This window comes from Phyllobates terribilis, unplaced genomic scaffold, assembly GCF_046119375.1.
Source record: "Phyllobates terribilis strain yellow unplaced genomic scaffold, ASM4611937v1 Scaffold_2__4_contigs__length_985480577, whole genome shotgun sequence".
Lineage (NCBI taxonomy): Eukaryota > Metazoa > Chordata > Amphibia > Anura > Dendrobatidae > Phyllobates > Phyllobates terribilis.
In genome coordinates this window covers 945,132,165-945,276,343 of record NW_027362762.1, presented here as the reverse complement: position 1 = coordinate 945,276,343, position 144,179 = coordinate 945,132,165, and the positions used below count along the sequence as shown (strand labels likewise).

Below are 144,179 nucleotides of genomic sequence, written 5' to 3'. Positions count from 1 at the left end.
GTGGGTGCTGCTGGTGTTGGAATGGCCCCACCCTGGTAACGTTGGATTGCAGTATCTGCCGTCTCCAGGGGTTGCAGTCCCTTTATAGCCATATCCTTAAGGGTGTCAAAGGTAGCATCTGGATGATCCAAGGACCACCAACGCACAGTCCCCGGACAAATTGTTCTTTTAGCATTTTACGCTCATTAGTTATGCTAATTGGACTAACCTGTTTTAGAATTCGCAGGGCCCCTTGTAAACGGCAGCATAGTCCCGAACGCTGTCCTCCGGTTTCTGAGAGCATTGGCAGAACCTCATCCGGAGGTCTGCCTCAATGCGGTCCTCAAAGGCAGTCTGTAACTTTTTGAAAATTGCGGACACTGATTCCTGGTCTGCAGCCAACCAAGTCTCTACTTCTCTCTCCGCAGCACCAGTCAATTGTCCCACTACTACTGCAGCTCTTTGTTTGCCCGTCATAGAATACATGTCCAGGATGCTGCATATTTTGCGCTTGAATCCAGACAGGGTGTCTGGCTTGCCGCTGTACTGGGGGATCCACTTTGCTCCAGGCATGTATGGTAAAGTCAATGGTATGATAGGGGCTACAGGCCCTGGTGATGGAGCGGCTGCTCCGTCTTGCGCGGCGGCGACCGCGGGTGCATCATCGGAGCTGTCAGCCTGGGCCGCGAGGTCTGGTTGTTGCTGCAACATCTTGGCGCCCCTCTAGTGAACCGTCGCCTACCTTCCTTCTGTAGGCCGCAGCTCCGCAGGTGACGGTCTTCTGGTAGGACCTTGCGTCGCTTACGTTCCACGTCAGAGCGTTCGCTGGGGCTTCCTGCCAGGACCTGATGCTGCGTCAGTGCGTGGGGTGTGTCCTCGGCTTTGCGCGCTTCCAGCGGTTACGCCCCTCTTCTTCCCGCGCGGCGACCGGAAAGATTGTTGGCCAGTGGCGGGAAACTCCAGAAAATGGCGGGAAAAGCTTCACCACTGTGAGTTTTACAGTTTCTTAAGGCGCACGGTACCCGGTGGCAATGGGCACGCAATCCTGTTCGTGATGTCAGTTAGAGAGATGTGGCACCCAGGGGATGGGGACTACTTAGCGCCCGGCCTTAATGCCTGGTCTTGGGGGATGTCGCGGTGGTCGGCTCCCGGGCCCGTACCCTGGGGTCTCTCTTAAAAAAGGGGGAAATGAAATGTCAAAGTTCATGACGCCACCTGTGGTGTCTGGTGAGGATCACCAGCGCTGCGGCAGTCCACTGAGGCCGGTGTTACAGCAGCTTTGATGGTGTAGCTCCCCACAGGTGGAGCTAGGCCTCAGAGCAGTGATGTTTGATGAGGTGCACGATATGGCGGTGACCCAGCCAGGTCCAAGGAAGAACAGAGGACACACACACACGGTTTGCTTCTGTACCTTTTACTGGTGGAAATGCAGGTACCGTCCAGAGCACTGTAGGGTGAGGGGTGCACTGCAGGACTCTCCCCAGTGAGCAGGTGTAGGGCCTCCTGTTTCTTCGCCGCTTAGTGTTAGTCTCTGGCCTGCCTGGAGCTAGGCCTAACTTAGTCTCTGTTCTGCACCGGCTGATCCTGTGGTAGGGCCTTCTGTTGGAGTACACACTCCCTGGTATATGGGGCCTCGGTAACTCCTGACCCTGGTATAACAGTCAGCGTTTGGTATTCCTGGGACCTGTAGTTCGCCAGGGGTTCTGGTTGTCTTCTGCTGGGTATAAAGAATCCCTGCAGACTCGGACACAGTGTCCGGTATATGGTTTCTGGGGTGAGCTGGTAAGGCTCCTCTGCCCCCAATGCTACTCACTCCTCTAGCCTTCGGCCTACTCAGGCCCTCACTAGGCTATACACACTGGCAGTTAGGTGGCTGCCTCTTCTGCTGTTCTCTGAGCGTCAGCAATGCTGCAAGCTCACTTAACTCGAGCTGCTTGAGTCTGACTGAGCTCCACTGCAGACTGACCTGTTTCTCTGTGTCTCACTCTGCAGGAACTGGCTGTGGACTCCAGACTGTTCTGTCTCCACTCTCTTCCTGAGGAGAACTCACTCACAGACTCTCTCCTTCTGTGTCTGAGCAGAAACTGCTGAGTCACTCCACCTTCCCTGTTTATATCCCTATCGGGGCTCCCTCTGGTGGTCTGAGGTGGAAGGTGGAGGTGTGTGTATTCTCTGAGGGCCTCTTGTGGAGAAAACCTGAAATGCACCCCTCCAGGATCTGTGGCTCCATGTACAGCAGGGCGTCACACCTCCTTCTCGGTATCCAAGTTCCACCAACGTCTGCTGGTTCTTGGTAGTGCTTTCTGGCACAGGTACCGCCTGCTTAGTAACCGAGTTCCAGTACCGTCAACTGGTCCTCGGTAGTTCCATTGGCTCTTGTACCTTCTGCTACCCATCCGAGTTCCAGTACCATCAGCTGGTTCTTGGTAGTGTCTTTGGCAAGGCTACTCCCTCCTGCCCAGCCTGGTTCCAGCACACCAGCTGTTTCTGGGTAGTGTCAACGTCACTTTGCCTCTAATGCGTTGTCCTGTCGTGTTGCGGTCGGGTTAGCCGACTCTATGGTGCCTGCAGTTTAGGTGACTCCTATGTGGGCTGCGAGATCTGGCAATGAAGGCTGGTTCCATAGTGCCAATAGGACAAGCACCCCCTGTAGGACTGTGGGTTTCGGTAACTGCGGCCAGCTCGCAGCCTTGCAACTTTTTTTTTCATGGGTACCCTCTGCAACCCATCCGAGTTCCAGTACCGTCAGCTGGTTCTCGGCAGTGCTTTTGGCTTAGGTGCCTCCTTCTCGGTATCCAAGTTCCACCAATGTCTGCTGGTCCTTGGTAGTGGTTTCTGGCACAGGTACCTCCTGCTTAGTAACCGGGTTCCAGTACCGTCAGCTGGTCCTCGGTAGTTCCATTGGCTCTTGTACTTTCTGCTACCCATCCGGGTTCCAGTACCGTCAGCTGGTTCTTGGCAGTGCCTTTGGCTTAAGTGCCTCCTTCTTGGTATCCAAGTTCCACCAACGTCTGCTGGTCCTTGGTAGTGCTTTCTGGCACAGGTACCTCCTGCTTAGTAACCGAGTTCCAGTACCGGCGGCTGGTCCTCGGTAGTTCCATTGGCTCTTGTACCTTCTGCTACCCATCCGGGTTCCAGTACCGTCAGCTGGTTCTCGGCAGTTCCTCAGCCTTCTTGTACCTTCTGCTACATTTCCAAGTTCAAGCTTTTTGAAATGGTTCTTGGTAATCACTCTGGATCTCCCTGACGAGGACCCTGAAGACGAGGACCCTGAAGACCACCCCGAAGAAGACGAGGATCCCGAAGACGAGGACCCTGAAGACCACCCCGAAGAAGACGATGACCCCGAAGACGACGACCCTGAAGACGACGACCCTGAAGACCACCCCGAAGAAAACGAGGACCCCGAAGACGACGACCCTGAAGACAACGACCCTGAAGACCACCCCGAAGAAGACAAGGACCCCGAAGACGACGACCCTGAAGACAACGACCCTGAAGACCACCCCAAAGAAGACAAGGACCCCGAAGACGACGACCCTGAAGACAACGACCCTGAAGACCACCCCGAAGAAGACGAGGACCCCGAAGACGATGATCCTGAAGACGTGGACCCTGAAGACGATGACCCTGAAGACCACCCCGAAGAAGACGAGGACCCTGAAGACGAGGACCCTGAAGACCACCCCGAAGAAGACGAGGACCCCGAAGACGAACACACTGAAGACAACGACCCTGAAGACCACCCCGAAGAAGACGAGGACCCCGAAGACGACGACCCTGAAGACAAGGACCCTGAAGACGTGGACCCTGAAGACGAGGACCCTGAAGACCACCCCGAAGAAGACGAGGACCCCGAAGACGACGACCCTGAAGACGAGGACCTTGAAGACCACCCCGAAGAAGACGAGGACCCCGAAGACGACGACCCTGAAGACGAGGACCCTGAAGACCACCCCGAAGAAGACGAGGACCCCGAAGACAACGACCCTGAAGACGACGACCCAGAAGACCACCCCGAAGAAGACCAAGAAGATGACCCTGAAGAAGATGACCAAGAGGACAAAGAACAAGAAGACAACCACCAAGATACAGAAGAACAAGAGACAGAAAACCAAGAAGCAGAAGTACAAGAAGCTGTAGAGCAAAAAGCGGAAAAACATTAAGCATAAGACTAAAAATCAGAGCAAAAGATATTATCTAAATTATAAGCAGAAGAAGACTAAGCAGTGTATGGGGGTGAGTCCGTTCCTCCTCGTGGTGCCCCTGGAAAAGACCTGTTGCTGCAGGCCAAACTGAACGCGGACAAATCCTGCTGTAAATCTTTTGTGACGGGCAGAACGAAAGGTGTAATGTTCAAACTTTTATAGATAACAACTACAGGAATGCCTGTCACAAATAAGAATATGATGAAGAAGAAGAAGATGAAGAAGTAGAATATGAAGAATAATAGTTGAATAAGAAGAATATGAAGAATGTAAAAAAAAAGAATAATACGAAGAAGGTGAAGAAGAAGAAGAAGGTGAAGAAGAAGTTGATGAAAAAGATGCTGATGCTGAGGATGATGAAGGAGAAAGTGTGGGAGAAGTAAAAAAGAAGGTGAAGAGCATGGAAGTAGTGAAACATAAATATCTGACAAAATATAAAAAAACTTAACATAGTCAATATTTCCGTAACTCAGAACGTCTTAAAAAAAAAATTAATTCCTGCTATTCCACTTGATTGGGCTAAACCTCTATGCCTTTATTGTCTCCCCCACCTCCCACAATACATTCTACATTATTCTTAGTTGTTTTCCTTCATGTAGAATTAACCTACAAGGAAAGAAAGGGTTTATTTTCATTCCGATATTTGTGTCCTATTGACTTGCATTGGTTTCCGGTATCGGAATCGGCGATATCCGATATTTTTTGGGTATCGGTCCGATAAAATCCGATCCGATATTTCTCGATATCGGAAGGTATCGCTCAACACTAGTGTCCACTAATTAGCATCACAGGTGTCTACAATCTTGTAATCAGTCAGTGGCCTGTGTATAGGGCTACAGATACTCACTGTGCTGTTTGGTGACATGGTGTATACCACACTCAACATGGACCAGAGGAAGCAAAGCAAAGAGGTGTCTCAGGAGATTAGAAAGAAAATTATAGACAAGCATGTTAAAGGTAAAGGTTATAAGACCATCTCCAAGCAGCTTGATGTTCCTGTGACTACAGTTGCACATATTATTCAGAAATTTAAGATCCATGGGACTGTAGCCAATCTCCCTGGATGTGGCCGCAGGAGGAAAATTGGTGACAAATCAAAGAGACGGATAATACGAATGGTAACAAAAGAGCCCAGGATAACTTCTAAAGAGATTAAAGGTGAAGTTCAAGTTCAAAGAACATCACTGTCAGATTGCATCATCCGTCGTTGTTTGATCCAAAGTGAACTTCATGGGAGACGACCAAGGAGAACACCATTGTTGAAAAAAATCCTAAAAAAGCCAGACTGGAATTTGCCAAACTACATGTTGACAAGCTGCAAAGCTTCTGGGAGAATGTCCTATGGACAGATGAGACAAAAATGGAAGTTTTTGGCAAGGCACATCAGCTCTATGTTCACAGATGGAAAAATGAAGCATATCAAGAAAAGAACACGGTCCCTACTGTGAAACATGGAGGAGGCTCTGTTATGTTCTGGGGCTGCTTTGCTGCATCTGGCACAGGGTGTCTTGAATCTGTGCAGGGTACAATGAAATCTCAAGACTATCAAGGGATTCTAGAGAGAAATGTGCTGCCCAGTGTCAGGAAGCTTGGTCTCAGTCTCAGGTCATGGATCTTGCAACAGGATAATGACCCAAAACACACAGATAAAAACACCCAAGAATGGCTAAGAGGAAAACATTGGACTATTCTGAAGTGGCTTCTATGAGCCCTGACCTACATCCTATTGAGCATCTTTGGAAAGAGCTGAAACATGCCGTCTGGAAAAGGCAACCTTCAAACAAGAGACAACTGGAGCAGTTTGCTCATGAGTAGAGATGAGCGTTGTTTGACTCTAACTGTTCGCCAATCTCAAATTCGAGCTGTTTTGGGCGGTGTTCGAGCCGTTCGGCGAACACGAACGATTTGAAAAAAATTCGGCTGTTCGAGGTTATGTTCGATAACTGTTCGTGCACCAAAATCATAACTGGATTTTTTCTCAGTAATGATGAAAATTAATGTTAATACGCAGTTTGAGTGTACAGTGGGGTGGGGGGAGGGGCAGGGGATGGATCTCTGCAGGAATAATGAAGATCTCCATTTTTTTTTCTCTTTCCCGCATTTACAGTGGGGAGGTGCAGTCTGTCAGCCTATCAGCAGCGCACACACGGAGCGAAGTGCTTTTTTTCACACAAGCAAGGGCATGTGTCATTGGCTGTGTATGTCACATGTCCTTGCCCTATAAGACCCAGCCATTTTCCCCGTCGCCACCATTTTCTCACTGCTGCAGCTGCGTGTTAGACGGCACCGCTGTTGCTGTGTGCGCTATACCTTGTTAATTTCAAGCCAATTTTCGCACAAATCTACAGATAGCTTGGGAGTAGGGAAAAGTTGTGATTGCAGTCCTTTTAAGGACTAGGTTACAGCATTTCCTACGACTTTTATCAGGCAGGTCTGTGCTCTTAAATAGATAGATTGTGGGAGTAAAGACTAATTGTAATTGCAGTCCTTTTCAGGACTAAGTTACATCAGTTCCTATCAGTTTTTGCCAGGCAGGTCTGTGCCAGTGCTGTGCAAGTTTTTTTCACAGCATTTGGCTAAATCTAGCAAAGCTAATCCTTTTTGGCCTATTGCAGAGTGTGTTAGTCAGTGGAGTAGCCTATCTGTGTTGCAAGCTACACCACCTGTGTATAGAATACCAATTTTTTTACTGCACCTAGTGAAGTAAAACCTTTTGGGCATAGCATCATTCTATTAGTCCATCTATACTGACCTCCATCAGGTTGCAAATTGAATATAATTTTTTTCTGCATCTAGCTCTGAAAAAATATTTGGGCTTCTAGCAGTGTGTGGGACTTGGTCTATTAGTCCATCTATACTGACCTCCATCAGGTTGCAAATTAAAAATATTTTTTTTCTGCATCTAGCTCTGAAAAAATATTTGGGCTTCTAGCTGTGTGCGGGACTTGTTCTATTAGTCCATCTATACTGACCTCCATCAGGTTACAAATTGAATATAATTTTTTTCTGCATCTAGCTCTGAAAAAATATTTGGGCTTCTAGCAGTGTGTGGGACTTGGTCTATTAGTCCATCTATACTGACCTCCATCAGGTTGCAAATTGAATATAATTTTTTTCTGCATCTAACCCAGCCAATAGTTTTGGCCTAATACCACAGTTTGGCCACTCAGCTCTGCTCGGTTCCCATCCATTGTTATTTTGTGCAAACAACTCCAGAGTTGTGAATTAGTTAACCACCAAAATGAGTGGAAAAAGGCCTGCTGCTGGTGGAAAGGGGAATAGGCGTGTTGGGAAGGGGAAAAAAGGTTGTGTCCGTGGGATAGGTGTTAAAGCAACAGTAACATCTGCAGAAGAAAGACCATCTTCCAGCCAAACTAAAATGTCTACTTCTTTTAGCGGACAATGTGATAAGATCCCTTTCTTACGGCCACGCCAATCGCTACAAATTCCAGATGAGGCACAAAAACAGCAGGTGCTTCAACGGATATCAAGTGCTCCTTTAAGTGGGCTCTCCTCCACATCAACTTCAACATCACAAATACTCCAGTCCTCAAAGGTGTCACCCAAATCGCACTTGCTTCCTCACAGCTCCCAAATCTCCAGCTGCCCGTCTGAGTATGAGGTAGAACAGATGGTTGAGTCTGCAGAGCTGTTTACTCATACTATAGCCTGGGAATCAGAGGTCGGCTCCAGCGCTTCTGTGAATCCAGACGAGGAAATGATCTGCACTGATGCCCAGAATCTTTATGAGTCGGATCCAGGACCAGACGCTGAAGGTTCTGACCATAATGTAGACCCTCATTCCCAAACTGTAACTCCTGTTGGTGGAGACAATGAGGAAGACGATGATGAGACTCAAATACCTGATTGGAGCGACAACTTTAGTTTTTTGTCAGGGCAGGAACAGGTTGGCTCTGAGGACGACGGGTGTGATAACGCACAGGGTGATGATGATGAGGTTGCAGATCCCACTTACTGTCAACCCACAGTCAGCCAAGAGATGAGGTCAGCAGAGGAGGTGGAGGAGAATGCTAGTGACGACGAGGTCAGGTTGCGCCTTCCTGGACAGAGACGTAGTAGTGGAAGCACGTCAACAACTGCATCCTCAAACACAACTCTGCCTCTCACCACAAGTCGTGGTGGCTCTTCAGGTCGCATGGGTGCTAAGCCTTGCATAGCCTGGGCATTTTTTCAGATCGATAAAGATGACCCAACTCGTGTTATCTGTAACATTTGTCAGCAAAAGCTAAGTAGAGGCCAAAAAATACATAGTTTGAGTACTTCATGCATGAACTGGCACATGGACATGAAGCATAAGTTGCAGTGGGAAGCTCACTGTGCTACAATGCGGCCTAGCCGGCCGGGCCAACCACCGTCTGCCATATCTTGTGCATCCGCGACCTCTTCATCCTCTGTGACTGGGGGGACAGCAGTCACACCTGTTTTGGGACGCAGACCTGCCACCTCTTTACCCGCAACAGCCAGCGTGATTGGCAGGTCATCATTTTCTTTGGAGGTGGTAACACCAGCTGGTGTTGAGCGCTGCCCGACATCGATAGCACCACCTTTGGATCAAGGCAACCTAACATGTCCGCCTGCATCTTCCTCACAGACCGGCAGTTTGCCGGGGACACCCTTATCAACCCCGTCTAAGCACAATAGCCAGCCCTCGGTCCCTCAGATGTGGACAAGTAAAAGACCATTTCCTCCTAGCCATGAGAAAGCTAAGAGGTTGAATTTCACCATCTGCAAGCTCTTGGCTACAGAAATGCTGCCTTTCCGCCTGGTGGACACAGAGGATTTTCGAGACCTTATGTCCGTCGCAGTGCCCCAGTACCAGATGCCCAGTCGGCACTACTTCTCAAAGAAAGGTGTGCCTGCGCTCCACCAGCATGTCGCACACAACATCACCGCTTCTTTGAGAAACTCTGTGTGTGACAGGGTGCATTTCACCACAGACACTTGGACGAGTAGGCATAGACAGGGGCGTTACATGTCGCTGACTGGGCACTGGGTAACTATGGTGACAGCAGGATAAGGGGCTGCTGTCCAAGTCTTGCCGTCCCCACGAGTTGTGCGTCAATCCTCTTTATCTCAAAGTTCCTCCACTGCTTCTGCCTCCTCAACCTCCTCTCGGTCCTCCACCTGCACCCAAAGCCTGTCTGGTCATGCCACAAGCTTTCTATCTGCGCAGAAGGGATCCGGCACACCTCCTTACTATGCTGGCAGTAGGGCTCAACGTCATCAGGCGGTTTTTACTTTGAAATGTCTGGGAAATGTGAGTCACACAGCTGAGGAGTTGTGGTCAGCTCTGGAGAACCAATTTCATGAATGGTTGTCTCCACTGGACCTGAAACCAGGGAAGGCCGTGTGCGACAATGCTGCAAACCTGGGTGCGGACCTTCGCCGGGGCAATGTCACACACGTGCTTTGTATGGCTCACGTGTTGAACCTGGTTGTCCAGCAATTTTTAGCCCACTATCCCGGACTAGATGGCCTTCTGCAGAGGGCACGGTCGCTGTGTGCTCACTTCCGCCGTTCGCATCCCGCAGCTCAGCGACTTACATCTCTACAGAAGTCATTGGGCCTGCCACTTCACTGGCTAAAATGCGATGTGCCTACCCGGTGGAATTCAACTCTGCACATGTTGCAGCGACTGTGGCAGCACCGACAAGCCCTGGTGCAATACGTTCTGACATATAGCCTGGGCCAACAAGATCCAGAGGTGGGGCAAATCACGCTGGAGGAGTGGTCTCAGATCAGGGACCTATGCACACTTCTGCACAGTTTTGAAATGGCGACGAAGATGTTTAGTGCTGACGATGCCATTATCAGCATGACTATTCCGGTGATTTACATGCTGGAGCACATGTTAAACAGAATTCGGAGTCAGGTGGTGGCACAAGAGGAGGTGGAGGAAGTAGAGGAGGAGTAGTTGTATGCGGAAGGGCTAACATCTGCAAGGTCCAGACGGTCGGCAGCACCAAGGCGGCAGGCATGTGAGGGTGGGGGAGATGGTTTTACCAGGGCGCATGGTAGCAGCCAAACTAGTGAGGAAGGTGCAGGAGCCCAGGAAGAAGCGGAGGACGAACTGATGGAAGACTCATCAGATGAGGGAGACCTTGATCACATTTCTGTTGTGTGAGGTTGAGGGGAGAGGACAGAGGAAGGAAGCATGGTTGTTACCTCGCCACCAACACAACAGGGACTTGGTGCTCCTGGATGCGCAAGACACATGATTGCCTTCTTGCTGCACTACCTGCAACATGACCCTCGAATTGTGAGAATTAGAAATAATCCTGACTACTGGGTTGCCACACTGTTAGATCCCCGGTACAAAAGCAAATTTGCAGAAATTATTCCTGCCATAGAAAGGGATGCACGCATGCAGGAGTATCAGCAGAGACTGTTGCAGAATCTTACATGTGCTTTTCCACAAAACACCAGTGGTGCACGTAGTGAATCTCACAGTTCCAACTTGCCAACCGTGGGACTGTCGAGTGTTCAGCACTCAAACCGTAACAGAAACACAGTATCTGCCGGTAACATCAATTTTGCGGAATCATTTCACCACTTTTTTAGCCCATCCTTTGCAAGGCCACAGGAGACAAGAAGTCTGACACATAGTCAACGCCTAGAGACAATGGTACAGGAGTATCTCCAAGTAAACATTGAAACCATGACTGTGTCACTGGACCCTTGCTCTTTTTGGGCTTCCAATCTGGATAAATGGCCGGAGCTAGCCACTTACGCCTTGGAGATCTTGTCATGCCCCGCAGCCAGCGTTCTGTCTGAACGTGTGTTCAGCGCTGCTGGTGGTATGCTGACAGATAAGCGCATGCGGCTCTCCACTGATAATGTAGACAGACTCATGTTCATAAAGATGAACAAATCATGGATCCGAAACGACTTTTCTACCCCTGTGTCATCCTGGGGAGAGTAAAAGCTTGATGATTGGTTAAAATCACCTCACCAACCGTTTTAAGCTTTCAAATTACTAATCATGTTTATCTGTATCTTGGCTGGAAAATAATTTGGGCTTTGTAGCAGTGTGCAACACTGATTCTAATAAGCCATCTATACTAAGCTCCACCAGATTTAAAATTACTAATCATGTTTATCTGTATCTTGGCTGGAAAATAATTTGGGCTTTGTAGCAGTGTGCAGTACTGATTCTATTAGGCCATCTATACTAAGCTCCACCAGATTTAAAATTACTAATCATGTTTATCTGTATCTTGGCTGGAAAATAATTTGGGCTTTGTAGCAGTGTGCAGTACTGATTCTATTAGGCCATCTATACTAAGCTCCACCAGATTTAAAATTACTAATCATGTTTATCTGTATCTTGGCTGGAAAATAATTTGGGCTTTGTAGCAGTGTGCAGCACTGATTCTATTAGGCCATCTATACTAAGCTCCACCAGATTTAAAATTACTAATCATGTTTATCTGTATCTTGGCTGGAAAATAATTTGGGCTTTCTAGCAGTGTGCAGCACTGATTCTAATAGGCCATCTATACTAAGCTCCACCAGATTTAAAATTACTAATCATGTTTATCTGTATCTTGGCTGGAAAATAATTTGGGCTTTGTAGCAGTGTGCAGTACTGATTCTATTAGGCCATCTATACTAAGCTCCACCAGATTTAAAATTACTAATCATGTTTATCTGTATCTTGGCTGGAAAATAATTTGGGCTTTGTAGCAGTGTGCAGTACTGATTCTATTAGGCTATCTATACTAAGCTCCACCAGATTTAAAATTACTAATCATGTTTATCTGTATCTTGGCTGGAAAATAATTTGGGCTTTGTAGCAGTGTGCAGTACTGATTCTATTAGGCCATCTATACTAAGCTCCACCAGATTTAAAATTACTAATCATGTTTATCTGTATCTTGGCTGGAAAATAATTTGGGATTTGTAGCAGTGTGCAGCACTGATTCTATTAGGCCATCTATACTAAGCTCCACCAGATTTAAAATTACTAATCATGTTTATCTGTATCTTGGCTGGAAAATAATTTGGGCTTTGTAGCAGTGTGCAGTACTGATTCTATTAGGCCATCTATACTAAGCTCCACCAGATTTAAAATTACTAATCATGTTTATCTGTATCTTGGCTGGAAAATAATTTGGGCTTTGTAGCAGTGTGCAGCACTGATTCTATTAGGCCATCTATACTAAGCTCCACCAGATTTAAAATTACTAATCATGTTTATCTGTATCTTGGCTGGAAAATTATTTGGGCTTTGTAGCAGTGTGCAATACTGATTCTATTAGGCCATCTATACTAAGCTCCACCAGATTTAAAATTAATAATAATTTTTAGCTGCAACTAGCCTGGAAAATAATTCTGGGGCTTCTTGCTGCACTACCTGCAACATGACCCTCAGATTGTCAGAATTCGAAGTAATCCTGACTACTGGGTTGCCACACTCTTAGATCCCCCACACTTTTCGATCAACCTTTTCATTTTAATAAACACCAAAAAAATGGTCATTTTTGAAATTATAAGCATTAGCAGGTTATTAGAAACTGAAATCAAACAGTTTTCAACTCGAAACTTTATTCTAGGTGATGTTACATTTGCACATAGGACCCCTTGTTCGAAAGGAGCTTCTGAACTCTCTCGTCCATTGAATTTGTCAGGTTTTGGATGGTTTCTGCTTCAATTGTTTTGCATGAGGACAGAATACCCTCCCAGAGCTGTTGCTTAGATGTGAACTGCCTCCCGCCATCATAGACACTCCTTTTGATGATGCTCCAGAGGTTCTGAATGGGGTAGAGGTCAGGGGAGCATGGGGGTCACACCATAAGTTTGTCCCCTTTTATGCCCATATCAGCCAGAGATGCAGATGTGTTATGTGCAGCATGAGACGGTGCATTATCATGCATAAAAATGATCTTGCTGTGGAATACACGGTTCTTCTTCTTGAACCATGGCAGGAAGTGCTGTTTGAGAAACTCCACATACATTATGGAGTTCATCTTTACCCCTTCAGGGATCCTAAAGGGGCCGACAATCTCTCTCCCCATGATTCCAGCCCAAAACATTACTCCACCTCCTCCTTGTTGGCGCTGTAGCCGTGTTTGTGTGGGGTGTCCATCAACCAGCCATCCTCCACTCCATCCATCTGGACCATCGAGCGTTGCACGGCACTCATCCGTGAACAAAACAGTTTTGAAATCAGTCTTCATGTAATGTTTGGCCCACTGGAGCCGTTTCTGCTTGTGTGAAGTGGATAGAGGAGGTCGACAGGATGGCGTACGCACAGCTGCAAACCTCTGAAGGACCCTGCATCTTGTTGTTCGGGGGACGTTGGAGGCACCAGCAGCTTCAAAAACTTGTCTGCTGCTATGACAAGGCTTTTTTGCCGCTGCTCTTTTAACCTGATGTAATTGCCTGTAGGAAAGAGTCCTCAATTTGCCCTTATCAGCACGCACACGTGTGTACTGTGAATCAGCTACATACTTCTTGATTGCCAAGACACTTCATCCTGATCATCGCACAATGTTGATTGTAGTCATGCCTTGACCTAAACACTCCACAATTTGTTACTTCTCAGCAGCCTACACATCCTTTTTCTTTCCCATTTTGGCAGAAAATGTAGGCTGCTTAATAATGTGGGACAGTCTTCTTAAGTAGTCTTGCCTTTCATTGGACACACCTGCCAAACTAATTAGCACAGGTGTCTGCAATTGCTTACAGTGATATAAAGAGCCCTGACACACATCACCATCAATGAGTTTAACTGACAAACAAACAAATTCTTCCCTTATCACTCCTAAACAATTTTTGCATAATAATTTGGAACACAGTGTACATGTGCTTTTCCACAAAACACCAGTGGTTCACGTAGTGAATCTTACAGTTCTAACTTGCCAACCGTGGTCTGTATGGAGTTGTTCAATAAAGGGCCCAAAATTAAGATAACATAGATGGGAGAGGTCTCTATGAATAGGAATTCCTAAGTATTTGATACCCTGTGAGGGCCAGGCAAAGGGAAAGTTGGACTGCATGGAATCCTGTATGGATTTGGGGAGGGAGACATCGAGGGCCTCAGACTTCGCTGCATTGATTTTAAAATTTGACCATGTAACAAAGTGATCTATTTCAGCCATAACAGCAGGGATGGATATATGTGATTGAGTGATATATACTAGGACATCATCAGCAAATGCAGAGCACTTGTACTCGGTGCCTCCCACCTCAATCCACCTAATATTGGGGTTATGGCGAATTGATGAGAGCAGGTGCTCCGTCACTAGGATGTATAAGAGAGGGGACAGAGGACATCCCTGCCTTGTCCCATTGGTGATTATGAAAGGTGATGAAAATGTTCTGACGCGCCCCCTGGGCCTTGGGACACCCGGATCCGGACCCTTTTTGGTGGATGCTGGTGGTTGTAGTCTCCGTGGCGGCGACCCGGTTCCGTGGCTCAGGGCGGTCAAACCAGTGGCGGAACTATTTATGTGGTTTTGATGTTTAAATGTCCGACTACGCCACCCGTGGATTGCGGTCAGAGTGAACCGCCGCTGCAGGGCAGACCGCTGAGGCTGGTGTTGTGGGTGCAGCAGAGCGTAGCATAACTCCCCATGGGAGGAGTATAGCCTCAGGGCAGTGTATGCGGAGGATGGGGGTGATGGTGCAGGGCAGCAGCAGTAACGACACGGAGTCAGTGATGCAGTCCAGGGCCTTTACTCACAGTTCTTATTATCCAGACCACTTCTGCAGGTAACGGCTGCCCACGTCGTACTGTGCTCACCAGGTGAGGGGCTCAGACAACTCCCAGATAACTTTGGAGCGTTTCACAGGACCCCTTTGTGTGTCCTTTGTCTGGCCTTTCTTACCAACCCTTCTGTCCGGCTGCCTCGGGCCTCCTCTTGGTAAACTTGGCGCCAGTTTCCCTGACCCTATGTGGTGCCTTCCTAGCGGGTGTAGCGAGGGGCTGCGCCACATAAAATGTCACAGCCTCCGGTTTCTAGCTGAGGGTCGTTTCCCGTCTCCACTAGTTTCGGGGACCGGTCTACCCTTTGGCCTGACCCCTCCACGCAGTTGGATTCGGGCGTGCGGTGGCGACTCGTCCGTCCGCACCCCTGGGATCCCTTCGTTCCTTGTTCCTGGAGTCTTCTCCGCTCCTCTTCCTTCCTTCTGCCTCTTCCAGGCCTGGGCCTCTGTTACTAGGCCCGCCTCTGGAGCAGAGCTCATGCAGAGCCCCTGCTCCCTGTCACTTCTGCTCAGACTTCTCTGCACTGAACTAAGATGGTGCCCACCTTTTATACTCCCTTCTCAATGCACCCAGGAACTGCTTCCTCCCTGCTCCTGCACTACAGGGTTCCCCTTCCTCAGTGTTCCCTCCCCCCACTCCAGCCAGGGACAGGGACTGTCATGCCCATCTCAGGGGCATATTGGTCGCCCTGCCCCACGGCAATGTGGTGTAATGCATGCAGGTGTCGGGTCCTGATCCACACTCCATCCTTACCTGAGAGTGAGATATCACACCTCTGGGTGAGGTGCAATACCTCTGTTGCAACCGAGCCCTCAGGGTGCTACAGTTCCATTTATCTTCAGCCTAGGTGACGTATTGCGATACAGGGACGTGATTTTGTCTATAAAAGGGTCCCCTAGACCCCTACCCCAAGCTTTTTAAGAGAATAATATATGGCGTGCCAGGAGACTCTATGGAATGCTTTCTCAGCATCCAACGAGAGTATCTAATTACAAATTTTTAACTGCATCTAGCCCAGGGAATACTTTGTGCCTAGTAGCAGTGTCTGCTAATCAGCGGATTATCCCGGCTGTTAAGCAAGCTACACCACCTGTAGTTTGGACACTTAATTTTTTCAAAGGAAATGCTTCGTGACCACAGGATACTCAGTGAAGAGCATCAGGAGGCACCCCAAGGCATAGGGGCTGGGACTGGCGGTAGGATGCCTTGAGGTGGACAGCCGAGCTCGATCCTTATAAAAGCTTTTTAACTGCAGCAGCTTTAGTGGACGCTACTGGAGCTGGAACTCTATTTTATTATAAATGTAAAAACACAAACTAGTACAAGTAACGAAAACAATTTCCAGCAATATAACCGATACATAAACAATGTATATACAAGGGACCCCACCTGCCTGACAACCACCATACAACCACAGCCTATCCAAACATACCTCAAACTTCCTCCACACTTACACCTGATTCTGCCGTAACAAAAACCAGAGATACAGAAGCAAAATACATATAACAAAATATAAACCACATAAACCATATGAAATAACACACAACACTTAAATCATGAGTAACACATAATAACACATACACTACCCCAACTCTCACTATACCCCCAACCCGAACCGGCCTCTAAGTTCCGAAAAAGTCCTTCCGGACTTAGGGCGAACCCCGACAGTTTTGGGCCCGGGCCAGTCCAAGTTCATGCTTAACCCCCCTCAAAACCCCCACCCCACCTAACTAACCCCCAAAGTAAAAGAACAATAAGACAACAATAATAATAACAACAAGAACAATAACAAAAATACCATCCGCACCAGTTCGGTGCTTGTAAACCCTTTTCATGATACCATTCTCAAAACAAAAAGCTATGGTGAGAACTTAGCCCACCACCAGGAGGCTTGGAGCAATCCAGAACTAAGGCACCTGGAAGGAGAAACCCCTCCAGAGACGGGAGGCCCCCGATGCACCCAGCCTTTCATACTTCAAGGAGCGCACCTTCACCAGGTCACCAAGGATGTTGCTACATACCTCACCCACTGGGAGGATTTTACTGCCCGTCGACACTAAACACCGTGCATTCCATGTGAAAAACCTAACCACTAGGCTAACTAGAAAAAGAGTGCACTGGTCCCGTCCACCAAGGTCTCTGAACGCTCCATAGACCCACTCAGCGTAGGAGAGGCCCGCCAGCCTAGGCCAGTCAATGGAAGCGCCCACCCTGTTGCATACCTCTGCATTAAAGGGACACTGAAGCAGGAAGTGCTCCATGCTCTCAAGCGTGTCAGCACAACTCTCACGAGGACAATTCCTATCCTCGGAGTTCCTGTACTTCAAGTTGTCCCTCACATACAGCTTACCCTGAAAGCAGCGCCAAGTCAAGTCCCAATACTTCGCGGGGATCCGTTTTGAATTTAAAAGACGCAACCCCACCTCCAGATCCCGACTTGGGCAGTCTCTGAGTGCCAGTGGCTTTTGAAAATGGGTCGATAAGATCCTCCCCTCGAGAAGTTTCCTCGTGAGAATCCTCACCTCCCACACTCCCAAACCCCACCGGCGTATTACTTTCAAAACCGGGGTAACATAAGCCGGGAGATGCCCGTGTGGTGTGCGAAGATCCTTCACACGCCCTCCTGTCTCCCAATCCTGGAAGAAGGACTGCAACCATCCCCTACAGGAGAATACCCACAGAGGAGCCCTCTCTTTCCAGAGGTTTGATATATTTAGCTTAAGAAAGGTGCAAACCAAGAACACCACGGGGTTGACCATATTCAACCCCCCTAGTCTCCTCGTACGGTAAGTAACCTCCCGCTTGACTAGGTTCAGCTTGTTTCCCCATAACAGTTGGAAAAACAGGCCATAGACCCGCGTCCAGAGAGGCTCTGGCAAAATGCAAATGCTGCCTAGATACATTAACAATGGGAGCAGGAAACCTTTGCACAAGCTCACCCTTTCCCTCAGGGTCAAAGACCAACCCTTCCACTGGTCCACTCTCTGGGCGGCAGTTTTAAGTCTACTTTCCCAGTTTTTGGTTGGGTAATCACCCTGGCCAAATTCAACGCCTAGGATCTTGGCATACTCTTGGGACTCTGGGAGGGTGTCCGGGAGATCAAATCTGGGATCTCCTACCCCCAGCCAAAGACTCCCACACTTGCTCCGATTGACAATGGAACCAGAGGCCCTGGAGTAGCCCTCCACCTCAGACATCACTGCCCGCACCTCCTCTTCCGAGGAGACAAAAACAGAGACATCATCAGCATAGGCCACTACCTTCAGGGCGGCCTACCGTTCGCCCGCCTGGTCCATCCTCACCCCCGCTATTGGTCCACGATCCACCCTCCTTATGAAGGGATCAATCGCGAACACATACAGCAGGGGACTGAGAGGACATCCCTGACGAACGCCGGAGCCCACCGCAAAGGCCTGTCCAATCCAACCATTCACAAGTGGGAAACTCTCCGCCCCTCTGTACAATGTCTTCAGCCAGTCCACGAACCTCCCTGGCAGACCATACCTCAGAAAAGCGGACCACAGGTACTCGTGATCAACCCGGTCAAAGGCTTTGGCCTGATCCAAGGACAGCAGATACCCCTTCCAGAGGCCAGCCCTACCCTGTTCCACAGCCTCCCGGACACCGAGAACAGCACTAAAAGTGCTACGGCCAGGAACACAGCAGTGCTGGGACCCAGAAAGGAGCCGTGGCGCAAACTTCACCAACCTGTTAAAGAGTACTTTAGCCAAAACCTTCCTGTCCACATTGAGAAGCGCTATGGGCCTCCAGTTCTCAATGTGCGACGGATCCTTTCCCTTAGAAAGAAGGATCAAAGCTGACCTCCTCATTGATCTCGGAAGAGTGCCCGAGGAGAGACACTCATTAAAAACCTGAGTCAATAAGGGGACCAAAAGGTCCTTAAAGGTCTTGTAGAACTCCAACGTTAAGCCGTCCGGACCTGGTGATTTTTTGAGCTGGAGCACGTCAATCGCCAGTCTAACTTCCTCTTCTTTGATCTCATCCACCAAGACATCGAGCGAGGGGTCTACCCCTGATTCAGGAATGGCCTCAGCCAGGAAAGCCGACGTCTCATCTCGATCCAGCTCCTTCCTCCCCAAGAGATGTGAGTAAAAGGATCTGACGACCTCCAAGATCCCTGACCTGGACCTGGTCAGGGATCCTGTACTGTCCCTCAGACCCGCCACTATCTTACTACTCACTGACATCTTGCAGTTTCTGTAGGGGTCGGGTGAGCGATACTTCCCGAAGTCCCTCTCAAAAACCAAAGATGTGTGCCTATCATACTGACATCTCTTGAGTAAGGCTTTCACCCTGGTGATGTCCTCACGGCCACCCCCAGTCGAGACAAGTTCCTCGAGTTTCCTCCTCAGGCCCCGATACAGGAGATCCCTGTTCAGGCTTCTGAGGTTAGAAAGCTGGCGGAAGAATCTCGCCACCCGATGTTTGAAGATCTCCCACCACTCTGACTTAGTGTTACCAAGGCCCAGTAGCGGTACGTGACTTTGAAAGAAATCCTCAAAGGACTGTCTTACAGCTGCTTCCTTCAGGAGTGATGAATTCAGCTTCCAAAAACCTCTTCCCATCCGAGGAGTCTCTGTAACATTCAGAGAAAACATAATCAGGCAGTGGTCGGAGAATTCAACCTCTACCACCGATAAAGGTGAAGAGACTGCCTCCTCCTTCAAATAAAACCTGTCTATTCTAGACCTAGTCTGACTACCTCTGAAATAAGTGTAACCCGCGTGGCCCGTGGTGTTCCGGATGTGGACATCCACTAGGCGAGCCTCACTAACTATGCTATTCAAGGCGACGCTGTCGTAGGCCAACCGGTCTCTGGAACCTCCTCTGTCTTGGGGCCTCGAGACATTGTTGAAGTCCCCTCCAAAGACCACCAGTCGGCTACAAAACAAAAAGGGTTTAATACTCATAAAGAGACACTTGCGGTCCCACTTAGTCTGGGGACCATAGATGTTTATGAGCCGAAGCTCTTGTCCCCTTATGAACACATCCAAGATCAAGCACCTCCCCATTTCCAACTCAATAACCCGTCGGCATACTACATCTGCGGTCTTGAAAAGGACCGCCACACCGCTATACGGCTCAGCCGCAAGAGACCAATAGGAAGGCCCGTGTACCCACTCCCTCTTAGCTTTTTTAAGGGACGTGAGATCGACCAACCTGGTCTCCTGCAAAAACAAAATGTCGGCATCAAGCTGGCCGAGAAAATGAAAGGCCGTGAACCTAGCCGCATCAGACTTTATGCTGGCAACATTAATGGTCGCCAGCGTCAACGGGGTGAGTGCCGCCATCATGAGTGATCAGGTTGGACAGCGACCTTCTTCCCACCCACCTTACCCTTTACATGTGCTCCATTTTCCTCCTCAGAGGATGATATAGCACGTTTCAGGCACACCGACACATCCATACCTGCTGTTCCACACACAACTTTAACGGGCACAACTGTTTCAGGCGCACCCTTGCCCTTGTCAGGAGGCCCTGGGTCGACCCCCCCCACCAGAGGCCCGGTTTCCCCGACCCCCGATGTTGAGGGCCTGGCGCCCCCTTTAGCCCCTACATCCTTGTCCGCAACCCCCAGCACCAGACCCCCCTCCTCCCCCCCATCTGAAGACAAGGGAGACTCGCTTAGGGCCTGGTACTGGTTGGAGAGCTCCACCGGAGGAAGGGAGGAAGAGCCTTCCTTTGGCACCTGGCCCCGGGTTGCCTTCTCCTTCGAGTTACCCTTCTTCCTCACCCTTTTCTTCTTCCTCTTCTTTTGCTGTTGCCACTCTTCATTCCCCCCCTCATCCACACCTTCGCTGGATGAGGATAAGGGAGAGGTGGCCCCATCCTCCCTGACCATCCTCCTGACCTCTTCGTCTATCTCACTGTCCGGGACCTCAGCTGCAAGCTCCCCCGAACTAGGGACCAGAGGCAGGGACATAATCCCCTGGTCCCTCTCCACCACTCTCCTCGGACGCTGCTCTTTCCCTCCCGCCTCAGGGGGAGTTCTGCTCCTCACCGGTCCCTTACTTCCTACGCCGCCGCTAGTCCCTTCACCGGCTGGTCTGGTCCTCGCCTCCTCCCTACCAGCACCTCCCGGATTCAGGCCAACATTGGCATAGGAGCGCGGACAGCGACTAAACGGGTGTCCCAAGACACCACACAGGTTACACCGAATGTCCCTACAGGTTGCGGTCAGATGACCCACCCCTCCACACATTGCGCACTTCTCCACCTTGCACCCCCGCTGAAGTGAGAGGGGCTGCCGCACCTGTGGCACAACTTCGGCTGCCCCTGGTAAAAGATCAGGATTCGGTCCCTTCCCAAGAATGTTGAAGTGGGAATGTGGGTAACCAAGTAACCCGAGACCTTCAGTTTTACCATAAAGGTCCAGGCCCCTGACCAGATGCCATGCTTGTCCAGATTCTTTTTGGGAATCTGGACCACCTCCCCATACCTGCTCAGCCAGGTCATGATGTCCATCTCAGAAAGTGACTCGTTACTGGTGAGCACGGTCACTTTCTTCACTGAGTTTTGGCGAGAGATAGCCTGGACTATAAACCCTCGCCATTCAGGGCAAATCCGAGCTAGCTCATACTGAGACCAGAAGAGCTCTAGGCCCTCCGATCTCACAAAGCTGACGTCGAAAAAGGTGGCACCATAGGGATGAATCAGGGCATAGATGTCATCAGCCCTGAAGCCCATCCCCAGGAAAAGCTCCACCACCTTGTCCCTAGAGGGGCACGTTTCATTGCCTTCCCACCGGAGACGGACCACATTCCTACGGACGCCACCCTGCCCTGCTGTCGGCAGAGACCACGTAACGTTCTCTGCCCCTAACTCTCGGAAGGCGGACAGACCATGTCGGTCTATCCAGAACGATAAATCTACCTCCCTACCCTCCACTGTAATGGACTGCTCTCCCCTCTTCAGGGCATCCAGGAGACGCCATTGCAAGTAACCCTGCCCAGTGTCCCCTGACAAGGACCCTCCACTACCCGCGGCAGCGGCCGCCGCAAAGGTGCGGACATGTGAACCGCCCTCTAACGAGGCTGCCAACGAACTGGGATTCCTTGGCCTCACACTTGGCCCCTCATTCACACTCACACTCTGCCTCACAGCCTCACCTACCGCCCCTGCAGCACTACCATCACCACCAGCCGTACCACTCACCACTTCCATACCTGCATCCTCACCTCCATCCTCACCTCCTTCATGTACCCCATTCATCCCCACCTCATGCACCCCATCCATGCCAGCCAGAACAGGTGGGGTACTAACCGCTTTACCCAAGGTCCTGGCATCACTGGGGGGGGGGGTTCAGGACACTCACCACATCCGCAGCATTGTCCTTACTCCCCTTCTCCCCCTCTGCCACCTTGGACCCTCCAATATTCATGCGCTGGGTATCACAGGGGCCGGGATTTTGGGCGCCGGGTTTTACCAACCTCACAGGTGCAGACACCCCGGCCGGTTTACCCCCGGCAGCCTTGTCCCCAGCATGCGGCCCCTCAACCCTCTGGCCAGATATGGAAGCAGTGTCTCTCTCCTCCCCCACCATCCTCCGGACCTCAGCCAAGATCTCTGAAAAAGCTGCTCCGGCTCCACCGCCACAACCCCCACCTCCCTCTGCCCGAGACCCAGAGGCCATGGGAGACAGAGACGGGAACTCCACCACACTGAATATGTCTGGCGCCACCGCCAGCGATGACCCTTTGCCATCCCTACTGTCCTCCGTAGGGATCGCCACACCATCACCACTCGCCTTACATTTGCCTTTACTCTCCCCACCGGACCTGCGCCGAGGACCAACTTCATGATTCGGGCGCCCTTGACCGGTGGGGGTTACACAGGAGACAGCAGCAGCATCAGTATCATCATTAAACACGTAACGCATACTCACCGTCTCCTGTGCCTTCTTCTTGCGCCCCTTCTTCTTTCCGGGTCCCGGATCTTCGTCCCCGAAACAAAAATGCTGGAGGTTCACCGGGGACTCCAGCAACCGGATGGCCGCCATGAGCCCCCCGGACCCCGAAGACGCCTCCATGTCCTCCTCCTCTGATGTGCTGGAGGCAGGCAGCGCCACCTGCTCAGGACGCAGACCGGAAGATTTAGGAGGCTCCCCAGTAACGCCGGCAGGCTGCTCGACCGGGGTTACTGCCACCTCCTGGGACACTGTTCCTGGATCCGTCTCTGTCTTCCCTGCTGTTTTCCCTGCTGCCTCCCTCCCAGCCGCAGGTTTCTTCTGGGCAACTCCAGGTGCTGTGGTGGGCAGGACGAGGGGCGGGGCACCGGCGCAAGGCTTGCTGAGCCTTGTGGTACAATAAGCATTGCTTGCTGCTTTTTCTTTCATGTCCCTCCTGCCTCCCTCCTTCCCTCCGCCCACAGACTGTACAGAGGCAGTGCAGAGAGCTGCGGTGGGCGGGACTAGAGGCGGACCAGCAGACCGGGAACTGCTGGGCTCTGCAGTTCCACTCGCGGCTCTCATGGTAGCTGCGCCGAGCGCTGAGGTGGGCGGGGCTTGGGGCGTGTTGGCAGACTGGGGGCCGCTGGGCTCGGTAGTTCCATGTGTGTGACGCGCCCCTGGGCCTGTGCTGAGTAGCGTTGCGCACGCGGGGGCCTACCCGGAGCCGGATCTGAGAGGGGTAGTAGTTTCGTGGCGGTGACCCGGTCCGTGCCCAGGGAGTCAAACTGAGCGGCAGTATTTAGCAGTAGATGTTAGAATGTTCGACTACGCCACCCGTTGAATGCGGTCATGAGACCGCCGCTGCAGGGCAGACCGCTGAGGCCGGTGATACGGTTGTGCAGCGGGGATGGTATAACCCCCAACGGGAGGGGTATGGCCTCAGGGCAGCGGACGTGGATGATGAAACACTCGGAGACGGTGCGGTGTAGTTCAGGGTCTTTACTGGTGGCAAAGGTAGACCCTCCCGGAGTACTGGCTAGCGATCGGGGCCTGGTCAGTCCGCGAGCAGATGGGATCTCCCCTGGCCAGGCGGAGTTGTAGGCCTCCCCAACTAATCGTACTCTTCTGGCTACCTTGCTAGAGGCTGGTAAAAGTAGCCCATGTCCCTGAGTGTACCGTGTGGTGCTCACCCGTATGGCCGGTGACTCGGGGCCTTTTGGTAGCTTCCGCTCCACGTCGCGGTGCTGGTCCCTTGCGTGTGACCGTGCCTTCGGGTTTCTTGGCCAGAGGACCTGAAATCCCCTGCCGGGCGGTTTCTGCTGCGGGGTAAGGATTAGTCCCCACAGCCTCGGACTCCGGGTCCGGTAAGAACTCTTCAATCAGGGCGAGCTCTACAGCTTCCAGCCCCTGATCTCTTTTTAGCACTGCTCCCACTGAGCTCCTGATCTTTCTTTTTCCTAAAGCTGCTCCACTCCAGACCAGACTGTGTCTCTGTCTGTGTTCTCTGCTCTTTCTCCCTAACCCTGCCTCAGCCCCAGCTTTATATAGGGGAAGTTCTTCCCCTCCCAGGACTGGGCAGGAGGTGTGGCATGCATAGGATGTCTGACCAGGAAACATCCCACCTGCTCACAGACGTAATATTGCTATTACTGTGGGAACCAGACCCCTGGGGTGCCACATTCCCCCCTAGTGAAATTTAGTACTCCGGGACTAAACATATTTTTGTAAAACATAACAAGTAAAAACAGAAACAGTATAACAAAGAAAAACACATTATGATGGTCACGGCGTGTCCGCAACCGGGTGCAGTCTTTGAAGAAAACAAAGGTGTCCATTTCACCAAGAGACCGGGAGCCGTAACCAGGTAGGGGTCTGCCCTACCCCGAGTCTTTAACAGTCTTAGTCCAGTCCTGGGTTACGCTCCAAACATATGTACAAAGGATTCCGGATAATCCTTAAACGACACCTATAAAATAACTAAAAATACACAATTATTTACAAGTAACAGAAAACAGGTAAATACAAATAAACAGTCTAAACACTTAGATCCTCCAACGTACGGGCAACTGGCCTCTAGTGGCTCTAGTGGACCTACGGAGCTGACTGACTGGTCTTGAGCTATGGGGTGTAGGAGCTGTTAAAGATAAACTGGGCAGCTGTCTACGGGCTCTTTGGCTCACTAGGGGTACGGCAGGCTCACTATAAGCAGAGGGTTGATCCTCCTGGTCTGCTTGTGTGGGGTCTCCTGCCTCCTGGACCGGCTGCTCTTCCAGCTCTACCTGTTTCTCCGTAGGTACTTGAGATGCTGGTTGGAGGAAGGTGAGGACGGGTACCACAACTGCGCCATTGACTTGAGTCCAAGACCGAGGGAAGTCTCCGAGCACAGTACTAACCATATCTTCCCTTTCCTCTGCGGGTCGAGGGTCTTCTTGTTCTTCTTCAGGGCTTCGTAGCTGTTCGGGACACTTCTTCAGGTGATCTCGGGATACAATGGCTGTGGTTTCTCCTCCATCCTTACTGATTATGCAGACTTTCGGGTTCTCATGGCTTGAGGGCAGTATGGTGTACGGGTCCTTCTCCCACTGGTCGTCCAACTTGTGGAGGCGTCTCTTCCTCTTCAAGACCTGCTCTCCAGGTACCAGGGGAACAGCGGGAGCATACTGGTTGTAAGTCTTCTCCTGTCTTTCTCTAGCTTGACAGAGACTTCGCTCCACGCTCTCCTGTACTTTCCGGTACTGCTGCTGCCTTTCTGTGTCCCAGTCTGCTTCTGGTGAAGTGTCCTCGGGTGTCAGGACTCCCATCTCCAGATCAACAGGAAGCTTACCAGGTCTTGCTCTCATTAGGTAAGCCTGGGTACAGTTGGTAGAACCTACCGGGATGTGGTTGTATAGGTCCACCAGATCAGGCAGTTTCTCAGGCCACAGACTGCGTTCCTCCAGGGGCAATGTTTTCAGAAGATCTATCACCACCTGGTTCATTTTCTCGCAGAGCCCATTGGTTTGCGGATGATAGGGTGTTGTTCTTATCTTCCGGCAGCCATACAGAGTACAGAACTCCTGGAAGACTTCCGCTTCAAAGGCAGGTCCCTGGTCCGTCAGCACCTGCTCCGGGTATCCGTGTGGACGGCAGAAGTGTGTCACACTGTCACAGAATACTGGAGGTAGGGGGCCTAAGCTGACCCTAAGCTGGGGCCCTGACTAATCCCTCATCCTGGAGGTACTGTTAAAGGTACAGAGGTCCAGGCCGCCAGCATAACCCCTACCTCCTGAGGATCCCTGCACCACAGTAATCTAGTCCTGAGAAGGACCCCGATCACAACAATTGGGAACCAGCGATAATATGCCCACACACAGTATTTAGACGAACGAGACAGTACAAGGGAAAAACCAAAACCACCTTGCATACAACTTCAACAAAACTACAACAGAGGGAACACCAACGGGAAAGGAGATAAATGATAAAGCGAGGAAAGGGAAATAACACTTTCAAATACACTTATCTCAGCAACTCCAAACACCACGATCCGCTCTGTAAGTCTGAATGAAAAGCTTTCACCGACACCTCACAAACAGACCTGCAGGAATATAAAGGAGTCTCACTAACGAAGCATTGATTGCAGCTGGGCGAGGCTGGACCTCAGCTAGCCCAGAGAGAGAGAGAATTAACTCCTTCACTGCCGAGAAAACACAAAGCACCAACAAGTCAGCTGCGAGAAGTCAGGCTGTGTACTCGTGACGATCTTCGTGGCAACACACCCGTGACAGTACCCCCCCTTCTACGAGGGGCCTCCGGACCCTCAGGGCCAGGTTTATCCGGGTGAGTCGTGTGGAAGGCCCGAACTAATCGGTCTGCGTTAATATCCGACGCAGGAACCCACATCCTCTCCTCAGGACCATACCCCTTCCAATGAACCAAGTACTGAAGGGACCGGCGATTAAAGCGTGAATCAATGACCCTCGATACCTGGAACTCCAAGTTACCATTGACAACCACAGGAGGGGGAGGTAAAGGTGACGGTACCACCGGCGCCACATACCTCTTAAGCAATGATCTGTGAAACACGTTGTGAATTTTAAACGTAGGGGGGAGGTCAAGACGGAATGCCACCGGATTAATAACAGAACTGATTCTGTACGGCCCGATGAACCTGGGACCCAGTTTCCAGGAGGGAACCTTAAGTTTAATATTCCTGGTAGACAACCATACCCGATCGTTCACACTTAGGTCCGGACCAGACACTCTCCTCCTATCAGCCATACGTTTGTATCGGTTCCCCATAGTATTCAGATTCTTCAGCACCCCTCTCCATACTGAAGCGAGAGATGAGGAAAATCGTTCCTCCTCCGGAACCCCCGAAGAGCCCCCCCTACTGAAAGTACAAAACTGGGGGTGAAAACCATATGCCCCAAAAAACGGGGACTTACCAGTGGACTCGCTTCGCCTATTATTGAGAGCAAACTCTGCCAGAGGTAGGAAAGAAGCCCAGTCCTCCTGGTTCTCTGACACAAAACACCGAAGATATGTCTCCAAGCTCTGGTTCATACGTTCCGTCTGACCATTGGTCTGAGGATGAAAAGCCGACGAGAATGACAAATGCATCCCCCGCCGTGCACAAAACGCCTTCCAGAACTTGGACACAAACTGAGACCCCCGATCAGACACCACCTCGGAGGGTACCCCGTGAAGCCTCACAATCTCCCCAATGAACACCTGCGCAAGAGTTTTAGCATTAGGGAGAGCCGGAAGAGCGATAAAATGTGCCATCTTGCTGAACCTGTCCACTACAACGAGTATGACCGTTTTACCCGAAGACGGAGGGAGGTCCGTAATAAAGTCCATAGACAGATGAGTCCAAGGACGGGTATGTGAGGTCTTAGAGCGCGCACAAACCCCACAGGACGCGACAAAAGTTACCACCTCTTTATGTAAGTTAGGCCACCAAAACCGACGCGAGAGGAGATCCACAGTTGCTTTACTCCCCGGGTGTCCTGCAAAAACTGAGTTATGGTGTGCCTCGATCACCTTATGTCGCAACTGATCTGGAACGAACAGTCTCCCCGGAGGTCCAACAGGGGCGTCCCCCTGAGCCTCCAATATCTCCTCCTCCAGCTCAGAGCATACTGCCGAAACCACCACCCCCTCCTGAAGAACAGGAATCGGGTCGTCCGTATTCCCGGCCCCAGGGAAACTACGAGATAAGGCATCCGCCTTTACATTTTTTGACCCAGGACGATATGTAACGACGAAATTAAACCTGGTAAAAAACAATGACCACCTAGCTTGTCTGGGATTCAGACGTTTAGCGGACTCCAGATATAGCAGGTTCTTGTGATCGGTGATGACGGTGACCGGATGAACTGCCCCCTCCAAAAAATGGCGCCACTCCTCAAAAGCTAACTTAATGGCCAGGAGTTCCCTATTGCCGACATCGTAATTCCTCTCAGCGGACGACAATTTTTTAGAGAAAAAGGCGCACGGATGCCACTTACCAGGGGACGAACCCTGTGACAATACTGCTCCCACCCCTACCTCGGAAGCGTCTACCTCTACAAAGAATGGCTGAGACGCATCAGGTTGAATGAGTATGGGTGCCGAGGCAAAACATTTTTTCAAGGAGGAGAATGCTTGACAAGCCTTGTCAGACCACCTAGAAAAATCCGTCCCCTTTTTAGTCATGTCTGTGAGAGGCTTAACCACGGACGAGAAATTACGAATGAACTTCCGGTAATAGTTAGCAAACCCCAGGAAACGTTGTAGTGCCTTAAGATTCTCCGGCCGATCCCACTCAAGAACTGCCCGCACTTTCCCAGGGTCCATACGAAAACCGGACGCAGAAACCAGGAAGCCTAAAAACTGGAGTTCCTGTACGGCGAACACACACTTTTCCCACTTGGCATACAGTTTATTATCCCGCAAGATCTGTAACACCTGTCTAACGTGCTCCTGATGAGACACCAGATCCGGCGAGTAAATTAAGATATCATCCAGATATATGACAACAAACTGTCCCACCAGGTGGCGAAAAATATCATTAACAAAGTGTTGAAACACCGCCGGGGCATTAGTCAGACCGAATGGCATGACAAGGTTCTCATAATGCCCCTCCGGAGTGTTAAAAGCCGTCTTCCACTCATCCCCCTCCTTCATCCTAATCAAATTGTACGCCCCCCTGAGATCCAACTTAGAGAACCATTTGGCGCCCACGATCTGATTAAAGAGATCGGGAATAAGTGGGAGCGGATACGGATCTCGGACCGTAATCCGATTAAGTTCACGGAAATCCAGGCAAGGGCGTAGGCCTCCATCTTTCTTCTTAACAAAGAAGAACCCCGCGGCCACCGGTGAAGATGAAGGTCTAATATGCCCCTTAGCCAGACTTTCAGAAATATAATCCTTCATGGCCTGCCTCTCAGGACCAGAAAGGTTATACAACCTAGCTTTAGGTAACTTGGCCTCAGGGAGCAGTTTTACAGAACAGTCATACTCGCGATGAGGAGGTAGTTCCTGACACCCATTCTCCGAGAATACATCCTCAAAGTCTGCCAGAAATGGAGGTAAGACCCAAGGAGTAACCGCACCGATGACCGTGTTCATGCAGTTTTTATTACAGAATTTACTCCATTGGCTTATCTCTCTGGTTTGCCAATTAATAACAGGGTTATGCTTAGCTAACCAAGGAAGGCCCAACACTATAGGAGTGGGAAGACCCTCCAACACGTAGCAAGACAACAGTTCTTTATGTATTGCCCCCACTTGAAGTTTTACGCCATGCACAGCTTGCAAAAAACTTCCCTGACCGAGAGGCCTGGCATCGATCGAGAATATGGGGATGGGTTTAGCCAACTCACTCAATCGCATACCTTGAACCCGGGCAAACCGAGCATCAACCAGATTAGCCCCGGCCCCACTATCCAGAAGAACAGATATCCTCTCAGTTCTCGTACCCACCACCACCTCCGCCGGTACGAGAAACTGAGACGAACCTAGGGACGAAATACCTACTCCCAGATTGCCGTCCACCACACAACCTGGGATCAACAGTTTTTTCGACGACTCTTTACTCAGCAAGGGGCGGGATGGACACCCCCCAATAAAATGTCCCTTTTTCCCGCAGAGGAAACACCTTCCTGTCTTATGGCGCACCACCGGTCCCCTTCCCCGAAATGATGTCCCTCCTAATTGCATAGGCTCCTCCGGACTGACCAGGGGAACCACCATATGAGGGGACCTTGTAAGAGGTGGAGACATTACAGGGGGTAGAGTTATCCCGCACCTCTCCCGAAGCCGTCTGTCAACGCGAATAGCAAGGGCCATAGCGGCTTCCAGTGACGCGGGAGAGTCATACTGTGCCAACACATCCTGTAATTTGTCGGATAAACCATGACAAAACTGGCTCCTAAGAGCCGGGTCATTCCACTGGGTGTCCGTGGCCCACCTACGGAACTCCGAACAGAATTCCTCCGCCGGACGATCTCCCTGCTGAATCCTACGTAACTTAGACTCAGCAAGGGAGATCCGATCTGGGTCATCATATACGAGTCCCAAAGCAGCGAAAAACCTATCCACTGACTGGAGAACTGGGGAGCTAGGGGGAAGAGAGAACGCCCAAGATTGTGGGTCCCCTTGTAGGAGCGAGATGACAATTCCCACCCTTTGTTCTTCACTGCCCGATGACCGAGGCCGCAGCCGAAAGTACAATTTGCATGCCTCCCGGAAAACAAAAAACTTGTCCCGCCCCCCAGTGAACCTGTCAGGGAGAGCTACTTTAGGTTCTGGTCCGGCTTGCTCCAGAGGATGCAAAACCTTGGACCTAACGTCCGCCAGCCCCATGGACAAACTCTGCAACTGCTGAGCTAGACCGGCTACTGGATCCATGGTAGCTGGAGAAAAACTAAGTTGGTCGGTGAAAATGTCACACTGTCACAGAATACTGGAGGTAGGGGGCCTAAGCTGACCCTAAGCTGGGGCCCTGACTAATCCCTCATCCTGGAGGTACTGTTAAAGGTACAGAGGTCCAGGCCGCCAGCGTAACCCCTACCTCCTGAGGATCCCTGCACCACAGTAATCTAGTCCTGAGAAGGACCCCGATCACAACAATTGGGAACCAGCGATAATATGCCCACACACAGTATTTAGACGAACGAGACAGTACAAGGGAAAAACCAAAACCACCTTGCATACAACTTCAACAAAACTACAACAGAGGGAACACCAACGGGAAAGGAGATAAATGATAAAGCGAGGAAAGGGAAATAACACTTTCAAATACACTTATCTCAGCAACTCCAAACACCACGATCCGCTCTGTAAGTCTGAATGAAAAGCTTTCACCGACACCTCACAAACAGACCTGCAGGAATATAAAGGAGTCTCACTAACGAAGCATTGATTGCAGCTGGGCGAGGCTGGACCTCAGCTAGCCCAGAGAGAGAGAGAATTAACTCCTTCACTGCCGAGAAAACACAAAGCACCAACAAGTCAGCTGCGAGAAGTCAGGCTGTGTACTCGTGACGATCTTCGTGGCAACACACCCGTGACAAAGTGCTGCTGGAAGGCTCTAGCTGCTGTTTGAGCCGTTAAGTCCTTGACCGGGACCACCACCAGGAACCGGGAGTAATGATCTACGATTGTAAGGGCGTAGACATACCCAGATCTGCTTGGAGCCAGTTTCACATGGTCCAGGGCTACCAGTTCCAGTGGCTGTCGGGTGATGATGGGCTGCAAGGGAGTCTTCTGGCTGGCACGGTCCTTCCTTCTTAGGTGGCACGGTCCACAGTCTCTGCACCACCTCTCGATGGTTCCCCTCATGCCTACCCAGTGGAACCGCCCACGCAGCAGGAACTCCAGCTTCTTCCACCCGAAGTGCCCAGCTCCGTCGTGGTATGCCTCCAGTACCATAGCCGCGTCTCTTCTTGGCACCACTACTTGCCAGATCAGTTCATGCGTCCGGGAGTTAACCATTCTGCGGCACAACTTCCCCTTGTAAAGGAACAGTCGACTCTTCTCAGCCCACAGTTGCTTGGTCTCTTCCGGAGCGTCTGGGTCAAGGCGGGCATCTGGCTGAGTCAGCATCTCCTTCACCAGTCGGACGGCGGGGTCACTGTCTTGCGTTTCCGCCCAGTTGTAATGAGGTAAGGGGTTGAACGTAGCGGATTGCTTACCCCTTACACGGTGGGAATACTGGATAGTCCCATGACGGTGGAACGCGGGGAGTTCAACTTCTTCCAATTCCTCTGGATCTTCCCCTACGTCCGGTAGGTTTGGCATTCTGGACAGGGCATCCGCGTTGGTATTGGAGCGTCCTGCCCGGTATTTGATCGTGAACTCATAGTTGGACAGGCGGGCCATCCATCTCTGCTCCAGGGCACCGAGTCTTGCCGTATCCAGGTGTGTCAACGGGTTGTTATCCGTGTACACGGTGAACTGGGAAGAGGCGAGGTAGTGCTTAAAGCGTTCGGTGACTGCCCACACCACTGCCAGGAATTCTAACTTGAATGAGCTGTAATTCTCAGGGTTTCTTTCGGTGGGTCGCAGTTTTCGGCTGGCGTAAGCAATTACCCGTTCCTTCCCCTGCTGGATCTGGGACAGTACGGCTCCTAGCCCGATGTTACTTGCGTCGGTGTAGAGGATAAAGGGCTGGCTGTAATCAGGGTACGCCAGGATTTCATCCCCGGTGAGGGCCATCTTCAGCTGGCGGAAGGACTCTTCTTCCAGCTTCTCCCATCTGAAGGGTGGCTTCTGGTTCTTGGCCTTCCTGGACTGGCCTATCAGGAGGTCCTGCATAGGAGCTGCCTTTTTGGTGAAACCGGGAATGAATCTTCGGTAGTAGCCTACCAACCCGAGGAACTGCCGCACTTCCTTTACGCTGGAGGGGCTTGGCCATTCCTTAATTGCGGTGATCTTATCAGGGTCGGGAGCCACTCCGTCAGCACTCACCACGTGTCCCAGGTACTGCACCTTTGGTTTCAGAAGGTAACACTTGGAGGGTTTCACCTTTAGGCCGTAGTTTGCCAGGGCTTCGAACACTTCTGCCAGGTGTTTCAGGTGGTCCTCGTAGGTCTTGGAGTAGACGATGACATCATCCAGGTATAACAGGACCGTCTCGAAGTTTCGGTGTCCCAGACAGCATTCCATCAACCGTTGGAAGGTTCCTGGTGCGTTGCAGAGTCCGAACGGCATGCAGGTAAACTCGCTAAGTCCCATCGGGGTGGTGAATGCGGTCTTCTCCCGGTCCGCCTCTGCTACAGGAACCTGCCAGTACCCGCTAGTGAGATCCAAAGTAGAGAAGAAGTTAGCAGATTTTAAAGCAGCCAAAGACTCCTCTATCCTTGGTAAGGGGTACGCATCTTTGTGTGTGATACGGTTGATTTTCCGGTAATCTACACACATTCTCATAGTGTTGTCTTTCTTTTTAACCAAGACTAGTGGAGCTGCCCAGGGGCTACAGCTATCCCTGATTACCCCAGCCTCCTTCATGTCTCTAAGCATCCCCTTGGCGTGTTGGTAGTGTGCAGGGGGTACGGGTCGGTATCTCTCCTTTATGGGAGGATGGTCTCCCGTGGGGATGTGGTGTTCTACCCCCTTTACTCGCCCGAAGTCTAACGGGTGTTTACTAAACACTCTCTCGTACTCTTGAACCACCCGATAGACTCCCTGTTTCTGGTGTGAGGGAGTGGAGTCAGTACCCAAATGTAGTTGCTGACACCAGTCCTCTATTGTTTTCTTAGAGCCGTTACCTTCCTCTGGTTGAGATGGAGGCAAGGGTTCCACGGCCTGTACAGAATTCTGGTTTATGGTGAACAATTTAGCTAGCGTGGCATACCGGGGCAGGTGTACTTCTCTCTTCCCGATGTTTATTATGCGAACGGGCACCCTCCCATGGCGTACATCAACCACCCCCCGTGCTGTCAAAATGGTGGGCCTACTGTCTGAGTAGACGGGTTTTACCATTGCTTGGTAGTCTCTACCTCTTAGACCAATAGCTGCCCGGCACCAAATCATCATTTCACTTTTTGGGGGCATGGCAATAGGGAAAGGGTCACACATTCTCACGCTTCCAATCTCACCACCGGAGAGTTCCACCTGTTGCCGTCGCATCAGTGCCCGGATCTCTTTTTGGAGCACTCGCTGCTGGCCGGAGCTGGCGTTCTTGGCAACCTGCTGTAAAATGAAAATCACCTCTGCAAGACAATTTTCAATCACATTAGTTCCTAGCGTTATCTTTGGGTGACTCTCGCGCTTGTCAATGTCTACAATGATCAGTCCCTGTGCTGCCAGTTCGACTCTACCGATTTTAATTGTCATCTCTTTGAATCCGATCTGTGGCACGGGTTGACCATTGTTGGCGATGATACTCAAGTCGTCGTCAGGGTAGCGGGTTATATCCGAGTCATTCCAGTACTGCTTGAAGAGCACGTACGGGATGGTGGTGACCTGTGACCCGGTGTCAAGTAGGGCACTCATAGGAATGCCATCCAGTACCACAGGCAAGACTGGACGTCCTCCCACATATTTGTCACGCCAGTTCGATGGGCCTGGTGATCTTATTCCTAGGGGTCGGCCCTCTACCCCAGGTTGTGCCAGTTTAAAGGACAGTACCTTGCCATATGTCCGGGTTGATTGCAGCGGCGGCAGATGGGTTGTCCGTCCTCGTTGTATCGGTCGCTGGGTCTTCCTCTGGCCGGTGGGGTCCTCCTTGGTCGACGCCACGGGATGTCCTCCGGTCCGGATGCCAGCTGGATCTTCCCTGGAGCAGAAACCTGTAACGACTGCACAGTTCGGGTTAGCGCAGCAACGCTTTTAGCTAGCTCTTGGACCTGATGGTGCAGGTCTGGAGCCGGGTCATTGTTCAAAGCCTGCGCATCAGCCCCCACAGGCCCTGCCGACAAGGGCGCCGCCTCCTGGTGGTAAGCGGTAGTAGGGCGCCTGTGGGTCACAACGCCACCCGGTGCCGGTTCTCGGAGCACCCGGATGGCTCTGTCCTTGAACTGTGCAAAGTCCAGATGAGGATCCTGTAAGGCCATTGCCCGCAACTGGGTTCGGTGGGCATTGCAATATAGTCCCTCTATAAATTGTTCGGTCAACAGCCTGTCCTCGTTTCCCACGCCGTCAGGGTCGGTCTGCTTAATGGCTCTCAGGGCCTCTTGTAGGTTTAGTGCATAGTCCCTTATATTCTCATGTGCTCGCTGTTTGCACCCGTAGAATCTAAGCTTAATCTCAGCTGAGGTGCGGGTATCAAAGGTGTCCTTCAGCCGGGTTAATATCCCTGCGACAGTCCTCCTCCCAGGTGGCCAGGACTTTACCTCCCTTTGGGCTGCCCCGGTTAGTTGGGCCACCAGGATGCTCACTTTTTGCTCTTCTGTGAGGGGGTACACCTGGAAGAGGCTATCCAGCTTTTCTCTAAAGTCATTCAGGGTATGTGACTCCCCTGAGTACTGGGGTAGCCAGGCTGCCCCCGGGATATAGGGCATAGTGAAAGGCATGACCGCAGCAGCGGTGGCGCTGGCGGTGGCTGCGGCAGTGAAGCTCTCCTCCGTATCCGACATCCTCCTCCCCCCTAGTGGACCGTGGCCTACCTTGCGATGATCCTCTTCCGTAGGCCGCGGCTCCGCAGTGGATCGTCAGGGTCGAGGACCTTCCGTCGCGCTCCTGTGACGTCGGCGTCTGCTGGGCTCCTTCCAGGACCTTACGCAACGTCCGGACGTGAGGCGGAGCTCCAGTTCTCGCGCGCTTTCGGAGTCCACGCCCCTCTTCTTCCCGCGCGGCGTCTTCAAGATGGCGTCCAATGGCGGGAAAACTCCACGGATGGCGGGAAGAAGGCAGAAGATGGCGTCCAACGGCGGGAAAACTCCACGGATGGCGGGAAGAAGGTAGAAGATGGCGTCCAACGGCGGGAAAACTCCACGGATGGCGGGAAGAAGGTAGAAGATGGCGTCGGATGGCGGGAATCTTCACCACAGGTAAGTTTAAAAGTCTCTTTTTCTGGCGCGCAGTACCCGGTGGTTGCGGGCACGGAATCCTGCCGACTACGCCAAAGTTGACGCGCCCCTGGGCCTGTGCTGAGTAGCGTTGCGCACGCGGGGGCCTACCCGGAGCCGGATCTGAGAGGGGTAGTAGTTTCGTGGCGGTGACCCGGTCCGTGCCCAGGGAATCAAACTGAGCGGCAGTATTTAGCAGTAGATGTTAGAATGTTCGACTACGCCACCCGTTGAATGCGGTCATGAGACCGCCGCTGCAGGGCAGACCGCTGAGGCCGGTGATACGGTTGTGCAGCGGGGATGGTATAACCCCCAACGGGAGGGGTATGGCCTCAGGGCAGCGGACGTGGATGATGAAACACTCGGAGACGGTGCGGTGTAGTTCAGGGTCTTTACTGGTGGCAAAGGTAGACCCTCCCGGAGTACTGGCTAGCGATCGGGGCCTGGTCAGTCCGCGAGCAGATGGGATCTCCCCTGGCCAGGCGGAGTTGTAGGCCTCCCCAACTAATCGTACTCTTCTGGCTACCTTGCTAGAGGCTGGTAAAAGTAGCCCATGTCCCTGAGTGTACCGTGTGGTGCTCACCCGTATGGCCGGTGACTCGGGGCCTTTTGGTAGCTTCCGCTCCATGTCGCGGTGCTGGTCCCTTGCGTGTGACCGTGCCTTCGGGTTTCTTGGCCAGAGGACCTGAAATCCCCTGCCGGGCGGTTTCTGCTGCGGGGTAAGGATTAGTCCCCACAGCCTCGGACTCCGGGTCCGGTAAGAACTCTTCAATCAGGGCGAGCTCTACAGCTTCCAGCCCCTGATCTCTTTTTAGCACTGCTCCCACTGAGCTCCTGATCTTTCTTTTTCCTAAAGCTGCTCCACTCCAGACCAGACTGTGTCTCTGTCTGTGTTCTCTGCTCTTTCTCCCTAACCCTGCCTCAGCCCCAGCTTTATATAGGGGAAGTTCTTCCCCTCCCAGGACTGGGCAGGAGGTGTGGCATGCATAGGATGTCTGACCAGGAAACATCCCACCTGCTCACAGACGTAATATTGCTATTACTGTGGGAACCAGACCCCTGGGGTGCCACATGTGCCTCTCATGGTGGCCGCGCTGAGCGCCGAGGTGGGCGGGGCTAGGGGCGGACCGGCAGACCGGGTGCCGCTGGGCTCTGCAGTTCCACGTGTCTCTCTCATGGTGGCCACGCCGAGTGCCGAGGTGGGCGGGGCTTGGGGCGGGTTAGCAGACTGGGGGCCGCTGGGCTCGGTAGTTCCACGTGTGCCTCTCATGGTGGCCGCGCTGAGCGCTGAGGTGGGCGGGGCTAGGGGCGGGCTGGCAGACCGGGTGCCGCTGGGCTCTGCAGTTCCACGTGTGTCTCGCATGGTGGCCACGCCGAGTGCCAAGGTGGGCGGGGCTAGGGGCGGGACGGCAGACCGGGTGCCGCTGGGCTCTGCAGTTCTACGTGTGTCTGTCATGGTGGCCACGCCGAGCGCTGAGGTGGGTGGGGCAAGGGGCGGAGCCCCGGACCACGATTTCCCGGCCTTTGTGCCCGCACCCACACTATCCTCTGCTCGCACTAACAGCGCCACTTCCTCCACCCCCCACCTTCTCCTCCTCCATGGCTGGGGTAACCCCCGGGGCAGCACCCAGAGCTGTAGTGGGTGGGACAGGGGGCGGGGCTCCAGACAAACGTTCCTTTCCAGGCTCCTGGCTGCCATGCATAGTCCTGGGAGTGCCTTCACTGGCCGGCAGGCCCCCTTCATAAGCCCCCCTTCCTTGCTGCGTGGTTAACCCCTCCTGGCCCGAGAACCGCCGATCATTAGAGAATTTCTCCAGAAAGGGACCCGCAGCCCTCTCTATTTCCGCCTGCCTCTGCTCCACCTCGGCAATCCTATCCTTGACCCTCTGGATTTGCGTGGCGATCGCCGGGCGCTTCCTCTGGGCTGCTGCATTATATAGCGCCTTGGCCTGCCGCAAGTCCAGCAGGAGTTTCGCCAGTGCCACCTTCCCCTTTTCGTGGCACCGCAACATCTCCACCACCCGCTGGGAGAAAGCCTCCGCTGACTCGTCCGGGCCCCTCTCGGCCCATGGGGCACTCCCCTTGCTTCCCTTGGGCTTGCCAGTCACCTTGTTAGCCGATGCCGGCATGCTCACCGTAGCCGCTTCACGCTGGGACAGCCTCCCAGACCTCCTCACAGAGTCCTCCGATGGATCCATATTCAGTCCTCCGACCCCACCCGGCCCAGACCGGGAGGGCCGGAGCCCGGGGATACCCCCCGACACCCCTGCCTCGGTCCTGGGAAAACGAAGAGGCAAGGGTCGGGCTTAGAAAAAAGTCCTAGTTGGAGCTTCCCAGGAGCTCCTCCACACAGCTCTCACTCAGCTAGGAACACAGGCCACACCTCCTCCACTTCCTGCTACCGTGGCTGCTGGCATGAGACTTGCCCTCCAATAGATCCTTGTAAATGGATTTAAAGTGTATTCATTCAAATTAGAGAGACAATTTAAATTAAAAAGCTTAGAGCTGCCTCCACCACAGGGGGGCTCGCTCGACCCACCAGCGGACAGGCACCAGTATTGGGAGAGGGGGGCTGGCCGTTAGGGTCCACCGCGGCTCTGGTACAAACCCGGCGACACGGAGGTGGCACGGGCAGGAGCGGACTGGCCGTGTCGGGTTCTCACTTTTTGGATTTTAGAAGGGCATGACATGCCTATATCTGTGTCTCCCCCTCCTTTTACTCCTCCACCTCTTTTCTTTTCGCATGACTATATGTACTTGTCACTTTTCCATGTGTTAGTTGTGTCTTCTGAGCAGTTTGTCAGCTTTTGGACACCTTTGAAGGTGTTTTCTATGTGTTTTTGTTTGCCTGCCATTGGTTTTAACGGTGTTCGAAGGTGTTCGACGAACCGAACCGAACTCGAACACTACGGGGGTGGCTCAACACTACTCATGAGGAGTGGCCAAAATACCTGTCGAGAGGTGCAGAAGTCTCACTGACAGTTACAGGAATTGTCTGATTGCAGTGATTGTCTCAAAATGTTCAACAAAATATTAAGATAAGAAGAACCATCATTTCTGTCCAGGCCGATTTCATGAGTTTAATTTTTTTTTTAATTCTGTGGAAGCAGAAAAGCAATGTCTGACTTTCATTTGTTCATTACTTTTGTCAGATTCAAGTTATTTCTGTGGCCATTGTGGGTTTTTCTTTCATTAAACGAGGGGTACCAACAATTTTGACCACGTGTGTAGTATGAGCCCCCACATACCCCCCTACAGTATGAGCCCCCTGCATAGCTACTTAGATACAATATGAGTCTGCACATAGCACCTATATACGGTATGAGCCCGCACATGCTATAGGATTTTTACAGGATGAAAATGGAGAAATGGTAAGAGAGGATGTTGAGAAGGCCGAACTTTTTAATTCCTATTTTGCATCTGTTTTCTCTCAGAAAGAAAATGTAACATCAACTGATCTTCACTGTTCTATTAAAGGAATAGAAGAATCCAAGTTATCTGTAAACAGAAAGATTGTGAGGGAATATTTAGCTAACATAAATGAGTTCAAGTCTCCAGGTCCAGATGAATTACACCCCAGAGTACTGAAGGAGATCATAGAAGAAATTTTAGAACCACTCTCCATAATCTTTGAAAATTCTTGGAGAACAGGAGAAGTCCCAGAAGACTGGAGAAGAGCAAATGTTGTTCCTATCTTCAAAAAGGGGAAGAAGGTGGACCCAGGGAACTATAGGCCGGTGAGTCTGACTTCTATACCAGGAAAGATCTTTGAACAAATTATTAAACAACATGTATGTAAGTACATGGATAAGAATGAAGTGATTAACCAGAGTCAGCATGGGTTTGTAACTAACAAGTCATGTCAGACTAACTTAATTTCCTTCTATGACAGAATCACTGACTGGGTGGATCAGGGAAATGCTGTAGATATAGTATATCTTGACTTCAGCAAAGCATTTGACAAAGTATCTCACACCATCCTTATTGAAAAAATGACCAAGTATGCAATGGACCAGGCAACTGTTAGGTGGATTCATAACTGGCTTAGTGATCGGACTCAAAGGGTGGTTGTAAATGGCTTCACATCCAGCTGGATGAATGTCTCAAGTGGGGTACCACAGGGCTCCGTCCTGGGACCTGTATTGTTCAACATCTTCATCAATGATTTAGATGAAGGAATTGAGGGTAAACTGATTAAATTTGCTGATGACACAAAGGTAGGAGGGATAGCTAATACTAGAGAAGAGAGAGAGAGGATTCAAAAAGACCTAAATAAACTGGAGCAGTGGGCAGCAACCAACAGAATGTTTTTTAACAGGGAAAAATGCAAAGTACTACATCTGGGCAATAAAAATGAAAAAAGCATATACAGAATGGGAGGAATAGAGCTAAGCAACAGTACATGTGAAAAAGACTTAGGTATACTAATAGATCATAGACTGAACATGAGTCAACAGTGTGATGCAGCAGCAAAAAAGGCAAATACAATTCTGGGATGTATTAACAGAAGCATACAGTCTAGATCACGTGAAGTCATTATCGGTCTTTACTCCTCTTTGGTCAGACCTCATCTGGAATACTGTGTACAGTTTTGGGCACCACATTTTAAAAAAGACATTGACAAACTGGAACAAGTTCAGAGAAGAGCGACCAGAATGGTGACCGGTCTGCAAACCATGTCCTATGAGGAACGGTTGCAGGATTTGGGAATGTTTAGCTTGCAAAAAAGAAGACTGAGAGGAGACTTAATAGCTGTCTACAAATATGTCAAGGGCTGTCACATTGTAGAAGGATCATCTTTATTCTCATTTTCACAAGGAAAGACTAGAAGCAATGGGATGAAACTAAATGGGAGGAGACACAGATTAGATATTAGAAAAAACTTTTTGACAGTTAGGGTGATTAATGAGTGGAACAGGCTGCCACGAGAGGTGGTGAGTTCCCCTTCAATGGACGTCTTCAAACAGATGCTGGACAGACATCTGTCTGAGATGATTTAGTGAATCCTGCTTTGAGCAGGGGGTTGGACCAGATGACCCAGGAGGTCCCTTCCAACTCTACCATTCTATGATTCTATGATTCTATGATTCTATAGCTCCTTATATACAATATGAGCCCGCACATAGCTCCCTATATGCAGTATGAGCCCACACATAGCTCCCTATATACAGTATGAGCCCTCACATAGCTCCCTATATACAGTATGAGCCCTCACATAGCTCCCTATATACAGTATGAGCCCGCACATAGCTCCCTTCTCTGATCGACTGTCGGTTCCACAGCCAGCTCAGAGAACGGTCGAATCCCACTCTGGAGGAGGCAAAATGAGGGACACCTCTGACCACCGCATGAAGTGGCCCGAAGGCACCCCCCTGACTGCTGTACCCAGGTCACCTGCCCCTCCTTTTCCCCTAGGTGCGGCCCTGTACAGTCTATATGAGAACACATGACTGCTATTTATAATATAATCAGGGATGTGTCCGTCTGTCTGAAGCCTCTATAGACTGTGCACGCAATGCGCCTGCGCAGTCTGACCAGAGACAGAAGAACACATCACTGATCAGACGTTACAGGTGAGAGGGAGAAGGACGAGGATAAAGAATTGTGATGCCGGAGATCACGGGGTGCGTAAACGCTGATCATGTACTGCCATCTTCGGCGCCATTAGGAAACATACCTCGATTTGAGGTGAGGTTTGAGGAGTGTGGCATCGTAGTTCATGCATGCACAGGTGCGAACTTTGGCGCCACACTACTCCAGCCTTGCCGGAGTTCGAGGACGCGCTGCAAGGGAGAGGGGGAAAGGCGAGTAGGAGTGTTTGTTTTTTGCATGGATGGAAGAACAGCAGAGCAGGCAGGATGGGGGAGCATATACCAGGATGGGGGAGCATATACCAGGATGAGGGAGCATATACCAGGATGGGGGATCAGGATGGGGGAGCATATACCAGGATGGGGGATCAGGATGGGGGAGCATATACCAAGATGGGGAGAGCATGTACTAGAATGGGGAACCAGGATGGTGGAGCATATACAAGGATGGGGAGGGAGCATATACCAGGATCGGGAGGGAGCATATACCAGGATCGGGAGGGAGCATATACCAGGATGTGGAGGGAGCATATACCAGGATAGGGAGGGAGAATATACCAGGATGGGGGAGTATATACCAGGATAGGGGATTAGGATGGGGGAGCATATACCAGGATGGGGGATCAGGATGGGGAAGCATATACCAGGATGGGGGACCAGTATGGGGGAGCATATATCAGGATGAGGAACCAGGATGGGGGAGCATATACCAGGATGGGGGGAAGCATGTACTAGTATGGGGAACCAGGATGGTGGATCATAAACAAGGATGGGGAGGGAGCATATACCAGGATGGGGAGGGAGCATATACCAGGATGGGGAGGGAGAATATACCAGGATGGGGGATCAGGATGGGGGAGCATATACCAGGATGGGGGATCAGGATGGGGGAGCATATACCTGGATGGGGAGAGCATGTACTAGAATGGGGAACCAGGATTGTGGAGCATATACAAGGATGGGGAGGAAGCAATATACCAGGATGGAGGAGCATATACCAGGATCGAGAGGGAGAATATACCAGGATGGGGAGGGAGCATATACCAGGATGGGGAGGGAGCATATATCAGGATGGGGAGGGAGCATATACCAGGATGGGGGAGCATATACCAGGATGGGAGACCAGGATGGGGGAGCATATACCAGGATGAGGGACCGGGATGGGGGAGCATATACCAGGATGGGGGGAGCATGTACTAGAATGGGAAACCAGGATGGTGAAGCAAATACAAGGATGGGGAGGGAGCATATACCAGGATGGGGGAGCATATACCAGGATGGGGAGGGAGCATATACCTGGATGGGGGAGCATATACCTGGATGGGGGAGCATATACCTGGATGGGGAGGGAGCATATACCAGGATGGGGAGGGAGCATATACCAGGATGGGGGAGCATATACCAGGATGGGGAGGGAGCATATACCAGGATGGGGGAGCATTCGGTTTTAGTCATGGGGTCTGGCCCGGCGCAGGTTCAGTCATTACTTTGAGTATACAGAGCAACCGCTGTAATCATGGCCCTGACTGACAGCCGGCCTCAATATAGAGCGAGTGTCAGTCAGGGCCGGGGGCTCGGTTACAGAGGACGCTCTGTATACTCAGAGCGGTGACCGAACCGGCACCGTCCCCATGACTGAAACAGAATGCTGGCGAGGAGAATAAAATTCATTTTCTCCCCTCTGCATTCAGCTGCTGGGCAGCATGACAACGCTGTTTACCGGCATGCAGGTTAATAGCGTTATTTCTGATGACAGGATGCCTTTAATTTTGTAGCACAATACTTCAATGAAATGGTGCCGGAGTCAGTGCATGCGCTTACCACGCTATCCAGCACCATTTTATTGAAGATACTGTTTATGAGAATTCGCAGACAGTGTCTTAAAAAAAATGGCGCCAGAAATGGACCACTAAAAATGCTCGTGACTCAGGTGTAAAACGGGTTCAATAGCTAGTATAATATACTGTGATACCAGGGGCGGAACTACCGCCCGTGCAGCCGGTTCATTGAACGGGGGCCCCGAGGGAGAGGGGGCCCCTCCAGCCTCCAGCAGGGCCGCCATCAGGGCATGACTGCCCTGACTCCAGTATGGGGCCCGGCCGGTAGGGGCCCCCTCGGGGGCCCCCCTCTTGTGCGTCTCTCTCCTCATGGGGCCCCCGGCCCCATGCTATGCGCCGGGTCCGGGACATTTCAGCGCTGAGCTGCGCTGTTGCAGCAGCGCCTTCATGATTCCCCTGACTTCCGGTCATGTGACGGTGCCGTCACATGGCCGGAAGTCAGGAGAACCTGGTGTCAGCGATTTGGACGAGCGCCAGGATTCTGCAGGGATCGCATGGGGGTAAGTATAACAAGTTTTATTTTTTTTTAAATACAATTAACTAGGAGTGGAGAGATGGGAGATGCACATGTGTGTGTGTGTGTGTGTGTGTGTGTGTGTGTGTGTGTGTGTGTGTGTGTGTGTGTGTGTGTGTGTGTGTGTGTGTGTGTGTGTGTGTGTGTGTGGGGGAGATGGGAGATGCACATGTGTGTGTGTGGGGGGGGAGATGGGAGATGCACATGTGTGTGGGGGGGGGATGGGAGATGCACATGTGTGTGGGGGGGAGATGGGAGATGCACATGTGTGTGTGGGGGGAGATGGGAGATGCACATGTGTGGGGGGGGGGAGATGGGAGATGCACATGTGTGGGGGGGATGGGAGATGCACATGTGGTGGGGGGGAGATGGGAGATGCACATGTGTGGGGGGGGAGATGGGAGATGCACATGTGTGGGGGGGGGGAGATGGGAGATGCACATGTGTGGGGGGGGGATGGGAGATGCACATGTGGTGGGGGGGAGATGGGAGATGCACATGTGGGGGGGGGATGGGAGATGCACATGTGGGGGGGGATGAGAGAGGTGCACATGTGGTGGAGGGGGATGAGAGAGGTGCACATGTGGTGGAGGGGGACGAGAGGGGCACATGTGGGGGAGGGGGATGAGAGAGGGGCACATGTGGGGGAGGGGGTGAGAGATGTGCACATGGGGGGGATGAGAGCTGCACATGGGGGGGTTTGAGAGCTGCACATGGGGGAATTGGGAGTAGGGGGATAATGAGCTGCACATAACGAATGTGGGGTGGGGGAGAGTAAATGATAAATGATGATGGGGTGGGGAGAGCACGGACATGATATAATGAATTGGGGCAGGGGGTGCATGTAAATATTGAATGCGGGGAGCAGGAAGTATAGAGTAGGGGGCGTTGCGGATGCAGGAGTGTGACTGGTAACAAATTGGCGGAAAGAGTAGAGGTTCTAATTAAATTATATATTAAGTGCCTATTTACAGTTAATGGGGGCACAGTGGTGGATTACAATTTATATTTGGAATGGTAGGTTGCATAATAACTAACCATATATTGATGGTGGATGCATGTCTGTATTCAGCTGCGTAATGTAGAAGTTGGGGAATGTGCTCTAGATAACTGTGTTATTTTATGCAGTGATGAGTCCTGGCTGGAAGACGTGATGGCGGTCTGTGCTGGATGAAGGAGAAAAGCGAAGATGAAGGACTTCACCTAGAGACGTCACCGGTGAGTCAGTCTATTACATGTACACTGTGTATAATGTCACTGGTGATCACTGTATTACCTGTACACTGACACTATATACAGAGCTCCTGTGTATAATGTCACTGGTGATCACTGTATTACCTGTACACTGACACTATATACAGAGCTTCTGTGTATAATTTCACTGGTGATCACTGTATTACCTGTACACTGACACTATATACAGAGCTCCTGTGTATAATGTCACTGGTGATCCCTGTATTACCTGTACACTGACACTATATACAGAGCTCCTGTGTATAATGTCACTGATGATCACTGTATTACCTGTACACTATATACAGAGCTCCTGTGTATAATGTCACTGGTGATCACTGTATTACCTGTACACTGACACTATATACAGAGCTCCTGTGTATAATTTCACTGGTGATCACTAAATTACCTGGACACTTACGTTATAGATACCATGTATAGAGCTTCCGTGTATAATGACACTTATGGTAATATTAGTAATGTGGTGGTAATATTAGTAATGTAGTGGTAATATGTGGTCTGGTCATGGTGTGGCAGTTTTTCTCCCTTCTGTGTGGTATTATTCGGTCACTATGTTGTGGTAATATGTGGTCTGGTCATGGTGTGGCGGTATTCCCTGTATGTGGTATTATTGGTCATTTAAAAAAAAATGTATATGACACATTCCCTTAAAGAAAACTAAATAAAAATATATCTAAAAAGAGTATTGGATATTTTAAGAAAATTTTAATAGGTTAGAGTAGGGCCCGGCCAGAAGAGTCTACCTTATCGTGGTGGCGGCTTTAAAAATCTTTTGGCCAAAACAAAAGCTGATGGCTATGTATGTGGCGCCGTCACATGGCCGAACGTCAGGAGAACCTGGTGGCAGCGACGTGGACGAGCGCCAGGATTCTGCAGGGATCTCATGGGGGTAAGTATAAGAAGTTTTATTTGTTTTAAATACAATTAATTAACTAGGAGTGGGGGAAATCAGAGATGCACATGGGGGGGTGAGAGATGCACATGGGGGGGTGAGAGATGCACATGGGGGGGTGAGAGATGCACATGGGGGGGATGAGAGATGCACATGGGGGGGATGAGAGATGCACATGGGGGGGATGAGAGATGCACATGGGGGGGATGAGAGATGGACATGGGGGGGATGAGAGATGCACATGGGGGGATGAGAGATGCACATGGGGGGATGAGAGATGCACGGGGGGTGAGAGCTGCACATTTGTGGGATGAGAGCTGCACATGGGGGGGTGAGAGATGCACATGGGGGGTTATGTTTATATAACTTTGTTGCCTTATGAAGGGCAGGGGGGGCCCCCCAAAATTTCTTGCACAGGGGCCCACTACAGTCTGTGTCCGCCCCTGTGTGATACAGACATCAGATGTTATATACTATACACATTGTTATGTCCCATCTGATGTCTGTACCACAGTCTACCATACACTAATCTGTATACTGGATATAACATTTTGTACAGGGATATACACTGTACTGATCACACCTGGACCTGCACACAGGACCTCACATATTATATATGGAGCAGTATAGTATGTGACGTCCTGCAGATTCGGGGTTGATCAGTCAGTGCAGGCTCCTGTCTGCTGATGTCTGTGGTCGCTCTGCTGGTGCTCACTGTGATTTATTGCAGGACTCAAAGTCCTGCAATAACTTATACAGAGCCCCATCAGAGCGGCCGCTGAACTGACAATATGGAATCCTATGCAAACTCATCAGGAGGGGAGCAGCGTCCTGCAGCCCCCTCCTCACTCCAGACCTCCTCCCCAGACCTCGTATTTACCGCCATTCACTGACCTGATGCACCAGCTCCTCTCCGGCAGGATGATGAGCTCCAGGAGCCTATGGTACCTAAATGAGGCCTTTGACTAGTCGATGGGGTGTTACTGTCCCCAGACTAGTGGGCCCATTTAGCATGTGGGCATGATAACATAACTTGCAAGTGCCAGATTATTGCCAGTGCTGTATATACCTCGCACATGCGCGCGGCTTCTTTCGCTCATTGCATTGATCCTCTGAAGCCGGGTGTACGCTTGCTGGCCTCAGAGAGGTGCACTGCGCATGATCAGAAGTCTTCAGCACAGGGGCGTGATAGCATGGTAAGTGGGCTGCCTAGTCTGCGGACACTAACACCCCCACTACTAATCATAGGCCTCATTTACATATCATAAACGGACTTTAGAATACTTTTTCTGAAGATCTGTTTATGTGTGTAATGTAATACAGGGACTGTTGGGCAGCGTATTTACATATGCAGACACAACTGTTGGTGGTTCTGGGGGCACGGGGGGACCCGATAGGTTCCCTTTAAGGAAGCCAAAAATACTGAGGTGTCTCAAGTGGAGCTGGTTGTACCTCAATGCTTGCTATGTCACCCTGAATAAGGAGGGGAGAAGAATTGGGACATTTTAGAAGACCACACATAAAAGTATTACATGGCCACAAGTAAAATGTTGGAGGGAGAATTGTGGGACGTTAGCTCATATTCAAGCTGTTGTAACGTAAGAAGATCACAAGGAGGTGTTGTAGAGACACTTATGACATAATCCTCCTCCTAATTTCTCTTCCGTGCACTTTGCAGACAGATTACTGTATTTGCTATGAATGTTTTTACATGTAATAGCAGAGAACAAGTGAGACAAATAGAAAGTATAAGTACCATTAATTTCGGAGACTCAGACAGACATCCAAGAAAAACACCAAGTATTGTAGACTGGCTCAAACTATAACAATGTGGATGGGAGAGCAGAGAGTCCCTGTAGAAGGGATGAAAATGAGACTTACACCTAATTACAAAAATTAGGGTGACCTCCTGGTCAGTTCAGAAAAAAATAATGTGGTTCCGGTGCGTTAAAGAGACTGTCCAGCCTGGGACTGAAACGTGATGATACATTTGTCATTTATAGTCGTGCCTTCCGTTTGCATCTCCGTCCCACTGCTTCTAAGATAGCCATCACGATGGCATAAGGAGCCACAGCGATAAGCCTGAAGGCCATCTGAAGGTTCACCCTGCCTTTCCTGTGCCGGTGTGGTTCAGATTTACCACTGTCCCCTATACCACTTTGTTGGCCATCTTGGATGCAGGAGGACCAGAACAACAATCTCAACAAGGAAGCAGCGGGAGCCATATGGAGTTACCAAGTTGGGTGATTATTCATGGCAAATGTATAGTCACTTTTCAGTGCCAGGGTGGAGGGTCACTTTAATGACTGACAGCAGCTGAATCACACAGTTTTATTATGGACTGACAAGGACTGAGATATCCTTTACTGGTTACTGTTGACCAGGTTACAGTGGAAATACCACCTGATTAGCTAAAGTGCCTTAATACTATGCAAAAATCATAATTATGCTATAGCATGCAGTTCCTTATGATAAAATGTGCAACATAGCCTCTTGCAAGAGGAAGAGCATTGGCATTTTATATTGGAAGTTGCCATTCTATAAATACTTGTCGCTCATATAATGAGCATTGCCACATGGTGTAGCAGAGCCTTCTCCAAAAGGAAAAGACCTCCATCGGCAAACAGCTGTTTCTAAGTTCTTACAGATCAGGATGCTAGTTGGTTGGATGAGAAACCTTTGGTGTAGGTACTGCGATGGGGGTACATCACACCCCTTCATATGCATGCCTCCATCTGGCATATTGGAAGTTTGCAGCTGTCTATTCCTGTGAACTATTAAAAAATACGTATCATGTTGGTGTTGAAATATCGAGAATGTTTTAATTGTATAGAATGGCACCTTAGAAAAACTGCATGAATTTGTAAAAGTACTTAATACAAATTGTTTTGATATTTACTAAACGCATACAGTTAGAGAGAAGGAAATAAACGTTTGATTACTAAGGAGGGATGGAAAATACATACATATATATTCAGAAAGTCTACTACTGGAAATATTTTGTTTAGATATATCACCCGATATGATCCATCCAGGGTATTGTTCTCTGCAATTCCCTTGGTTAGATATAAAATGTTCTAATCTTTCTGACTTTAAAGGGAACCTGTCAAGTGATTCACATTGTCTAAACCACAGGAAGAGTGAATCAGAGACAAGCTCCCTCATTCCAAATTATATTTTACTCTGAAACGCTGCAAATTTTCTGGGAAAAACATCACTGAAAGCAGGCTCAGGTATGGGGCATGCATCCTGGACTTGTCATCTCATCCCCGGATCTCTTTCAGTTCATTTTTTCTCTTAAACTTCACTTAATTTCAGAGTAAAACCCAAATGTTTATAATGCAGGAGCCGGTGTCTGATTAATACTGTCCATGGTTTGGACAACATGAATCATCTGACAGTATCACAAAGTGGTTACTTTAATAAAGTCATTAACTGTGCAACGTAGATATAATAAAGTTCAGACTTTAAGGGCCTTCTGTCAAAAAGTTACATACGGGACAGAGAATGCGTGAATGCTTCCAATGTCATCAGGTTTGCCGTACAATATGGCTCCCATTGCAAATATGAAGGAGGAGTTTGCAAAAAAAACGGTTCAAATATAACCCTAAATAATAGGATCCATAAGATGGTACAGGATATTCCTAATATGTGACGAGCATCTAACTTATATGAAGGCCTGGTTCTTGTGGGTGGAAAGAATCATGTATATAAATGCAGCATCTGTTTGATGTGTTGATATGTAAAAAACTGAAAGGGAAAGTTTTATATCTGTGTCCAACTGGATTATTACTCAATGATAGCACACGATATAATCGTTAAACACTTGTCACTGGGCTCCATTTCCTTCCTCTAGACCCCTGCTCTTTGTTGTGCCCCACGTTGAGTTTTATAAGTTGCCCGGAGTGGATCTATGACATCATTTCCCTACACCCATTTAAGGTCCATTAGACACACATTTGTGTCTTGGGAATGAGACTCTTTTTGGTGTGCTCCACCATCTCTGCTTTTTGAGGGTTGTATTGTGCTTGCATTTATCCCTGCTGGGCTCCACTTCATCCGTTCTGCTGATCCTGAGATTCCTGTGTCTGCCAAGTCTTCACTGCCCACTTGCCTTTCTGCTTGAGGCATCAATGCCCGTGGTCCGTGTGCCCATCCAGACCTCAGGCTTAGAGGATCCACCTCACCTGCTGAGCCTAATAATAATCAGCACCTGCAATGTACGCTATGTAGGAAAAATAATCTGCGAGGTACATCTACGCATGGGGAACATATTAGAGAAATCAAAATGCAGAGAAACATAGCCCTCTATATAATAATTTTTAAGAAATGGGTGGTCCACGTCCAGTCCAGCCTAAAATTTTTGGCAATTTATCAACTTCCAAAAAGCAAAAGAGCGGCCAACTAAGATCGACTGCTACTCCGGAAGGAAAGTGGTTGGATTTATACCTTGAAAACTTCATCCGCTCATGGTCTAGCTGAAGGTTAATGTTTCTTTGGCGTGTCGAATGTTCTGAGACCCACAACACCCTGACTATAGAATATAGTTTACTCCTGGGACTTAAGTAACATATTTTTCTTTTGTTTGATTGATATTATTCTCCGTTTTTTATTCCTCTTACTCTTTCTTCTTCACAGCAATGTTGATCCAAGATTGTACGAAGGAATGTGGCGCGGGCATGATTAGTCCTCTTCTTCTGAATGTTACCATGTGACTTACGCCAGGTGGTGATATGTTATTTGATTGGTTAGTGGTATCTTTACAATATAAACGACCACTATTATATACAGGGGCACAGTGTGTAGCACTATTATATACAGGGGGCACAGTGTGTAGCACTATTATATACAGGGGGCACAGTGTGTAGCACTATTATATACAGGGGGCACAGTGTGTAGCACTATTATATACAGGGGGCACAGTGTGTAGCACTATTATATACAGGGAGCACAGTGTGTAGCACTATTATATACAGGGAGCACAGTGTACAGCACTATTATAAACAGGGGTACAGTGTGTAGCACTATTATACACAAGAGCACAGTGTCTAGCACTATTATAAACAGGGGGCACAGTGTGCAGCACTATTATATACAGGGGGTACAGTGTGCAGCACTATTATATACAGGGGGTACAGTGTGTAGCATTATTATATACAGGGGTACAGTGTGTAGCACTATTATATACAGGGGGCACAGTGTGTAGCACTATTATATACAGGGGGCACAGTGTGTAGCATTATTACCGTATATACAGGGAGCACAGTGTGTAGCACTATTATATACAGGGGTACAGTGTGTAGCACTATTATATACAGGGGCACAGTGTGTAGCACTATTATATACAGGGGGCACAGTGTGTAGCATTATTATATACAGGGGTACAGTGTGTAGCACTATTATATACAGGGGGCACAGTGTGTAGCACTATTATATACAGGGAGCACAGTGTGTAGCACTATTATATACAGGGGGCACAGTGTGTAGCATTATTATATACAGGGGTACAGTGTGTAGCACTATTATATACAGGGAACACAGTGTGTAGCACTATTATATACAGGGGGCACATTGTGTAGCACTATTATATACAGGAGCACAGTGTGTAGCACTATTATATACAGGGGGTACAGTGTGTAGCACTATTATATACAGGGGGTACAGTGTGTAGCACTATTATATACAGGGGCACAGTGTATAGCACTATTATATACAGGGGCACAGTGTGTAGCACTATTATGTAAAGGGAGCACAGTGTATAGCACTATAATATACAGGGAGCACAGTGTGTAGCACTATTATACACAGGAGCACAGTGTCTAGCACTATTATATACAGGGAGCACAGTGTATAGCGCTATTATATACAGGGGGCACAGTGTGTAGCACTATTATATACAGGGGGCACAGTGTGTAGCACTATTATATACAGGGGCACCGTGTATAGCACTATTATATACAGGGAGCACAGTGTATAGCACTATTATATACAGGGAGCACAGTGTGTAGCACTATTATATACAGGGAGCACAGTGTGTAGCACTATTATATACAGGGAGCACAGTGTGTAGCACTATTATAAACAGGGGTACAGTGTGTAGCACTATTATACACAGGAGCACAGTGTCTAGCACTATTATATACAGGGGCACAGTGTGTAGCATTATTATATACAGGGGTACAGTGTGTAGCACTATTATATACAGGGGGTACAGTGTGTAGCATTATTATATACAGGGGTACAGTGTGTAGCACTATTATATACAGGGGGCACAGTGTGTAGCATTATTATATACAGGGAGCACAGTGTGTAGCACTATTATATACAGGGGTACAGTGTGTAGCACTATTATATACAGGGGCACAGAGTGTAGCACTATTATATACAGGGGGCACAGTATGTAGCACTATTATATACAGGGGGCACAGTGTGAAGCACTATTATATACAGGGGTACAGTGTGTAGCACTATTATATACAGGGTTACAGTGTATAGCACTATTATATACAGGGGGCACAGTGTGTAGCACTATTATATACAGGGGCACAGTGTGTAGCACTATTATATACAGGGGCACAGTGTGTAGCACTATTATATACAGGGAGCACAGTGTGTAGCACTATTATATACAGGGGGCACAGTGTGTAGCATTATTATATACAGGGGTACAGTGTGTAGCACTATTATATACAGGGACCACAGTGTGTAGCACTATTATACACAGGAGCACAGTGTGTAGCACTATTATATACAGGGAGCACAGTGTGTAGCACTATTATATATAGAGGGCACAGTGTGTAGCACTATTATATACAGGGAGCACAGTGTGTAGCACTATTATACATAGGAGCACAGTGTGTAGCATTATTATATACAGGGGTACAGTGTAAAGCACTATTATATACAGGGAGCACAGTGTGTAGCATTATTATATACAGGGGGCACAGTGTGTAGCATTATTATATACAGGGGTACAGTGTGTAGCACTATTATATACAGGAAGCACAGTGTGTAGCACTATTATATACAGGGGGCACAGTGTCTAGTACTATTATATACAGGAAGCACAGTGTCTAGCACTATTATATACAGGGGAGCACAGTGTCTAGTACTATTATATACAGGAAGCACAGTGTCTAGCACTATTATATACAGGGGGCACAGTGTGTAGCACTATTATATACAGGGGGCACAGTGTGTAGCACTATTATATACAGGGAGCACAGTGTGTAGCACTATTATATACAGGGGGCACAGTGTGTAGCACTATTATATACAGGGGCACAGTGTGTAGCACTATTATATACAGGGGACCCAGTGTGTAGCACTATTATATACAGGAGCACAGTGTGTAGCACTATTATATACAGGGAGCACAGTGTGCAGCACTATTATATACAGGGAGCACAGTGTGTAGCACTATTATATACAGGGAGCTCAGTGTGTAGCACTATTATACACAGGAGCACAGTGTGTAGCACTATTATATACAGGGGCACAGTGTGTAGCACTATTATACACAGGAGCACAGTGTGTAGCACTATTATATACAGGGGCACAGTGTGTAGCACTATTATATATAGAGGGCAGAGTGTGTAGCACTATTATATACAGGGGGCACAGTTTGCAGCACTATTATATACAGGGGGCACAGTGTCTAGTACTATTATATACAGGAAGCACAGTGTCTAGCACTATTATATACAGGGGGCACAGTGTGTAGCACTATTATATACAGGGAGCACAGTGTGTAGAACTATTATATACAGGGAGCACAGTGTGTAGCACTATCATATACAGGGGCACAGTGTATAGCACTATTATATACAATGGGCACAGTGTGTAGCACTATTATATACAGGGGCAAAGTGTGTAGCACTATTATATATAGAGAGCACAGTGTGTAGCACTATTATATACAGGGGCACAGTGTGTAGCACTATTATATACACGGATCACAGAGTATAGCACTATTATATACAGGGGCACAGTGTGTAGCACTATTATATACAGGGGCACAGTGTGTAGCACTATTATATACAGGGAGCACAGTGTGTAGCACTATTATATACAGGGGGAACAGTGTGTAGCACTATTATATACAGGGGGCACAGTGTGTAGCACTATTATATACAGGGAGCACAGTGTGCAGCACTATTATATACAGGGAGGCAAAGTGTGTAGCACTATTATATATAGAGGGCACACTGTGTAGCACTATTATATACAGGGGCACAGTGTGTAGCACCATTATATACAGGTAGCATAGTGTGTAGCACTATTATATACAGGGAGCACAGTGTGTAGCACTATTATATACAGGGGCAAAGTGTGTAGCACTATTATATATAGATGGCACAGTGTGTAGCACTATTATATACAGGGAGCACAGTGCATAGCACTATTATTTACAGGGGGCACAGTGTGTAGCACTATTATATACAGGGGCACAGTGTATAGCACTATTATATACAGGGGCACAGTGTATAGCACTATTATATACAGGGGCACAGTGTGTAGCACTATTATATACAGGGAGCACAGTGCATAGCACTATTATTTACAGGGGGCACAGTGTATAGCACTATTATATACAGGGGGCAGAGTGTGTAGCACTATTATATATAGATGGCACAGTGTATAGCACTATTATATACAGGGAGCACAGTGCACAGCACTATTATTTACAGGGGGCACAGTGTGTAGCACTATTATATACAGGGGCACAGTGTATAGCACTATTATATACAGGGGGCACAGTGTGTAGCACTATTATATACAGGGGGCAAAGTGTATAGCACAATTATATACAGGGGCATAGTGTATAGCACTATTATATACAGGGGCACAGTGTGTAGCACTATTATATGCAGGGAGACAGTGTATAGCACTATTATATACAGAGGGCACAGTGTGTATCACTATTATATACAGGGGCACAGTGTATAGCACTATTATATACAGGGGCACAGTGTGTAGCACTATTATATACAGGGGCACAGTGTATAGCACTATTATAAACAGGGGCACAGTGTGTAGCACTATTATATATAGAGGGCACAATGTGTAGCACTATTATATACAGGGGGACAGTGTATAGCACTATTATAAACAGGGGCACAGTGTGTAGCACTATTATATACAGGGGCACAGTGTATAGCACTATTATAAACAGAGGCACAGTGTATAGCACTATTATATACAGGGGAACAGTGTGTAGCACTATTAAATATAGAGGGCACAGTGTGTAGCACTATTATATACAGGGGGACAGTGTATAGCACTATTATAAACAGGGGCACAGTGTGTAGCACTATTATATACAGGGGCACAGTGTATAGCACTATTATAAACAGGGGCACAGTGTATAGCACTATTATATACAGGGAGCACAGTGTGTAGCACTATTATATATAGAGGGCACAGTGTGTAGCACTATTATATACAGGGGGCACAGTGTGTAGCACTATTATATACAGGGGGTACAGTGTGTAGCACTATTATATACAGGGAGCACAGTGTGTAGCACCATTATATACAGGTAGCACAGTGTGTAGCACTATTATATACAGGGGGTACAGTGTGCAGCACTATTATATACAGGGAGCACAGTGTGTAGCACTATTATATACAGGGGCACAGTGTATAGCACTATTATATACAGGGGCACAGTGTATAGCACTATTATATACAGGGGCACAGTGTGTAGCACTATTATATACAGGGAGCACAGTGCATAGCACTATTATTTACAGGGGGCACAGTGTATAGCACTATTATATACAGGGGGCAGAGTGTGTAGCACTATTATATATAGATGGCACAGTGTATAGCACTATTATATACAGGGAGCACAGTGCACAGCACTATTATTTACAGGGGGCACAGTGTGTAGCACTATTATATACAGGGGCACAGTGTATAGCACTATTATATACAGGGGGCACAGTGTGTAGCACTATTATATACAGGGGGCAAAGTGTATAGCACAATTATATACAGGGGCATAGTGTATAGCACTATTATATACAGGGGCACAGTGTGTAGCACTATTATATGCAGGGAGACAGTGTATAGCACTATTATATACAGAGGGCACAGTGTGTATCACTATTATATACAGGGGCACAGTGTATAGCACTATTATATACAGGGGCACAGTGTGTAGCACTATTATATATAGAGGGAACAGTGTGTATCACTATTATATACAGGGGGAGAGTGTATAGCACTATTATAAACAGGGGCACAGTGTGTAGCACTATTATATACAGGGGCACAGTGTATAGCACTATTATAAACAGGGGCACAGTGTGTAGCACTATTATATATAGAGGGCACAATGTGTAGCACTATTATATACAGGGGGACAGTGTATAGCACTATTATAAACAGGGGCACAGTGTGTAGCACTATTATATACAGGGGCACAGTGTATAGCACTATTATAAACAGAGGCACAGTGTATAGCACTATTATATACAGGGGAACAGTGTGTAGCACTATTATATATAGAGGGCACAGTGTGTAGCACTATTATATACAGGGGGACAGTGTATAGCACTATTATAAACAGGGGCACAGTGTGTAGCACTATTATATACAGGGGCACAGTGTATAGCACTATTATAAACAGGGGCACAGTGTATAGCACTATTATATACAGGGAGCACAGTGTGTAGCACTATTATATATAGAGGGCACAGTGTGTAGCACTATTATATACAGGGGGCACAGTGTGTAGCACTATTATATACAGGGGGTACAGTGTGTAGCACTATTATATACAGGGAGCACAGTGTGTAGCACCATTATATACAGGTAGCACAGTGTGTAGCACTATTATATACAGGGGGTACAGTGTGCAGCACTATTATATACAGGGAGCACAGTGTGTAGCACTATTATATACAGGGGCAAAGTGTGTAGCACTATTATATACAGGGGGACAGTGTATAGCACTATTATAAACAGAGGCACAGTGTGTAGCACTATTATATACAGGGGCACAGTGTATAGCACTATTATAAACAGGGGCAGAGTGTATAGCACTATTATATACAGGGGAACAGTGTGTAGCACTCTTATATATAGAGGGAACAGTGTGTAGCACTATTATATACAGTGGGACAGTGTATAGCACTATTATAAACAGGGGCACAGTGTGTAGCACTAATATATACAGGGGCACAGTGTATAGCACTATTATAAACAGGGGCACAGTGTATAGCACTCTTATATACAGGGGCACAGCGTATAGCACTATTATAAACAGGGGCACAGTGTGTAGCACTATTATATACAGGGAGCACAGTGTGTAGCACTATTATATATAGAGGGCACAGTGTGTAGTACTATTATATACAGGGGGACAGTGTATAGCACTATTATAAACAGGGGCACAGTGTGTAGCACTATTATATACAGGGAGCACAGTGTGTAGCACTATTATATATAGAGGGCACAGTGTGTAGCACTATTATATACAGGGGGCACAGTGTGTAGCACTATTATATACAGGGAGCACAGTGTGTAGCACTATTATATATAGAGGGCACAGTGTGTAGTACTATTATATACAGGGGGACAGTGTATAGCACTATTATAAACAGGGGCACAGTGTGTAGCACTATTATATACAGGGGCACAGCGTATAGCACTATTATAAACAGGGGCACAGTGTGTAGCACTATTATATACAGGGAGCACAGTGTGTAGCACTATTATATACAGGGAGCACAGTGTGTAGCACTATTATATACAGGGGTACAGTGTGTAGCACTATTATATACAGGGAGCACAGTGTGTAGCACTATTATATACAAGGAGCACAGTGTGTAGCACTATCATATACAGCGGACAGTGTATAGCACTATTATATACAGGGGCACAGTGTGTAGCACTATTATATACAGGGGGCACAGTTTGTAGCACTATTATATACAGGGGGCACAGTGTGTAGCACTATTATATACAGGCAGCAAAGTGTGTAGCACTATTATATACACGGAGCACAGAGTATAGCACTATTATATACAGGGGCACAATGTCTAGCACTATTATATGCAGGGAGCACAGTGTGTAGCACTTTTATATATAGAGGGCACAGTGTGTAGCACTATTATATACAGGGGCACATTGTGTAGCACTATTATATACAGGGGGCACAGTGTGTAGCACTATTATATACAGGGGCACAGTGTGTAGCACTATTATATACACGGAGCACAGAGTATAGCACTATTATATACAGGGGCACAGTGTGTAGCACTATTATTTACAGGGGGGCAAAGTGTGTAGCACTATTATATATAGAGGGCACAGTGTGTAGCACTATTATATACAGGGGCACAGTGTGTAGCACCATTATATACAGGGGCACAGTGTGTAGCACTATTATATACAGGGGGTACAGTGTGTAGCACTATTATATACAGGGAGCACAGTGTGTAGCACCATTATATACAGGTAGCACAGTGTGTAGCACTATTATATACAGGGGGTACAGTGTGTAGCACTATTATATACAGGGAGAACAGTGTGTAGCACTATTATATACAGGGGGCACAGTGTGTAGCACTATTATATACAGGGGCACAGTGTGTAGCACTATTATATACAGGGGCAAAGTGTGTAGCACTATTATATACAGGGGCACAGTGTGTAGCACTATTATATACAGGGGGCACAGTTTGTAGCACTATTATATACAGGGGGCACAGTGTGTAGCACTATTATATACAGGGGGCACAGTGTGTAGCACTATTATATACAGGGAGCACAGTGTGTAGCACTATTATATACAGGGAGCACAGTGTGTAGCACTATTATATACAGGGAGCACAGTGTGTAGCACTATTATATACAGGGAGCACAGTGTATAGCACTATTATATACAGGGAACACAGTGTGTAGCACTATTATATACAGGGAGCACAGTGTCTAGCACTATTATATACAGGGGCACAGTGTGTAGCATTATTATATACAGGGGTACAGTGTGTAGCACTATTATATACAGGGAGCACAGTGTGTAGCACTATTATATACAGGGAGCCCAGTGTGTAATACTATTATATACAGGGGCACAGTGTGTAGCACTATTATACACAGGAGCACAGTGTCTAGCACTATTATATACAGGGAGCACAGTGTATAGCACTATTATATACAGGGGACACAGTGTGTAGCACTATTATATACAGGGGCACAGTGTGTAGCATTATTATATACAGGGGCACAGTGTGTAGCACTATTATGTAAAGGGAGCACAGTGTATAGCACTATAATATACAGGGAGCACAGTGTGTAGCACTACTATATACAGGGGCACAGTGTGTAGCACTATTATACACAGGAGCACAGTGTCTAGCACTATTATATACAGGGAGCACAGTGTATAGCACTATTATATACAGGGGACACAGTGTGTAGCACTATTATATACAGGGGGCACAGTGTGTAGCACTATTATATACAGGGGCACAGTGTGTAGCACTATTATATACAGGGAGCACAGTGTATAGCACTATTATATACAGGGAGCACAGTGTGTAGCACTATTATATACAGGTAGCACAGTGTGTAGCACTATTATATACAGGGAGCACAGTGTGTAGCACTATTATAAACAGGGGTACAGTGTGTAGCACTATTATACACAGGAGCACAGTGTCTAGCACTATTATATACAGGGGCACAGTGTGTAGCATTATTATATACAGGGGTACAGTGTGTAGCACTATTATATACAGGGGGTACAGTGTGTAGCATTATTATATACAGGGGTACAGTGTGTAGCACTATTATATACAGGGGGCACAGTGTGTAGCACTATTATATACAGGGGGCACAGTGTGTAGCATTATTATATACAGGGAGCACAGTGTGTAGCACTATTATATACAGGGGTACAGTGTGTAGCACTATTATATACAGGGGCACAGTGTGTAGCACTATTATATACAGGGGGCACAGTGTGTAGCACTATTATATACAGGGGGCACAGTGTGTAGCACTATTATATACAGGGGTACAGTGTGTAGCACTATTATATACAGGGTTACAGTGTATAGCACTATTATATACAGGGAGCACAGTGTGTAGCACTATTATATATAGAGGGCACAGTGTGTAGCACTATTATATACAGGGAGCACAGTGTGTAGCACTATTATACACAGGAGCACAGTGTGTAGCATTATTATATACAGGGGTACAGTGTATAGCACTATTATATACAGGGAGCACAGTGTGTAGCATTATATACAGGGGGCACAGTGTGTAGCATTATTATATACAGGGGTACAGTGTATAGCACTATTATATACAGGGAGCACAGTGTGTAGCATTATTATATACAGGGGGCACAGTGTGTAGCACTATTATATACAGGAAGCACAGTGTGTAGCACTATTATATACAGGGGGCACAGTGTCTAGTACTATTATATACAGGAAGCACAGTGTCTAGCACTATTATATACAGGGGAGCACAGTGTCTAGTACTATTATATACAGGAAGCACAGTGTCTAGCACTATTATATACAGGGGGCACAGTGTGTAGCACTATTATATACAGGGGGCACAGTGTGTAGCACTATTATATACAGGGAACACAGTGTATAGCACTATTATATACAGGGGGCACAGTGTGTAGCACTATTATATACAGGGGGTACAGTGTGTAGCACTATTATATACAGGGAGCACAGTGTGTAGCACCATTATATACAGGTAGCACAGTGTGTAGCACTATTATATACAGGGGGTACAGTGTGTAGCACTATTATATACAGGGAGCACAGTGTGTAGCACTATTATATACAGGGGGCACAGTGTGTAGCACTATTATATACAGGGGGCACAGTGTGTAGCACTATTATATACAGGGGCAAAGTGTGTAGCACTATTATATACAGGGGCACAGTGTGTAGCACTATTATATACAGGGGGCACAGTTTGTAGCACTATTATATACAGGGGGCACAGTGTGTAGCACTATTATATTCAGGGGGCACAGTGTGTAGCACTATTATATACAGGGAGCACAGTGTGTAGCACTATTATATACAGGGAGCACAGTGTGTAGCACTATTATATACAGGGAACACAGTGTGTAGCACTATTATATACAGGGAGCACAGTGTGTAGCACTATTATATACAGGGAGCACAGTGTGTAGCACTATTATATACAGGGAGCACAGTGTATAGCACTATTATATACAGGGAGCACAGTGTGTAGCACTATTATATACAGGGAGCACAGTGTGTAGCACTATTATATACAGGGAGCACAGTGTGTAGCACTATTATATACAGGGAGCACAGTGTGTAGCACTATTATATACAGGGAGCACAGTGTGTAGCACTATTATATACAGGGAGCACAGTGTATAGCACTATTATAAACAGGGAACACAGTGTGTAGCACTATTATATACAGGGAGCACAGTGTCTAGCACTATTATATACAGGGGCACAGTGTGTAGCATTATTATATACAGGGCTACAGTGTGTAGCACTATTATATACAGGGAGCACAGTGTGTAGCACTATTATATACAGGGAGCCCAGTGTGTAGCACTATTATATACAGGAAGCACAGTGTGTAGCACTATTATATACAGGAAGCACAGTGTATAGCACTATTATATACAGGGAGCACAGTGTGTAGCACTATTATATACAGGGAGCACAGTGTGTAGCACTATTATATACAGGGAGCACAGTGTATAGCACTATTATATACAGGGAGCACAGTGTGTAGCACTATTATATACAGGGGCACAGTGTGTAGCACTATTATATACAGTGAGCACAGTGTGTAGCACTATTATATACAGGGGGCACAGTGTGTAGCACTATTATATACAGGGAGCACAGTGTACAGCACTATTATATACAGGGAGCACAGTGTATAGCACTATTATATACAGGGAGCACAGTGTGTAGCACTATTATAAACAGGGGTACAGTGTGTAGCACTATTATACACAGGAGCACAGTGTGTAGCACTATTATATACAGGGGGTACAGTGTGTAGCACTATTATATACAGGGGGCACAGTGTGTAGCACTATTATATACAGGGGGTACAGTGTGTAGCATTATTATATACAGGGGTACAGTGTGTAGCACTATTATATACAGGGGGCACAATGTGTATCACTATTATATACAGGGGGCACAGTGTGTAGCATTATTATATACAGGGGAACAGTGTGTAGCACTATTATATACAGGGGGCACAGTGTGTAGCACTATTATATACAGGGGTACAGTGTGTAGCACTATTATACACAGGGGCACAGTGTGTAGCACTATTATATACAGGGGGCACAGTGTGTAGCATTATTATATACAGGGAGCACAGTGTGTAGCACTATTATATACAGGGGTACAGTGTGTAGCACTATTATATACAGGGGCACAGTGTGTAGCACTATTATATACAGGGGGCACAGTGTGTAGCACTATTATATACAGGGGGCACAGTGTGTAGCACTATTATATACAGGGGTACAGTGTGTAGCACTATTATATACAGGGTTACAGTGTATAGCACTATTATATACAGGGAGCACAGTGTGTAGCACTATTATATATAGAGGGCACAGTGTGTAGCACTATTATATACAGGGAGCACAGTGTGTAGCACTATTATACACAGGAGCACAGTGTGTAGCATTATTATATACAGGGGTACAGTGTATAGCACTATTATATACAGGGAGCACAGTGTGTAGCATTATTATATACAGGGGGCACAGTGTGTAGCATTATTATATACAGGGGTACAGTGTATAGCACTATTATATACTTAGAGCACAGTGTGTAGCATTATTATATACAGGGGGCACAGTGTGTAGCACTATTATATACAGGAAGCACAGTGTGTAGCACTATTATATACAGGGGGCACAGTGTCTAGTACTATTATATACAGGAAGCACAGTGTCTAGCACTATTATATACAGGGGAGCACAGTGTCTAGTACTATTATATACAGGAAGCACAGTGTCTAGCACTATTATATACAGGGGGCACAGTGTGTAGCACTATTATATACAGGGGGCACAGTGTGTAGCACTATTATATACAGGGAACACAGTGTGTAGCACTATTATATACAGGGGGCACAGTGTGTAGCACTATTATATACAGGGGGTACAGTGTGTAGCACTATTATATACAGGGAGCACAGTGTGTAGCACCATTATATACAGGTAGCACAGTGTGTAGCACTATTATATACAGGGGGTACAGTGTGTAGCACTATTATATACAGGGAGCACAGTGTGTAGCACTATTATATACAGGGGGCACAGTGTGTAGCACTATTATATACAGGGGGCACAGTGTGTAGCACTATTATATACAGGGGCAAAGTGTGTAGCACTATTATATACAGGGGCACAGTGTGTAGCACTATTATATACAGGGGGCACAGTTTGTAGCACTATTATATACAGGGGGCACAGTGTGTAGCACTATTATATACAGGGGGCACAGTGTGTAGCACTATTATATACAGGGAGCACAGTGTGTAGCACTATTATATACAGGGAGCACAGTGTGTAGCACTATTATATACAGGGAACACAGTGTGTAGCACTATTATATACAGGGAGCACAGTGTGTAGCACTATTATATACAGGGAGCACAGTGTGTAGCACTATTATATGCAGGGAGCACAGTGTATAGAACTAATATATACAGGGAGCACAGTGTGTAGCACTATTATATACAGGGAGCACAGTGTGTAGCACTATTATATACAGGGAGCACAGTGTGTAGCACTATTATATACAGGGAGCACAGTGTGTAGCACTATTATATACAGGGAGCACAGTGTGTAGCACTATTATATACAGGGAGCACAGTGTATAGCACTATTATAAACAGGGAACACAGTGTGTAGCACTATTATATACAGGGAGCACAGTGTCTAGCACTATTATATACAGGGGCACAGGGTGTAGCATTATTATATACAGGGGTACAGTGTGTAGCACTATTATATAGAGGGAGCACAGTGTGTAGCACTATTATATACAGGGAGCCCAGTGTGTAGCACTATTATATACAGGAAGCACAGTGTGTAGCACTATTATATACAGGAAGCACAGTGTATAGCACTATTATATACAGGGGCACAGTGTGTAGCACTATTATATACAGGGAGCACAGTGTGTAGCACTATTATATACAGGGAGCACAGTGTGTAGCACTATTATATACAGGGAGCACAGTGTATAGCACTATTATATACAGGGAGCACAGTGTGTAGCACTATTATATACAGGGGCACAGTGTGTAGCACTATTATATACAGTGAGCACAGTGTGTAGCACTATTATATACAGGGGGCACAGTGTGTAGCACTATTATATACAGGGAGCACAGTGTACAGCACTATTATATACAGGGAGCACAGTGTGTAGCACTATTATAAACAGGGGTACAGTGTGTAGCACTATTATACACAGGGGCACAGTGTGTAGCACTATTATATACCAGGGGCACAGTGTGTAGCACTATTATATACAGGGGGCACAGTGTGTAGCACTATTATATACAGGGGGCACAGTGTGTAGCATTATTATATACACGGGGCAGAGTGTGAAGCACTATTATATACAGGGAGCACAGTGTGTAGCACTATTATATACAGGGGGCACAGTGTGTAGCATTATTATATACAGGGGTACAGTGTGTAGCACTATTATATACAGGGAATACAGTGTGTAGCACTATTATATACAGGGGGCACATTGTGTAGCACTATTATACACAGGAGCACAGTGTGTAGCACTGTTATATACAGGGGGTACAGTGTGTAGCACTATTATATACAGGGGGTACAGTGTGCAGCACTATTATATACAGGGGTACAGTGTGTAGCACTATTATTTACAGGGGGTACAGTGTGTAGCACTATTATTTACAGGGGTTACAGTGTGCAGCACTATTATATACAGGGGGTACAGTGTGTAGCACTATTATATACAGGGGCACAGTGTATAGCACTATTATATACAGGGAACACAGTGTATAGCACTATTATATACAGGGGCACAGTGTGTAGCACTATTATGTAAAGGGAGCACAGTGTATAGCACTATAATATACAGGGAGCACAGTGTGTAGCACTATTATATACAGGGGCACAGTGTGTAGCACTATTATACACAGGAGCACAGTGTCTAGCACTATTATATACAGGGAGCACAGTGTATAGCTCTATTATATACAGGGGGCACAGTGTGTATCACTATTATATACAGGGGGCACAGTGTGTAGCACTATTATATACAGGGGCACAGTGTATAGCACTATTATATACAGGGAGCACAGTGTATAGCACTATTATATACAGGGAGCACAGTGTGTAGCACTATTATATACAGGGAGCACAGTGTGTAGCACTATTATATACAGGGAGCACAGTGTTTAGCACTATTATAAACAGGGGTACAGTGTGTAGCATTATTATATACAGGGGTACAGTGTGTAGCACTATTATATACAGGGGGTACAGTGTGTAGCATTATTATATACAGGGGTACAGTGTGTAGCACTATTATATACAGGGGGCACAGTGTGTAGCACTATTATATACAGGGTGCACAGTGTGTAGCATTATTATATACAGGGAGCACAGTGTGTAGCACTATTATATACAGGGGCACAGTGTGTAGCACTATTATACACAGGAGCACAGTGTCTAGCACTATTATATACAGGGAGCACAGTGTATAGCTCTATTATATACAGGGGGCACAGTGTGTATCACTATTATATACAGGGGGCACAGTGTGTAGCACTATTATATACAGGGGCACAGTGTATAGCACTATTATATACAGGGAGCACAGTGTATAGCACTATTATATACAGGGAGCACAGTGTGTAGCACTATTATATACAGGGAGCACAGTGTGTAGCACTATTATATACAGGGAGCACAGTGTTTAGCACTATTATAAACAGGGGTACAGTGTGTAGCATTATTATATACAGGGGTACAGTGTGTAGCACTATTATATACAGGGGGTACAGTGTGTAGCATTATTATATACAGGGGTACAGTGTGTAGCACTATTATATACAGGGGGCACAGTGTGTAGCACTATTATATACAGGGTGCACAGTGTGTAGCATTATTATATACAGGGAGCACAGTGTGTAGCACTATTATATACAGGGGTACAGTGTGTAGCACTATTATATACAGGGGCACAGTGTGTAGAACTATTATATGCAGGGGGCACAGTGTGTAGCACTATTATATACAGGGGTACAGTGTGTAGCACTATTATATACAGGGTTACAGTGTATAGCACTATTATATACAGGGGGCACAGTGTGTAGCACTATTATATACAGGGGCACAGTGTGTAGCACTATTATATACAGGGGCACAGTGTGTAGCACTATTATATACAGGGGGCATAGTGTGTAGCACTATTATATATAGAGGGCAAAGTGTGTAGCACTATTATATACAGGGAGCACAGTGTGTAGCACTATTATACACAGGAGCACAGTGTGTAGCATTATTATATACAGGGGTACAGTGTATAGCACTATTATATACAGGGAGCACAGTGTGTAGCATTATTATATACAGGGGGCACAGTGTGTAGCATTATTATATACAGGGGTACAGTGTGCAGCACTATTATATACAGGAAGCACAGTGTGTAGCACTATTATATACAGGGGGCACAGTGTCTAGTACTATTATATACAGGAAGCACAGTGTCTAGCACTATTATATACAGGGGAGCACAGTGTCTAGTACTATTATATACAGGGAGCACAGTGTCTAGCACTATTATATACAGGGGGCACAGTGTGTAGCACTATTATATACAGGGGGCACAGTGGGTAGCACTATTATATACAGGGAGCAAAGTGTGTAGCACTATTATATACAGGGGGCACAGTGTGTAGCACTATTATATACAGGGGCACAGTGTGTAGCACTATTATATACAGGGGACCCAGTGTGTAGCACTATTATATACAGGAGCACAGTGTGTAGCACTATTATATACAGGGAGCACAGTGTGCAGCACTATTATATACAGGGAGCACAGTGTGTAGCACTATTATATACAGGGAGCACAGTGTGGAGCACTATTATATACAGGGAGCACAGTGTGTAGCACTATTGTATACAGGGGCACAGTGTGTAGCACTATTATACACAGGAGCACAGTGTGTAGCACTATTGTATACAGGGGCACAGTGTGTAGCACTATTATACACAGGAGCACAGTGTGTAGCACTATTATATACAGGGGCACAGTGTGTAGCACTATTATATATAGAGGGCAGGGTGTGTAGCACTATTATATACAGGGGGCACAGTGTGCAGCACTATTATATACAGGGGTCACAGTGTCTAGTACTATTATATACAGGAAGCACAGTGTCTAGCACTATTATATACAGGGGGCACAGCGTGTAGCACTATTATATACAGGGAGCACAGTGTGTAGAACTATTATATACAGGGAGCACAGTGTGTAGCACTATCATATACAGGGGAACAGTGTATAGCACTATTATATACAATGGGCACAGTGTGTAGCACTATTATATACAGGGGCAAAGTGTGTAGCACTATTATATATAGAGGGCACAGTGTGTAGCACTATTATATACAGGGGCACAGTGTTTAGCACTATTATATACACGGAGCACAGAGTATAGCACTATTATATACAGGGGCACAGTGTGTAGCACTATTATATACAGGGGGCACAGTGTGTAGCACTATTATATACAGGGAGCACAGTGTGTAGCACTATTATATACAGGGGGAACAGTGTGTAGCACTATTATATACAGGGAGCACAGTGTGCAGCACTATTATATACAGGGAGACAAAGTGTGTAGCACTATTATATATAGAGGGCACAGTGTGTAGCACTATTATATACAGGGGCACAGTGTGTAGCACCATTATATACAGGTAGCATAGTGTGTAGCACTATTATATACAGGGGGTACAGTGTGTAGCACTATTATATACAGGGAGCACAGTGTGTAGCACTATTATATACAGGGGAAAAGTGTGTAGCACTATTATATATAGATGGCACAGTGTGTAGCACTATTATATACAGGGAGCACAGTGCATAGCACTATTATTTACAGGGGGCACAGTGTGTAGCACTATTATATACAGGGGCACAGTGTATAGCACTATTATATACAGGGACACAGTGTATAGCACTATTATATACAGGGGCACAGTGTGTAGCACTATTATATACAGGGAGCACAGTGCATAGCACTATTATTTACAGGGGCACAGTGTATAGCACTATTATATACAGGGGCAGAGTGTGTAGCACTATTATATATAGATGGCACAGTGTATAGCACTATTATATACAGGGAGCACAATGCATAGCATTATTATTTACAGGGGGCACAGTGTGTAGCACTATTATATACAGGGGCACAGTGTATAGCACTATTATATACAGGGGGCACAGTTTGTAGCACTATTATATACAGGGGGCAAAGTGTATAGCACAATTATATACAGGGGCACATTGTGTAGCACTATTATATATAGATGGCACAGTGTATAGCACTATTATATACAGGGGCACAGTGTATAGCACTATTATATACAGGGGGCACAGTTTGTAGCACTATTATATACAGGGGGCAAAGTGTATAGCACAATTATATACAGGGAGCACAGTGTGTAGCACTATTATATACAGGGGACAAAGTGTATAGCACAATTATATACAGGGGCACAGTGTATAGCACTATTATATACAGGGGCACAGTGTGTAGCACTATTATATACAGGGGCACAGTGTATAGCACTATTATAAACAGGGGCACAGTGTGTAGCACTATTATATACAGGGGCACAGTGTATAGCACTATTATAAACAGGGGCACAGTGTGTAGCACTATTATATATAGAGGGCACAATGTGTAGCACTATTATATACAGGGGGACAGTGTATAGCACTATTATAAACAGGGGCACAGTGTGTAGCACTATTATATACAGGGGCACAGTGTATAGCACTATTATAAACAGGGGCACAGTGTATAGCACTATTATATACAGGGGAACAGTGTGTAGCACTATTATATATAGAGGGCACAGTGTGTAGCACTATTATATACAGGGGGACAGTGTATAGCACTATTATATGCAGGGGCACATTGTGTAGCACTATTATATACAGGGGGCACAGTGTGTAGCACTATTATATACAGGGGCACAGTGTGTAGCACTATTATATACACGGAGCACAGAGTATAGCACTATTATATACTGGGGCACAGTGTGTAGCACTATTATTTACAGGGGGGCAAAGTGTGTAGCACTATTATATATAGAGGGCACAGTGTGTAGCACTATTATATACAGGGGCACAGTGTGTAGCACCATTATATACAGGGGCACAGTGTGTAGCACTATTATATACAGGGGGTACAGTGTGTAGCACTATTATATACAGGGAGCACAGTGTGTAGCACCATTATGTACAGGTAGCACAGTGTGTAGCACTATTATATACAGGGGGTACAGTGTGTAGCACTATTATATACAGGGAGCACAGTGTGTAGCACTATTATATACAGGGGCAAAGTGTGTAGCACTATTATATACAGGGGGACAGTGTATAGCACTATTATAAACAGGGGCACAGTGTGTAGCACTATTATATACAGGGGCACAGTGTATAGCACTATTATAAACAGGGGCACAGTGTATAGCACTATTATATACAGGGGAACAGTGTGTAGCACTATTATATATAGAGGGCACAGTGTGTAGCACTATTATATACAGTGGGACAGTGTATAGCACTATTATAAACAGGGGCACAGTGTATAGCACTATTATATACAAGGAGCACAGTGTGTAGCACTATTATATATAGAGGGCACAGTGTGTAGCACTATTATATACAGGGGCACAGTGTATAGCACTATTATAAACAGGGGCACAGTGTATAGCACTATTATATACAGGGAGCACAGTGTGTAGCACTATTATATATAGAGGGCACAGTGTGTAGCACTATTATATACAGGGGGACAGTGTATAGCACTATTATAAACAGGGGCACAGTGTGTAGCACTATTATATACAGGGGCACAGCGTATAGCACTATTATAAACAGGGGCACAGTGTGTAGCACTATTATATACAGGGAGCACAGTGTGTAGCACTATTATATACAGGGAGCACAGTGTGTAGCACTATTATATACAGGGGTACAGTGTGTAGCACTATTATATACAGGGAGCACAGTGTGTAGCACTATTATATACAAGGAGCACAGTGTGTAGCACTATCATATACAGGCGGACAGTGTATAGCACTATTATATACAATGGGCACAGTGTGTAGCACTATTATATACAGGGAGCAAAGTGTGTAGCACTATTATATATAGAGGGCACAGTGTGTAGCACTATTATATACAGGGGCACATTGTGTAGCACTATTATATACAGGGGGCACAGTGTGTAGCACTATTATATACAGGGGCACAGTGTGTAGCACTATTATATACACGGAGCACAGAGTATAGCACTATTATATACAGGGGCACAGTGTGTAGCACTATTATTTACAGGGGGGCAAAGTGTGTAGCACTATTATATATAGAGGGCACAGTGTGTAGCACTATTATATACAGGGGCACAGTGTGTAGCACCATTATATACAGGGGCACAGTGTGTAGCACTATTATATACAGGGGGTACAGTGTGTAGCACTATTATATACAGGGAGCACAGTGTGTAGCACCATTATATACAGGTAGCACAGTGTGTAGCACTATTATATACAGGGGGTACAGTGTGTAGCACTATTATATACAGGGAGCACAGTGTGTAGCACTATTATATACAGGGGTCACAGTGTGTAGCACTATTATATACAGGGGCACAGTGTGTAGCACTATTATATACAGGGGCAAAGTGTGTAGCACTATTATATACAGGGGCACAGTGTGTAGCACTATTATATACAGGGGGCACAGTTTGTATCACTATTATATACAGGGGGCACAGTGTGTAGCACTATTATATACAGGTGGCACAGTGTGTAGCACTATTATATACAGGGAGCACAGTGTGTAGCACTATTATATACAGGGAGCACAGTGTGTAGCACTATTATATACAGGGGGCACAGTGTGTAGCACTATTATATACAGGGAGCACAGTGTGTAGCACTATTATATACAGGGGCACAGTGTGTAGCATTATTATATACAGGGGGCACAGTTTGTAGCACTATTATATACAGGGGGCAAAGTGTGTAGCACTATTATATATAAAGAGCACAGTGTGTAGCACTATTGTATACAAGGAGCACAGTGCATAGCACTATTATATACAGGGGCACAGTGTGTAGCACTATTATGTACAGGGAGCACAGTGTATAGCACTATTATATACAGGGGGCACAGTGTGTAGCACTATTATATACAGGGGGCACAGTGTGTAGCACTATTATATACGGGGTGCACAGTGTGTAGCACTATTATATACAGGGAGCACAGTGTGTAGCACTATTATATATAGAGGGCACAGTGTGTAGCACTATTACATATAGAGGGCACAGTGTGTAGCACTATTATATACAGGGGGCACAGTGTGTAGCACTATTATATACAGGGAACATAGTGTATAGCACTATTATATACACGGAACACAGTGTGTAGCACTATTATATACAGGGAGCACAGTGTGTAGCACTATTATATATAGAGGACACAGTGTGTAGCACTATTATATACAGGGGGCAAAGTGTGTAGCACTATTATATACAGGGGCACAGTGTGTAGCACTATTATATACAGGGGTCTCAGTGTGTAGCACTATTATATATAGAGGGCATAGTGTGTAGCACTATTATATACAGGGGGAAAAGTGTGTAGCACTATTATATATAGAGGGCACAGTGTGTAGCACTTTTATTTACAAGGGGCACAGTGTGTAGCACTATTATATACAAGGGGCACAGTGTGTAGCACTATTATATACAGGGGTACAGTGTGTAGCACTATTATATACAGGGGGCACAGTGGGTAGCACTATTATATACAGGGGCACAGAGTATAGCACTATTATATACAGGAGGCACAATGTGTAGCACTATTATATGCAGGGGCACAGTGTATAGCACAATTATATACAGGGGGCACAGTGTGTAGCACTATTATATACCGGGGCACAGTGTATAGGACTATTATATACAGGTGCCCAGTGTGTAGCACTATTATATACAGGGGCACAGTGTATAGCACTATTATATACAGGGGCACAGTGTCTAACACTATTATATGCAGGGAGCACAGTGTGTAGCACTATTATATATAGAGGGCACAGTGTGTAGCACTATTATGTACAAGGGTACAGTGTATAGCACTATGATATACAGGGAGCACAGTGTGTAGCACTATTATAAACAGGGAGCACAGTGTGTAGCACTATTATATATAGAGGGCACAGTGTGTAGCACTATTATATACAGGGGCACAATGTGTAGCACTATTATATACAGGGAGCACAGTGTGTAGCACTATTATATATAGAGGGCACAGTGTGTAGCACTATTATATCCAGGTGGCACAGTGTGTAGCACTATTATATACATGAAGCACAGTGTGTAGCACTATTATATACAGGAAGCACAGTGTATAGCACTATTATATACAGGGGGCACAGTGTGTAGCACTATTATATACCGGGGCACAGTGTATAGGACTATTATTTACAGGGGCCCAGTGTGTAGCACTATTATATACAGGGGCACAGTGTATAGCACTATTATATACAGGGGCACAGTGTCTAGCACTATTATATGCAGGGAGCACAGTGTGTAGCACTATTATATACAAGGATACAGTGTATAGCACTATTATATACAGGGAGCACAGTGTGTAGCACTTTTATAAACAGGGAGCACAGTGTGTAACACGATTATATATAGAGGGCACAGTGTGTAGCACTATTATATACAGGGGCACAATGTGTAGCACTATTATATACAGGGAGCACAGTGTGTAGCACTATTATATATAGAGGGCACAGTGTGTAGCACTATTATATACAGGGGGCACAGTATGTAGCACTATTATATATAGAGGGCACAGTGTGTAGCACTATTATTTACAGGGGTACAGTGTATAGCACTATTATATACAGGGGCACAGTGTGTAGCACTATTATATACAGGGGGCACAGTGTGTAGCACTATTATATACAGGGAGCACAGTGTGTAGCAATATTATAAATAGGGAGCACAGTGTGTAGCACTATTATATATAGAGGGCACAGTGTGTAGCACTATTATATACAGGGGCACAATGTGTAGCACTATTATATACAGGGAGCACAGTGTGTAGCATTATTATATATAGAGGGCACAGTGTGTAGCACTATTATATACAGGGAGCACAGTGTATAGCACTATTACATACAAGGGTACAGTGTGTAGCGCTATTATATACAAGGAGCACAGTGTGTAGCACTATTATATACAGGGGTACAGTGTGTAGCACTATTATATACAGGGAACACAGTGTGTAGCACTATTATATACAGGGAGCACAGTGTCTAGCACTATTATATACAAGGAGCACAGTGTATAGCACTATTATATACAGGGGCACTGTGTATAGCACTATTATATACAGGGGTACAGTGTGTAGCACTATTTTATATAGAGGGCACCGTGTGTAGCACTATTATATACAGGGGTACAGTGTATAGCACTATTATATACAGGGAGCACAGTGTATAGCACTATTATATACAGGGGCACAGTGTGTAGCACTATTATATACAGGGGGCACAGTGTGTAGCAATATTATAAACAGGGAGCACAGTGTGTAGCACTATTATATATAGAGGGCACAGTGTGTAGCACTATTATATACAAGGAGCACAGTGTGTAGCACTATTATATACAGGGAGCACAGTGTATAGCACTATTATATATAGAGGGCACAGTGTGTAGCACTATTTTATATAGAGGGCACCGTGTGCAGCACTATTATATACATGGGTACAGTGTATAGCACTATTATATACAGGGAGCACAGTGTATAGCACTATTATATACAGGGGCACAGTGTGTAGCACTATTATATACAGGGGGCACAGTGTGTAGCAATATTATAAACAGGGAGCACAGTGTGTAGCACTATTATATATAGAGGGCACAGTGTGTAGCACTATTATATACACTGGCACAATGTGTAGCACTATTATATACAGGGAGCACAGTGTGTAGCACTATTATATATAGAGGGCACAGTGTGTAGCACTATTATATACAGGGAGCACAGTGTATAGCACTATTATATACAGGGGTACAGTGTGTAGCACTATTATATACAAGGAGCACAGTGTGTAGCACTATTATATACAGGGGTACAGTGTGTAGCACTATTATATACAAGGAGCACAGTGTGTAGCACTATTATATACAGGGGCACAGTGTATAGCACTATTATATACAGGGGTACAGTGTGTAGCACTATTATATACAAGGAGCACAGTGTGTAGCACTATTATATGCAGGGAGCACAGTGCATAGCACTATTATATATAGAGGGCACAGTGTGTAGCACTATTTTATATAGAGGGCACCGTGTGCAGCACTATTATATACAGGGGGCACAGTGTGTAGCACTATTATATACAGGGGGCACAGTGTATAGCACTATTATATACACGGAGCACAGTGTATAGCACTCTTATATACAGGGGCACAGTGTGTTGCACTATTATATACAGGGGCACAGTGTGTAGCACTATTATATACAGGGGCACAGTGTCTATCACTATTATATACAGGGGAACAGTGTATAGCACTATTATATACAGTGGGCACAGTGTGTTGCACTATTATATACAGGGGGCACAGTGTGTAGCACTATTATATACAGGGGGCACAGTGTATAGCACTATTATATACAGGGAGCACAGTGTGTAGCACTATTATATACAGGGAGCACAGTGTGTAGCACTATTATATACAGGGAGCACAGTGTGTAGCACTATTATATATAGAGGGCACAGTGTGTAGCACTATTATATACAGGGGGCACAGTGTGTAGCACTATTATATACAGGGAGCACAGTGTATAGCACTATTATATACAGGGAGCACAGTGTGTAGCACTATTATATACAGGGGGCACAGTGTGTAGCACTATTATATACAGGGAGCACAGTGTGTAGCACTATTATATATAGAGGGCACAGTGTGTAGCACTATTATATACAGGGGGCACAGTGTGTAGCACTATTATATACAGGGAGCACCGTGTATAGCACTATTATATACAGGGAGCACAGTGTGTAGCACTATTATATACAGGGGGCACAGTGTGTAGCACTATTATATACAGGGGGCACAGTGTGTAGCACTATTATATACAGGGAGCACAGTGTATAGCACTATTATATACAGGGAGCACAGTGTGTAGCACTATTATATACAGGAGCACAGTGTGTAGCACTATTATATGCAGGTTGCAAAGTGTGTAGAACTATTATATATAGAGGGCACAGTGTGTAGCACTATTATATACAGGGGGAAAAGTGTGTAGCACTATTATATATAGAGGGCTTAGTGTGTAGCACTATTATTTACAAGGAGCACAGTGTGTATCACTATTATATACAGGGGCACACTGTAAATCACTATTATATACAGGGGCACAGTGTATAGCACAATTATATACAGGTGGCACAGTGTGTAGCACTATTATATACAGGGGCACAGTGTATAGCACTATTATATACAGTGGCACAGTGTCTAGCACTATTATATGCAGGGGCACAATGTATAGCACTATTATATACAGGGGGCACAGTGTGTAGCACTATTATATACAGGGGGCAAAGTGTGTAGCACTATTATATATAGAGGGCACAGTGTGTAGCACTATTATATACAGGGGCACATTGTGTAGCACTATTATATATAGCGGGCACAGTGTGTAGCACTATTATATACAGGGGTACAGTGTGTAGCACTATTATATATAGAGTGCACAGTGTGTAGCACTATTATATACAGGGAGCACAGTGTGTAGCACTATTATATACAGTGGGCACAGTGTGTAGCACTATTATATACAGTGGGCACTGTGTGTAGCACTATTATATACAGGGGGCACAGTGTGTAGCACTATTATATACAGGGGGCACAGTGTGTAGCACTATTATATACAGGGAGCACAGTGTGTAGCACTATTATATACAGGGGGCAAAGTGTGTAGCACTATTAAATATAGAGGGCACAGTGTGTAGCACTATTATATACAGGGGGCAAAGTGTGTAGCACTATTATATATAGAGGGCACAGTGTGTAGCACTATTATATACAGGGGGCACAGTGTGTAGCATTATTATATACAGGGAGCACAGTGTGTAGCACTATTATATACAGGGGGCACAGTGTGTAGCACTATTATATACAGGGAGCACAGTGTGTAGCACTATTATATACAGGGGCACAGTGTATAGCACTATTATATACAGGGAGCACAGTGTATAGCACTATTATATACAGGGGCACAGTGTGTAGCACTATTATGTATAGGGAGCACAGTGTATATCACTATTATATACAGGGAGCACAGTGTGTAGCACTATTATATACAGGGAGCACAGTGTGTAGCACTATTATATACAGGGGGCACAGTGTGTAGCACTATTATATACAGGGAGCACAGTGTATAGCACTATTATATACAGGGGGCACAGTGTGTAGCACTATTATATACAGGAGCACAGTGTGTAGCACTATTATATACAGGGAGCACAGTGTGTAGCACTATTATATACAGGGGCACAGCGTGTAGCACTATTATATACAGGGGATACAGTGTGCAGCACTATTATATACAGGGGGCACAGTGTGTAGCACTATTATATACAGGGGCACAGTGTGTAGCACTATTATATACAGGGGATACAGTGTGCAGCACTATTATATACAGGGAGCACAGTGTGTAGCACTATTATATACAGGGGATACAGTGTGCAGCACTATTATATACAGGGGGCACAGTGTGTAGCACTATTATATACAGGGGCACAGTGTGTAGCACTATTATATACAGGGAACATAGTGTATAGCACTATTATATACAGGGAGCACAGTGTGTAGCACTATTATATACAGGGGGCACAGTGTGTAGCACTATTATACACAGGAGCACAGTGTCTAGCACTATTATATACAGGGAGCACAGTGTATAGCACTATTATATACAGGGAGCACAGTGTGTAGCACTATTATATACAGGGGGCACAGTGTGTAGCACTATTATATACAGGGGCACAGTGTGTAGCACTATTATATACAGGGGCACAGTGTATAGCACTATTATATACAGGGAGCACAGTATATAGCACTATTATACACAGGGAGCACATTGTATAGCACTATTATATACAGGGGGCACAGTGTGTAGCACTATTATATACAGGGAGCACAGTGTATAGCACTATTATATACAGGGAGCACAGTGTATAGCACTATTATATACAGGGGCACAGTGTGTAGCACTATTATGTAAAGGGAGCACAGTGTGTAGCACTATTATATACAGGGAGTACAGTGTGTAGCACTATTATATACAGGGGCACAGTGTATAGCACTATTATATACAGGGAGCACAGTGTATAGCACTATTATATACAGGGGCACAGTGTGTAGCACTATTATGTAAAGGGAGCACAGTGTATAGCACTATTATATACAGGGGGCACAGTGTGTAGCACTATTATGTACAGGGGGCACAGTGTGTACCACCATTATATACAGGGAGCACAGTATGTAGCACTATTATATACAGGGAGCACAGTGTGTAACACTATTATATACAGGGGCACAGTGTGTAGCCCTATTATACACAGGAGCACAGTGTCTAGCAATATTATATACAGGGAGCACAGTGTATAGCACTATTATATACAGGGAACACAGTGTGTAGCACTATTATATACAGGGGGCACAGTGTGTAGCACTATTATATACAGGGGCACAGTGTGTAGCACTATTATATACAGGGGCACAGCGTGTAGCACTTTTATACACAGGAGCACAGTGTCTAGCACTATTATATACAGGGAGCACAGTGTATAGCACTATTATATACAGGGAGCACAGTGTGTAGCACTATTATATACAGGGGGCACAGTGTGTAGCACTATTATATACAGGGGCACAGTGTGTAGCACTATTATATACAGGGGCACAGTGTATAGCACTATTATATACAGGGAGCACAGTGTATAGCACTATTATATACAGGGAGCACAGTGTGTAGCACTATTATATACAGGGGGCACAGTGTGTAGCACTATTATATACAGGGGCACAGTGTATATCACTATTATATACAGGGAGCACAGTGTATAGCACTATTATATACAGGGAGCACAGTGTGTAGCACTATTATATACAGGGAGCACAGTGTGTAGCACTATTATATACAGGGGTACAGTGTGTAGCACTATTATATACAGGGGTACAGTGTATAGCACTATTATATACAGGGGGCACAGTGTGTAGCACTATTATATACAGGGGCACAGTGTGTAGCACTATTATATACAGGGGCACAGTGTGTAGCACTATTATATACAGGGAGCACAGTGTGTAGCACTATTATATACAGGGGGCACAGTGTGTAGCACTATTATATACAGAGGGCACAGTGTGTAGCACTATTATATACAGGGAGCACAGTGTGTAGCACTATTATATACAGAGGGCACAGTGTGTAGCACTATTATATACAGGGAGCACAGTGTGTAGCACTATTATACACAGGAGCACAGTGTGTAGCACTATTATATACAGGGAGCACAGTGTGTAGCACTATTATATATAGAGGGCACAGTGTGTAGCACTATTATATACAGGGAGCACAGTGTGTAGCACTATTATACACAGGAGCACAGTGTGTAGCACTATTATACACAGGAGCACAGTGTGTAGCACTATTATATACAGGGGGCACAGTGTGTAGCACTATTATATACAGGGGGCACAGTGTGTAGCATTATTATATACAGGGGTACAGTGTGCAGCACTATTATATACAGGAAGCACAGTGTGTAGCACTATTATATACAGGGGGCACAGTGTCTAGTACTATTATATACAGGAAGCACAGTGTCTAGCACTATTATATACAGGAAGCACAGTGTCTAGCACTATTATATACAGGGGGCACAGTGTGTAGCACTATTATATACAGGGGGCACAGTGTGTAGCACTATTATATACAGGGAGCACAGTGTGTAGCACTATTATATACATGGGCCACAGTGTGTAGCACTATTATATACAGGGGACCCAGTGTGTAGCACTATTATATACAGGAGCACAGTGTGTAGCACTATTATATACAGGGAGCACAGTGTGCAGCACTATTATATACAGGGAGCACAGTGTGTAGCACTATTATATACAGGGGAGCACAGTGTGTAGCACTATTATATACAGTGGGCACAGTGTGTAGCACTATTATATATAGAGGGCAGAGTGTGTAGCACTATTATATACAGGGAGCACAGTGTGTAGCACTATTATATACAGGGGCACAGTGTGTAGCACTATTATACACAGGAACACAGTGTGTAGCACTATTATATACAGGGGCACAGTGTGTAGCACTATTATATATAGAGGGCAGAGTGTGTAGCACTATTATATACAGGGGGCACAGTGTCTAGTACTATTATATACAGGAAGAACAGTGTCTAGCACTATTATATACAGGGAGCACAGTGTGTAGCAGTATTATATATAGGGAGCACAGTGTGTAGCACTATTATATACAGGGAGCACAGTGTATAGCACTATTATATACAGGGAGCACAGTGTGTAGCACTATTATATACAGGGAGCACAGTGTGTAGCACTATTATATACAGGGGGCACAGTGTGTAGCACTATTATATACAGGGAGCACAGTGTGTAGCACTATTATATACAGGGGGCACAGTGTGTAGCACTATTATATACAGGGGCACAGTGTGTAGCACTATTATATACAGGGGACCCAGTGTGTAGCACTATTATATAAAGGAGCACAGTGTGTAGCACTATTATATACAGGTGCACAGTGTGTACCACTATTATATATAGGGAGACAGTGTATAGCACTATTATATACAGAGGGCACAGTGTGTATCACTATTATATACAGGGGCACAGTGTATAGCACTATTATATACAGGGGCACAGTGTGTAGCACTATTATATATAGAGGGCACAGTGTGTAGCACTATTATATACAGGGGGACAGTGTATAGCACTATTATAAACAGCGGCACAGTGTGTAGCACTATTATATACAGGGGCACAGTGTATAGCACTATTATAAACAGGGGCACAGTGTATAGCACTATTATATACAGGGGGCACAGTGTGTAGCACTATTATATACAGGGGGCACAGTGTGTAGCACTATTATATACAGGGGAACAGTGTGTAACACTATTATATATAGAGGGCACAGTGTGTAGCACTATTATATATAGAGGGCACAGTGTGTAGCACTATTATATACAGGGGCACAGTGTGTAGCACTATTATATACAGGGGAACAGTGTGTAGCACTATTATATATAGAGGGCACAGTGTGTAGCACTATTATATACAGGGGCACAGTGTGTATCACTATTATATACAGGAGAACAGTGTGTAGCACTATTATATACAGGGGCACAGTGTATAGCACTATTATAAACAGGGGCACGGTGTATAGCACTATTATATACTGGGGGCACAGTGTGTAGCACTATTATATATAGAGGGCACAGTGTGTAGCACTATTATATACAGGGGGACAGTGTATAGCACTATTATAAACAGGGGCACAGTGTGTAGCACTATTATATACAGGGGCACAGTATATAGCACTATTATAAACAGGGGCACAGTGTGTAGCACTATTATATACAATGAGCACAGTGTGTAGCACTATTATATACAGGGAGCACAGTGTGTAGCACTATCATATACAGGGGGACAGTGTATAGCACTATTATATACAATGTAGCACTATTATATACAGGGAGCAAAGTGTGTAGCACTATTATATATAGAGGGCACAGTGTGTAGCACTGTTATATACAGGGGCACATTGTGTAGCACTATTATATACAGGGGGCACAGTGTGTAGCACTATTATATACAGGGGCACAGTGTGTAGCACTATTATATACACGGAGCCCAGAGTATAGCACTATTATATACAGGGGCACAGTGTGTAGCACTATAATTTACAGGGGGGCAAAGTGTGTAGCACTATTATATACAGGGGCACAGTGTGTAGCACTATTATATACAGGGGCACAGTGTGTAGCACCATTATATACAGGTAGCACAGTGTGTAGCACTATTATATACAGGGGGTACAGTGTGTAGCACTATTATATACAGGGAGCACAGTGTGTAGCACTATTATATACAGGGGCACAGTGTGTAGCGCTATTATATACAGTGGCACAGTGTGTAGCACTATTATATACAGGGGGCACAGTTTGTAGCACTATTATATACAGGGGGCAAAGTGTGTAGCACTATTATATATAGAGGGCACAGTGTGTAGCACTATTATATACAGGGGGCACAGTGTGTAGCACTATTATATACAGGGAGCACAGTGTGTAGCACTATTATATACAGGGGCACAGTGTGTAGCACTATTATATACAGGGGGCACAGTTTGTAGCACTATTATATACAGGGGGCAAAGTGTGTAGCACTATTATATATAAAGAGCACAGTGTGTTGCACTATTGTATACAAGGAGCACAGTGCATAGCACTATTATATACAGGGGCACAGTGTGTAGCACCATTATGTACAGGGAGCTCAGTGTATAGCACTATTATATACAGGGGGCACAGTGTGTAGCACTATTATATACAGGGGGCACAGTGTGTAGCACTATTATATACAGGGTGCACAGTGTGTAGCACTATTATATACAGGGAGCACAGTGTGTAGCACTATTATATATAGAGGGCACAGTGTGTAGCACTATTACATATAGAGGGCACAGTGTGTAGCACTATTATATACAGAGGGCACAGTGTGTAGCACTATTATATACAGGGAACATAGTGTATAGCACTATTATATACACGGAGCACAGTGTGTAGCACTATTATATACAGGGAGCACAGTGTGTAGCACTATTATATATAGAGGACACAGTGTGTAGTACTATTATATACAGGGTGCAAAGTGTGTAGCACTATTATATACAGGGGCACAGTGTGTAGCACTATTATATACAGGGGTCTCAGTGTGTAGCACTATTATATATAGAGGGCAAAGTGTGTAGCACTATTATATACAGGGGGAAAACTGTGTAGCACTATTATATATAGAGGGCACAGTGTGTAGCACTATTATTTACAAGGGGCACAGTGTGTAGCACTATTATATACAGGGGTACAGTGTGTAGCACTATTATATACAGGGGGCACAGTGGGTAGCACTATTATATACAGGGGCACAGTGTATAGCACTATTATATACAGGGGGCACAATGTGTAGCACTATTATATGCAGGGGCACAGTGTATAGCACTATTATATACAGGGAGCACAGTGTGTAGCCCTATTATATACCGGGGCACAGTGTATAGGACTATTATATACAGGGGCCCAGTGTGTAGCACTATTATATACAGGGGCACAGTGTATAGCACTATCATATACACGGGCACAGTGTCTAGCACTATTATATGCAGGGAGCACAGTGTGTAGCCCTATTATGTATAGAGGGCACAGTGTGTAGCACTATTATATACAGGGGCACAATGTGTAGCACTATTATATACAGGGGTACAGTGTATAGCACTATTATATACAGGGAGCACAGTGTGTAGCACTATTATAAACAGGGAGCACAGTGTGTAGCACTATTATATATAGAGGGCACAGTGTGTAGCACTATTATATACAGGGAGCACAGTGTGTAGCACTATTATATATAGAGGGCACAGTGTGTAGCACTATTATATACAGGGGTACAGTGTGTAGCACTATTATATACAGGGAGCACAGTGTGTAGCACTATTATATACAAGGAGCACAGTGTGTAGCACTATTATATATAGAGGGCACAGTGTGTAGCACTATTATATACAGGGGTACAGTGTGTAGCACTATTATATACAGGGGCACAGTGTGTAGCACTATTATATACAGGGAGCACAGTGTGTAGCACTATTATATATAGAGGGCACAGTGTGTAGCACTATTATATACAGGGGTACAGTGTGTAGCACTATTATATACAGGGAGCACAGTGTGTAGCACTATTATATACAGGGAGCACATTGTATAGCACTATTATATATAGAGGGCACAGTGTGCAGCACTATTTTATATAGAGGGCACCGTGTGCAGCACTATTATATACAGGGGGCACAGTGTGTAGCACTATTATATACAGGGGGCACAGTGTATAGCACTATTATATACACGGAGCACAGTGTATAGCACTCTTATATACAGGGGCACAGTGTGTTGCACTATTATATACAGGGGCACAGTGTGTAGCACTATTATATACAGGGCCACAGTGTATAGCACTATTATATACAGGGGCACAGTGTCTAGCACTATTATATACAGGGGAACAGTGTATAGCACTATTATATACAGTGGGCGCAGTGTGTTGCACTATTATATACAGGGGGCACAGTGTGTAGCACTATTATATACAGGGAGCACAGTGTGTAGCACTATTATATACAGGGAGCACAGTGTGTAGCACTATTATATACAGGGAGCACAGTGTGTAGCACTATTATATATAGAGGGCACAGTATGTAGCACTATTATATACAGGGGGCTCAGTGTGTAGCACTATTATATACAGGGAACACAGTGTATAGCACTATTATATACACGGAGCACAGTGTGTAGCACTATTATATACAGGAGCACAGTGTGTAGCACTATTATATACAGGTTGCAAAGTGTGTAGAACTATTATATATAGAGGGCTTAGTGTGTAGCACTATTATTTACAAGGAGCACACTGTATATCACTATTATATACAGGGGCACACTGTATATCACTATTATATACAGGGGCACAGTGTATAGCACAATTATATACAGGGGGCACAGTGTGTAGCACTATTATATACAGGGGCACAGTGTATAGGACTATTATGTACAGGGGCCCAGTGTGTAGCACTATTATATACAGGGGCACAGTGTGTAGCACTATTATATACAGGGGTCTCAGTGTGTAGCACTATTATATATAGAGGGCATAATGTGTAGCACTATTATATACAGGGGGAAAAGTGTGTAGCACTATTATATATAGAGGGCACAGTGTGTAGCACTATTATTTACAAGGGGCACAGTGTGTAGCACTATTATATACAGGGGTACAGTGTGTAGCACTATTATATACAGGGGGCACAGTGGGTAGCACTATTATATACAGGGGCACAGTGTATAGCACTATTATATACAGGGGGCACAATGTGTAGCACTATTATATGCAGGGGCACAGTGTATAGCAAAATTATATACAGGGGGCACAGTGTGTAGCACTATTATATACCGGGGCACAGTGTATAGGACTATTATATACAGGGGCCCAGTGTGTAGCACTATTATATACAGGGGCACAGTGTATAGCACTATTATATACAGGGGCACAGTGTCTAGCACTATTATATGCAGGGAGCACAGTGTGTAGCCCTATTATATATAGAGGGCACAGTGTGTAGCACTATTATATACAGGGGTACAGTGTATAGCACTATTATATACAGGGAGCACAGTGTGTAGCACTATTATAAACAGGGAGCACAGTGTGTAGCACTATTATATATAGAGGGCACAGTGTGTAGCACTATTGTGGCACCCCAGGGGTCTGGTTTCCACAGTAACAGCAGTGTTATGTCTGAGAGCAGGTGGGAGGTCTCTTGGTCAGGAATCCTATGCATGCCACACCTCCTGCCCAGTCCTGGGAGGGGAAGGACTTCCCCTATATAAACCTGGGGCTGAGGCAGGGTTAGGGAGAAGAGTAGAGAGAAGAAGAGAAGCAGTGATAGGAAAGAAAGATCAGGAGCTCTGTGGGAGTCGTGCTAAGAGGAGATCAGGGCTGGAAGCTGTAGAGCTCGCCCTGATTGAAGATTTCTTACCGGACCCGGAGTCCGAGGCTGTGGGGACTAACTCCTACCCAGCAGCAGAAACCGACCGGCAGGGGATTTCAGGTCCTCTGGCCCAGAAACCCGAAGGCTCGGTCACACGTGTGGGACCAGCACCGCCGTCGTGGAGCGGAAGCTACTAGAAGGCCCCGAGTCACCGGCCATACGGGTGAGCACCACACGGTACACTCAGGGACGTGGGCTACCTTTACCCGCCTCTAGCAAGGTAGCCAGAAGAGTACAATTAGTTGGGGAGGCCTACAACTCCGCCTGGCCAAGGGGGATCCCATCTGCTCAAGGACTGACCAGGCCCCGACCGCTAGCCAGTACTCCGGGAGGGTCTATCTTTGTCACCAGTAAAGACCCTGAACTACACCGTATCGTCTCTGAGTGATTCCTGCTACCCCCATCATCCACGTCGGCTGCCCTGAGGCCATACCCCTCCCGTTGGGGGTTATACCATCCACGCTGCACCATCCTCCCACCGGCCTCAGCGGTTTGCCCTGCAGCGGCAGCTCCATAGCTGCATTCAACGGGTGGCGTAGTCGTTCTACATCTACTGCTAATATACCGCCACTTAGTCTGACTCCCTGGGCACGGACCGGGTCACCGCCACGAGACTACTACCCCTATCAGATCCGGCTCCGGGTAGTCCCTGCGTGCGCAACGCTGCATCACATAGGCCCAGGGCGCGTCAACTTTTGGCGTAGTCAGCAGGATCTCGTGCCCGCAACCACCGGGTACTGCGTGCCTGAAAAAGACTGTTCAAACTTACCATTGGTGAAGATTCCCGCCATCCGGCGCCATCTTCTACCTTCTTCCCGCCATCCGCGAAGTTTTCCCGCCATCCGGCGCCATCTTCTGCCTTCTTCCCGCCATCCGTGGAGTTTTCCCGCCGTTGGACGCCATCTTGAAGACGCCGCGCGGGAAGAAGAGGGGCGTGGACTCCGAAAGCGCGCGAGAACTGAAGCCCCGCCTCACGTCCGGACGTTGCGTAAGGTCCTGGAAGGAGCCCAGCAGACGCCGACGTCACAGGAGCGCGACGGAAGGTCCTCAACCCTGACGATCCACTGCGGAGCCGCGGCCTACGGAAGAGGATCATCGCAAGGTAGGCCACGGTCCACTAGGGGGGAGGAAGATGTCGGATACGGAGGAGAGCTTCACTGCCTCAACCCCCGCCAGCGCTACCGCTGCTGCAGTCATGCCTTTCACCATGCCCTATATCCCGGGAGCGGCCTGGCTACCCCAGTACTCAGGGGAGTCACATACTCTGCATGACTTTAGAGAAAAGCTGGATAGCCTCTTCCAGGTGTACCCCCTCACAGAAGAGCAAAAAGTGAGCATCCTGGTGGCCCAATTAACTGGGGCAGCCCAAAGGGAGGTAAAGTCCTGGCCACCTGGGGGAAGGACTGTCGCAGGGATACTAACCCGGCTGAAGGATACCTTTGATACCCGCACCTCAGCCGAGATCAAGCTTAGATTCTACGGGTGCAAGCAGCGAGCACAAGAGAGTATAAGGGACTATGCACTAAACCTACAAGAGGCCCTGAGAGCCATTAAGCAGACCGACCCTGACGGCGTGGGAGACGAGGATCGGCTGTTGACTGAACAATTTATAGAGGGTTTATATTGCAATGCCCACCGAACCCAGTTGCGGGCAATGGCCTTACAGGACCCTCATCTGGGATTTGCACAGTTCAAGGACAGAGCCATCCGGGTGCTCCGAGAACCGGCACCAGGTGGCGTTGTGACCCACAGACGCCCCACTACCACTTACCACCAAGAGGCGGCGCCCTTGTCGGCAGGGCCTGTGGGAGCTGATGCGCAGGCTTTGAACAATGACCCGGCTCCCGACCTGCACCATCAGGTCCAAGAGCTAGCTAAAAGCGTTGCTGCGCTAACCCGAACTGTGCAGTCTTTACAGGTTTCTACTCCAGGGAAGATCCAGCTGGCATCCGGACCGGAGGACATCCCGTGGCGCCGACCAAGGAGGACCCCACCGGCCAGAGGAAGACCCAGCGACCGATACAACGAGGACGGACAACCTATCTGCCGCCGCTGCAATCAACCCGGACATATGGCAAGGTACTGTCCTTTAAACTGGCACAACCTAGGGTAGAGGGCCAACCCCTAGGAAAAAGATCATCAGGCCCATCAAACTGGCGTGACAAATATGTGGGAGGACGTCCAGTCTTGCCTGTGGTACTGGATGGCATTCCTATGAGTGCCCTACTGGACACTGGGTCACAGGTCACCACCATCCCGTACGTGCTCTTCAAGCAGTATTGGAATGACTCGGATATAACCCGCTACCCTGACGACGACTTGAGTATCATCGCCAGCAATGGTCAGCCCGTGCCACAGATCGGATTTAAAGAGGTGACCATTAAAATCGGTAGAGTCGAGCTGGCAGCCCAGGGACTGATCATTGTGGACATTGATAAGCGCGAAAGTCACCCTAAGATAACTCTAGGAACTAATGTAATTGAAAATTGTCTTGCAGAGGTGATTTTTATTTTACAGCAGGTTGCCAAGAACGCCAGCTCCGGCCAGCAGCGAGTGCTCCAAAAAGAGATCCGGGCACTGATGCGACGGCAACAGGTGGAACTCTCCGGCGGTGAGATTGGTAGCGTGAGAATGTGTGACCCTTTCCCTATTGCCATGCCCCCAAAAAGTGAAATGATGATTTGGTGCCGGGCGGCTATTGGTCTGAGAGGTAGAGATTACCAGGCAATGGTAGAACCAGTTTACTCAGACAGTAGGCCCACCATTTTGACAGCACGGTGGGTGGTCAATGTACGCCATGGGAGGGTGCCCGTTCGCATAATAAATATCGGGAAGAGGGAAGTGTACCTGCCCCGGTATGCCACGCTAGCCAAATTGTATACCATCAATCAGAATTCTATACAGTCCGTAGAACCCTTGCCTCCATCTTCTCCGGAGGAAGGTAACGGCTCTAAACAACAAATGGAGGATTGGTGTCAGCAACTACATTTGGGTACTGACTCCACTCCCTCCCACCAGAAACAGGGAGTCTACCGGGTGGTTCAAGAGTACGAGAGAGTGTTTAGTAAACACCCGTTAGACTTCGGGCGAGTCAAGGGGGTAGAACATCACATCCCCACGGGAGACCATCCTCCCATAAAAGAGAGGTATCGACCCGTACCCCCTGCACACTACCAACACGCCAAGGGGATGCTTAGAGACATGAAGGAGGCTGGGGTAATCAGGGAAAGCTGTAGCCCCTGGGCAGCTCCACTAGTCTTGGTCAAAAAGAAAGACAACACCATGAGAATGTGTGTAGATTACCGGAAAATAAACCGTATCACACACAAAGATGCGTACCCTGTAACATACCTGGCGGCGTCCTTGCATAGTGGTCCATCTCCCACTGTGCAAGAGCGCGCACTTGATCTCCTGTCCAGAATGTCTCTCTGGCTTCCCTCCATGCTGTCTGTTTTTGTCTGTTTCTGCTGCTTAAGGGCGGCGCCCGATCACTTCCTGCTTTTTGTACCTGCTGTGGGTCACACCCCTTGTGCGTCCTCAGCCTATTGCTGTCTGTCACCTGGTATATAACCCAGCTGCGGCAATCAATCCCTGCCTGAGCATAGTGTTTCATTCAGTGTGTGCTTGCACTCTGTAGGTGCCAGGTCCCGTTCTTTGTCTCCTGCCTTGCGGTATCAGTTCCCGTGTCTGAACTGAGTCCTGTCTATGTCTCCTGCCTTGCGGTATCAGTTCCCGTGTCTGAACTGAGTCCTGTCTATGTCTCCTGCCTTGCGGTATCAGTTCCCGTGTCTGAACTGAGTCCTGTCTGTGTTCTCTTGTCTGCCTATCCTGGAGGCTGTATTTCCAGGCCTGTCTGAACACGCTCCTAGCCTGTTTCTCCCGCCTTCTAGGGGCCGATTACCTAGACCCGTTCCTGTATCTTGTCTGTCCTGTCTGAACACGCTCCTAGCCTGTTCCTCCCGCCTTCTAGGGGCCGATTACCTAGACCTGTTCCTGTATCTTGTCTGTCCTGTCTGAACACGCTCCTTGCCTGTTCGTCCCGCCTCTCTGGGGGCCGTATTCCCAGACCCGCTCCTGTATCCCGCTGCAGTGTCGGTCTCCTCTGTACACTCAGTTCCAGTCTGAACTCTTTCCTATCCTTTACCTGTTTTGCCTCTATGTCCGTTCCCTTCCTTTTTCTGCAGAGTCTGAACTCGTACCTAACTCCTGCTTGTTGTCTCTGTACTCCCGTTTGTGAGTTTGTGGTCCACTCGCTACTTCACTGCAAGTATCCTGTGGGTATCTGGCTCTGCCTTTCTCTTCCTGTCTGTTCCGTGTGAACAGAGCCCTGTCCCCTTTGCTCTGCCTTGCTTACCGCTCCGGCGGTTCTAGCCTGCTCCTACTCCTTTGTTCACCGCTCCGGCGGTTCTAGCCTGCTCTGACTCCTTTGCTCACCGCTCCGGCGGTTCTAGCCTGCTCTGACTCCTTTGCTCACCGCTCCGGCGGTTCTAGCCTGCTCTGACTCCTTTGCTCACCGCTCCGGCGGTTCTAGCCTGCTCTGACTCCTTTGCTCAGCGCTCCGGCGGTTCTAGCCTGCTCTGACTCCTTTGCTCACCGCTCCGGCGGTTCTAGCCTGCTCTGACTCCTTTGCTCACCGCTCCGGCGGTTCTAGCCTGCTCTGACTCCTTTGCTCACCGCTCCGGCGGTTCTAGCCTGCTCTGACTCCTTTTCTCGCTGCTCCGGCAGCCTTGCTCCGCTCTGACCCTTTTGCTCGCTGCTCCGGCAGTCTCGCTCCGCTCTTATCCTTTTGCTCACTGCTCCGGCAGTCTTGCTCCACTCTTGCTCACCGCTCCAGGCGGCCTCGTCCTGCTTTACTCTTGCTCACTGCTCCGGCAGTCTCGCTCAGCTCTGACCCTTTGTTCACCGCTCCTGGCGGCCTTGTCCTGCTCTACTCTTGCTCACCGCTCCAGGCGGCCTTGTCCTGCCCTGTTCTCGCTCACCTCTCTGGGAGGCCTCACTCTGCTGTGTTTGTCCGCCACATCTGTGGTTCTGTTCCTGAGTCCCAGTGTGTACTGGGTCCTATCCCGCCTGTGTTCCTACCTGCTAGTGCCTCCCTGTCTGCACTCTAGCTGTGCTTGCCTGTACCCCCCTGCCTGCATACCCGCCTGCCTGCATACCAGTCGTGCCTGCCTATACCCACCAGTCTGTGTGCCAGCCTACCAGTCTGTTCCTGTATTCCCCTGTGTGGGTCAACAGCCGTGTCCGGGGTCTGTCCTGGAGTAGCACCTGGTCCCTCTGCTCGGTTCCTCCTTGGTGCACTGGCGTCGTATGCCGTCGTGCGACCCTGGTCGGATCGGGTGAATACCTAGTTACGCCCCTCCAGGCATTCACTCTCCGGCACGGTCCAGTGGAATCACTACAATCACACGCACACGCCGCTCAGCCCGGGCGTGTGCATTACAGCATGCTCAGGCCATGGTTCCCGTTGAGCCCCACGGCCTTCGCTCTCTGAGAAATTTTCCAGCGAATACATGCATTAAAATAAATAAATAATTTTTTTTTTCCTTAGCTGAGTTCCAGGCGAATTACGCACCGTCCAGATGGATCTATCAGCTCTCGTTCCTGCGGATCCGCCACGTTACTATGGGGATCCAAGACAGTGTCGTGCATTTGTGGAGCAATGCATGCTACATTTTAAGGCCTACCCTCTCTATTTTCCTTCAGATTGGGCTAAAGTGGCCTTTATGATTGACTACCTAGCGGGTGATGCCTTGAAATGGGTCACCCCCCTATGGGAAGCATGGGATCCTGTCGTCCTTGACCTGCAGGCCTTCCTGGTGGCCTTTCGTATGGTCTTCGAGGACCCTAACCCTGAAGCCCCTGCTGAAGCTTCACTTCCCAATATCCCGGAGCAGCCCCGACGGGTAATGTGTGTGGGTAGCGCAATAATCCTCCAGCCCAATGAGACTACTGCCCACCCAGAATCCTCACAGGGTGACTACGCTTTCCGGAATACTTCTCCCAACCTCAAGAGGCAGTCCAGACGTGCTAGACGTAGAGGCAAGCCGTCACACCAGGGTCTGTCCTCCCTGAGACCTCCTGACCCCAACCTTGAAGTCCCTACTGAAGCTTCATCTCCCTGTATCCTGGAGAAGCCCCAACGGGTAATGTGCGTGGGTAGTGCACCAGTTCTCCTGCCCGAAGAGACTTCTGCCCATCCAGACTCCACACAGGAGAACTTCCTGCACCCGGCATCAGATGCTTCACCCACTTTAACCGGTGTGCATGTCCAAGGATGCTCCAAAGCTGTGGTTACCTCAGAGTCTGTGCACCTCTACTACCTGGTGGAGGACCCCCTGTTGCCTCCTGAATCCTCCGGGATACCACTCGATGACAAATGGAGAGAGACTTCTCTACACCCGGTACTCGATACTTTGTCCGCTTCGTCCTGTGAGCCTGACAATGGGTACCCCAAAGTGGTAGTTACCCCCGAGTCTCTACACCCCTCCGACCAGGCGGAGGACCTCCAGTTGTCTCCTGAACCCTTCGGGGTGCTACTTGGTAGCGAAAGGACAGAGACTCTCCTATACTCTGTACCTGATACCTCGCTCGCTTCGTCCAGTGAGTCCAACCTAGTGTACTCCGAAGCAGAGGTTACTCCCGAGTCTCTACACCCCTCCGACCAGGCGGAGGACCTCCAGTTGTCTCCAGAACCCTTCGGGGTGCTACCTGGTAGCGAAAGGACAGAGACTCTCCTATATTCTGTACCTGATACCTCGCTCGCTTCGTCCACTGAGTCCAACCTAGTGTACTCCGAAGCAGTGGTTAACCATGAGTCTCTACACCCCTCTGACCAGGCGGAGGACCTCCAGTTGTCTCCAGAACCCTTCGGGGTGCCACCTGGTGGTGAATGGACAGAGACTTTCCTATATCCTGGATCTGATACCTCGCTCGCTTCGTCCAGTGAGTCCAACCTAGTGTACTCCGAAGCAGAGGTTACTCCCGAGTCTCTACACCCCTCCGACCAGGCGGAGGACCTCCAGTTGTCTCCAGAACCCTTCGGGGTGCTACCTGGTAGCGAAAGGACAGAGACTCTCCTATACTCTGTACCTGATACCTCGCTCGCTTCGTCCACTGAGTCCAACCTAGTGTACTCCGAAGCAGAGGTTACCCGTGAGTCTCTACACCCCTCTGACCAGGCGGAGGACCGCCAGTTGTCTCCAGAACCCTTCGGGTTGCCACCTGGTGGTGAATGGACAGAGACTTTCCTATACTCGGTACCCGATACCTCGCCTGCTTCGTCCAGTGAGTCCGACCTAGTGTACTCTGAAGCAGATGTTTTCTCTGAGCCTCTGCACTCTTCTGACCCGGCGGAGGACCTCCAGTTGTTTCCTGAATCCTCCGGGGTACCACCAGATAACAAAGAGACAGTGACTTTTCCTCATTATGTACCTGATAACCCGTCTATTTCTTCCTGTGAGCTTGACAAGATGTACCTCGAAGCAGAGATTACCCCCAAGTCTCTGTCCCCCTCCAACCCGGTGGAGGACTTCCAGTTGTCTCCTGTACCCTCTGGGGTGCCACCTGAAAATATGTGGAGAGAGACTTCCTTGTGTGCTGTTCCTGGTACTCCACCCGTTTCGTCTGTTGCTAAGGGTGGCTTTATGGGAGGTAGCATCCTAGCTACCCAGAGGAGACCAGTTTTTCCGGTGGACAGTGGAAGTGATCTCTTCGAAGTGAAGAATTGGCCCTCGAATTCCCTGCGGAAGATTCTGGCAGGCCTGAAGAAGAGGGGGCGTAAGGGGGGGGGTACTGTAACATACCTGGCGGCGTCCTTGCATAGTGGTCCATCTCCCACTGTGCAAGAGCGCGCACTTGATCTCCTGTCCAGAATGTCTCTCTGGCTTCCCTCCATGCTGTCTGTTTGTGTCTGTTTCTGCTGCTTAAGGGCGGCGCCCGATCACTTCCTGCCTTTTGTACCTGCTGTGGGTCACACCCCTTGTGCGTCCTCAGCCTATTGCTGTCTGTCACTTGGTATATAGCTCAGCAGCTCCCTTCTATCCCTGCCTGAGCATAGTGTTTCATTCAGTGTGTGCTTGCACTCTGTAGGTGCCAGGTCACGTTCTTTGTCTCCTGCCTTGCGGTATCAGTTCCCGTGTCTGAACTGAGTCCTGTCTATGTCTCCTGCCTTGCGGTATCAGTTCCCGTGTCTGAACTGAGTCCTGTCTATGTCTCCTGCCTTGCGGTATCAGTTCCCGTGTCTGAACTGAGTCCTGTCTGTGTTCTCTTGTCTGCCTATCCTGGAGGCTGTATTTCCAGGCCTGTCTGAACACGCTCCTAGCCTGTTTCTCCCGCCTTCTAGGGGCCGATTACCTAGACCCGTTCCTGTATCTTGTCTGTCCTGTCTGAACACGCTCCTAGCCTGTTCCTCCCGCCTTCTAGGGGCCGATTACCTAGACCTGTTCCTGTATCTTGTCTGTCCTGTCTGAACACGCTCCTTGCCTGTTCGTCCCGCCTCTCTGGGGGCCGTATTCCCAGACCCGGTCCTGTATCCCGCTGCAGTGTCGGTCTCCTCTGTACACTCAGTTCCAGTCTGAACTCTTTCCTATCCTTTACCTGTTTTGCCTCTATGTCCGTTCCCTTCCTTTTTCTGCAGAGTCTGAACTCGTACCTAACTCCTGCTTGTTGTCTCTGTACTCCCGTTTGTGAGTTTGTGGTCCACTCGCTACTTCACTGCAAGTATCCTGTGGGTATCTGGCTCTGCCTTTCTCTTCCTGTCTGTTCCGTGTGAACAGAGCCCTGTCCCCTCTGCTCTGCCTTGCTTACCGCTCCGGCGGTTCTAGCCTGCTCCTACTCCTTTGTTCACCGCTCCGGCGGTTCTAGCCTGCTCTGACTCCTTTGCTCACCGCTCCGGCGGTTCTAGCCTGCTCTGACTCCTTTGCTCACCGCTCCGGCGGTTCTAGCCTGCTCTGACTCCTTTGCACACCGCTCCGGCGGTTCTAGCCTGCTCTGACTCCTTTGCTCACCGCTCCGGCGGTTCTAGCCTGCTCTGACTCCTTTGCTCACCGCTCCGGCGGTTCTAGCCTGCTCTGACTCCTTTGCTCACCGCTCCGGCGGTTCTAGCCTGCTCTGACTCCTTTGCTCACCGCTCCGGCGGTTCTAGCCTGCTCTGACTCCTTTGCTCACCGCTCCGGCGGTTCTAGCCTGCTCTGACTCCTTTTCTCGCTGCTCCGGCAGCCTTGCTCCGCTCTGACCCTTTTGCTCGCTGCTCCGGCAGTCTCGCTCCGCTCTTATCCTTTTGCTCACTGCTCCGGCAGTCTTGCTCCACTCTTGCTCACCGCTCCAGGCGGCCTCGTCCTGCTTTACTCTTGCTCACTGCTCCGGCAGTCTCGCTCAGCTCTGACCCTTTGTTCACCGCTCCTGGCGGCCTTGTCCTGCTCTACTCTTGCTCACCGCTCCAGGCGGCCTTGTCCTGCCCTGTTCTCGCTCACCTCTCTGGGAGGCCTCACTCTGCTGTGTTTGTCCGCCACATCTGTGGTTCTGTTCCTGAGTCCCAGTGTGTACTGGGTCCTATCCCGCCTGTGTTCCTACCTGCTAGTGCCTCCCTGTCTGCACTCTAGCTGTGCTTGCCTGTACCCCCCTGCCTGCATACCCGCCTGCCTGCATACCAGTCGTGCCTGCCTATACCCACCAGTCTGTGTGCCAGCCTACCAGTCTGTTCCTGTATTCCCCTGTGTGGGTCAACAGCCGTGTCCGGGGTCTGTCCTGGAGTAGCACCTGGTCCCTCTGCTCGGTTCCTCCTTGGTGCACTGGCGTCGTATGCTGTCGTGCGACCCTGGTCGGATCGGGTGAATACCTAGTTACGCCCCTCCAGGCATTCACTCTCCGGCACGGTCCAGTGGAATCACTACAATCACACGCACACGCCGCTCAGCCCGGGCGTGTGCATTACATACCCCTTACCAAGAATAGAGGAGTCTTTGGCTGCTTTAAAATCTGCTAACTTCTTCTCCACCTTGGATCTCACTAGCGGGTACTGGCAGGTTCCTGTAGCAGAGGTGGATCGGGAAAAGACCGCATTCACCACCCCGATGGGACTTAGTGAGTTTACCTGCATGCCGTTTGGACTCTGCAACGCACCAGGAACCTTCCAGCGATTGATGGAGTGCTGTCTGGGACACCGGAACTTTGAGACGGTCCTGTTATACCTGGACGATGTCATCGTCTACTCCAAAACCTACGAGGACCACCTGAAGCACCTGGCGGAAGTGTTTGAAGCTCTGGCAAGTTACGGCCTAAAGGTGAAACCCTCCAAGTGTCACCTCCTGAAGCCAAAGGTGCAGTACCTGGGACACGTGGTGAGTGCTGACGGAGTGGCTCCCGACCCTGATAAGATCACCGCAATTAAGGAATGGCCAAGCCCCTCCAGTGTAAAGGAAGTGAGGCAGTTCCTCGGGTTGGTAGGCTACTACCGAAGGTTCATACCCGGTTTCACCAAAAAGGCAGCTCCTATGCAGGACCTCCTGATAGGCCAGTCCAGGAAGGCCAAGAACCAGAAGCCGCCCTTCAGATGGGAGAAGTTGGAAGAAGAGTCCTTCCGCCAGCTGAAGATGGCCCTCACGGGGGATGAAATCCTGGCGTACCCTGATTATAGCCAACCCTTTATCCTCTACACCGACGCCAGTAACATCGGGCTAGGAGCCGTACTATCCCAGATCCAGCAGGGGAAAGAACGGGTAATTGCTTACGCCAGCCGAAAACTGCGACCCACCGAAAGAAATCCTGAGAATTACAGCTCATTTAAGCTAGAGTTCCTGGCAGTGGTGTGGGCAGTCACCGAACGCTTTAAGCACTACCTCGCTTCTTCCCGGTTCACCGTGTACACGGATAACAACCCGTTGACACACCTGGACACTGCAAGACTCGGTGCCCTAGAGCAGAGATGGATGGCCCGCTTGTCCAACTATGAGTTTACAATCAAATACCGGGTAGGACGCTCCAATATCAACGCGGACGCCCTGTCCAGGATGCCAAACCTACCGGACGAGGGTGAGGATTCAGAAGATTTGGAAGAGGTCGAACTCCCTGCGTTCCACCGTCATGGGACTATCCAGTATTCCCACCGTGTAAGGGGTAAGCAAGCCGCTACGTTCAACCCCTTACCTCACTACAACTGGGCGGAAACGCAAGACAGTGACCCTGCCGTCCGGCTGGTGAAGGAGATGCTGACTCAGCCAGAAGCTCGCCTTGACCCAGACGCTCCGGAGGAGGCCAAGCAACTGTGGGCAGAGAAGAGTCGACTGTTCCTTTACAAGGGGAAGTTGTGCCGCAGAATGGTTAACTCCCGGACGCATGAACTGATCTGGCAAGTAGTGGTGCCAAGAAGGGACGCAGCTATGGTGATGGAGGCATACCACGACGGGGCTGGGCACTTCAGATGGAAGAAGCTGGAGTTCCTGCTGCGCGGGCGGTTCCATTGGGTAGGCATGAGAGGAACCATCGAGAGGTGGTGCAGAGACTGTGGCCCATGCAACCTAAGAAGGAAGGACCGTGCCAGCCAGAAGACCCCCCTTCAGTCCATCGTCACCCGGCAGCCGTTGGAACTGGTAGCCTTGGATCATGTAAAACTGACCCCAAGCAGAAGTGGCTACATCTACGCATTAACCATCGTGGATCACTACTCCCGGTTCTTGGTTGTCGTCCCCGTCAAGGACTTAACGGCTCAAACAGCAGCTAGAGCCTTCCAGCAGCACTTCTGCCGTCCACACGGCTACCCAGAGCAGGTGCTGACGGACCAGGGACCTGCCTTTGAAGCGGAGGTCTTCCAAGAGTTCTGTACTCTGTATGGCTGCCGGAAGATCAGGACGACACCCTATCATCCGCAAACTAATGGACTTTGTGAGAAAATGAACCAGGTGGTGATAGATCTTCTAAAAACATTGCCCCTGGAAGAACGCAGTCTGTGGCCTGAGAAGCTGCCCGACCTGGTGGACCTATACAACTACATCCCTGTAGGTTCCACCAACTGTACCCCGGCTTACCTAATGAGGGCAAGACCCGGTAAGCTACCTGTTGACCTGGAGATGGGAGTCCTGACACCCGAGGACACTTCACCGGAAGCAGACTGGGACACAGAGAGGCAGCAGCAGTACCGGAAAGTACAGGAGAGCGTGGAGCGAAGTCTCTGTCTAGCTAGGGAAAGACAAGAGAAAACTTACAACCAGTATGCTCCCGCTGTTCCCTTGGTACCCGGAGAGCAGGTCTTGAAGAGGAAAAGACGGCTCCACAAGTTGGACGACCAGTGGGAGAAGGACCCGTACATCGTACTGCCCTCAAGCCACGACAACCCGAAGGTCTGTACCATCAGTAAAGACGGAGGGGAAACCACAACCATTGTATCCCGGGATCACCTGAAGAAGTGTCCCGAACAGCTACGGAATCCTGAAGAGGAACAAGAAGACCCTCGACCCGTAGAGGAAAGGGAAGATGTGGTTAGTACTGTGCTCGGAGACTTCCCTCGGTCCTGGACTCAAGTTAATGGTGCAGTTGTGGTACCCGTCCTCACGTTCCTCCAACCAGCATCCCAAGTACTCACGGAGCAACCGGTAGAGCTGGAAGAACAGCCGGTCCAGGAGGCAGAAGACTCCACACAAGCAGATCAGGAGGATCAACCCTCTGCTTATAGTGAGCCTGCCATACCCCTAGTGAGCCAAAGAGCCTGTAGACAGCTGCCCAGTTTACCCTTGACAGCTCCTACACCCTGTAGTTCAGGGCCAGACAGTCAGCTCCGTAGGTCCACTAGGGCCACTAAAGGCCAGTTACCCGCACGTTGGAGAATTTGAAGTGTTTAAATTGTTTTATTTGTGGTCACCTGTCTGTTACTTGTAAATAATTATGTGTTTCTAGTTATTTTTAGGAGTCCTTTGTGGATTTACCGGGAATCCTTGTACAATTGGTTGGAGCGTAACTTAGGAATGGACTAAAGACTGTTAAGGACTCGGGGCAGGACAGACCCCTACCTGGTTACGTCTCCCTGTTTTGGTGAAATGGACACCTTGCTTTGCTTCAAAAACTGCACCCGGTTGCGGACACGCCGTGACCATTCTAATATGTTTTTTTTTCTATTGTACCGTTTCTGTTTGTATTGGTTATGTTTTTCTAAAATATGTTTAGTCCCGGAGTACTAAATTTCACTAGGGGGGAATGTGGCACCCCAGGGGTCTGGTTTCCACAGTAACAGCAGTGTTATGTCTGAGAGCAGGTGGGAGGTCTCTTGGTCAGGAATCCTATGCATGCCACACCTCCTGCCCAGTCCTGGGAGGGGAAGGACTTCCCCTATATAAACCTGGGGCTGAGGCAGGGTTAGGGAGAAGAGTAGAGAGAAGAAGAGAAGCAGTGATAGGAAAGAAAGATCAGGAGCTCTGTGGGAGTCGTGCTAAGAGGAGATCAGGGCTGGAAGCTGTAGAGCTCGCCCTGATTGAAGATTTCTTACCGGACCCGGAGTCCGAGGCTGTGGGGACTAACTCCTACCCAGCAGCAGAAACCGACCGGCAGGGGATTTCAGGTCCTCTGGCCCAGAAACCCGAAGGCTCGGTCACACGTGTGGGACCAGCACCGCCGTCGTGGAGCGGAAGCTACTCGAAGGCCCCGAGTCACCGGCCATACGGGTGAGCACCACACGGTACACTCAGGGACGTGGGCTACCTTTACCCGCCTCTAGCAAGGTAGCCAGAAGAGTACAATTAGTTGGGGAGGCCTACAACTCCGCCTGGCCAAGGGGGATCCCATCTGCTCAAGGACTGACCAGGCCCCGACCGCTAGCCAGTACTCCGGGAGGGTCTATCTTTGTCACCAGTAAAGACCCTGAACTACACCGTATCGTCTCTGAGTGATTCCTGCTACCCCCATCATCCACGTCGGCTGCCCTGAGGCCATACCCCTCCCGTTGGGGGTTATACCATCCACGCTGCACCATCCTCCCACCGGCCTCAGCGGTTTGCCCTGCAGCGGCAGCTCCATAGCTGCATTCAACGGGTGGCGTAGTCGTTCTACATCTACTGCTAATATACCGCCACTTAGTCTGACTCCCTGGGCACGGACCGGGTCACCGCCACGAGACTACTACCCCTATCAGATCCGGCTCCGGGTAGTCCCTGCGTGCGCAACGCTGCATCACATAGGCCCAGGGCGCGTCACTATTATATACAGGGGCACAATGTGTAGCACTATTATATACAGGGAGCACAGTGTGTAGCACTATTATATATAGAGGGCACAGTGTGTAGCACTATTATATACAGGGAGCACAGTGTACAGCACTATTATATACAGGGGTACAGTGTGTAGCACTATTATATACAAGGAGCACAGTGTGTAGCACTATTATATACAGGGGTACAGTGTGTAGCACTATTATATACAAGGAGCACAGTGTGTTGCACTATTATATACAGGGGCAAAGTGTATAGCACTATTATATACAGGGGTACAGTGTGTAGCACTATTATATACAAGGAGCACAGTGTGTAGCACTATTATATACAGGGAGCACAGTGTATAGCACTATTATATATAGAGGGCACAGTGTGTAGCACTATTTTATATAGAGGGCACCGTGTGCAGCACTATTATATACAGGGGGCACAGTGTGTAGCACTATTATATACAGGGGGCACAGTGTGCAGCACTATTATATACAGGGGGCACAGTGTGTAGCACTATTATATACAGGGGCACAGTGTGTAGCACTATTATATACACGGAGCACAGTGTATAGCACTCTTATATACAGGGGCACAGTGTGTTGCACTATTATATACAGGGGCACAGTGTGTAGCACTATTATATACAGGGGCACAGTGTATAGCACTATTATATACAGGGGCACAGTGTCTATCACTATTATATACAGGGGAACAGTGTATAGCACTATTATATACAGTGGGCACAGTGTGTTGCACTATTATATACAGGGGGCACAGTGTGTAGCACTATTATATAAAGGGAGCACAGTGTGTAGCACTATTATATACAGGGAGCACAGTGTGTAGCACTATTATATACAGGGAGCACAGTGTGTAGCACTATTATATATAGAGGGCACAGTGTGTAGCACTATTATGTACAGGGGGCACAGTGTGTAGCACTATTATATACAGGGGGCACAGTGTGTAGCACTATTATATACAGGGAGCACAGTGTATGGCACTATTATATACACGGAGCATAGTGTGTAGCACTATTATATACAGGAGCACAGTGTGTAGCACTATTATATACAGGTTGCAAAATGTGTAGAACTATTATATACAGGGGGCACAGTGTGTAGCACTATTATATACAGGGAGCACAGTGTGTAGCACTATTATATACAGGGGGCACAGTGTGTAGCACTATTATATACAGGGAGCACAGTGTGTAGCACTATTATTTACAAGGAGCACAGTGTGTATCACTATTATATACAGGGGCACACTGTATATCACTATTATATACAGGGGCACAGTGTATAGCACAATTATATACAGGGGGCACAGTGTGTAGCACTATTATATACAGGGGCACAGTGTATAGGACTATTATGTACAGGGGCCCAGTGTGTAGCACTATTATATACAGGGGCACAGTGTATAGCACTATCATATACAGTGGCACAGTGTCTAGCATTATTATATGCAGGGGCACAATGTATAGCACTATTATATACAGGGGGCACAGTGTGTAGCACTATTATATACAGGGGGCAAAGTGTGTAGCACTTTTATATATAGAGGGCACAGTGTGTAGCATTATTATATACAGGGGCACATTGTGTAGCACTATTATATATAGAGGGCACAGTGTGTAGCACTATTATATACAGGGAGCACAGTGTATAGCACTATTATATACAGGGGTACAGTGTGTAGCACTATTATATATAGAGGGCACAGTGTGTAGCATTATTATATACAGGGAGCACAGTGTGTAGCACTATTATATACAGTGGGCACAGTGTGTAGCACTATTATATACAGTGGGCACTGTGTGTAGCACTATTATATACAGGGGGCACAGTGCATAGCACTATTATATACACGGAGCACAGTGTATATCACTATTATATACAGGGACACAGTGTGTTGCACTATTATATACAGGGGCACAGTGTGTAGCACTATTATATACAGGGGCACAGTGTATAGCACTATTACATACAGGGGCACAGTGTGTAGCAGTATTATATACAGGGGGCACAGTATGCAGCACTATTATATACAGGGGCACAGTGTGTATCACTATTATATACAGGGAGCACAGTGTGTAGCACTATTATATACAGGGGGCACAGTGTGTAGCACTATTATATATAGAGGGCACAGTGTGTAGCACGATTATATACAGGGAGCACAGTGTATAGCACTATTATATACAGGGGCACAGTGTATAGCACTATTATATACAGGGAGCACAGTGTGTAGCACTATTATATATAGGTAGCAGAGTGTATAGCACTATTATATACAGGGGGCACAGTGTGTAGCACTATTATATACAGGGGCACAGTGTGTAGCACTATTATATACAGGGGGCACAGTGTGTAGCACTATTATATATAGAGGGCACAGTGTGTAGCACTATTATATACAGGGGGCACAGTGTGTAGCACTATTACTTACAGGGAGCAAAGTGTGTAGCACTATTATATACAGCGGACACAGTGTGTAGCACTATTATATACAGGGGCACAGTGTGTAGCACTATTATATACATGGGCACAGTGTGTAGCACCATTATATACAGGAAGCACAGTGTGTAGCACTATTATGTACAGGGGCACAGGGTGTAGCACTATTATATACAGGGAGCACAGTGTGTAGCACTATTATATATAGAGGGCACAGTGTGTCGCACTATTATATACAGGGAGCGCAGTGTGTAGCACTATTATATACAGGGAGCACAGTGTGTAGCACTATTATATGCAGGGAGCACAGGGTATAGCACTATTGTATACAGGGGCACAGTGTGTAGCACTTTTATATACAGGGGGCACAGTGTATAGCACTATTATATATAGATGGCACAGTGTGTAGCACTATTATATACAGGGAGCACAGTGTGTAGCACTATTATATACAGGGGCACAGTGTATATCACTATTATATACAGGGGCACAGTGTATAGCACTATTATATACATGGAGCACAGTGTGTAGCACTATTATATACAGGGGGCACAGTGTGTAGTACTATTATATACTGGGAGCACAGTGTATAGTGACGCGCCTCTTGGGCAGTGGTGATACCCGGAGCCGGGCCTTGCAGATGCTGGGGGTAGTAGTCACCTTGGCGGTGACCCGGTCCGTGACCCAGGGCGGTCAAACCAGTGGTAGTCTATGTGTATCTGGTTTAAATAGTCCGGCTACGCCACTTGTGGATTGCGGTTATTGGGAACCGCCGCTGCGGAGCAGTCCACTGAAGCTGTTGTTATGCGCAGCAAGGTAGTGTAACTCCCCACAGGAAGAGTGTAGCTTCAGGGCAGCGTGTATGGATGATGGTGGTGATAGTGCAGGGTGTCACGGTGTAAGAAGAATCACAGAGTCCAGATGATGCAGTCCCAGATATTTTACTCACGGTTAAGCAGTTCCACTTACAGGGCCAGTGTAAGAGCCCACGGCGTCCTGGGCTCACGCAGTAAGGGGCTCGGTCGACAGTCAGGTATCTCCAGAGCACTTATCAGGACCCCGTTCTGTGTACCTTTCTGGCCTCTCTCCTTGTACCTCACACCTAGCGGCACCTCTGTCCAGTGTCCTCGGGCCTTGGCGGGCGACGTGTGTTCCGTCCCCTGTCCCTATGTGGCTACCTTCCTGGTGGCTGGTGTGGACGGCTTGCTGTACTTGAAGTGCTGCAGCCTACGGTTCCCAGTTGAGCCCTGTAGTCTCTGCTGGTTGAGGAATCCGGTTCCCTTCTTCTGGCCTGACCCCCCCTACCTCCTGGCAGCGGCGGGCGTACCGGTGGTGGCTGCACGGCCCGTACCCCTAGGGTCCCTTCGGTTCCTGTCCTGGAGCCTTCCTGCTCCCCTTGCCACTCTTCTCTCCTTTCAGGCTCAGGCCTCCTGACTAGGCCTGCCTGTGGAGCAGAGCTCGTTCAGAGCCCCTGCTCCTGTCTCCTTCCTCCTCAGACTGACCACTCACTCTACCACCCTAACCCAAGATGGTTCCTTGTTTTTATACCTCCTACTACCGTGCTCCCAGGATCTACGTCCTCCACCCATCCACTACCTAGTTCCCCTTCTCTAGGTGGTTCCCACTCCAGCCATGGATCAGGGACTGTGCTCTCCCGTAGGAGCAATCTCATCTTATCCCCCGGAAATGTGGTGTAGTGGATGTAGTGTTAGGGTCCTGAGCCATACTCCTTCCTTACCTGAGAGTGAGATACCACACCTCTGGATGAGATGCAATACCTCTGCGGCAACCGAACCCTCAGGGGCGCCACATATAGCACTGTTATATGCACGGAGCACAGTGTATATGACGCGCCCCTGGGCCTACTTAGTGTAGCGTTGCGCACGCGGGGACTACCCAGAGCCGGGCCTGTTGGGGGTAGTAGTTTCGTGGCAGTGACCCGGTCCGTGCCCAGGGAGTCAAACTGTGTGGCTGAGTATTAGCAGTAGATGTTGGACGACTACGCCACCCGTTGAATGCAGCTATGGAGCTGCCGCTGCAGGGCAGACCGCTGAGGCCGGTGGTACGATTGTGCAGCGTAGATGGTATAACCCCCAACGGGAGGGGTATGGCCTCAGGGCAGCCGACGTGGATGATGGGGGTAGCAGGAACCACTCAGAGACGATGCGGTGTAGTTCAGGGTCTTTACTGGTGATAAAGATAGACCCTCCCGGAGTACTGGCTAGCGATCGGGGCCTGGTCAGTCTTTGAGCAGATGGGATCTCCCCTGGCCAGGCGGAGTTGTAGGCCTCCCCAACTAAATGTACTCTTCTGGCTACCTTGCTAGAGGCGGGTGAAAGTAGCCCACGTCCCTGAGTGTACCGTGTGGTGCTCACCCGTATGGCCGGTGACTCGGGGCCTTCTAGTGGCTTCCGCTCCACGACGGCGGTGCTGGTCCCATGCGTGTGACCGTGCCTTCGGGTTTCTTGGCCAGAGGACCTGAAATCCCCTGCCGGGCGGTTTCTGCTGCTGGGTCTGGGTTAATCCCCACAGCCTCGGACTCCGGGTCCGGTGGTAACTCTTCAATCAGGGCGAGCTCTTCAGCTGCCAGCCCCTGATTCCTTTTAGCATGACTTCCCCAGAGCTCCTGATCTCTCTTTCCTATAGCTGCTTCTCTTCTTCTCTCTACTCAACTCACTAACCCTGCCTCAGCCCCAGTTTTAGATAGGGGAAGTCCTTCCCCTCCCAGGACTGGGCAGGAGGTGTGGCATGCATAGGATTCCTGACCAAGAGACCTCCCACCTGCTCTCAGACATAATATCTCTATTACTGTGGCAACCAGACCCGTGGGGTGTCACATTCCCCCCTAGTAAAATTTAGTACTCCGGGACTAAACATACTTTTGTAAACATAACAAATTACAAACAGAAACAACGCAATAAAGAAAAACATTAGGATGGTCACGGCGTGTCCGCAACCGGGTGCAGTTTTTCAAGAAAACAAGGGTGTCCATTTCACCAAAAACAGGGAGACGTAACCAGGTAGGGGTCTGTCCTGCCCCGAGTCCTTAACAGTCTTTCATTCCGTCCTGGGTTACGCTCCAACTATATGCACAAAGGATTCCCGGTAAATCCACCAAAGACTCCTATAAATAACTAGAAACACATAATTATACACAAGCAACAATAAACAGGTAAACATTAATAAAATAGCTTGAACATTTAGATCCTCCACCGTATGGGCAGCTGGCCTCTAGTGACCCTAGTGGACCTACGGAGCTGGTTGATGGGTCCTGAGCTACAGGGTATAGGAGCTGTCAAGGGTAAACTGGGCAGCCGTCTACGGACTCTTTGGCTCACTAGGGGTACGGCAGGCTCACTATAAGCAGAGGGTTGATCCTCCTGGTCTGCTTGTGTGGGGTCTTCTGCCTCCTGGACCGGCTGCTCTTCCAGCTCTACCTGTTTCTCTGTAGGTACTTGAGATGCTGGTTGGAGGAAGGTGAGGACGGGTACCACAACAGCGCCATTTACTTGAGTCCAAGACCGAGGGAAGTCTCCGAGCACAGTACTAACCATATCTTCCCTTTCCTCTGCGGGTCGAGGGTCTTCTTGTTCTTCTTCAGGGCTTCGTAGCTGTTCGGGACACTTCTTCAGGTGATCTCGGGATACAATGGCTGTGGTTTCCCCTCCATCTTTACTGATTGTACAGATCTTTGGGTTGTCGTGGCTTGAGGGCAGTACGGTGTACGGGTCCTTCTCCCACTGGTCGTCCAACTTGTGGAGCCGTCTTTTCCTCTTCAAGACCTGCTCTCCGGGCACCAGGGGAACAGCGGGAGCATACTGGTTGTAAGTTTTCTCTTGTCTTTCCCTAGCTTGACAGAGACTTCGCTCCACGCTCTCCTGTACTTTCCGGTACTGCTGCTGCCTCTCTGTGTCCCAGTCTGCTTCTGGTGAAGTGTCCTCGGGTGTCAGGACTCCCATCTCCAGATCATCAGGAAGCTTACCAGGTCTTGCCCTCATTAGGTAAGCCGGGGTACAGTTGGTGGAACCTACAGGGATGTGGTTGTATAGGTCCACCAGGTCGGGCAGCTTTTCAGGCCACAGACTACGTTCTTCCAGGGGCAATGTTTTCAGAAGATCTATCACCACCTGGTTCATTTTCTCACAAAGTCCATTAGTTTGCGGGTGATAGGGTGTTGTTCTAATCTTCCGGCAGCCATACAGGGTGCAGAACTCCTGGAAGACTTCCGCTTCAAAGGCAGGCCCCTGGTCCGTCAGCACCTGCTCCGGGTATCCGTGCGGACGGCAGAAGTGCTGCTGGAAGGCTCTAGCTGCTGTTTGAGCCGTTAAGTCCTTGACGGGGACGACAACCAAGAACCGGGAGTAGTGATCCACGATGGTTAACGCGTAGACGTAGCCACTTCTGCTTGGGGTCAGTTTTACATGATCCAAGGCTACCAGTTCCAACGGCTGTCTGGTGATGATGGACTGCAGGGGAGTCTTCTGGCTGGCACGGTCCCTCCTTCTTAGGTTGCATGGGCCACAGTCTCTGTACCACCTCTCGATGGTTCCTCTCATGCCTACCCAATGGAACCGCCCGCGCAGCAGGAACTCCAGCTTCTTCCATCCGAAATGCCCAGCTCCGTCGTGGTATGCCTCCATCACCATAGCTGCGTCTCTTCTTGGCACCACTACTTGCCAGATTAGTTCATGCGTCCGGGAGTTAACCATTCTGCGGCACAACTTTCCCTTGTAAAGGAACAGTCGACTCTTCTCAGCCCACAGTTGCTTGGCTTCCTCCGGAGCGTCTGGGTCAAGGCGTGCATCTGGCCGAGTCAGCATCTCCTTTACCAGACGGACGGCAGGGTCACTGTCTTGCGTCTCCACCCAGTTGTAATGAGGTAAGGGGTTGAACGAAGCGGTTTGCTTACTTCTTACACGGTGGGAATACTGGATAGTCCCATGACGGTGGAACGCGGGGAGCTGAACTTCTTCCAGTTCCTCTGAATCTTCCCCTACGTCCGGTAGGATTGGCATCCTGGACAGGGCGTCTGCGTTGGTATTGGAGCGTCCTGCCCGGTATTTGATTGTAAACTCATAGTTGGACAAGCGGGCCATCCATCTCTGCTCTAGGGCACCGAGTCTTGCAGTGTCCAGGTGTGTCAACGGGTTGTTATCCGTGTACACGGTGAACCGGGAAGAAGCGAGGTAGTGCTTAAAGCGTTCAGTGACTGCCCACACCACTGCCAGGAACTCTAGCTTAAATGAGCTGTAATTCTCAGGGTTTCTTTCGGTGGGTCGCAGTTTTCGGCTGGCGTAAGCAATTACCCGTTCTTTCCCCTGCTGGATCTGGGATAGTACGGCTCCTAGCCCGATGTTACTGGCGTCGGTGTAGAGGATAAAGGGCTGGCTATAATCAGGGTACACCAGGATTTCATCCCCCGTGAGGGCCATCTTCAGCTGGCGGAAGGACTCTTCTTCCAACTTCTCCCATCTGAAGGGCGGCTTCTGGTTCTTGGCCTTCCTGGACTGGCCTATCAGGAGGTCCTGCATAGGAGCTGCCTTTTTGGTGAAACCGGGAATGAACCTTCGGTAGTAGCCTACCAACCCGAGGAACTGCCTCACTTCCTTTACGCTGGAGGGGCTTGGCCATTCCTTAATTGCGGTGATCTTATCAGGGTCAGGAGTCACTCCGTCAGCACTCACCACGTGTCCCAGGTACTGCACCTTTGGCTTCAGGAGGTGACACTTGGAAGGTTTCACCTTTAGGCCGTAACTTGCCAGAGCTTCAAACATTTCCGCCAGGTGCTTCAGGTGGTCCTCGTAGGTCTTAGAGTAGACGATGACATCGTCCAGGTATAACAGGACCGTCTCAAAGTTCCAGTGTCCCAGACAGCACTCCATCAATCGCTGGAAGGTTCCTGGTGCGTTGCAGAGTCCAATCGGCATGCAGGTAAACTCGCTAAGTCCCATCGGGGTGGTGAATGCGGTCTTCTCCCGATCCGCCTCTGCTACAGGAACCTGCCAGTACCCGCTAGTGAGATCCAAGGTGGAGAAGAAGTTAGCAGATTTTAAAGCAGCCAAAGACTCCTCTATCCTTGGTAAGGGGTACGCATCTTTGTGTGTGATACGGTTAATTTTCCGGTAATCTACACACATTCTCATGGTGTTGTCTTTCTTTTTGACCAAGACTAGTGGAGCTGCCCAGGGGCTACAGCTATCCCTGATTACCCCAGCCTCCTTCATGTCTCTAAGCATCCCCTTGGCGTGTTGGTAGTGTGCAGGGGGTACGGGTCGGTATCTCTCCTTTATGGGAGGATGGTCTCCCGTGGGGATGTGGTGTTCTACCCCCTTTACTCGCCCGAAGTCTAACGGGTGTTTACTAAACACTCTCTCGTACTCTTGAACCACCCGATAGACTCCTTGTTTCTGGTGTGAGGGAGTGGAGTCAGTACCCAGATGTAGTTGCTGACACCAGTCCTCCATTGGTTTCTTAGAGCCGTTACCTTCCTCTGGTTGAGATGGAGGCAAGGGTTCCACGGCCTGTACAGAATTCTGGTTTATGGTGAACAATTTAGCTAGCGTGGCATACCGGGGCAGGTGTACTTCTCTCTTCCCGATGTTTATTATGCGAACGGGCACCCTCCCATGGCGTACATCAACCACCCCCCGTGCTGTCAAAATGGTGGGCCTACTGTCTGAGTAGACTGGTTCTACCATGGCCTGGTAATCTCTACCTCTCAGACCAATAGCTGCCCGGCACCAAATCATGATTTCACTTTTCGGGGGTATGGCAATAGGGAAAGGGTCACACATTCTTACGCTACCAATCTCACCGCCGGAGAGTTCCACTTGTTGCCGTCGCATCAGTGCCCGGATCTCTTTCTGGAGCACTCGCTGCTGGCCGGAGCTGGCGTTCTTGGCAACCTGCTGTAAAATGAAAATCACCTCTGCAAGACAATTTTCAATCACATTAGTTCCTAGAGTTATCTTTGGGTGACTCTCGCGCTTGTCAATGTCCACAATGATCAGTCCCTGTGCTGCCAGTTCGACTCTACCGATTTTAATGGTCATCTCTTTAAATCCGATCTGCGGCACGGGTTGACCATTGCTGGCAATGATACTCAAGTCGTCGTCAGGGTAGCGGGTTATATCCGAGTCATTCCAGTACTGCTTGAAGAGCACGTACGGGATGGTGGTGACCTGTGACCCGGTGTCCAGTAGGGCACTCATAGGAATGCCATCCAGTACCACAGGCAAGACTGGACGTCCTCCCACATATTTGTCGCGCCAGCTCGATGGGCCTGGTGATCTTTTTCCTGGGGGTTGGCCCTCTACCCCAGGTTGTGCCAGTTTAAAGGACAGTACCTTGCCATATGTCCGGGTTGATTGCAGCGGCGGCAGATGGGTTGTCCGTCCTCGTTGTATCGGTCGCTGGGTCTTCCTCTGGCCGGTGGGGTCCTCCTTGGTCGACGCCACGGGATGTCCTCCGGTCCGGATGCCAGCTGGATCTTCCCTGGAGTGGAAACCTGTAAAGACTGCACAGTTCGGGTTAGCGCAGCAACGCTTTTAGCTAGCTCTTGGACCTGATGGTGCAGGTCTGGAGCCGGGTCATTGTTCAAAGCCTGCGCATCAGCCCCCACAGGCCCTGCCGACAAGGGCGCCGCCTCCTGGTGGTAAGTGATAGCTGGGCGCCTGTGGGTCACAACGCCAGCCGGTGCCGGTTCTCGGAGCACCCGGATGGCTCTGTCCTTGAACTGTGCAAAGTCCAGATGAGGATCCTGTAAGGCTATGGCCCGCAACTGGGTTCGGTGGACATTGCAATATAGTCCCTCTATAAATTGTTCGGTCAACAGCCTGTCCTCGTTTCCCACGCTGTCGGGGTCGGTCTGCTTAATGGCTCTCAGGGCCTCTTGTAGGTTTAGTGCATAGTCCCTTATACTCTCATGTGCTCGCTGCTTGCACCCATAGAATTTAAGCTTAATCTCGGCTGAGGTGCGGGTATCAAAGGTGTCCCTCAGCCGGGTTAGTATCCCCGCGACAGTCCTCCTCCCAGGTGGCCAGGACTTTACCTCCCTTTGGGCTGCCCCGGTTAGTTGGGCCACCAGGATGCTCACTTTTTGCTCTTCTGTGAGGGGGTACACCTGGAAGAGGCTATCCAGCTTTTCTCTAAAGTCATTCAGGGTATGTGACTCCCCTGAGTATTGGGGTAGCCAGGCTGCTCCCGGGATATAGGGCATGGTAAAAGGCATGACTGCAGCAGCGGTGGCGCTGGCGGGGGTTGAGGCAGTGAAGCTCTCCTCCGTATCCGACATCTTCCTCCCCCCTAGTGGACCGTGGCCTACCTTGCGATGATCCTCTTCCGTAGGCCGCGGCTCCGCAGTGGATCGTCAGGGTTGAGGACCTTCCGTCGCGCTCCTATGACGTCAGCGTCTGCTGGGCTCCTTCCAGGACCTTACGCGACGTCTGGACGTGAGGCGGGGCTTCAGTTCTCGCGCGCTTTTGGAGTCCACGCCCCTCTTTTTCCCGCGCAGCATCTTCAAGATGGCGTCCAACGGCGGGAAAACTCCACGGAAGGCGGGAAGAAGGCTGAAAATGGCGCCGGATGGCGGGAATCTTCACCAATGGCGGGAAGAAGGCTGAAGATGGCGCCGGATGGCGGGAATCTTCGCCACAGGTAAGTTTAAAAGTCTCTTTTTTCAGGCACGCAGTACCCGGTGGTTGCGGGCACGGTATCCTGCCGACTACGCCAAAAGTTGACGCGCCCCTGGGCCTACTTAGTGTAGCGTTGCGCACGCGGGGACTACCCGGAGCCGGGCCTGTTGGGGGTAGTAGTTTCGTGGCAGTGACCCGGTCCGTGCCCAGGGAGTCAAACTGTGTGGCTGAGTATTAGCAGTAGATGTTGGACGACTACGCCACCCGTTGAATGCAGCTATGGAGCTGCCGCTGCAGGGCAGACCGCTGAGGCCGGTGGTACGATTGTGCAGCGTAGATGGTATAACCCCCAACGGGAGGGGTATGGCCTCAGGGCAGCCGACGTGGATGATGGGGGTAGCAGGAACCACTCAGAGACGATGCGGTGTAGTTCAGGGTCTTTACTGGTGATAAAGATAGACTCTCCCGGAGTACTGGCTAGCGATCGGGGCCTGGTCAGTCTTTGAGCAGATGGGATCTCCCCTGGCCAGGCGGAGTTGTAGGCCTCCCCAACTAAATGTACTCTTCTGGCTACCTTGCTAGAGGCGGGTGAAAGTAGCCCACGTCCCTGAGTGTACCGTGTGGTGCTCACCCGTATGGCCGGTGACTCGGGGCCTTCTAGTGGCTTCCGCTCCACGACGGCGGTGCTGGTCCCACGCGTGTGACCGTGCCTTCGGGTTTCTTGGCCAGAGGACCTGAAATCCCCTGCCGGTCGGTTTCTGCTGCTGGGTCTGGGTTAATCCCCACAGCCTCGGACTCCGGGTCCGGTGGTAACTCTTCAATCAGGGCGAGCTCTTCAGCTGCCAGCCCCTGATTCCTTTTAGCACGACTTCCCCAGAGCTCCTGATCTCTCTTTCCTATAGCTGCTTCTCTTCTTCTCTCTACTCAACTCACTAACCCTGCCTCAGCCCCAGTTTTATATAGGGGAAGTCCTTCCCCTCCCAGGACTGGGCAGGAGGTGTGGCATGCATAGGATTCCTGACCAAGAGACCTCCCACCTGCTCTCAGACATAATATCTCTATTACTGTGGCAACCAGACCCCTGGGGTGTCACATATAGCACTATTATATACAGGGTGCACAGTGTGTAGCAGTATTATATACAGGGGGCAAAGTGTGTAGCACTATTATATATAGAGGGCACAGTGAGTAGCACTATTATATACAGGGGGCACAGTGTGTAGCACTATTATATACAGGGGGCACAGTGTGGAGCACTATTATATACAGGGGTACAGTGTCTAGCACTATTATATAAAGGGAGCAAAGTGTGTAGCACTATAATATACAGGGGATATAGTGCGTAGCACTATTATGTACAGGGGGCACAGTGTGGAGCACTATTATATATAGGGGCACAGTGTGTAGCACTATTATATACAGGAAGCCCAGTGTGTAGCACTATTATATACAGGGGCACAGTGTGTAGCACTATTATATACAGGGACCACAGTGTGTAGCACTATTATATATAGAGGGCACAGTGTGTAGCACTATTATATACAGGGAGCACAGTGTGTAGCACTATTATATACAGTGGGCAAAGTGTGTAGCACTATTATATACAGGGGCACAGTGTGTAGCACTATTATATACAGGGAGCACAGTGTGTAGCACTATTATATACAGGGAGCACAGCGTATAGCACTTTTGTATACAGGGAGCACAGTGTGTAGCACTATTATATACAGGGGCACAGTGTATAGCACTATTATATACAGGGGCACAGTGTATAGCACTATTATATACATGGAGCACAGTGTGTAGCACTATTATATACAGGGGGCACAGTGTGTAGCACTATTATATACAGGGAGCACAGTGTATAGTGACGCGCCTCCTGGGCAGTGGGGATACGCGGAGCCGGGCCTTGCAGATGCTGGGGGTAGTAGTCACCTTGGCGGTGACCCGGTCCGTGACCCAGGGCGGTCAAACCAGTGGTAGTCTATGTGTATCTGGTTTAAATAGTCCGACTACGCCACCTGTGGAATGCGGTTATTGGGAACCGCCGCTGCGGAGCAGTCCACTGAAGCTGTTGTTATGCGCAGCAAGGTAGTGTAACTCCCCACAGGAAGAGTGTAGCTTCAGGGCAGCGTGTATGGATGATGGTGGTGATAGTGCAGGGTGTCGCGGTGTAAGAAGAATCACAGAGTCCAGATGATGCAGTCCTAGATATTTTACTCACGGTTAAGCAGTTCCACTTACAGGGTGTTATGTTCTGCTACCAAAGCTAAGGAAAGAGAGGAGATCTGTCCCTACTATAAGACTCAGCTGAATCCCTACGATGTAACAGGGAACCTGATCCTGCGATCAGACCTGCTAAAGTCCTAATCTAGTCTGTACGGAGACCTATAGATGTGAGGAGGGAATCCCTACAAGTACTAAGGACTGGGAGGAATATGGGACACCTCCTAACAGAAATAGTAGCAGACAGACGAACAAACAAAATATATAGAACATAGAGGTCCGTAGACCAAGCAAACTAACAGAGTTAGATACAGAGCACAGGCTAGCTAGAAAGTAGATATACAATGAAGTCCAGCAAAGCCAGAAGGGCGGAGCAGGATTAAATAGGCCAACAAGGTCATGTGACCAGCAAAGGAAAAAAAACCTAACAGCAAGGTTCTAACAGTACCCCCCCTTCTAAGAGGATCCTCCGGATCCCCTAGGACCAGGCTTATCAGGAAATCTCCTGTGAAACGCTCTGATAAATCTGGACGCGGAAACATCATCTGACCTCACCCAAGAGTTATCCTCGGGTCCGAAACCTTTCCAGGCCACAAGATACTGCAAACTACCTCTATACCGTCTAGAGTCAAGGATGCGAGAAATTTCATATTCCCCGTCCTCCACCACCGGAGGAACAGAGGCAGAGGCGTCACCATCCGACACAACAGCTTTTTTTAACAGAGAGACATGAAAGACCGGATTAATTCTCCAGGAGGTAGGAACCTCCAACCTAACAGCAGATTGGTTGACAACCTGAAGCACCTTAAAGGGCCCTACAAACTTGGGACCCAATTTCTTAGAAGGAATCCTCAACCGCAGATTCCTAGAGGACAACCAAACCATGTCACCAACAGCGAATAAAACCTCCTGTCGTTTCCTATCAAAGTAGTCTTTAGATTTTCTGTTGGCCTCCTGAAGATTACCACGCACATCCGTCCAAACTCTTTCCAAATCACCGGAAAAATTCTCCTCCTCAGGCACGGCAGATCCCAACATGGAGAACGACCCAAAAGACGGATGTCTACCAGAACAACAAAAAAAAGGCGAACAACCAGCAGAAGAAGATGTATGATTGTTCAGAGCAAATTCGGCAAGTGGCAGAAACTCAGACCACCCCTCTTGATTGTCTGCCACAAAACAACGCAAGAACTGCTCAACATCCTGGTTTTTCCTTTCTGTCTGGCCATTAGATTCAGGATGATATCCGGACGAAAACGACAAATGAATTCCCAACCTGTCACAAAAGGCACGCCAAAAACGAGCCACGAACTGAGGACCCCTATCAGAAACAATGTCAGTAGGAACGCCATGAAGTCTGACAATTTCCTTGACAAAGGCCTTAGCGAGAGTTTTAGCGCAGGGCAGTTTGACGAAGGGAACCAAGTGACACATCTTGCTAAAACGGTCCACGACCACCCAGATGACAGTAAAACCCTCAGAGGAGGGAAGGTCAGTTATAAAGTCCATAGCCAAATGTGTCCAAGGAGCACTGGGGACCTCCAAAGGACAAAGCAACCCCGCAGCAGGAGTATGTGAGGACTTAGATCTAGCACATATAGTACATTGACGCACCCACTTAATGACTTCCTTCTGCCATCCAGGCCACCAAAAACTGCGACCCACCAGTCTCTTGGTCTCAGAGATTCCGGGATGACCTGCCAACCGAGATTCGTGACACTCAACAAACAAATCTCTCCTAAAGGTCCCAGGCACAAACAACCTCCCATGAGGAGTGTTAGATGGGGCATTCTCCTGAGCTTTAAGAATCTCATCTTCCAAAACGGAGTCTAAAGCAGCTATCACAACACCTTCTTGTAAAATGTTTTCCTCTTTCTCAGCACCGACTATGGGAGAAAAACTGCGAGACAAGGCATCCGCCTTAACATTCTTAGTACCAGGGATGTAAGTAACGGAGAAATTAAACCGCGAGAAAAACAGTGCCCACCTAGCCTGACGGGCATTCAGGCGCTTGGCAGCATCAAGATATATCAGATTTTTATGATCCGTAAGAACCTGAACGGGAAATTCCGCACCTTCCAAGAAGTGGCGCCAGTGTTCAAATGCGAGTTTAATAGCCAATAATTCCCGATTACCAATATCGTAATTCAGTTCAGTCTCCGAAAATTTTTTTGAAAAAAAGGCACAGGGATGTAATCCATCCCCGTTATCCTGAGACAATACTGCGCCAACCCCCACAGAGGAAGCATCAACCTCAACCAAAAACGGCCTAGTAACATCAGGCTGCATAAGGATGGGAGCAGAGGTGAACCTCTCCTTGAGATACACAAAAGCTTCAATGGCCTCAGAAGACCACTGAACCGCATCAGCACCTTTCCTGGTGAGATCAGTCAGAGGTTTGACAATACTAGAAAATTTTTTTATGAATTTTCTGTAGTAATTGGCGAAACCCAAAAACCTCTGTATCGATTTCAAACCAATAGGCCTAGGCCATTCCTGCACAGCCTGAACCTTAACCGGATCCATCTCAAAACCTTTGCTGGAGATAATGTAGCCCAAAAAACTAATTCTCTGTACAGCGAACTCACATTTCTCCAGCTTAGCAAAAAGCGAATTGTCCATTAATAACTGTAATACCTCACGCACGCTCCGCCAATGAGACTCCAGATCTGGCGAATAAATCAAAATGTCATCCAAATACACAACCACATTTTTACCGATCAAAGGTCTAAGGATGTCATTAATCAGATTCTGAAAAAATGCAGGAGCATTAGTAAGACCAAAAGGCATAACCAGATTCTCAAAATGACCCACAGGAGTGTTAAAAGCAGTCTTCCATTCATTACCCTCCTTCATGCGCAACAGATTGTATGCCCCCTTAAGGTCAATTTTAGAGAACCACTTGGCCCCCAATAACTGGTTAAACAGATCAGGAATCAATGGCAGTGGGTAAGGATTGCGTACCGTAATTTTGTTAATCTCACGAAAATCCAGACAAGGACGTAAACCGCCGTCCTTTTTTTTTACAAAAAAAAATCCAACCGCCACAGGAGACTTAGAGGGCCTAATGTGACCGGCGGCCAAACTTGTCTGTATGTATTCCTCCAAAGCCTTCCTCTCAGGAATAGTAAGGTTAAATAAACGACTTTTAGGAAGAGTCGCTCCAGGGACAAATTCAATAGAACAATCATAGTCTCTATGGGGAGGCAAAACCTGCGATTCCTTCTCAGAAAAAACTCTCCAAAAATCCTGAATAGGAACAGGCAATTCTCCCCTATCCAAAGCTGCAATACGCCCGTTACAACACTTGTCATAACATTTATGGCTCCAGGATTTAATTTCACTGGTAGACCAATCCAGTACAGGATTGTGAAATTTTAACCAGGGCAAACCCAATATTACTGGAGAAGGCAAGTTATTCAACACTACCAAATCCAATTTCTCATGGTGAACACCATTAATAGTGAGAGGAAATTCACTGACCTTGAGAGTAATATTCTTCAAAGGGGAACCATCCACAGAAACCACAGCAATGGGGGATGATAAAGGTTCAGGTTTTAAATTGAGTTTTTCCACGAATCCCCCATCAATTACATTCAGTGTAGACCCGCAATCAACAAACACCCGAAATTCCATTAATTTTTCCTGAGCAATCGTGGAAGCAGCTAAAAATATACCCTTGGAATTTAAACAGGCAATACGGGCGTGACTGACCATTTTTTTTTCTTTCTTCATACGAAGCTCACAGCCTTTAATCAAATGACCAGATTTTCCGCAATAGAAACACAAGCCTTCTGAAAAACGACGGTCTTTTTCTTGAGAGCGAGGTGCCACCGATCCAATCTCCATCGGTTCACCACTGTTAGTACACACATTATCATAACCAGAAACTGACATAGCAGAGGATTTGCTCTCATTAACCCTAGCACGCAGTCTTCTATCCACCCGTATAGCTAATTGCATAGCCTGTTGCAAATCCTCAGGTGTAGGATAAGCAATTAGCAGGTCTTTAACCCTTTCACTGAGCCCAGCAAGAAATAGACTTTTCAGAGCAGAATCGTTCCACCCTGTTTGAGTGGACCAACGACGAAAATGAGTACAATATTTTTCGACATTACCTGATCCTTGTTTTAAACGTCTCAACTCAGTCTCAGCTGATGCCACACGGTCAGGATCATCATATAATAGTCATAAAGCAGAAAAAAAACTATCCACTGATCTGAAGCATGTATCACTAGGTTGCAAAGAAAAGGCCCACTCCTGAGGCTCTTTGCGCAAAAGTGACATTATGAACCCTACGCGCTGGGATTCATCCCCAGAGGACTTGGGTCTCAAACGAAAATACAATAAGCAAGCATTTTTAAATGAAAAAAATTCTCGATGTTCACCAAAAAATAAATCCGGCAAACATACCTTAGGCTCCAAGAAATATGCTCCAGGACAGTTACTCACGTGCTGACGGAGCTCGGCCACTTCCAGAGAGAGTCCCTGCAGGTGTTTAGCCAAATCCTGAACCGACACCATGATGGAACAAAAAAAAAAAAAAAAAAAATCTTTCCTTAGAGAATTTGCAGGCTGGACTTACTGTTATGTTCTGCTACCAAAGCTAAGGAAAGAGAGGAGATCTGTCCCTACTATAAGACTCAGCTGAATCCCTACGATGTAACAGGGAACCTGATCCTGCGATCAGATCTGCTAAAGTCCTAATCTAGTCTGTACGGAGACCTATAGATGTGAGGAGGGAATCCCTACAAGTACTAAGGACTGGGAGGAATATGGGACACCTCCTAACAGAAATAGTAGCAGACAGACGAACAAACAAAATAGATAGAACATAGAGGTCCGTAGACCAAGCAAACTAACAGAGTTAGATACAGAGCACAGGCTAGCTAGAAAGTAGATATACAATGAAGTCCAGCAAAGCCAGAAGGGCGGAGCAGGATTAAATAGGCCAACAAGGTCATGTGACCAGCAAAGGAAAAAAAACCTAACAGCAAGGTTCTAACACAGGGCCAGTGTAAGAGCCCACGGCGTCCTGGGCTCACGCAGTAAGGGGCTCGGTCGACCCTCAGGTATCCCCAGAGCACTTATCAGGACCCCGTTCTGTGTACCTTTCTGGCCTCTCTCCTTGTACCTCACACCTAGCGGCACCTCTGTCCAGTGTCCTCGGGCCTTGGCGGGCGACGTGTGTTTCGTCCCCTGTCCCTATGTGGCTACCTTCCTGGTGGCTGGTGTGGACAGCTTGCTGTACTTGAAGTGCTGCAGCCTATGGTTCCCAGTTGAGGCCTGTAGTCTCTGCTGGTTGAGGGATCCGGTTCCCTTCTTCAGGCCTGACCCCCCCTACCTCCTGGCAGCAGCGGGCGTACGGGTGGTGGCTGCACGGCCCGTACCCCTAGGGTCCCTTCGGTTCCTGTCCTGGAGCCTTCCTGCTCCCCTTGCCACTCTTCTCTCCTTTCAGGCTCAGGCCTCCTGACTAGGCCTGCCTGCGGAGCAGAGCTCGTTCAGAGCCCCTGCTCCTGTCTCCTTCCTCCTCAGACTGACCACTCACTCTACCACCCTAACCTAAGATGGTTCCTTGTTTTTATACCTCCTACTACCGTGCTCCCAGGATCTACGTCCTCCACCCATCCACTACCTAGTTCCCCTTCTCTAGGTGGTTCCCACTCCAGCCAGGGATCAGGGACTGTGCTCTCCCGTAGGAGCAATCTCGCCCTATCCCCCGGAAATGTGGTGTAGTGGATGTAGTGTTAGGGTCCTGAGCCATACTCCTTCCTTACCTGAGAGTGAGATACCACACCTCTGGATGAGATGCAATACCACTGTGGCGAGCGAACCCTCAGGGGCGCCACACACCCCCCTGGTAAGACACAGCATGTCCGCGGGCTGGAACAGAGAAAAAGACAGATATATATATCAAAGACATACAAAAACTTTTAAGATGCATCCACATATAAGATTGTAAACAACACATCTTCCCTTTATGGGAGGCATACTTCTTTCAACGTTGCTGCAAAACATTATAAGGGCACTTTTAATAACACTTCCCTTCACATATAAAACATCATAAAACTTTTCTCTAGTATAAGCACATTGTTGTATATAAAACATTTTTCTTTGTAAACATTCTTCATATCAACACATTTTCAAGTAAAACTTTTGGTCAACCTTTCACAGTAATGTCTGCAACCAGGTGTCCATTTTTCAATAAAGTGCCAACTTGCAAACACGAATATGAGGGACCCGTCCCAAACCCTCAACGGATGCCCTGGGGTGGCTGCAGGGCTTAGATGATCTAGATGCTGGACCTCGTCTTCGGCCACCTCCAACGGGTTTTTGTTCTGAGGTACTCGTTGTAGTTCTTATAAAACCAATAAGGGGCACCTGAAGAGGCGCAACTATTTACAAAAAGTGGCTGCTCCCAGTCCTCAGCCGGTTAGTCTTTGGACCTGTTCCAGGTCATTTTAAGTGCACACTCTCAAGTTTTTAACGTAGAACTGCATCCTTTCGGGCAACCTGGTAAACAACAAACTTTTTGCAGTGTTCCTGCATACCCTGACGGGTAACTTATTTACATCCTAAATGCTCAGTTCCTCTTACAGTACTTAGTAAGGGTGCTCCCTGCGGGGAGGCTCTGGCCTATCACAGGCTGACCCAGCCGGGTCTTCAGCATGGTTGGACTCTGTTTCCCCCCTGTGGACTTGTAGGGCATACCAGCCCCTGACTCCTCGGTGCCTGGTGTAGGACACGGTGTCCCCGGGATACAGGTCCCGATCTGGATGTCCCTCTGGCAGGCGGGATTCTACGTCTCTCCTATTTACAAAGAGATCCGTGTCTGTCAGCGGGTCCCAGATGAACCCCCATCCCGCGTCCAGGTTGAATTTCACCACGGTCCCGGTGATTCTGGGACCACGAGCCGCTCGCTTGTCATGGCGGGTCCGGGCCTTTTCCAAAATATTCCTGGCCTCGAGTTGCTCCTACCGCTCACGCCGCTGTTTCCGCTCTTTCTCGAACTTGAGCAGCTGTTGATAACAGAACTCCTTGCGGCGTGCTGCGGTTCCCTGGTCTCCTGGGAGAACCCCATTAAATCCTTCCCCGAGTGATCCCACTCAAATTGGGCCTCCTCCTCCGGTACCTGGGAAGCGGCGGCGGCGGGCTGTGGAGCTGTCAGGAGTGAAGGCCGCTGGTCCTCCACCTCCGCGGACCATCCCCAGGGGAAGCGCCCATACACCCATTCGGGTGTCGGAGGGGGCAGCTCCTGCAGAGGACCTAGGTGCGGGCCGGTGTCGCTGGTGACTGGAGCTGGTTCCGGGATCTGAGGGCACTTGGAACTGGTGCGCCCTGGTACGCGCATAGCGAGCACGTGGTGGTCTCGCCCTGGTTTAAAGGGCCCAGCTCTGGCATCGGGAGAGGGGTTGTTTCGGTAACGCCCGGGATCTGCGACTCCACCAGGGGGCTCAGGGGCAAGTTGACGCTTACAGCGCCCGGCACAGGAGAACTTCTCCTACCTGCTCCTGCGGCCGCTCCTGCGTCAGGCGCAGTCTCTTGACCTCGATCCCGGTCCTCGGAGGCTGGGGCGCTGCCGGTGCTGGGCAGCGTCACTGGCTGCCGGGCCGCCATCCTCTGCTCCATCTCCCTCTTCCAGTCCGCGATGGCGTCTCGCTGTGCCCTGACCATCCTCCGGCGCAGATCTTCTATGCCGGCAGGGAGGAACTCGGTAACCTCCCGGGGGAGCTTGGCCACCAGCTCCTCCAGGGTATATGGCGCTTCGGCCAGCAGCATGTCGCTGGCAGGGTCTCCGGAGCTGCCACGATCCATCTCCTTTCCCGGGTGCGGCCTGCCTCGACTGGTCCAGAACACACCCTGTCTCTCAGTTTTCTTGCCTCCCCTCCCCTTTCGGGGGCGGTTCCAGGGCAGTCTGCTGTCGGTCACCTCCAAGGGCAGCCCCCCCACGTCGATGGACACATCCACATACATGATCACTGCTTGTTGGGGCGGGCTCCGCTTTTGGCGCCATTCTGGGACCTGGCCCACGATGGGAGGCGACCTTTGGTTGTTGTTTGGCTGGCACATAATGGCGCCCGTTCTTCAGGGGTGGAAGCCACATTCAGTAGAAAACACAGTCTCTTAGGCACACAATACCCGATGGTAACGGGTGGGTTACGGATCCTGCCGACTACACCAAAGTTGACGCGCCCCCTGGGCAGTGGGGATACCCGGAGCTGGGCCTTGCAGATGCTGGGGGTAGTAGTCACCGTGGCGGTGACCCAGGGCGGTCAAACCAGTGGTAGTCTATGTGTATCTGGTTTAAATAGTCTGACTACGCCACCTGTGGAATGCAGTTATTGGGAACCGCCGCTGCGGAGCAGTCCACTGAAGCTGTTGTTATGCGCAGCAAGGTAGTGTAACTCCCCACAGGAAGAGTGCAGCTTCAGGGCAGCGTGTATGGATGATGGTGGTGAAAGTGCAGGGTGTCGCGGTGTAAGAAGAATCACAGAGTCCAGATGATGCAGTCCCAGATCTTTTACTCACGGTTAAGCAGTTCCACTTACAGGGCCAATGTAAGACCCCACGGCGTCCTGTGCTCACGCAGTAAGGGGCTTGGTCGACCCTCAGGTATCTCTGGAGCATTTAGCAGGACCCCCTTCAGTGTGTCCTCTCTGGCCTCTCTCCTTGTACCTCACACCTATCTGCACCTCTGTCCAGTGTCCTCGGGCCTTGGTGGGCGACGTGTGCTCCGTCCCCTGGCCCTATGTGGCTACCTTCCTGGTGGCTGGTGTGGACAGCTTGCTGTACTTGAAGTGCTGCAGCCTCCGGTTCCCAGCTGAGCCCTGTAGTCTCTGCTGGTTGAGGGATCCAGTTCCCTTCTTCTGGCCTGACCCCCCTACCTCCTGGCAGCGGCGGGCGTACGGGTGGCGGCTGCACGGCCCGTACCCCTAGGGTCCCTTCGGTTCCTGTCCTGGAGCCTTCCTGCTCCCCTTGCCTCTCTTCTCTCCTTTCAGGCTCAGGCCTCCTGACTAGGCCTGTCTGTGGAGCAGAGCTCGTTCAGAACCCCTGCTCCTGTCTCCTTCCTCCTCTGACTGACCATTCACTCTACCACCCTAACCCAAGATGGTTCCCTGTTTTTATACCTCCTACTACCGTGCTCCCAGGATCTACGTCCTCCACCCATCCACTGCCTAGTTCCCCTTCTCTAGGTGGTTCCTCCCCACTCCAGCCAGGGATCAGGGACTGTGCTCTCCCGTAGGAGCAATCTCGCCCTGTCCCCCGGAAATGTGGTGTAGTGGATGTAGTGTTAGGGTCCTGAGCCATACTCCTTCCTTACCTGAGAGTGAGATACCACACCTCTGGATGAGATGCAGTACCTCTGCGGCGACCGAACTCTCAGGGGCGCCACATATAGCACTATTATATACACAGAGCACAGTGTATAGCACTATTATATACAGGGGGCACAGTGTGTAGCACTATTATATACAGGGGGCAAAGTGTGTAGCACTATTATATATAGAGGGCACAGTGTGTAGCACTATTATATATAGAGGGCACAGTGTGCAGCACTATTATATACAGGGGGCACAGTGTGTAGCACTATTATATACAGGGGGCACAGTGTGTAGCACTATTATATACAGGGGTACAGTGTCTAGCACTATTATATACAGGGAGCAAAGTGTGTAGCACTATTATATACAGGGGATACAGTGTGCAGCACTATTATATACAGGGGGCACAGTGTGTAGCACTATTATACACAGGAGCACAGTGTCTAGCACTATTATATACAGGGAGCACAGTGTATAGCACTATTATATACAGGGAGCACAGTGTGTAGCACTATTATATACAGGGGGCACAGTGTGTAGCACTATTATATACAGGGGCACAGTGTGTAGCACTATTATATACAGGGAGCACAGTGTATAGCACTATTATATATAGAGGGCACAGTGTGTATCACTATTATATACAGGGGGCACAGTGTGTAGCACTATTATATACAGGGAGAATAGTGTATAGCACTATTATATACAGGGAGCACAGTGTGTAGCACTATTATATACAGGGGCACAGTGTCTAGCACTATTATATACAGGGAGCAAAGTGTGTAGCACTATTATATACAGGGGATACAGTGTGTAGCACTATTATATACAGGGGATACAGTGTGTAGCACTATTATATACAGGGGGCACAGTGTGTAGCACTATTATATACAGGGAGCACAGTGTATAGCACTATTATATATAGAGGGCACAGTGTGTATCACTATTATATACAGGGGTCAAAGTGTGTAGCACTATTATATATAGAGGGCACAGTGTGTAGCATTATTATATACAGGAGGCACAGTGTGTAGCACTATCATATATAGGGAGCACAGTGTCTAGCACTATTATGTACAGGGGGCACAGTGTGTAGCACTATTATATACAGGGAGCACAGTATGTAGCACTATTATATACAGGAGCACAGTGTGTAGCACTATTATATACAGGGGCACAGTGTGTAGCACTATTATATACAGGGAGCACAGTGTATAGCACTATTATATACAGGGGGCACAGTGTGTAGCACTATTATATACAAGGGGCACAGTGTGTAGCACTATTATATACCGGGGGCACAGTGTGTAGCACTATTATATACAGGGAGCACAGTGTATAGCACTATTATATACACGGGGCACAGTGTATAGCACTATTATATACAGGGGGCACAGTGTGTAGCACTATTATATACAAGGGGCACAGTGTGTAGCACTATTATATACAGGGGGCACAGTGTATAGCACTATTATATACAGGGGGCACAGTGTGTAGCACTATTATATACAGGAGCACAGTGCGTAACACTATTATATACAGGGGCACAGTGTGTAGCACTATTATATACAGGGAGCACAGTGTATAGCACTATTATATACAGGGGCACAGTGTGTAGCACTATTATATACAGGGAGCACAGTGTATAGCACTATTATATACAGGGGGCACAGTGTGTAGCACTATTATATACAAGGGGCACAGTGTGTAGCACTATTATATACCAGGGGCACAGTGTGTAGCACTATTATATACAGGGGCACAGTGTATAGCACTATTATATACAGGGGGCACAGTGTATAGCACTATTATATACAGGGGGCACAGTGTGTAGCACTATTATATACAAGGGGCACAGTGTATAGCACTATTATATACAGGGGGCACAGTGTATAGCACTATTATATACAGGGGGCACAGTGTGTAGCACTATTACATACAGGAGCACAGTGTGTAACGCTATTATATACAGGGGCACAGTGTGTAGCACTATTATATACAGGGAGCACAGTGTATAGCACTATTATATACGGGGGCACAGTGTGTAGCACTATTATATATAGGGAGCACAGTGTATAGCACTATTATGTACAGGGGGCACAGTGTGTAGCACTATTATATACAGGGAGCACAGTGTATAGCACTATTATGTACAGGGGGCACAGTGTGTAACACTATTATATACAGGGAGCACATTGAGCAGCTCTATTACATTCAGGAGCTATAGTGTGATAATGTGCTGCAAAAGTGCTGAGATGGAACCTGTCAAGCTAATGGCAGCCAGGGGGGTCGTATCTCAACCCACCCGCTATTATCTTTTGAGTGAACAGCTCTATCCCTATCGTCAAGACAATTACACAATTGGCCAACGCTTCACGGAGGAGGCCGCAGGCTGTTTCCAGTAATAGGCCGGTTATTGGTAACTTTAAAGTGAGACTATGGTATATACACCTCCGATTCCAATGCATGGAATATGTTTATACCCCCGTACAGTCACTGCTAACTCTACGATAACCCTAGAAAGATTTTTAGCTGTCACCACCAGTCATTTTTACAGGCTGACTGGGGGGCCTGGTAGGTAGCGTATGGCTTTGAGGCGCGGTTTACAGAACAAAAGGATCAGAACTATTACATTTTATATTTAATTCAATACGAGGCAGTGTTTATAAAAATTAACAAAATAACTTACTACACCTCTCATAGAGATAAGTCAACTTAGTCGAAGGAGAGCACTTCGCTTGGGGACGTTCAGTGAACGGGATTCATGCATACATGATGTGTGTATCTCTACAGGAACACAAATCATAATTTTGCTTGACCTTTTATCAGCACCTGAGTTACACCCACACACCCCCCTTGATAACCTCACGTTGGCCAGGTTGTGGGTTGTTCTTAGCCCTTCGAGATTTTATGAAATTCTCAACTTATGATATATCTTCACTCCTGACAACCGCAGAAGTCCGAGATCACCGCCTTTTTTTTAATTGGGATTTTACCTTTTCCCAGAGGTCAAACATGACATGGCTGGCGTCAGTTATCTGGTTACTACTGATTTGGGGCTAATAGGCAGGTGTCACAGTTATGAAAAAATATGCATATTTTTCCCCTTTTCACCCTGAAGATGAAAAAAATGTATTTCCCATCACTATTGGATTTATACAAACTCCAATATTCAATACTTCCTTTTGGAGACATACGTCTTGTGCCAATGTATAGCATTTCCCTTGCAGGAAAACACAGTGTTACCACAGTGTTACTTGAATTCAAGATGCATTTCCTAGGGACAAAGAGGTTTCCACTTTGCTATTTATGTGTAAACACATGCACCCTATTGTTGTCCAACCTTCTGAAAATACTTCTCCTGTCTGAATTACCTTTCCAGTCTAAATCTCAATCTTTCACACAAAAGACATCCTCTTTTCCACTGCAGGGGTCTTTTGTCCTAAAAGAAGCTCCTGCATTTTAATTTCTTTCTTCTTTATGCACATTGTACCAGTCTATTTCTAAGAGTGTCAGATTAGATTGCCAGCTCTTGTCCGACTGCAAAAGAGAACGGGGAGGAGGGAAGGGGGTGAATGCCCCTTTACTGCTGACATCAGAGATTTTAATATTTTCTATGACAGAACCAATTATGGTTAGACCCTTCTACTCAGCGGAACCCATGACAGCTGCATGTTCTGTCTCTCTATATTGTGTGCGGCCTTGTCCTCCTTTGTAATAAGAAGATAAATACATTTGTCTGAGGCCCCCCTTTAGTTCGCACATCTCCATCTTATTTGGGCTTAGTAGATCCTACATTGTTTTATTTGATAATAATAAATGTCTGAGAAATCCATTCCTACTTTCTTGCTTTCTCCAGAAACAGCGCCCACCTTGTCTGCAGGCTGAGCATGGTATTGCATTCACTTCAGTGGAGTTCAGATGCAAAACCAGTAGTGAACAAAAGGGGCGTTGTTTCTATTTATTCAATCCCAGGGTGTAAAAAATATTCCTTGTTCCTTGTTACTCTTCTCCTTTTTAGCGTCGATCTGTCACATATCCTCCAACTCTGCTTCAGGTCAGTTGTGTCGCGGGGATATCATCAAATTGTCTAATTTTACAGAATGAGATTGTCCACCTTGGGCAGCACGGTGGCTCAGTGGTTAGCAGTGCAAACTTGCAGCACTGGAGTCCAGTGTTCAAATCCCACCAAGGACAGCTCTACAAGGAGTTTGTATGTTCTCCCTGTGTTTGCATGGGTTTCCTCCGGGTTCTCCAGTTTCCTTCCATTCGCCAAAGACATACTGATAGGGAATGTAGATTGTGAGTCCCACTGGGGACAGTCTGTAAAGCGCTGTGGAATTAATGGGGCTATATAAGTGAGTAAAATAAATAAATCTTCATGTTCAAGATCTTTGTTTGCCGTCATTGAATGTAGTATCCATTGGTAAAATCTTGTCCTTACCTAGTCCTGAACATTTCTCTTTTTTTTTTAAAGCTGGAGATCAGTGCACTGTGCCGCCACAAAATAGGAAAAGCTGCGGTTTCAGGGGCATCACAGAGCAAGAATGCAACAGGAGAGGATGCTGCTTCAATTCACGGATCCGTGGTGCCCCTTGGTGTTACAAGCCTGTGGTCTTAGAAACAGTCCCTGAGCCTCATACCACAGTAATAGTCCCAGAGCCTCAGGATCCAGATGAAGTTCCAGCGCCTCATGTCCCAGAAGTAGTCCCTGAGCCTCAGGTCCCAGAAGTAGTCACTGAGACTCAAGCCCCAGAAGTAGTTCCAGAGCCTCAGGTCCCAGAAGTAGTTCCAGAGCCTCATGTCCAAGAAGTAGTTCAAGAGCCTCAGGTCCCAGAAGTAGTCACTGAGCCTCAGGTCCCAGAAGTAGTCACTGAGACTCAGGTCCCAGAAGTAGTCACTGAGACTCAAGCCCCAGAAGTAGTTCCAGAGCCTCATGTCCCAGAAGTAGTTCCAGAGCCTCATGTCCCAGAAGTACTTCCAGAGCCTCAGGTCCCAGAAGTAGTTCAAGAGCCTCAGGTCCCAGAAGTAGTCACTGAGCCTCAGGCCCCAGAAGTAGTCACAGAGCCTCAGGTCCCAGAAGTAATTCCAGAGCCTCATGTCCCAGAAGTAGTCCCAGAGCCTCAGATCCCAGAAGTAGTCACTGAGCCTCAGGCCCCAGAAGTACTTCCAGAGACTCATGTCCCAGAAGTAGTCCCCAAGCCTCAGGTCTCAGAAGTAGTCCCAGAGCCTCAGGTCCCAGAAGTAGTCCCCGAGCCTCAGGTCCCAGAAGTAGTCCCAGAGCCTCAGGTCCCAGAAGTAGTCCCCGAGCCTCAGGTCCCAGAAGTAGTCCCAGAGCCTCAGGTCCCAGAAGTAGTCCCCGAGCCTCAGGTCCCAGAAGTAGTCCCCGAGCCTCAGGTCCCAGAAGTAGTCCCAGAGGGGTAAAGTAAAATTTTCTTAAGAGGGGAAGTTATATGTGGGCATTTAATTAGTGGTGTTGATTATAATCGCTTCTCCGTAGTGTTAGGTGAGATAGAATGGGAAATAGTAGAAGGAGGTGAGTAGGTGATGCAACTTGGGGCACTAGCAGAAAATGGAGGTTCTATGGATATGAGGGCCCTGTGGTTTGCACTAATAGTAGGGATTGGAAATGTTATACGGGCACTAAATATGTCTAACATTGTCTTGGATTCAATCATTGCACTTGAAAATGTTTTGGGGGCACTGACTATGTCTAGGAATATGATGGAGGCACCATGTTGGCTATAACATCGGGATCTGGAGAGGATAGCTCATTTTTAGAAGAAGTGACACTTCAAATCATTGTTATTTTCTTAGATGTTTTACATTTTCTTCATTACATCATCTTATTTCTTGTAGAATTTCTGAAATCGTCCAGTGATGAATGGTCAGAGGAATCGGCAAAATCGGACAGCCATAAATGGTCAGGAGAATCGCCAAAGCTGGACAGTTATAAATGGTCAGAGGAATCGTCTAAAGCGTCTAGTCATGAATGGTCAGAGGAATCGCCAAAACTGGACAGTTATGAAGGGTCAGAGGAATTAGCTTAATTGGCCCGCCATGAATGGTCAAAGAAATCAGCTAAATCAACCAGTCATGAATAGTCAGAGGAATTGGCTAAATCGTCCACTCATGAATCAGAAGAACAACCATTATGACCAGCCCTCCTAGGATTAATCTTCCTTCTTGCTCTTCTATAATGATGTTTCTGTTTCTTATCAATAAAAAACATCTGCAGCTTCTTGAGCAATTTGTGCTTAGTTTCATCTTCTTTTGAATAACAATACATAGTAACATAGTAACATAGTAACATAGTTTATAAGGTTGAAGGAAGACTAAGTCCATCTAGTTCAACCCATAGCCTAACATGTTGATCCAGAGGAAGGCAAAAAAAAAACCAAGTGGCAAACACTAAGCTCCACATTGGGGAAAAAAATTCCTTCCTGACTCCACATACGGCAATCAGACTAGTTCCCTGGATCAACGCTCTATCAAGGAATCTAGTATATATAACCTGTAATATTATACTTTTCAAGAAAGGCATCCATGCCCTTCTTAAATTTTAGTAGTGAATCCCTCATTACACCATCATGCGCCAGAGAGCTCCATAGTGTCACTGCTCTTACAGTAAAGAATCCGCGTCTGTGATTATGATTAAACCTTCTTTCCTCCAGACGTAGAAGATGCCCCCTTGTCCCCGTCTCTGGCCTCAGAGTAAAAAGATCAGTAGAAAGGTCTTTGTACTGTCCCCTCATATACTTGTACATAGTAATAAGATCACCCCTAAGCCTTCGTTTTTCCAAACTAAATAACCCCAAGTGTAATAACCTGTCTTGGTATTGCAGACCCCCCAGTCCTCTAATAACCTGTCTTGGTATTGCAGACCCCCCAGTCCTCTAATAACCTTGGTCGCTCTTCTCTGCACCCGCTCTAGTTCAGCTATGTCTTTCTTATACACCGGAGACCAGAACTGTATACAGTATTCTAAGTGTGGTCGCACTAGTGACTTGTATAGAGGTAAAATTATGTTCTCCTCATGAGCATCTATGCCTCTTTTAATGCATCCCATTATTTTATTTGCCTTTGCAGCAGCTGCCTGACACTGGCCACTAAACGTGAGCTTGTCGTCCACCAATACACCCAGGTCTTTTTCAGTGACAGTTTTGCCCAGTGTTTTACAATTAAGCATATAATTATACATTTTATTTCCTCTGCCCAAGAGCATTACCTTACATTTATCCCCATTAAAGCTCATTTGCCATTTATCAGCCCAAGCTTCTAGTTTACATGGATCCTCCTGTAATATAAAATTGTCCTCCTCTGTATTGATTACCCTGCAGAGTTTAGTGTCATCTGCAAATATTGAAATGCTACTCTGTATGCCCCCTACAAGGTCATTAATAAATATGTTAAAAAGAAGGGGGCCCAATACTGACCCCTGTGGTACACCACTGTTAACTGTGACCCAGTCTGAGTGTGTTCCATTAATAACCACCCTTTGTTTCCTATCACTGAGCCAGTTCTTAACCCACATACATATATTTTCCCCTATCCCCATTGTTCTCATTTTATGTATCAACCTTTTGTGTGGAACCATATCAAAAGCTTTTGAAAAGTCCATATACACAACATCCACAGCATTTCCTTGGTCCAGTCCGGAACTTACCTCTTCATATAAGCTGATCAGATTAGTTTGACAAGAACGGTCCCTAGTAAACCCATGTTGATATTGGGTCATGAGGTTATTCTTCTTCACATACTCTAGTTTAGCATCTCTTAGGAAACCCTCCAGGATTTTACCCACAGTTTTTTTTGAATATTGGCACCACATTTGCTATACGCCAGTCGTGTGGTACAGACCCTGTTATTATGGAATCTTTAAAGATTAAAAATAGTGTTCTATCTATGACATTACTTAATTCCTGCAGTACTTGCGGGTGTATCCCATCTGGGCCCGTGGATTTGTCAACTTTAGTGATTTTTAGACGCCGCCGTACTTCCTGCTGGGTTAAGCAAGTGACATTTAATGGAGAACTTTTGTTATCATTAATCATGTTTTCTGTCATGCAATTTTCTTGTGTAAATACTGTTAAAAAAAATCATTTAGCATATTGGCTTTTTCCTCATCCTTATCCACCATTTCACCCAGACTATTTTTAAGGGGGCCAAAACTATCATTTTTTAGTTTTTTACTATTTATGTAGTTAAAGAATATTTTGGGATTATTTTTATTTTTTCTGGCAAGGAGTCTCTCTGTCTCAATCTTTGCTGCCTTGATTGGGTTTTTACAGAATTTCTGTGCTTATTTAATGCCTCATCACTACCTACTTGCTTTAGTTCTCTAAATGCTTTCTTTTTGTCACTTATTGCGCCCCTTACAGCTCTATTTAGCCATAGTGGTTTCCTCCTATTTCTAGCATGTTTATTCCCATAGGGTATATATTGTGCACAGGTCCTATTCAGGATGCTAATAAATGTCTCCCATTTGCTTTGTGTAGTTTTATGTCTCAGGATATTGATATTTCAGGGTAGTTAAAGCTAATAATTGAGTCCCCCACTACTAGCACCTGCCTGGCCTGCCCTGCTCTCCTATTTCCCTCCTTACTGGAGCTGACACTCCTCGGGCTTTCAGAGAACATGCTTTGCTGCAGCAGTGCTACCCCTGTACCGTCACTCCCCTCATCTGCCAAGTTTGCAAACTTACAGTATTGGGGTGTGCCAGATCAGGACTAGCCTCCCTGGTACTCTTCCCTCTACCCCCCTTCTAACTGTCACCCAGCTAGCTGCCTCACTCTCCTGCAGCTCCCTACTACCACCCTCCCCCGCATCTACCCCAGTGAGCAGCTGCTCTGTGAGCAGCAGACTCCTTTTCATATTGTCAATGGATCTCAGTGTTTCCAGCTGATCATTTAGATCCAGTACCTGGGCTTCCAAACACTCAACGTGCACACATTTCGCACAGCAGTATGCACCCACGACCGGCTGTTCAAGGATTGCATACATGTGGCAAGATGTACAGTGGATAGCATTGTCAATAATGGAGCTCATTTCCTAATGGGGATTGCACTAGACAGAAATGTTAAGTAAAAAGGAATGTTAAGAATTACTAAAATACAGACAGCAATTCAGTCCAAATTCCTCCCTTCCAAACTCCCTGAATCCATGTCACTGAAAAACAAGTCACACACTTACTTCTGTTGCACTTACGCTCCAGTCACACTCAGCTCGTTCACACTCGCCAAGGAAGAAGATTTAAAGAGTATTTTTGTTTGCTTTTTTTTCCCTTTAGCAGCACTCCAACCTACAGCTCAATGCACTTCCAAAGGACTGGATGCCCCAACCAGCTGCCCCTTATAAACCTTTAATTATGACCCCTCACCCTTAATTAACCCCTTGTGAGTATAGCTACACCTCAGGATTTAAGTGCAATGTAGTTAACCCTTAAATACAAGGGAGTAAAATAAGAGACTGTAAAGCTGTAGAGAGAAAATAGCTTTTAAAAAGCCCAATAAAACTAAACAGGTAGAAAAGCACTCAGCAGTTCACAATTCAACAACTCACAGCAACTCACAGGTATTTTCTGCAGGATTCCCAATTACCTATTCACTGAAAAACAAGTCACACACTTACTTCCGTTTGCACTTACGCTGCATTCACACTCGCTAAAGAAGAAGATTTAAAGAGTTGTTTTTTTGTTTTGTTTTTTCCTTTAGCAGCAATCCAACCTACAGCTCAATGCACTTCCGGTGTGCAAATTGAGGGCAATTCATTTAAAAACGCTCTCTCCTTTGAATTTTGGAACACTTGATGCTGCTCACCCACATGAGTAGTAAAACAGATGTGCATCTGGGTGTCACAGGGATACCATGGCAGAGAGGGGCCAGAAGATCATGGCATCTGGTTACAGGAACTCTTGCACTGATTAAAACTGTTTCACCTCCCTATTAGCAGTGCAGGTTTTTCCTTGCTCTGTTATTGCAAGGGTTAATCAGTTCTGTTTATCTCCCGGAGCTCTCCATTCTGAATTGTCTCAGCTGTTCTGTGTTGGCTTCTCCCCTCTGGTATATATGCTCACCATTTGCACTTGGGAGTTACCAGTGATAGTTTACCTCTACCTGGTTTGGAGTTGAAGGAGAAGTTCAAGTAATGAGAAAGCAAGCAAAGATGTCTCCAGCAGGACCAGGGTTGTGTATATCTTGTTAAAACTTCACTTTTAATTTCAAATTATAAAAGCCAAGGATGAGTTACAGAATGAGCAATATAGCGGCTCTTAGGTACGCGTTTCGGCTAAACCTTATTCATGGAAGGAGAGTTCGGTGTTTAGAGTAGGTGGTTGGACTGTTTTTCATAAGATTTCTGCATGGTGTTAGTTTGTGTGTTTATCTCCCTATTCTCTACCCATTTGGTTTCTGCCTCCTATTCCTCCCTGATTTCCACTTGGTTGTTTTGTGAGTGTATTTGTATGATTGTAGTTTTCTTTTATCCTTGTCTGTTTACCCTTTTCTGGTTTGTGTTAGCCTATACACTTCTGTCACATACCTCCCTTGATAGCGGTGGGAACAGAGAAGATTTGGTAAAGGAGCATAGCAAGCTACGAGACCCCGGCGTCTCCACCATCTGGGGTAACCTTGGGGACAGGTTTAGCCTAGGCTTCCCCTAGATCGAAGGACAGGGTAGGTGCTCATTGTTCTTTGCAATTATGTGACACTGGGGAGCTCTAATTGGATTATACACACAAGAGCACTATCTCTAAAAATTTTCCGCAAAAATCACAGCTTATAGGCACTCTTGCCACAAGACATCCACAAAAATGTTCAGGTTCTCTCTGTAAGGGTATGGACATGCTGACCAAGTTTCCATCTTGCATACATGGATTGCATACATGTGGCAAGATGTACAGTGGATAGCATTGTCAATAATGGAGCTCATTTCCTAATGGGGATTGCACTAGACAGAAATGTTAAGTAAAAAGGAATGTAAAGAATTACTAAAATACAGACAGCAATTCAGTCCAAATTCCTCCCTTCCAAACTCCCTGAATCCATGTCACTGAAAAACAAGTCACACACTTCCGTTTGCACTTACGCTCCGGTCACACTCAGCTCGTTCACACTCGCCAAGGAAGAAGATTTAAAGAGTATTTTTGTTTGCTTTTTTTTCCCTTTAGCAGCACTCCAACCTACAGCTCAATGCACTTCCAAAGGACTGGAGCACTATCTCTAAAAATTTTCCGCAAAAATCACAGCTTATAAGCACTCTTGCCACAAGACTTGCCAAGTTTCCATCTTGGAGAAACAAATTTTATTGTGTAATGTGTATAATGTCATATGAACTGTGTATGTGTTGAATATGTTAATGATGTTGGTAATGTGTTATTGACTATAGGTAGAGTTGAGAGTTAATATTTGGGACTAGCCCATAGTGGGAGGGGAGAATGTAAGAGAAAGTGACTGCTTTCTGCTAGGAAGACAGATAGGGTCTAGAGGGCTTGGTGAAGGGACTAAGAAAGTCCAAAGTGAACATTGCCACATTCTGGGGTGACCGTAAATGAGAGGAGACCAAACAGGAGGGATAGCAAGATCCTGAACATAAGTGACAGAGAAACAGAGTGGCCTTCCGGAGACGGGTCCTAGGTGGAGACGTCTAGCCACAAGACCCTGAGCTTGTAACACTGGAAGGTAACGGGCCTAAACAGTACTGAGAGACTGGGATTAGTGAAGGTTCCCAGCAGGCATTCCAGGGTTCCAGTAGTGGAAGAAATAGGATGCGGAACCGCAAAACAAGTGAAGGAGACTTGATAATCAGGACTGTTAGCTTTAAAGCTGGGTTTTGGTGAAGTAGGGAGAAATGGCGGACATAGAGAACCCTGGAGTAAACTACAAAGGAAAGATACTTTGTGGAAAATGCTTCTAACTGTAAAGAAAACATCCATAACACTTTGTACCCGCTATCCCTTGTATATAGCCCTTACCAAGTTACTGTTCAGTAAACAGTTTATTTTTGAACGGTGGTCTCTCTCATTGGATTATGAAACATCTGGGCCTGGCAAACCAGCAATATCAGTTGCATGCAGCCTGCACGAGTGTAGCGCCCTCACAGCACAAGTCCACACACCCAGTCAGGACCTCCATTTTCATGTAACATGCCAGGGCACCATAGATGAGTTCCTCGCCCATGGCTACCGCCCCGCGCCATATTACATCACAACACACAGACATCCAGGCATCTTTTTCCTTAGACTCTGTGACTCACAAAGACTCAGAGCAACAGCAGGAGGAGGAGGCAAAAAGCAGCAGCAGCTGAGGTAAACCCTGACACAGCCTTCCCATTGCAGAGTAGCTGCCGGTTCTGTGTGCATGATAGTGAGTGACTCAGATTAATTGTTTACAAGCAGTTAGGTCCTCTTCTTACTGGCTAATTTTTTAGAAGCAGCTATGTCCTCCTCCTTTAGAAGGACTACATAATACACAAGGACATCTTATTACATGGCTGATAAATAACAATATTTTAAATGTAGTAAGGGTCAGGCTCCCAAGGGGAGACGAGCAGAATCCTCATTTGCTTTTGGCTGATTCACTGCCCGTTAGTATTCCTTAGTGAATTAATTCACCACCTTTGTGACTTAGTTTTGGTGAATTTATGAGAAAAGTGGGTGCATCAACACTCCCATTGTATTCAATAGAACAGCAATTCAATAAAACAAGTGTATCCATCTCTTTTACACAAAGCTTGACAGATCTGAGCATAGGTCTCATTTACCATTCAGTTGCTATTCGTCAAGTTTAGCGTAAGATCCATTTGATGACTCACTCACGGGGTCTCACTTGGTAAGAAATCTGAATTGTCTTTCACTCTGAAGAATCAGCACGTGATCTCTTATACGTCCTCCTCTCACTGCGCCTCACAATGTCTCGAGTCACCCCCTTTTTGGTCTACTGTTTCAACAGTCTCTCAGTCTGGATGAGGATTTGAATTCAGCCCTGGCATTTGAAAGCATTTGAAGGCACACAGGTCCATGCTGCCCCCACACCTACCCCTAAACCTGCCACCACTCCTGTGTCTGTATATATAGGTATTTACTACAAAGATATTGGAGAAAATCCAAATTTGCTGTCATTTAACTGTGATTACAACAAGTATGCCAGACCTTTTTTTCTCCAGATAAATAGGCCATACCAATGTGCCCTTTTACAAAGAATAAATGATGCATGGAATCACCATAACCATTGCAGCATGTGGGTTAACATTGGGATAGCGGGATGAAGTTAGACATTATATATTATATAGAGTCATTACAAACAGAGTGATCTATTTCAAGTGTTTATTTCTGTTAATGTTGATGATTATGGCTTACAGCCAATGAAAACACAAGAGTCATTGTCTCAGTAAATTAGAATACTTAACAAAAAACACCTGCAAAAGCTTCCTACGCGTTTATAAAGGTCCCTTACTCTGTTTCAGTAGGCTCCACAATCATGGGGAAGACTGCTGACTTGACAAATGTCCAAAAGGCATTCACTGACACACACCACAAGGAGGGTAAGCCACAAAGGGTCATTACTAAAGAAGCTGGCTGTTCACAGAGTGCTGTATCCAAACATATTAATGGAAAGTTGAGTGGAAGGAAAAAGTGTGGTAGAAAAAGGTGCACAAGCAACCGGGATAATCGCAGCCTTGAAAGGATTGTTAAAAAAAGGTCATTCAAAAATTTGGGGGAGATTCACAAGGAGTGGACTGCTGCTGGAGTCATTGCTTCAAGACCCACCACACACAGACGTATCCAGGACATGGGCTACAAGTGTCACATTCCTTGTGTCAAGCCACTCATGACCAATAGACAACGCCAGAAGTGTCTTACCTGGGCCAAGGAGAAAAAGACCTGGACTGTTCTCAGTGGTCTATGGTGTTGTTTTCAGATGAAAGTAAATTTTGCATTTCATTTGGAAATCAAGGTCCCAGAGTCTGGAGGAAGAGTGGAGAGGCCACAATCCAAGCTGCTGGAGGTCTAGTGTGAAGTTTCCACAATCAGTGATGGTTTGGGGAGCCATGTCATCTGCTGGTGTAGGTCCACTGTGTTTTATCAAGACCAAAGTCAGCGCAGTCGTCTACCAGGACATTTTAGAGCACTTCAAGCTTCCCTCTGCCGACAAGCTTTTTGGAGATGGAAATGTCATTCTCCAGCAGGACTTGGACCCTGTCCACACGGCCAAAAGTACCAATACCTGGTTTACACACAACAGTATCACTGTGCTTGATTGGCAGCAAACTCGCCTGACCTTAACCCCATAGAGAATCTATTATAGAGAATCTATGAGGTATTGTCAAGAGGAAGATGAGAGACACCAGAGCCAACAATGCAGACGAGCTGAAGGCAGCTATCAAAGCCACCTGGGCTTCCATAACACCTCAGCAGTGCCACAGGCTGATCGCCTCCATGCCACATTGCCGCATTGATGCAACTATTGATGCAAAAGGAGCCCCGACCAAGTATTGAGGGCATTTACTGACCATACATTTCAGTAGGACAACATTTTGGATTTTAAAATCATTTTTCAAGCTGTTGTTATAAAGTATTCTAATTTACTGAGATAACGACTTTTGTGTTTTCATTGGCTGTAAGCCATAATCATCAACATTAACAGAAATAAACACTAGAGATGAGCGTTGTTCGACTCGAACTGTTCGCCAATCTCAAATTCGAGCTGTTTTGGGCGGTGTTTGAGCCGTTCGGCGAACCCGAACGATTTGAAAAAAATTCGGCTGTTCGAGGTTATGTTCGATAACTGTTCGTGCACCAAAATATTAACTGGATTTTTTCTCAGTAATGCTGAAAATTAATGTTAATACACAGTTTGAGTGTACAGCGGGGCGGGGGGAGGGGCAGGGGATGGATCTCTGCAGAAATAATGTAGATCTCCATTTTTTTTTCTCTTTCCCGCATTTACAGTGGGGAGGTGCAATCTGTCAGCCTATCAGCAGCGCACACACGGAGCGAAGTGCTTTTTTTCACACAAGCAAGGGCATGTGTCATTGGCAGTGTATGTCACATGTCCTTGCCCTATAAGACCAAGCCATTTTCCCCATCGCCACCATTTTCTCACTGCTGCAGCTGCGTGTTAGATGGCACCGCTGTTGCTGTGTGCGCTATACTTTGTTAATTTCAAGCCAATTTTCGCACAAATCTACAGATAGCTTGGGAGTAGGGAATAGTTGTGATTGCAGTCCTTTTAAGGACTAGGTTACATCATTTCCTACGACTTTTATCAGGCAGGTCTGTGCTCTAAAATAGATAGGTTGGGAGTAAAGACTAATTGTAATTGCAGTCCTTTTGAGGGCTAGGTTACATCAGTTCCTATCACTTTTATCAGGCAGGTCTGTGCTCTTAAATAGATAGGTTGGGAGTAAAGACTAATTGTAATTGCAGTCCTTTTCAGGGCTAGGTTACATCAAGTTCCTATCACTTTTTGCCAGGCAGGTCTGTGCCAGTGCTGTGCAAGTTTTTTTCACAGCATTTGGCTAAATCTAGCAAAGCTAATCCTTTTTGTCCTCTTGCAGAGTGTGTTAGTCAGTGGAGTGGCCTATCTGTGTTGCAAGCTACACCACCTGTGTATAGAATACAAATTTTTTTACTGCACCTAGTGAAGTAAAACCTTTTGGGCATAGCATCATTCTATTAGTCCATCTATACTGACCTCCATCAGGTTGCAAATTCAAAATAATTTTTATCTGCATCTAGCTCTGAAAAAATATTTGGGCTTCGGCTTGTAGCAGTGTGTGGGACTTGTTCTATTAGTCCATCTATACTAACCTACATCAGGTTGCAAATTCAATATAATTTTTTTCTGCATCTAGCTCTGAAAAAATATTTCGGCTTCTAGCAGTGTGTGGGACTTGTTCTATTAGTCCATCTATACTAACCTCCATCAGGTTGCAAATTCAATATAATTTTTTTCTGCATCTAGCTCTGAAAAAATATTTCGGCTTGTAGCAGTGTGTGGGACTTGTTCTATTAGTCCATCTATACTAACCTCCAGCAGGTTGCAAATTCAAAATAATTTTTATCTGCATCTTGCTCTGAAAAAATATTTGGAATTCGGCTAGTAGCAGTGTGTGGGACTTGTTCTATTAGTCCATCTATACTAACCTCCACCAGGTTGCAAATTCAATCTAATTTTTTTCTGCATCTAGCTCTGAAAAAATATTTCGGCTTGTAGCAGTGTGTGGGACTTGTTCTATTAGTCCATCTATACTAACCTCCAGCAGGTTGCAAATTCAAAATAATTTTTATCTGCATCTAGCTCTGAAAAAATATTTGGGCTTGGGCTTGTAGCAGTGTGTGGGACTTGTTCTATTAGTCCATCTATACTAACCTCCACCAGGTTGCAAATTCAAAATAATTTTTATCTGCATCTAACCCAGCCAATACTTTTGGGCTAATACCACAGTTTGGCCACTCAGCTCTGTTTGGTTCCCATCCATTGTTTTTTGTGCAAACAACTCCAGAGTTGTCAATTAGTTAACCACCAAAATGAGTGGAAAAAGGCCTGCTGCTGGTGGAAAGGGGAATAGGCGTGTTGGAAAGGGAAAAAAAGGTTGTGTCTGTGGGGTAGGTGTTAAAGCAACAGTAACATCTGCAGAAGAAAGACCATCTTCCAGCCAAACTAAGATGTCTACTTCTTTTAGCGGACAATGTGATAAGATCCCTTTCTTACGGCCATGCCAATCGCTACAAATTCCAGATGAGGCACAAAAACAGCAGGTGCTTCAACAGATATCAAGTGTTCCTTTAAGTGGGCTCTCCTCCACATTAACTTCAACATCACAAATACTCCAGTCCTCAGAGGTGTCACCCCAATCGCACTTGCTTCCTCACAGCTCCCAAGTCTCCAGCTGCCCGTCTGAGTATGAGGTAGAACAGATGGTTGAGTCTGCAGAGCTGTTTACTCATACTATAGCCTGGGAATCAGAGGTCGGCTCCAGAGCTTCTGTGAATCCAGACGAGGAAATGATCTGCACTGATGCCCAGAATCTTTATGAGTCGGATCCAGGACCAGACGCAGAAGGTTCTGACCATAATGTACACCCTCGTTCCCAAACTGTAACTCCTGTTGGTGGAGACAATGAGGAAGACGATGATGAGACTCAAATACCTGATTGGAGCGACAACTTTAGTTTTTTTGTCAGGGCAGGAAGAGGTTGGCTCTGAGGACGACGGGTGTGATAACACACAGGGTGATGATGACGAGGTTGGAGATCCCACTTACTGTCAACCCACAGTTAGCCAAGAGATGAGGTCAGCAGAGGAGGTGGAGGAGGATGCTAGTGACAACGAGGTCAGGTTGCGCCTTCCTGGACAGAGACGTAGTACTGGAAGCACGTCAACAACTGCATCCTCAAACACAACTCTGCCTCTGACCACAAGTCGTGGTGGCTCTTCAGGTCGCATGGGTGCTAAGCCTTGCATAGTCTGGGCATTTTTTCAGATCGATAAAGATGACCCAACTCGTGTTATCTGTAACATTTGTCAGCAAAAGCTAAGTAGAGGCCAAAAAATGCATAGTTTGAGTACTTCATGCATGAACCGGCACATGGATATGAAGCATAAGTTGCAGTGGGAAGCTCACTGTGCTACAATGCGGCCTAGCCGGCCGGGCCAACCACCGTCTACCACATCTTGTGCACCCGCGGCCTCTTCATCCTCTGTGACTGGGGGGACAGCAGTCACACCTGTTTTGGGACGCAGACCTGCCACCTCTTTACCCGCAACAGCCAGCGTGATTGGCAGGTCATAATTTTCTTTGGAGGTGGAAACACCAGCTGGTGTTCAGCGCTGTCCGACATCGATAGCACCACCTTTGGATCAAGGCAACCTAGCATGTCCGCCTGCATCTTCCTCACAGACTGGCAGTTTGCCGGGGACACCCTTCTCAACCCCGTCTAAGCACAAGAGCCAGCCCTCGGTCCCTCAGATGTGGACAAGTAAAAGACCATTTCCTCCTAGCCGTGAGAAAGCTAAGAGGTTGAATTTCACTATCTGCAAGCTCTTGGCTACAGAAATGCTTCCTTTCCGCCTGGTGGACACAGAGGATTTTCGAGACCTTATGTCCGTCGCAGTGCCCCAGTACCAGATGCCCAGTCGGCACTACTTCTCAAAGAAAGGTGTGCCTGCGCTCCACCAGCATGTCGCACACAACATCACTGCTTCTTTGAGAAACTCTGTGTGTGACAGGGTGCATTTCACCACAGACACTTGGACGAGTAGGCATGGACAGGGGCATTACATGTCGCTGACTGGGCATTGGGTAACTATGGTGACAGCAGGACAAGGGGCTGCTGTCCAAGTCTTACCGGCTCCACGAGTTGTGCGTCAATCCTCTTTATCTCAAAGTTCCTCTACTGCTTCTGCCTCCTCAACCTCCTCTCGGTCCTCCACCTGCACCCAAAGCCTGTCTGGTCATGCCACAAGCTTTCTAACTGAGCAGAAGGGATCCTGCACACCTCCTTACTATGCTGGCAGCAGGGCTCAACGTCATCAGGCGTTTTTTACTTTGATTCTAAAGGGGCCGACAATCTCTCTCCCCATGATTCCAGCCCAAAACATTACTCCACCTCCTCCTTGTTGGCGCCGTAGCCGTGTTTGCGTGGGGTGTCCATCAACCAGCCATCCTCCACTCCATCCATCTGGACCATCGAGCGTTGCACGGCACTCATCGGTGAACAAAACAGTTTTGAAGTCAGTCTTAATGTATTGTTTGGCCCACTGGAGCCGTTTCTGCTTGTGTGCAGTGGATAGAGGAGGTCGACAGGATGGCTTACGCACAGCTGCAAACCTCTGAAGGACTCTGCATCTTGCTGTTTGGGGGACGTTGGAGGCACCAGCAGCTTCAAAAACTTGTCTGCTGCTATGACAAGGCTTTTTTGCCGCTGCTCTTTTAACCTGACGTAATTGCCTGTAGGAAAGAGTCCTCAATTTTCCCATATCAGCACGCACACGTGTGTACTGTGAATCAGCTACATACTTCTTGATTGCCAAGACACTTCATCCTGATCATCGCACAATGTGTAACATACCTGGCGGCGTCCTTGCATGGTGGTCCATCTCCCACTGTGCAAGAGGGCGCACTTGATCTCCTGTCCAGAATGTCTCTCTGGCTTCCCTCCATGCTGTCTGTTTGTGTCTGTCTCTGCTGCTTAAGGGCGGCGCCCGATCACTTCCTGCTCTTTGTACCTGCTGTGGGTCACGCCCCTTGTGCGTCCTCAGCCTATTGCTGTCTGACACTTGGTATATAGCTCAGCAGCTCCCTTCTATCCCTGCCTGAGCATAAGTGTTTCTTTCAGTGTGTGCTTGCACTCTGAAGGTGCCAGGTCCGTTCCTGTTTCCCTGTCCGCCTTTCCTGGAGGCTGTATTTCCAGGCCTGTCTGAACTAAGTCCTGTATTTCTCCTGCCTTGCGGTGTCAGCTCCCGTGTCTGAACTGTGTCCTGTATGTCTCCTGCTTTACGGTATTAGTTCCCGTGTCTGAACTAAGTCCTGTATGTCTCCTGCTTTACGGTATTAGTTCCCGTGTCTGAACTAAGTCCTGTATGTCTCCTGCCTTGCGGTGTCAGCTCCCGTGTCTGAACTGTGTCCTGTATGTCTCCTGCTTTACGGTATTAGTTCCCGAGTCTGAACTGAGTCCTTTCTGTGTTCTTTAGTCTGTCCTGTCTGAACACGCTCCTTGCCTGTTCGTTCCGCCTCTCTGGGGGCAGTATTCCCAGACCCGCTCCTGTATCCCGCTGCAGTGTCGGTCTCCTCCGTACACTCAGTTCCAGTCTGAACTCTCTCCTATCCTTTACCTGTTTTGCCTCTATGCCCGTTCCCTTCCTTTTTCTGCAGAGTCTGAACTCGTACCTAACTCCTGCCTGTTGTCTCTGTACTCCCGTTTGTGAGTTTGTGGTCCACTCGCTACTTCACTGCAAGTACCCTGTGGGTGTCTGGCTCTGTCTTTCCCTTCCTGTCTGTTCAGTGTGAACAGAGTCCTGTCCTGCCCTGCTTCTGCCCGCTGCTCCGGCAGTCCTGTCCTGCCCTGCTTCTCCCCGCTGCTCCGGCAGTCCTGTCCTGCCCTGCTTCTCCCCGCTGCTCCGGCAGTCCTGTCCTGCCCTGCTTCTCCCCGCTGCTCCGGCAGTCCTGTCCTGTCCTGCCCTGCTTCTGCCCGCTGCTCCGGCAGTCCTGTCCTGCCCTGCTTCTGCCCGCTGCTCCGGCAGTCCTGTCCTGCCCTGCTTCTGCCCGCTGCTCCGGCAGTCCTGTCCTGCCCTGCTTCTGCCCGCTGCTCCGGCAGTCCTGTCCTGCCCTGCTTCTGCCCGCTGCTCCGGCAGTCCTGTCCTGCCCTGCTTCTGCCCGCTGCTCCGGCAGTCCTGTCCTGCCCTGCTTCTGCCCGCTGCTCCGGCAGTCCTGTCCTGCCCTGCTTCTGCCCGCTGCTCCGGCAGTCCTGTCCTGCCCTGCTTCTGCCCGCTGCTCCGGCAGTCCTGTCCTGCCCTGCTTCTGCCCGCTGCTCCGGCAGTCCTGTCCTGCCCTGCTTCTGCCCGCTGCTCCGGCAGTCCTGTCCTGCCCTGCTTCTGCCCGCTGCTCCGGCAGTCCTGTCCTGCCCTGCCTGTACCCCTCTGCCTGTAATGTTCCTGAGTCCCAGTGTGTACTGGGCCCTATCCTGCCTGTATTGTTCCTGAGTCCCGGTGTGTACTGGGTTCTATCCCGCCTGTGTTCCTACCTGCTAGTGCCTCCCTGTCTGCACTCTAGTTGTGCTTGCCTTTACCCCCCTGCCTGCATACCCGCCTGCCTGCATACCAGTCGTGCCTGCCTATACCCTCCAGTCTGTGTGCCAGCCTACCAGCCTGTTCCTGTATTCCCCTGTGTGGGTCAACAGCCGTGTCCGGGGTCTGTCCTGGAGTAGCACCTGGTCCCTCTGCTCGGTTCCTCCTTGGTGCACTGGCGTCGTATGCCGTCGTGCGACCCTGGTCGGATCGGGTGAATACTTAGTCACGCCCCTCCAGGCATTCACTCTCCGGCACGGTCCAGTGGAATCACTATCAATCACCCGCACACGCCGCTTAGCCCGGGCGTGTGCATAACAGCAACAGCATGCTCAGGCCATGGTTCCCGTTGAGCCCCACGGCCTTCGCTCTCTGAGAAGTTTTTTCCAGCGAATACTTGCATTAAAATAAATAAATATATATTTTTTTTTCCTTTAGCTGAGTTCCAGGCGAATTGCGCACTCGTCCAAATGGATCTATCAGCTCTCGTTCCTGCGGATCCGCCACGTTACTATGGGGATCCAAAACAGTGTCGTGCATTTGTGGAGCAATGCATGCTACACTTTAAGGCCTACCCTCTCTATTTTCCTTCCGATTGGGCTAAAGTGGCCTTTATTATGTCTTACCTGGCGGGGGATGCCTTGGAATGGATCAACCCCCTATATGAGACACAGGATCCGATCCTCCGGGACCTAATGGCCTTCCTGGTGGCCTTTCTAATGGTCTTCGATGATCCTAACCCGGAGGCTCCTGCTGAAGCTTCACTTCCCAATATCCCGGAGCAGCCCCAATGGGTAATGTGTGTGGGTAGCGCAATAGTTCTCCAGCCCAATGAGACTACTGCCCACCCAGAATCCTCACAGGGTGACTACGCTTTCCGGAATACTTCTCCCAACCTCAAGAGGCAGTCCAGACGTGCTAGACTTAGAGGCAAGCAGTCACGCCAGGGTCTGTCCTCCCTGAGACCTCCTGAACCCTTCGGGGTGCTACCTGGTAGCGAAAGGACAGAGACTCTCCTATACTCTGTACCTGATACCTCGCTCGCTTCGTCCAGTGAGTCCAACCTAGTGTACTCCGAAGCAGAGGTTACTCCCGAGTCTCTACACCCCTCCGACCAGGCGGAGGACCTCCAGTTGTGTTCAGAACCCTTCGGGGTGCCACCTGGTGGTGAATGGACAGAGACTTTCCTATATCCTGGACCTGATACCTCGCTCGCTTCGTCCAGTGAGTCCAACCTAGTGTACTCCGAAGCAGAGGTTACTCCCGAGTCTCTACACCCCTCCGACCAGGCGGAGGACCTCCAGTTGTGTTTAGAACCCTTCGGGGTGCCACCTGGTGGTGAATGGACAGAGACTTTCCTATTTCCTGTACCTGATACCTTGCCTGCTTCCTCCAGTGAGTCCGACCTAGTGTTCT

The 144,179-nt window shown here is 48.1% G+C and overlaps 1 long non-coding RNA gene across 1 annotated transcript; it reads left to right on the top strand.

Moving 5' to 3' along the window:
* The first annotated feature begins 46,984 nt into the window (after window positions 1-46,984).
* Window positions 46,985-128,206, top strand: LOC141238955 (uncharacterized). Its single transcript, XR_012304401.1, has 3 exons — window positions 46,985-47,090; window positions 50,533-50,619; window positions 127,838-128,206. It is a non-coding gene; the product is annotated as an uncharacterized lncRNA (long non-coding RNA).
* Window positions 128,207-144,179: the final 15,973 nt, after the last annotated feature.